The following is a 115,875-nucleotide window of genomic DNA, read 5'->3' as shown; positions in this document are numbered from 1 at the left end:
CAGGGGAGAGCTAGAGCAAAGAAAAAAGCTTCTATTAACGTCTGATCATCTGTGGTATAGAGGTGTATGCATAAAACTTCATGATATTAAACAGCCAGAGTTATTTTCTGTTGATTGAAAATTGAAATTTTCTAATGCAAAATGCATGTCAATGAACATGGTAAGCATCAGATTTTTGAGTGGGAGTAGTCTATATGATTTTGTACAGGTTTTTGCACATTTCTTTTAGTACAGTTCTTTTATCTTTCCTTATTAGCTGTTGAGCGCTGGAATGTCCTATTGCTATTGTCATTTTGGTCTGTCTGTGGGATTTCATGCTGAGATTTTTGGTAGATTTCAGTCAATGTATTTTTACTCGTGCATTAAAACCACATTTTACTCATTACACTAAAAATGGTAACGACCAAAAGAAATGAATGGTTCTCTTGTGCTGTAGCAGCACTAGATCCTGTTTGTTGGTGCTTTCTTTGGATGAACCTGTCCGTTTTAAAATTAATGTTTTCATTGTTATAGGCAGTTGAGTTTAAGGTGAAGCGAATATATTGACTTTCAAAAAAGTAATGAAATTGATAGCTTTAATGTTGCTCTAATGTATCCAAATGGAAGATGTTACTAAAAGGAAGGCAGCACACACCTCATTCTGTGAAATTCCAGTATGATGACAGATTTTTCTCAAGGTTACCATGATCTTGAAAGTATAGCAACAAGATCATTTTTACTTTATAATTTTTAAAAGCAGTTATTTCAAATTACTTAGCTGCAGAATCCATAAATGGTAACACACAAATAATTTCTGAACCATATATGTACCAGAAAAATAGTACTGTGGTAACAATTCCTTAATGTATCAGTTTATAGTGGAATGTAAATCAGGAGTAGTGGGATTTTTGACAATGGCATAAAATGTCAAAGCAACCACAAAACATTACAATATACACGGTATGCGTCCTTGAACTATGGCATCTGCCTCTCTGTCAGGTAAACTGTTATGTAAACACTCCATACTGTACATTATTCAAAATCACAAGATTTACTTCACTTCAGACAAGGATTAGCCAACACTCTTCCTGAAATTCCAGAATTCCAGAGCTTCATAGGTGTCTTGTGTGGCAATGCCAACTGCTCATAATGTGCATTTGAGTTGCACTGCACAGTTTTAAGAAAGGAACACCTATATTAGTGCCATACGAATTCCAAGAATCTACTTCAATAAATATCTTGTTGCTTAGATACAGTGTAAGCCTTACTTAGGGTTTTCTTCCATTGTACACAGATCTTTCAGGATTTCAATTAGAATCTCAGATGAGCTCTAAAATGCAGAAAAAATGAAATATAAAAAAATCAACCACAACAATTTTTGTTTGCAAATTAAGATTATTAATCCACATCCAATGTGAATTTCTATATTACTGAAGGTAACACCTGTAAGTGGTTTTAATAAGACTATGGAATTTTGTTCAGCTACAGTTAAGGACAGGAATTCCACCCATTCCTGAACATTTAGTTTCACTTCACAATTCCCAGTACAAAACAAGTGAGTGGAACTAACTGATATTGCAATACACCAATCACATTTCTAGGACAGCATGATTACCTCCAGCAAATGAATGACAGAGTGGGTGTACAAAAGCAAAAGGCCAGTGACTCCATCCATGAACATTTTCTTCAGGAATGTGGAGAGGAGTTTCTCATAGTACTCTATGGCCACAGAACAAATGAAAATCACCTTTCCTCAGTCACCAAATATAACATGTGAAAGTCAAAGTACATTCAAAACACAACTATACATAAAACATAAGATGAAATTGATCATAAAGGTTCTCAAGTTTAACTTCATACATTTCCAGTAAATTAAATCCCACCTCTTACACACACGGCACAAGGGATCTTTTGTTTTTTAACTCTGATACTTAACTAATAATGAAACTCCCCCCTTTTATTTATGGTTAGAAGAGGTACAGTAACATGATCAACATACAATAACATGATTTCAGACATAAAATGCCCCTCCACTCCTGCCAACGGCTGTGAAGTTGCAAAATTTACATTCTAGGAGGCTTTTTGGTTGTTTTACCCTAATTGTTATTCCATATGATTTATTTTTCTACATGAGCTCAGCACTACAGGTGCATGAGCAGTTATAGCTTTGGATTCAAAATTAAATGCGGTCCCAAAGGTGATAATTGCTTCATTTCTTTAAACAATTTTTTAAAGAGCACAATAGGACCTATAATGTCTGAAGGTACTCTTTTGATGAACCTAATGTCCCTGTGTAATACCCTTTGCTGAGGGAAGGCATTCTTAGAGCAAATCCATCTTCATTACAGTGTGTGTCATGGCAGGAATTTGGACACCTTAGGATTGTAATGGACAACTACTCATCGCTCTAGCTGTCAGACATAAAATCCCAATATAATGCTTTTTGGGCATCATGTTTCTTTTACAAATATACAAGATAGCAAAGCCTGACTGCTTTCTGTTTTTTTTTTTTTTTTTTGTTTTAACAAAATATCTACTGTCCAGTTATGACCCTTCATTCAGAGATATGTTTAGTAACTTATTAATTAATATTGTTCTACGTTGTAGTGGCATGCTCTAAAAGCAAGATTTCATTTTGTATAGAGGTATATTCTTAATTTTACATCACATGTGCATAGACATTAGGTGCAAACTTCATCTCTATGAAGCTGACTGCGACTACGTCACATCATAGAGCATCTGTTGCCAGCCAAATTCCGAAAAAATCTCTCGCCATAAATGTGCTATTTTGAAGGACAGGCCATGTCAGAAATTGGAGCACATACAGTAAGTGACAGTGGGTTTAGGGAATGATGGGAAGATGATTAGCATTATTAACATTAACACACTGGGGATTTATCGACAGGGGAACAACACGTAGTAAACCGTTATATTGTAAACGACTTAATAACTGTAGCTTGGTTCCATCTATAGGTATTGTGTGTTTTTTGAAGATGGGTGGCAATCTGGCTCGACAAAGGGCAGCTTGTTATAGGTAGTCTACAGCTACAGTCCAGGAAGGAAAGGCTTCTCTCTACCTGTAATTTCGCTTCTTCTGTCCTCCCCGTCGGGATTTTCCGCAATTCTCGCCACGTACACCAATCTATGGATGAAACTCAACTAACAAACATAAGAAAGTAACTTTACTTTTAGCTAATTTCGTAAGACTAGTAATTGTAGCCAGCTAGCTACAGGGTATCCGTAACCATTTCGCCGTGCCAGGATCAATGACTCGGAATGACCCAGTTCGCTAGTTAGCTATAGGTAACAATTAAATGGCAAACCAGTTATATCTGTTTCAACAATACTTTATCATTTACTAAGGTAGCAGATACAAACTCCACGCCGCTGCGGCCTTATTCGTGGTTTAGCTAAAGTTAGTTAGCTGGCTACTTAGCTGATTTTGACTATAATTAGTTGGTGTACCCCAACCGTCAAGATAACGTTTTCACTAACGGAAGCAAGTGACCGGTGAAGTCAGCTGTGTCATAAACACATCCGAGCAGTTTTACCAAACAGCACAGGTAATGGGCTACTTAATGACACTGGTTCATACCTTGTAATGATTTCTTTGTTTTTCAACATCAAAAAGTGAGTGTTTGTTTGAGTTAAAATACTGTTCAACGCTACTAATTGAGGACGGGAGTGCATGCCCTACGGAGGAAGCCATGTTTCCGTTATTTGGCTACCAGGTAGATAGCCAACAAATCAGCGCGTGACATAAGTTGTCGAATTTTAAAGTACGAATAATGCAGATGCCTGACGTTCAGTAACAATATTTAATAGCTGAAAGAATCAGTCGCGTAAGGTGCGTCCGTGGTGTTTATTGCGCATTTCGATTTGTAAAATACAGTTTCATAAACTAAGAAATGATGATGTGGATTACACCTGAAATTCGATACCTGCTTGGATAGCACGCTTCGATAGTGAACCCAGTCATTTCGTTCCAGTGATTTATGTCGCTAGAATTCGCCTTTGACAGCTGCCATATGGCAGCTTATCATTACTTAGCCTATATTACAGTATGTTAATCGCATGTTTTATGGTCATGGGTTTTTTTTTTAGGTTTAATGTCACCAGTATAGGACATGATCCTTTGTCTGCTAAAAGGGTTGTAATCAAGCGACATTATTTTTTGTGTATTATCATCGTCGTCATCATCATCATCATCTTAATCACCAAACGAATCGCAAAAAATAATTGATATTTTCGTCATTTGAATGGATTAGCCGTAAACTAACAATGAGAGCAAGAGTGCGCTGTCCAGTCATCATATTCAAGTGGCATCATACATTCCAGGAAGAATGCTCACAGGCAGGAGCATCCACCATGGGAAAATGCACATCAACAGGCGTGTAGAAGAGTGAGAACAGACTGCGAGGCTGATGGCCACTGTACATGCCATAGTCAGAGAAGATATTTTGGCATTTGTTTCAGGTTATTTTAGGTTACACTTAAAGCTATACTGTACTTTACTGAATGCCTGACATTTTCTCTCTCAACCAGTGGCAGCAATACATATGGTGTACGCTATACGTGTGAATATTATATTCTGAACGAGGTAATTCAGTTTAATCAATTGAAATCACAAAACTATGCTTATTTCGATGTGTTACAATGTGTGAATAGTCATTCCCTCTCAGTACAGTGACCAGATTGTGTCAATTTGTTTTGTGTTCGTCATGATTCATTTATAAATTGCACAGCATGCCATGCTAGTGTTTTAAGTACATTGTAAATTCCCCCCTGCTGTGTCTAGCTGAGAGGACTGCTCATAAAAAAGTAGTCACACAGATAGGATCAGACTTCATAGAGATTTATTTGCCAGCACTAGCAGTCATTGTTGTATGCAATACAAAACATTTATTCTTCTGTGCCACAAGCAGTAATATGGCTCACGTTGAGTCAAGCCAATATTGACCGGCACACAATAGCAACACAGCTATTTTACCATAGGCAAAAGAAAAAAGTTAAAACAGCAAAACAAATTTCATTCAGAATTCATATTTTGATAAATCTTCAAATTATTTCCGAAATAAATGGACAAATAAACAGGTTAATAAGTGGATTAATGCATACATCATTATGAATAGCAAAATAATCGCCCTGTCTATTTCTTGTACGTGCATATGTCTTCACAAAGATTTAATTCAGCTATAATACTGCAGAAATGGCAACAGAAAAGTGACATCTGATTCTCTCACCCCCTAATGTTTCTGCTTCGAAATGCAGACATCATGACCCATCAACATTATGATAACTCAGTGGAAATGAATATCAAAACACTGAGAAAGTTACGTAGAATCGTAGACATGACAAATGATCTCCACTTAAAACCACAAAGGTATGTGGTGAACTGTAGCTGAACATGCCCAGACATTACGTGATGTACCTCATTTGAAAAAAAAGACTAAATATTTCTATGTACAATTTTTCACATTTAACAGTTATCATTAAGCAATAATGATTGTTAATCTTTGACAATTAATGTCACAGTAAACAATTTAAATGTACTTTGAATATACATTAGTAATATCATGTGTGGCCACATTTGTAATACAGGAACATTTAGAAATAGGTTGTGATCTTGTCAGTACAAGGGATCCAAATGCCACTCCCACTAACCATAATCAGAGCTATATGGACAGTATTCTGTTGAGTTTGATTTCAGAGCTAGGTTCTGTAGCTAGTAATGTTGCCAGTAAATGGCCAGTGTAACACACAACACCTTTGGCTGGAGGTATTGGATTGGTGCTCAGTGGCCATGTTGGTCTTATTAAGCAGTATGGACCTCTTATGAACATGATAACAATGTCATTGTGCCAGTGGGTAAAGGGTAAAGGGTAAAGGGTAAAGGGTAACCCCCCCCCCCCCCCTTTGTGCTACTTATGGTAGGCTACACATAAAATTACAGAACGTGACTGGATATTACATTACATAAACATGCATACATAAATATCAACAGCTGGGGACTAAATCAAAATTTGGACTAACAGTTCAATACACATTAGGAGGGCCATCTGAAAATGAAAATAAACTGGAAAGGTTCATCAGGATAATGGAGTACTGAGAATCACCAAGGGGCAAGAGATATCATGATAAAATAATAAGACCCCAAATACCAATATATAAGCCTTGGAATTTGTTCTTTATATGTAAACCTCAGATGAATATATTTATAAAACTTAAATGTCATCGAAAATAAATGTCTTCACTGAGTCCTTTTGCACCCTTTAATCACAATCATTTTCCACATAAAAAAATATTGGTCACAAGAAAGAGTGTCATATAAACACAAAACATTTTCTTTGTACATTTCTGTATTACATAATTCTTGTTTAAATATTAATGTTGCAATCACTGACTTTTAAATATTGACATACTGGTGAAGTATTTTTAGAATGTGACTGCAATGTAAATCACAAGCCATGGTACAATAGGAATAAGAACCTGAACCACTGTGAGGAGCCTGGGTTTATGACAAGTCCCTCGACTTCTTAATGCAAGCTACTGTTCAACACCATGCAAGCAAGGTGAAAAGATATAATATCAGGGAAATGAGTACAAAATGGACCTCAAATGGAAATTTCAATAAAGCAACTACTATAAAACAAAAAGCATACCACATGTATACTGTGTGTGGGTTTTTACAAAAAAAATGCAGTGTTTTTTTTTCCTAAAGTGTACCTTTACTGTAACGTCATACATAGTAAGAGTAGACCAAATACTTTTTCACTGCTTATGTGAGCTGTAGCTGCATTTTAATCACACAAATTATACAACCAAGATAATGTCTTTATCCCTTCTCAGACCAGCATTAACGTCCAAAGCGGGGAAAAGGGGAAAAACCACTTTTCTACAAAATCAGGTGCCTGATGTGATCATCTTTGCAATTAGCTGAGAGGGATAATACATTGACTGCAAATCTGGAGTTTAAATTATTTATTTCCTCCCCCCTCCCAAAACAAATGATAAGTCTTGTTTATCTTGTGAAGTGCTTTTATGATGATTTAAACAGTTTAACCTATTGCATAATGCTTGTTTTTAACTACTGACCGAATTAACTTCAATTGGTTAGGTCAAAATAAAATGGGAAGAAGCACTCTATGTAGTGTATACCAGATACTTTTTTGTGTGTCTGTGTGTATGCACCTTAGGTATTACAGCTCCTCTATATTTCCAATTACATTGCGTTATTATTGACTAACGTATTAACTGGGGTATACATTTTGCTGATTTTCATCTCTAGAAACTAAAGAAGAGTGAGGTCCACATTGGAATAATTTATGGTTATTCTTTTTTATTAAAACAAGACGTAATGACCAATCGGTACACAGTATACTGTGCACCTTTTCTTTCTTTTTTTCTTTTATATCAGAGACTGGTTGCATTGTCAGACACTTAAAGGGTTGTCTGTTTGTCAATATTAAAAGTATAACAGTTGATTATTTACATTTCCATCTACCTGACTTACCTTGCACCTTAAATATAAAAATTATACATCTGAACATCATTTTATATTTGCAGTAGGTGTATTCCTATTATTACTATATTATTCTTTTACTTTTCTCTGTTGATGTTAATTTCTGTGCTTCAGCGTGAGCCGTTTCCTAGCTGGCACAGCCCCTGTGTGTCCTCTTGGCACGGTGGAGGATGTAAAGAAAGGGAGAGTTGCCTGTCCTCACCAGGCGAGAGGAGAGGCCATTCTTGGGCTCCGGGAGTTCTCTATTGCCTGGGTCTCATTCAACGCCCTCTGTAAAACAACGAGTTACTGTAAAACTGCTACATCAGTGCTACATCGGGGTGGCAGTGTAGCGTAGTGGTTAAGGAGCAAGACTTGTGACCAAAAGGTTGCCTGTTTGATGGCACTGCTGTTGTACCCTGGGGCAAGGTACTTAACCCACATTTGCCTCAGTAAATGTCCAGCTGTATAAATGGATAACATTGTAACTGATGTAAGTTGCTCTGGGTAAGAGCATCTGCTTAATGCCAATAATGTAATATACATCAAATATCTAAACAGATTCATGGGACATTATTTTGTTTATGTCCTGCATACTGCATAGTATCCATAGTGAGTGGTACACTAGACATAATGCATTACATGTAGTTTCTAGAATCAGCACATTGGTTAATGAACTGTTAATACAATATGTCCCTGGCATAAAAATGTTCATCTCTCTTTCATGTGATTACACAAATAACCACAGAACTGTACCATGTTCATCAAACATTTAGCTAAATTTTCAAACTGGAACAATCTCAGTTTCTAAGATGCAGACTTGCAGATGCAAGTCATCTGAACATGATTTCATATTATAATTGGTCCATCTTTGGGTCAAGACCAGTATCAGGATGGATGTTGGCTCACCTCAAACTTGGAGATGAATTCAGCAAAGATGCCAAAGAAGGCTTCTGTGGTGGTGGCCTTGCTGTCTTCTCCGAAGAAGGACGCGACCTTGGTGAACTCATCCATGGCCCGCTGCTGTAGGGACTCCAGCGACTGCACTGCAGGGTGAGTGTTCTCTAGGAAGCTCTAGTGCACCATGGTTAAGGGGTCAATCGTGGTCAAGATCCAGAGCACAACAATGGCTGCCAACAACAGCACATATCCCTGGGTTTAGTTTAACATGAAAGGAACAGGTTCTGTTTAATGTGTGTGACCCCAAGAGGTAAAGCTTTTTTACTGCAGGAGGACCTCTTCCTTGAGATATTGGCAGGAAAACGATCCCATTTTGGCCATACTTGGGATATTTACCAAAGAAAACAAAAACATCTCTTATATTAATATTATATGAAATATTACTATAACTTTATGCACTGTTGATCATCTGTACTGTCACATAGAGGAAAATTAGGAACGTCATGTTTTGCATAACTTATACATATTTGTAAAGGATACACTCATTACAACTGCAAAGCGATCTTCAGCAATGGCAGGCATGTTCTGGCAGGCAGTTCTGATATCCTGAATGGTTGAGTGAAGGTCATTAAGGTCAGATGTGATGGTTCTTTGATTCACTGCACAGAGAAGGAAAGAGTGGTGTAACTGTATTAGAAAATATATGGGCAACATTGAAATATACTTATGACATTTAAAATTATATCAATGACCATTAAGGCCTTGCTGCTTTCTTAAAAATGTAAACTAGTATAATTAGTGGATTACTGGAATTCATCTAGTTGGCCTGGGTGCTTACAATGGAAGCTCATGCTGGAAAAACACTGTAAACATCACATGCTTTCTTTGACACACAGTACCATATACAAGCTTAAGAGTTTCTATCCCAAAACTCACTACAGTATGAGCTTGGTAAAAATGCTGCAGATTGCTATGCTCCCTCTTCACAGAATAAGATACAAGATCAGATGTAATTTGGGTACTGCATCAAACCAAAATTGAAAGGAAGCATATTTTATGAATACCCTAGTGATGTGGTGTCCTTGGTGATTGTGCACCTTACTTCTCTGTCATGTACTGCACGTCTGCTGAATGAATCTTGCTTGTTTGTTGTTGCTTCTCAAACCCATGACTGTGACTAATCTGTTTTATTTTTTTAATACTAACTTGACCAGGTCTTCCTTACAGAGCAAACTAACTGTTATGTGTGACTTACCTCTTGAAATGATTTATAAAGAAAACAGTTTGGAGATAAAATGCTACAACTGTGTGGAGAAACTGGGTAAATTAGGTACTACACAATCAATTAACATAGTGTAACTTACCAGTAATATTTATCATTACACTAGGACATTCTGGGATTTAACCAACAGGAGAACAGGAGAAAACTGCAGTTGGCAGCAGATGTCAGGTATGTATTTACCTTTGGCAGCAAGCAGTACGGTTTTAAGGTCCCTGGCAAAATCCAGAAGGTCCGGAAAATGTTGGCCTAATGATTTGGCAAGAATGTGTAGGAATGTTGACTTCCCGTCCACTGTTTTTGTAGTGCTAAGCTACAAGACGGTGAAACCGTAATGAAAAAGAAATTAATATGGGGTCCTCATCCAGCAGTCAAATGACATATGGTATGCACAACCTGCTCTATCCATTTTATATGAGTATCCAATTTATAACAGTATGGGGCACATGCAGTACTTCCCAGCACAGGCTAATTTTCACTAGGATTTAGTCCTCTCTTATAAAACAATAATAGTGTTTCACGATGATTGGTTTTCACATGACATACTGTAGAAAATGTTAGAATAGACTGGATACTTGTTTTCACATTAAAAATGAGTACATTTGCACTAAAATTCATTACCTCTGTGAGAAAGTTAATTTTAAATCCCATGGGTTTACTGGTCTTGGGCTGACCATTGTTCAGGTAATTCCCCATCGCCAACACAAACTGTGGACAGAAACAGGCAGTGGAAGGGTAGAGATAATAGAGATGTTGCCCAGGACAACTACCATTTGCAATTCAGAATCTAAAATCTACATAGTGTGAAAAATTTGTCGATGATTCACATCAATTAAGTTAAACATAGCTGTTTTTTATTGTCTGATGATGACCTACAGTGTACATTTCACAAAAATCCTGTTGTTACCTGTCTGAAAATGCATGAAGAAAAGGGTGATTGGAATGGTATTAAACACACACCTGTTCTTGTAAAGAGGTGCTACAGTGAGTTTTTGGCCTATTTTGGATATGCCAATATACATTACTGTTGTAAAATTATGCAGTCATACTCCACCATGGACAGAGGTCAGGCTTCATTACAGTAAAACTTATCAGTGTGAACTGCCAAAACCATTTTTATGCCTTTAAAATGTTAATTTGGCAATGCACATTGTTTGGAACATGTTGTTACTGGTCATAACACAATATACTTTGTATTCACATGTTGGTGAATTTTTAGCATCCGTTTTCTGCTGATCAGAATGATGCTGTGCGTACTTATATACTCCATATAATGTATTTGCTACAACACTCCACTAATTATGCTAATGAAATAAGCACTGATAAAATACATATCTATGATTTGTTAAGTATGTATCAAATATAAAGTAGTGACTGTGGCATCATAGTTTTTTAAGCATTGTAATTATAAAGTGAGCAAGCAGAAACTGTGGTGCATTTTCATTTTCTCTAAATCTGGGGCCTATAAGTTATTGTTAGACAGAGAATCCTGTACCTCTAGGATCTTTGCCAATTTTTTACTGTTCTTTAGCTCTAGGGAAGCCTTGTAGATGCACTCATAGCCGACTCTCATTTCCTCCGTCTTCTCCTGCAGTGTAATCTTGAAGTATAGGCTCCGGAGACGTGTCTTATACTCAGGCACTGACAGCATCTGTAGACACACACCCACACCAAACGCACGTACATTTATAAATAACTAATAAAGCCAGACCAGAACCCAAGCCGGCTGTCAAAGAAAGTTTTGAGTGACGGGGGTGAGCTGTGCTCTGTTTGTGATCTCCCAGTGACGCAGTACCTGGAGGGCGAACTGGTCTGGCTCACTGAGCTTGGAAGGATGCTGGCTGTACCGCTCGAACTGCTTGACCTCCTCGTCGTCGGGAGCATACAGCAGCAGCTGCTTGATGTGGGAGGGCTCCAGCCGTTCAGTGGTCATTGTCATCAGCACCTCCCTCAGCTCTACAGGGGACAGCTTCAGGTGCGCAATGAGGATGGCTGTGTGGAAGCAGCAGGGTGGGGTAAGCGCACAGACAGGCTTGCAGGGGCACTTACATTGTGCACACAGCCCACTTGCACAGCACATCAAGAACACCTCAAGGACTTTCGAAAAAGGACTTCATAATGTGGGACCGAAATAAGCTGTTAGGATTCTTTGCCGTTTTAAGCACTCTTCAACAGAGACTCAGGCAGATGGGCAAGGAGGGAGGATCATTGGAAAGTATGTTGCAGTCCTCTGGAGTATATTCATTCAGTTAACTGAAATTAAAATCTGGGACAAATTCTTAAGAGTAAAAAAAGGCATCTGCAACTGAGTGTGCTAACATCCAAAAAATGAAAAACTATGACTTGGATTACCAGTGTTGCTGATACTACAGCCAAGCCAACACTACAAATACAACATCCCATAGTGATGAGCAGGGTCACCTGTAAGCAACCAGGCCTCACAGTCGCCTGTCACATTGTGACGAGCTCTTTCCTGGATGGAGTCGCAGTCATACTTACAGGCATTGTAGGCCTTCTTGTGTGAGAGAATCTCGATCACATCTTTCTTTTTAAAATTCTCGGGCAGAAAGGTGGGCTCTGGAAAAGAGACTGACATATTTAATCAAAGTGTAAGGACACGCTCTCCTGGCACCAGCTGTGGAAAACACTATGAATGGTAATGAAAAAGTGAAAGTGAGGTGCCAATTAGTGGAGAATGGATGGTATGACACAGAGGCCTTGAATTGAGGAATTCAAAGGTCTCCAGGGAGACAGTGCCCACGCTGAGCTGAAAAAGGGCAAACACAAAACAAAGCAGGTCAGACAACCGATGACAAAGATAGCTCAATGATGCGACAAGGAAACTGGATTCAATGGGATGGCAGTTTAATAATCTATGAAATGGATTATTGAGAGGTTAATATTTATGTCCAGAAGAGGTATCAGCCACTCAATATAAATATCTTGGCTATAGGACTCAGCCTGTGCTCACAACAAGTGCCCTTACCAGCTGAGTCACTCAGGAACAGATCTGTCAACACTAATATTCTTTTCCTGAACCTATGAACCTTTCTGAACTGAACCTAACTATAAATTGAATTCATTTGTCACTTCATGAGATTTTGAAATGCGCATCATGAGTTAAGCCAAATATCACAGATGCTGATATTTAAGAAAACAAATAAATGTGAAATGCTGCAAAATAAACACAAATGCTGGTCAAAACAACAGAGTCTGATGTTGCCATTAGGCTGCTACATCTAAATTTCTCAGTTTTATACAAAACAGGGGATTATTAAATATGTCAACAAAAAGAGTCCAATGTGTATTAAACCTGTTGAACAGCAGGGGCTCTCTTACTCTCTCATTACCTCTGCCACCAGTAGGTGGAGCAGTCTATGTGATCAAACCAGTCTGTCTCTGTGAACGGGATAATTGAAACAAGTTATGAGTGGATCTGCATGAAATGACTGACTTTAGAACAAAGAAGAATTCATTTGATTTTCAGATAACAACAGTTTAATGCAGTGAAATGCACCCTACCAAGTAATGGCCAGATACCATGGAGATGAGAACAGATATGCCTATACATAATGCCAGACTTACTGGTACTCCTCTGTGTCCCAAAATGCAGCTCTAAGTCCAAGTACTTCACCATGTCGCTCAGCTTGTCATAATCAGAATCCTCTCCCAGCTGTGACACAAACAACAGTTTTTGATCACCAGTTCTCAGCTTCATATATTCTAACATCTTAAGCCACCTGCTTATTACTTTGGAAAATAAACATTGAATTCATGAGAACTGCATTACAGTTTAATAACAGCTCAGTCTTTGCGAGATGAGGGCACTTACCTGCCCCCAAATAGTACCCTCCGAGTTCTCCACCTGCTCCCAGCGCAGACGTTTCACGCTCATGTGGTTGGAGTCAGAGTGGTGGGAGGGGCGCGGTAAGGGAGGCGGGATGCAGGGGGGCGGGGGTGGAGGAGGAGGGGGCGGTGGGGGTACTTGGTGGACCACGCTAGGAAGGTGTGACGGGGCAGCCGGCAAGTGGGGCCCCTCGTGGGATGGGTGGGATGGGTGGGCCTTCAGAGAGTGGTGAGAGGAGTGTTTCTGTGATCCGTGAGTGGGTGGCGCTGTCTGGATTTGGTATACCTGATGAGCTTGTTGGAGCTGGCGGAAGTGCTGGTTGGGGTGTGTGGCCTGAGGAGAGGGGTGAGGCTGGATGGGGCTCATTTGGTGGAGAGCATATTCTGGGCGAGTAGCCTGGGGAGACGGGTGAGTCGGGAGGGACTGGTGGCTCTGGAGCTCCTCTCTGGTGGGCAGCACCTTGTGTGAGGAGTGGCGGAGTGGTAGGGTGGCGCGGGGGGGAGGTGGTGGCGGGGCCAGGGGGTGCCTCTGGTAGGGAAGGTGCATTCTAGGGGACTGCTCAGGGGTGAGGCTGAGGGGCAGAGGCGGGTCATTGAATTGGATGGGTGGGGGCGGCGGGGGACTCTGTGGGGGTGGGGGGATGTGGTCTGAACTGGAGGAGTAGGACATGGAGCTGGCATCTTCACTGCTGCTGTGGTACTCGCTGCTGGCACTGCTCAGCTCATGGGGCAGGAAGGCTGTCTCCTGCTCATCCTGGAAGCTCATCTGCAGTGCAGGGCACAGTCAGTCAGGACACACACATTTGACTGCCAAGTCTCATTATCGTCAGCTCATCTTCATTCTATTTGACTAGCCTTTCACTTTGTCTTTCTGCCAGGTAGAGGCAAGAGAACCACCATTAACCAAGCACAAATCTACAGGTTTGAGCCACTTTACATGTAAAGACCTCTTTATTGCCCCAGCCAGATGTTTCTGCCCCACCCATGTAACAACCCCTCAATGTTTCCTTATTACATGAGACACTTACCTCTTCATAATCATTTTCTTGGGACAGGAAGTCATCGACGATGGTGACACGGTGGCCCAGCTGCTCACTCAGAGCATCCAGGAACTTGTCAGTGTCTCGGCTACGAGGGGGCCGCGAGAAGGTGAAGAGCTTCTTGCGGCGGGACAGGGGGCTTGGCGGGTACTCCAAAAGTTGGGGGGACGGTGGGGGGCTGTCCAGGCTGACGTAAGGGTTAGACTCAGCACTTCCTGGGGAGGGAATAGCCTGAGGGTAGTATGGAATTTGGGGGCTGGGCAAGGGATCTTTCCAAGACAGAGAGAGGCCGAAGTTACCTGTTGAGCAGAAAAAAATCATTAAACACACACAACTGCCACACAGATGAGCACAAACTCGGTCAGGTCCAACTCTTAAACTACTATTTATCCCATCTAAGCAGCTGTTTTTCACAATGTGACACATGACATAAAGCATGGCACTTGTCATCTTCGCAGTAGTATACCTATTACCAATTTGACATTATAAGCAGACAAAAAGCAATGCTAATGTTAGCGTTATGGGTTTTTTAATGGAGACAGGCTCATGTTATGCAATCATATTAACTGTCTGATCCTTACTTTTTATTGTTACTTCATCCTGGCAATAAAGTAAATTAGAAAACAATCCCTGCTGTCAAACAGGAATATTGAGTGAGGAAAGCTCAGTGTACCTGCATTGGTGTGCATGGAGGGAGAGGGGGAGTGAGCATGGGCCTCTGAATCAGCCAGGCTGTCTGGAGCAGGCGAGGAGCAACTCTGCAGGGACTTCACACTCTTTCCTGTGTACACACCCTCCAGCTCTCCATACACCGCTGACAGCTATGGGTTGGGGCATGATTAGATCATTGAAAGAGACCTGATTAAATCTGCCATAGTGCTTTGCGTACTGCTGGATGTACCCACATTTTTTACGTTTGGGGTCTCTGGGAGGGACGTCCCATCTCCGGATTGCCTCTCTCCTGGAGTCAGCATCACCCCCAACTCCACAGAGTCAACATGAGACCCTGAGACACAGAAAAGGGTTCTGTCCAGGACACTGTCCAGTCCCTCTCACAAGCAAGCTAAACATTACAGTACAAAGACGCAACAGAAGCCAGCTGAAGCCTGTTGGTTATGAAAGGAATTCACGCCATGCAACACCATGCATTCAGTCTTATCCCTGCTTTCCTTTTTCGTGCACTGCTGAATTGCACGTGTTTTGCATGTGTTTCCGTGTTATTGCAACAAGACACGTTTTCCATCTCCATTAGGCATGACATTAGTTTGCATCAAAAATCCTCCATGTTCTTTTGTTTTGTTATCTTGCATTAATGTGAAATGCAAGAAAAAAAATTATAATTGACTTATTGAATTTGTGTGGAAAACAAATTAATAATAATAATAATAATAGTAAATTAATTTACTTTGAGAAGGATGCTGGAGGACCATTAAAACATCCATTTTCATTATGTGAAAATTATTTTTTAGTATACAGAATCCAACAAAACCATTAGACACTTCAGGGTATATTGCATAAAAACTGACCATAATACAAAAACCCCTTCATGTGGGACAGGGGCTTGTGGGGTAGAAAATTACTGTTTTCCTTATGACTAAATGCTATTTCTCTGAAGTATTACAAACTAACAGGCTGCAGTGGCGAATATACCGTGATCAGGCAGAACATATAACAATGTCAGTGGCAGGGCTGGAGCACATTGGATAGTGAAATCTGCATCAGATGCTGCAGGAAATCACCTGCAATCTGCTGTGCAAAAGGGTAAGAAACCGAAAGGGCATTGCTACCTGTATGCAACATAGACAACGCAAACAATTCCTTCTGCGAGTATAAGGCAGCCCGACTAGGAGCCACACCACCTGCCCTGGATTTCCAGTGACCACACTAATCAGCAGCAGCCATACTAATCGATGTCTGAAGCTAAGCATGGTAGGCCATGGTTAGTGCTTTGATGGGAGACCTCCTGAGGAAGCCGGTTTGCTGCTGGAAGTGGTAGTGTTAGAACAGGTACAGACAGTCCTGAACAGCTCATAACTATAAACTAAACTACCAGTGGAATCTCACATACCTTCTGTAAACTTGTATAGGATGAGGGGGAAATTAAGTGAACTCAGTGCCCTGATCTATCTGGAGAAACATTTGATGTGCATATCACTTTTTACCACCAGTGTATATGTACATTACATTACATTCATTTGGCAGATACTCTTGTATGTTTTTCTATGTATACTGTAAACATTTCAAAACATACAATTGAGTGAAACATAACTCTCCAAACATAAGCACATACAAATAGTCTATGATAGAATCCTTAGTCTATTGTGTGGAAAAATAAGGACCAAGGCAGTATCTTAATAATAGGCTGTTTTCTGTTCCATTTTAGGCTGGGTTTTACTTTATTTTTCATTTGTTATTTACTGGCTGAAAATCAGTCAAAGGCAGGAACAGAATAATTGCTAATCACAGTGAGGAGAGGGAGGACTATTGTGTGAGTGTTCACTGCGCAGGTGCAGACAGTCGTGGCAGTGAGTACCCATGCCCAGGTGAGTGCCTATGATGCAGTCATCAGAGCTCCTCTCACGCATGCTGCCCCTGTAGGTAGTCCCTGTCACTCGCATAGAGCTGCTGCGCCGGTGGGTCTCCGGGCCAGGCTCAGGCTCCGCCCCTGCTGCCAGGAGACACTGCGTGGTTAAAATCTTCACACAGTCAAAGACAGATACAAAGCAAAAGCATTAAACACATGGCTCCATGTGCACACCTGCGGTCTTGTACCCAAGGAAGCGAGAGAGTTTCTGCTGGCAGTGCTCTTGCTCCTCGTAGGTCAGCAGCTGGTAGATGAACTGCCAGATCACCTGCTTGGCTGGAGTGTCCAGCACGGGGAACACGTCTACAATCAGGGTGTCCACGTTCCTGCTCATGGGATAACAGAGAGGTGTTTACCTGAACTCGTTGACGTCTCGCCTTGGATCAACATGGTCTTCTTTTGATGAAGGGGTATAATCTGTCAACATCACGCCACCCTGCTCTTGTTTTCCTACCGTACCTGTGCTGGAAGAAGGTCTCGAGGGCCTTGCAGATGGTGTAGCGCTCCTGGATGGTGAGGAGGTGCTCCAGCTGCTGGCTGAAGGTGCGGCCGTGGACCCGGATGCTAGCGGGCAGGATCTCGGCCACCCACTGCAGCGAGCTGAGCACCGGGGAGCGTGAGCGTGGGGGCGTGTCCCTCAGCTCAGGCTCAGTCAAAGAGAAGGTGACAGGTCCCTCCTCCACCACTAGGGTGGGCATGGCACCACTGCCCTGCAGCATGGACACCACCTTTTCATGGGAGCAGCTCCTGGTAAGCACAGGCACACAGACACGCCTTTATAATCGGCCTTATCAGCGTCCCCAGAACAGGCTACAAGTACATGATACATTTCGGTCTGGTCTAAATGGTATTGATTGAGTTAAAAAACACAAGAGTGGGAATGTTCTGGATGATTCAATCATTACTCATGTTCTTGTTTTTTCTGAGCATGTACCTCCAACTACAATATTATTTAATCTCCTAGTCTAATGTTTTCATCTTGCGAGGTCACTCTTACTTAGGTTTCATAGGCACTCAATACACATTTTTTAAATAAATAATTAGTTCATTGGAAATGTTTAGGTTTTTGATGTTAGTGCAGAGAGATTTATGAAACCTCACACTGACTTGTCCACCTCTACCTTTAATTAAACCTTAAACAACCCTCCACATTGGTTGGTGAGTGGTGAACATTATGAAAAATGGCTCCTGTGCATCACGCAGGTGGGTGCTATATATCGATGACGGTTGAGGTGAGTCACTTCCCCTGCAGGGTAAAGTACTTTGCTATACTTGAAAAGAATGCACTATGCAATTTATTATTGATGGGACATGCCTGGAATTACAATAAACACAAAAATGAGGACTCAAACTAAATATGAGCTGAATTGAAAAAGAAGCCTGGATTAAATATCTTTTTTCAAACCCTCCACGTTATCCTATTTATTAAAGTCAATTTTAAAGGCTTTACAGATGTACTTTGAGATTAGCCTTTCTCCATGACAAACTACACTAAGAACATCCAGTACTGCAAATGATCCTTTATAGGTACAAGAATCCAGCCTACATCAAGGGACTGCACACCAATGGAACCATTTCACGTGCACACCTCATGTCCAGCCCATTGAGAAATAGAATGCGGTCCCCTGGTTTAAGGCCAGACTTCTCAGCTGGGCTACCTGGATAAGGGCAGAGACAATAGAGACAGAAAGTAAGTGAACAGACTGACTCAAGTCTGCTGAGTGACAGCCTAACTACTGCCTTTTCGTGTGGGCTTCTTTAAAAGCAGTAGAACAAAACAAAATTGCACTTGTTTATCACAGCAGACACAAAAGAGAGAAGCCTTGACGTGCCAGTCTCTGTGTCTCACTCACTTCCATACACTCTTTGACATTTGAAGGCTGGATGAAATGACTATGAAGCGTCGAATGCCTACAACACTTCCATCTGCCCACCCAAGGCCTGCTGAGTCAGCCCAGCTTGGCCGTAGGACAGTTCTGATGTGGGCGAATGCCGTCATACCAACACTCACACCACCTCCTTCTCCAGCGATACATGGTATCACACCCCACCTCCCTCCGGTACTTAATGCAGCCTCACGCCTCTTTCTCCAGCCATTTACACAGCCTTACATGCTATGTCTCTCGAACACTACAGAGTCACACACCATGGTCCCCTCCAATCCTCTAAACAGTATCACACATCACTCTTCAACCATATATGACATGCCACTTCTGATCAACACTGTACACAGCTGTACACACTATCTCCCTCCAGCACTATACAGTATAACACACCATATTGCTCTCCAACCATATACAAACTATATCAGCTCACATCACTCTCTTAGAATGCACATGGCATCACACACTCTCTCCCTCCAATCCTCTGTAAACTATCACACACCACCCTGCTCCAATGATCTACACAGCAGCATATACCACTGCCATCTACTTCCCTAGACCCCTGTTTCTCTTTATAACATGAAACCTTCAGTATCTCAGTTGCAAGGGAAAAGATATGCTTTTGAAAACACAAATAGCAAGACATTACAGGAAACAAAGAATATTGATCAAAAATAAATACTTTAAGAAAATCAATGGGCCTGCCTTGCATATACATTAACATGTAATTCTTTCACATTTACAGTCTGACTTAAAATCTTAAAATGCCCATCTTAAAAACATCCTTTTGTACCTAAGCCATTGTTACATTGCTCAAAAAAATACTCACTGCCAAAACAGTGGAACACACTTATTTAATTGTGCATAAAAGGTGTGCAAATGGTGCTTGATATCTGCTTCTGAGATCAACACTTGCTTCCAATTAGGCTATAAAGACAAACCAACATCTTGGTAAATATATAAAGCTTTCGATGTTGTGGAGCAAAACATGTAGGCATCCTTATGTAATTAGATGGCTGGTTTATCGTCCAGAAGCAGGATCTGTTACCTTGACATTTGGAATACAGAAAACAATAGGACAGTCCTTGAGACAATGTGAGCTAAACTTAGAGTAATAAACAATACAACATTCCAGTGCAAATGCACTAATTGCTTTGTACCTGCAATGACTGAGTCAATCCAGACAGGAGCATGGCCACGCAGAGTAAATCCAAAACTCTTGTTCCCTCTGTACACACGAAGTGTCCTGCAATACAAAACAAGGGGAACTGAGAGAAAAAGTACAGGCACTTCAATAGTAAAAGGTGACGTATTATGATGAGACTGTATTGTGTGGTTGAACAGAATGAAGGAAACCTTCAGCAATTGTCATAAAGTGACCAACCTCAAGGACAAATATAGCTACACAAATGATGAGTCAAAATCAGCAGCAATAAGCAGCCACTATTGGTTGGTGTGGCGTTCCATAAACCCCCGAACTGGTGGAGTTATTATGTGCTTTCAGTGGCTAATTGGTTTGAAACACTCAAAGTGGTTTGCTGTTGTTCAGTCAGATAGCATTTCAAATTGGAGATTTATATGCGCATACCCCACATAAGAGCTTCCCAGGTTTCCACAGCTATATTACCACTACATGAATTGTGATTTGGTGGGTACTTCAGCAGACCATGTTGGAGATTAGCATTTGTGGCGACATTTCCCCGAAATGAGAGTGTGTCGCGTTTATTATCAAGATACGTTGAAGAATAGTGGTGATTATTTAGTGCTCATTATATTGGTAGACTGATTAGTTTGGTAGAATTAGTATGCACAGTGTATAATGTGACTGTGTAGTTTTTAGGCCGCTCACGGAGTTGTGACCTGTGGCCTACTTTCCAAGAGATGCTGCTATGTTGAACTAATCATGCACACAAGGCACACTGAAAGTGTGTACGTGGCACAAGGCCGTCCCAACGGTGAGGCCTATGATTTCGAGCACTCATATAGCTGTAGAAATCACTCATGTAGCTGTAGTTTAGTATTAGGTTAGTCATGACATGTTTAACCATTTGGGATGATCAGCACAACCAAGGTACCTCAGTTCCTAGAAGCTTCTTTTATAATAAAGGTTTTGTTCTTAGGTGATATAGGGGTTCTCTACCCGGCTGAACTTTCTCCCACTCTGCCTCCCTTGTCAGTGTCTGTGACAAAGAGGAGTTGGGTCAGAGTGTACTCCTTATCAATCTAGAGATACCTTCAGAAGCAATGTTTTTCCAATTAGGCGCCAGACTCTAGGCGATGCAAGGACAGTTATAATTAACCACTCTGGACAGCTCAGGGATGGTATAAGATGTTCTTTGTTCTTTGTTTAGTACAGAAGCAACGCAACAACAACGTGGCACGGACCAGAGTCGTGTACATATATCTAGGTGTGGGTGCGAGAATTACCTAGCCGCACTAGAGACAGACTGAGCGTGAGGACGAGTGTGCAAGGCTTAAGACTCTAAGTGAGACTTAGTGCGTGTAGTACCTGAAGCCGACCTTCATGTATGAAGTCTTGCTGTATTGAAGACCATCAATAAAACCTGTTTCTACCTCATCTTCGACCACGCTCCAGACTGAAGTTCTTTGTGTAACAGTTTATTAGTTAGCTTGCGAGAACATCAATTCACCAAGAGCCAACAACTTGGTGCCGTGACCCGGATCCACGAGGAAAAGGAGAGATCCTGCCAGAAAGTGAAGAGAAGACACTTGCGCGCTTTCAACATCTGTTGATCTTCTCTAACAATTGGTGAGCCCCTTTCCTTACCTTGCTGGGTTCCAGAAAGAACCGAGACATTTACAGAGTACATGTAACACTATAAGTAAAGGCTAACAGTTAGACAAAGAACTGTGAAGATACGTGCCTACAATGAGGGAGCTGTAATCATTGTATGTTTGATGTGTACACGAGGGTGAAAGAAAATTTGCAAACTGCAAAGTGTGTGGTGCACCTTGACTGCAGAGAAAAAGAGTCTGTAGTGACCGGTTAAATGCATAGCTCCTTTGGGAGAGCGCTATAGCGGATATCCTACGAGTAAGGGTACACTGGTGGAAAATTGGCATTTGTATGTGTACGCTTGAATTCGTGGATGCACGTGCCTTGTCACGGAAGATCGCGATATTCCTACAGTTTGAAATAGATCTGTAGAAGCCCGTCAGGGAACGGAAGAGCTGTCTAGACGTTGATGTGTTTTATTTGTTTTATGTGTTTTTGTACTGTCGACAGTGAGCGAGTGAGTGTGTGTGTATATATCTTGTGGTTTACGGTGTTTGGATAAAGAGCTCTATTCAAACAACCGACGGAGTGAAACTCTCCGGGAGGAGGAGAGTAGTGTGTAAAAGACATCTGAGTTTTCCTAGTGAGAGAACTAGCACTGGTGTGACAACAGCCTGAGATTAATGATAATGGCGGGTGCTCAGGGAAACTCTGAACCTGGTGCTGACAAAACGGAGCAGATTCCTACTACTGAGAAGGGTGGGAGAGCTGCGCCCGATGTTGATTTTGAGACAATGGTGGCAATGAGTACGGCGTATTTGCGGTCCACTTTTAAATTGGAACAAGTTGAAAAAGAGATTGAGCAAAAGTATGGGATTGAGCTTGAATCTGGTGGTGTGTGGCCAATTGATGATGTTAAGAAAGCTTGGGGAAAGTCGCAACGTGTGCCTGAAAAAGAAAGAGTGCCATTAACTTTGGTGGTGTTGGGTCAATTGCGGAAAAGATACGAAAAGCAAGTAATTTCGGAGTCTGAGAGGCAATTGAGTCACGAGAAAGAAAATGTCAGGGCGTTGGCTGAGGAGATAAGAGAAAAGAATGTGAAATGCAAGAGGCTAGAAGAGGAGCTGTCGGAGCTCAGAGGCAGACTGAGAGAAAATGGGAAGGAGCAGGAGCCCTACTGCAGGGGCGGAGCTACAGTTGAAAGGGGAGCTCACGCCTGCCCCACTGCTCCTCCCTACAGTGTCTACCCGTATGCGGAAATGGAGGAAGCAGTTCAGTTTGAAAGACGATATGCATTCAGAGCAATGGCAATGGGCGCCTCTAGTGATGATGACGAGGAAAGCACGGTTGTTGCAGATGATTCTGAGCCCAACAGTGAAAGGCGCTTAAGGCCCCTAGTGGTGAAAAGGCACGGGGATCAGATGATCTACGCTCACAAAGCATGCAAGCCAGAAGAAATTGATAAGTGGTCCAAAGGCCTGCAGCATCCACGCAAGGCAGGGATGGAGACTTGGACAACAATTGAGCGTTTGCGTCACATCTATCGCCTGCATCCCAGTGATGGCCTTCAGTTACTGTGTACAGTGCTTAACACTGCTGAAATCACTAGAGTGACTCATGAAGTTGAAACAGCATTGGGAGATGATAGACAGAATTTGGGTAATGCCTGGGAAGCAATTCGTCTGTGGATCCAACGAGCTACAAGAGCAACAACAGATTGGGGAAAAATTGCTGCCTGCATCCAGAAAGCCGGAGAAGCAATTGATGACTACTCAGACCGGTTTTCCAAGCTGTTCCTGAGACATTCTGGAATGGAAGGCCTCAATGAACGGAACATCGGAGGGAATGCGAATGGCCCACTGAAGGCAACATTCATGCAAGGCCTGTTACCTGAAGTGCGGAAGGCGGTCAAGTTGAGCACGCCTGGATGGGAAGATAACCGCACAACATTTGAAGACCTGGTGACAGCAGCAAGAAGAGTGGAAACAGATCTTGAATGCAAGATCCGCAATGTGGCTGCACAGAAGCAGAAGAATCAGAAGGGCAAGACAGGAGCCTGCAGGAAGTGTGGGAAGTACGGACATTGGGCTAGAGAATGCCGCACGGGAAACCGAAAAGGCAACGGTCCACAACGTAAGGATGCTGAAGACAACTTGGTTCGGGAATTCAAGAACCTGAGTGAAGAGAAGCAGAGGGAACTCTTGGAGTTGTTTCTGGGACACGAGTAGTCCCCTCCATGCAACCCCTCGCAGCGGCAATTGAACAACGGAACGACGGACCTTACGTATGTGCGCCAATGAATTGACGAATTGGAATTGATTTCTTATTGCACTGAATTGACTGAAGCAGTTCGAACAGCTGCCCAGCAGGTGGTGGAGGCGTGGAAACAGCCACCTGACGGGGGACATTCTTTAGTACCTGGTCAATGGGTCATGGTTCACAAGCCCCAAAGGTTACCATTGGAAGCGAAATGGGAGGGACCCTATCAGGTGTTATTGGTGACAGACGCTGCAGTCAAGGTGCAGGGGAAGCAGAAATGGATTCATGCAAGTCATTGTAAATTAGCTGAGCCCCCAAAAGAATAGGGAGAGTACAACAGCAGCGCTATGGGAAGAGTCGGAGGGTAGAACTGGAGGCAGTATGTTCCAGGGGTTACCTAAAGACGAAGAAAACATGAAATGACATGTTTCATGCTGTTTCATGTTAATACTTCTCATTGTGTTACGACCCTGCTGGAGGGCCAGACGGGGGAAAGTAGTGGAATTACTGGAATTGACAGTTAGTTAGGACGCTTAAAATGTCATTACGGCTATGATGTGTTGGTCGTTTTCCTGTGTGTTTGTGTGTTTGTGTATCTTTCAGGGTTCTGAGTCCTGGGCAGTCAGAGGTTACAGGAGCTGGCCTGGATCAACCTGTGGATCGAGTGACCCTCCTCCTGAGCTGCGACATCGCCTCGTTTGTCATCGAGAGTGCCTGAGGGACGACGACAGAATCTTTGGGAACATCGTTCAAGATCATCTATGAACTGATATATTGACATTCTGTGTGATAACATCTATGATGAATATGTGGTTTGTTGTGGTGTTTGTGTTGTTTTTGAAAGTTCAAGCACATTATGACAGTCATCATGATACGCACAGGGATAACACATTTCTAGCCATGGCACACAGCTATGCTAGGGCAAAGGGACAAGATTCATGTTGGGTGTGTGGGTTATTGCCAACATCTTCTAACACATATCCATACGTATCAGTTCCATTCACATTAGCCGACTATGCTACAGCATATAATGACACACAAAGCCCCTTCTTTGAGGGAAACGTGACCTTCTATACACGACCAATTCCATCAAGCCCCCCAGAGCGAGTGAAATTGAGTTATGCGCCTGAGGGTATGTTATGTTGGGAAAACAATGGTACGGGTATGTTTTTGGGACGAAGTTCATGTAACTATAGTCTTTCTACTTTAAGACCATGGGAAGCGATGCATTGGCATGGACATTTTGCTGTAATATCCTTGTTCGTTTTAATGCCAAATTTAGGAGCTGAAGACAAAGCCGCTCCAAATGGGACAATGTATGTTTGTGGGAAGCATGCTTATTCATATTTGCCTGCTGAATGGTCAGGATCGTGCTATACGGCATATGTAGTACCAGCTATGCGTATGGTTAACATCAAGCATAGAGGTAAGAGGGACGTGTTCCACAGCACAGAAACTGTTGCTACCCCAACTCAACGTTTCTTTGCTTCATTAGTTCCAACTTATGGTATTACTGTCGCATTAGATGAGATTAGGCAGATGGCTTTTGCCTTAGACAAAATTGCTAATGATACAGCAGGAGCATTGACACTGATAAATCAGGAGCTACATTCAGTGCGTCAAATGACGTTGCAAAACCGCATAGCCTTAGACATTATTCTGGCAGATAAAGGCGGAACATGTGCAGTTTTGAAACAAGAATGTTGCACGTATGTACCAGATGCGTTTGTTAATGTCACCACATATGTACAAGACATTTACGAGCAAGTGGCCCACTTAAAAGCATCTCAGAAGTGGAGCTGGGAGACATGGTTAGGATCTTGGGCGGGAGAATTGTTACCCCAGATCATTCAGATTGTGACACCTTTTATTGTTTTGATTTTGGGCATATGTTTGTTTTTTAAGGGTGTAACCTGCTTGGTCAGCAGAGCTATGACACCTGCACGTGTGGCCCAGATGACAACGACGTTGAACTTGACTGAGACTTCGTTTTTCTATTAGCTTTCCTTTCCTTTTATTAATGCTAGAAACGCAAGATGCCTATGCTCTTGAGAGTATAAGATTCGCTTCGCTTATATATATAATCACTTTATCTATCACATATAATCACTTTCCTTTTTTGTGATCATTGATGAGTTTGGGAATGATCAGACGGGGGACTGAAGAATAGTGGTGATTATTTAGTGCTCATTATATTGGTAGACTGATTAGTTTGGTAGAATTAGTATGCACAGTGTATAATGTGACTGTGTAGTTTTTAGGCCGCTCACGGAGTTGTGACCTGTGGCCTACTTTCCAAGAGATGCTGCTATGTTGAACTAATCATGCACACAAGGCACACTGAAAGTGTGTACGTGGCACAAGGCCGTCCCAACGGTGAGGCCTATGATTTCGAGCACTCATATAGCTGTAGAAATCACTCATGTAGCTGTAGTTTAGTATTAGGTTAGTCATGACATGTTTAACCATTTGGGATGATCAGCACAACCAAGGTACCTCAGTTCCTAGAAGCTTCTTTTATAATAAAGGTTTTGTTCTTAGGTGATATAGGGGTTCTCTACCCGGCTGAACTTTCTCCCACTCTGCCTCCCTTGTCAGTGTCTGTGACAAAGAGGAGTTGGGTCAGAGTGTACTCCTTATCAATCTAGAGATACCTTCAGAAGCAATGTTTTTCCAATTAGGCGCCAGACTCTAGGCGATGCAAGGACAGTTATAATTAACCACTCTGGACAGCTCAGGGATGGTATAAGATGTTCTTTGTTCTTTGTTTAGTACAGAAGCAACGCAACAACAACGTGGCACGGACCAGAGTCGTGTACATATATCTAGGTGTGGGTGCGAGAATTACCTAGCCGCACTAGAGACAGACTGAGCGTGAGGACGAGTGTGCAAGGCTTAAGACTCTAAGTGAGACTTAGTGCGTGTAGTACCTGAAGCCGACCTTCATGTATGAAGTCTTGCTGTATTGAAGACCATCAATAAAACCTGTTTCTACCTCATCTTCGACCACGCTCCAGACTGAAGTTCTTTGTGTAACAGTTTATTAGTTAGCTTGCGAGAACATCAATTCACCAAGAGCCAACAATACGTACACTCTGGACGAAAGTTAAGTCAACTTTCACTCAGTCCTTGAGGTCATGGTTGGGTGAATAAAAAAAGTACCCTAAACAATGCAGAGTCTGACCTGGTAAAATACTTTTTAGCGAGACGAAACATGTAAGTGCCTACTGTACAGTTGAGAAAGCTAGTAATATGTAAAACTTAAGTGTCTTATGGCATGGTTCTGCAATGAACACAAGCGGCTGTAATGGCACTCCATGACAATGCGGCCACCAGGCTGTCAGAAGTCTGCGGTTTTACAGGATGAAACGAATTTATTAACAGCGTGTCACATTATCCCTCCAATCAAAGGAGATGCCCGTATGCGTCAGTTCTGTCTCAATATTAAAAACTGAAATATATGTTATGGTATGGCCAGAGAACTGCTCAGTGCTCGTAAATCTGAATCGGCCTCTGAACGATTTATACCTATTACAGGTTTGGTGAAGCCTCACAGACTCATCATGAGCTGCAGCACCAACCTTTACGATATGAAGAATTCCACCGAGCCCATAATGTGAATCTCTGCTTCTCTGTGTTCATGTTTTCACGATGACGCACCTTGACTTAGTTTTTTACTTTGAAGCGTGCACTTGTCACAATTACCCACAACACTCATCAGGAGGGGAAAACCCTTTACTAAGTAATACACTCGAAATAGGTTCCATCAAAGCAGATTAAAGGCATTCCACTGGTTAAGGGCTATAATAATGCGGTTTTCCGTAGATATCTACTTTACATGTGCTAATCTGTTGCACACTCTTGCTCCTGCTGAATAATATAAATTAAACAGTGAGGGGAAATTAAAACAAATACAAATAGGCCTTGGAGGACTGCTGCAGGTGCTTCTTAACAACGCAGCATCACGCTTCTATTCTGTCCCCCAACTGCGAATACCCAGCATCCGCAACATTAAAGTAACGTGTAGATTGCGTGGTTGCTGTGGAAACTCCTCAGGGGCAACGCATGGAGATGTTATGTAAGCAAATGATAAGCAAGCTTATAAATCCTCTCTTCATATGGCTCCTTTACTGTGAAGCATCTTCATTTGGGGAACTGCCAATTGTGGCTCCTATATTGTGTTTGTAAATAAGGGAAGCATGCTCAACAGGGCAATCTCTGTTGAATAATATGGATGGATGTAACACTGAGATCTCATTGGTAAACTGTGTTTCTGTCGGTAGGTGAGGTAGTTGTCTCCCCTAGCGCTCCCTCAGGCTATTGTTAATGGAAGCGCACCCCTGACATGACTGCTTCTCTAATGGGAACTCATCCTGCAGGGGCCTTACACAGCCTGTGTGCCCTGATACCTCATCAGGCCATTTCACAACTTCTCTGTCTAGGAGATTTTGTTGGTTGTGTGTGCAATGCGAAAATTACATAGCGAGAAGAGAGAATGAGAACTCGAAAAATGCCTTAACGTTTCTAAATGTTTGTGTGTCTAAAAATAAAACTTAAAGCTAAGACATGTCAGCATGACTGTTCAAGACGTCGAATATAGAATGTATACCGCATGTGGTGTGTGTTTTTTGGGGAGTGCTGTCTCCTCTTACTTCCTCAGGAGACTTTGGGTGAAGGCAGTATTTTGAGTAAATCAGCTCGTCTGAAAATCTGCTGTGCCTGCTGCTACCTGCCTGATGTATTAGTTATGTCTTTGGAAATCTACTGCCTCACACCATGAGTAGTCATATAGGTGTGCTGGTGTACACTGGGGAGCACAGAGGGGTTTTCAGCCAGGGTACCTTGAAAAATGTAAATTCCAAAGGAAAGAAATGTGAAAAAATTGTGAGGATGTTCATAACATGGTCAAAATTTTTTCAGTTAATCATGTCGCTAAACTCAAGTTGCATAAAGATTTAATGCACTGGTGTTTATTTGGCATAGAGGAGATCACTGTTTAGTGATCACTTATTGTCTACATGCAAAATGTGAGGGTCTTTCCTCAAAATATTCACCAAAATATCTTATATTTTATAAAATATATTTTATCTTTTATATATTTAATATCTATCTTTTATATCTTATATTTATAACATTTTTATTTACCTAGAGATTGCCCCTATTTATTGTCTACATCACTGCACCATACTTTACCGTAGCCTAGCTTCATGAAACATGCGCATAATCCTGCATCTCTAAAGTTGCTTCATATTCTTCACATGCTCCATATTGTGAGATGGACACTACAGTGGTAATCTTTTCAGTCCCATGAACAGTTTTTATAGTTTATTATCTGTTAAGCAGATCGCACTTCTCATAAAGCATTCCAGTTAGGAGATCTGGGCTGGGGGGAAGCTACTCACAGAACATGGAATGGAGTCCTTAACTGGGTGATGTTTAAAAAAAATCAAATCCAGTAATCATACTGTTATCAAATTACTGAAGAGAGGTGATGGGGATGAAGTCTGGGCATGGTGATTCAAACAGTGTAAGGTTTTTCCCTTCTTGTTCTTGTTCTTGTTCAATTTGAATACCTAACACAGCATAGGTTTTCTCCTCTGCGTGTTTTGCAATGTATGTTTCTCCTGTCATCTTAGTGATTCCTCTGTCATATCCAGATAGCATTGTGTCAAATCATTATAATTCATGCTGCTATATTATTCAGCATATACCACCCACAAGTACATCTCCCGATCACTGAGGAAATCCAGAATTATCACCCGTGTGAATAGAACTGTGATGCTTCTCTTCCATCGAAAGAACATCCTGTTTTGAATGTAATGCTAAAATAGGCAAAATACAACTCCCACTCGCTTCTTATATAGTACCGCCTGTTTCTTGTATTCTGTTTGTTTCTACAAAAAACATTTACAGTGAACAAAGGCAAACATGCTGGAGCAGTGAATAAATATCCGCCTAGAAGAACACTATTTTCATTTTATTTTTACTAAGTTTGCCTAAAACATATGGAGGGTGGTATTCCTTCCATTTGAGTATGAAGCAAGCTTTGTACATAAGTGATGCTATATAAAAGATCATTTGTATGACTTCAAGGTCTTTAGATGAAACAGAAGTGTAACAGACTTAATACCTAATTCCTGCTAATTGAAATCCACTTTGGGATGGGGGCAAAAGGAGGAGGGTGAGAAGCACTGACCTGCGGTTGGCTCCAGCGGCAGATTGCCCAGCGGACACTGAGGTGGTCTTCCTCAGGCTTCGGGTCGGGGCCTCGCCGTCCTCCCCGCCGGCCCGGGGCACGGAGCTGGCCCGCGTGGACACCAGCAGTCGCTCCGGGTGGTCTTCACTGCGGCTACGACGCAGACGGTTCTGACCCGAGTCGCTGAGGCCCTTCCCCCGGCAGACCCGGGTGATCAGACTCTGCGAGACCACCTCGTCGAAGCGCTGCCGGTGCTTCTTGGGAATGAAGATCCTGGCAAACATGACACAGCGAGAAGGACATCAGAGTGAGGGAGGAAACCCACTTTGGCACAGCCAAGGGACTGTGGACTAGCAGATGGCCTCCAGCAGCTGTCTTTGGAAACTCATTGTTGGGTAGGTCACACTTTGCATCCAGGCAGAGCCAAGTAGGGCTGGAAGCTGAATGATGTGAGAGTGAATTAGTCTGATTGCACAGAAGAATCCCAATTCCAACTGCTTGGAAAGCAAAAAAGGAAGAAACAACAACAGCAAGATGATGACAGGACTGTAACTGTCTGTATAGCAGCCACACTAAATGAATATATCCAGATATAACTTAAATCAGTTTACTTCATTAAAAAAAGGGCATGTTCCGTTTTGTTTCTGCTGATAAGAAAACGACAACCAATCAAATTCTGTCCAAAAGAGCGGAGTGTAGCCCGTTGAAAAACATCAGCAAAGGGCTTTTATCTATTTTCAGCCGAGCTCTGTAATCCTGGAGGAAAAGCTGATGTAGAGATGGAGGAAGGATTGAGAGAGATCTCTGAGGATGCTGGCATTCCCCTCCTCAGTGTATGGAGCCCTGTGGTACGCTTGTCTCTTCCTCATGCTCTCCCAGCAGCAGCTCTGGGTGTGAATTCCAGAGTGCGGCTACAGTGCAGGTGTGGGAGGGAGCGTTACACGACCACCTCTGGAGATTCAGCCGCTCTCTCTCCCTCTCTCTCTCCCCCTCTCTCTCTCTCTCTCTCTCTGTCTCTCTCTCTCTTTCTCTCTCTCTGCAGTAAATGAGCTCATTCCAATCGCCCGCTATATCGAAACATCGAGTCTGTAGGCAGGCAGCCCACCTTTCCGCCACAGAGTGGCAACCTCTTAACAGAAGTTTTGTGCTGTGTTGGCATGGTGTATTTTGTTGTGAATTCTGTTGTTGCATACTCAGCTTTACACAGCAGAGCATCATATGTGTTCCCCAGCATTGTACTGAAGGAAAAGCAGAACAGCTCTGTAGCTCATTAATGAGGAACAGCAGGTACGAATCTCAAAGATTAGGTGACCACAGTGGTATTGCTGAGCTGCTTGTTTCTAGGGCCATTGGAAAAGAAGGTTTCAAGCATACAGGCTTCAATAACTTGCTGTTAGAGAGGGGTCTCCCTCCTGAAACCTGCTTTTCTGCAGTGCAACTGCAGCTTAAAACAAAACCATTGTATTCATAGATAGATAGCACTGTTGATTTTGTAAAAGAAGGTTAACATATTTTTTTAGGGTACTTTGGACACATGGGTATTCTAGCTGTCTTTTCACATTTTCCCAGTTGGGTATGATCACTTGAATGATTCCATGCACAGTATGTTGCAATACATTACAGATTTTCAGATATTTATATGCTCTGTCTCTTCCTCTTGCTGTCTTTCTCTCTCTGTGCATATTCTGCCATGGTATCAATTACTTTATATGATTGAATAGAAAGGATCCTGTGCTTTGTGGTGTGAAAAGAATCATTCTCTGACACTAATATCTTGTTATTGCAACATCCTGCTCTTGACCTCTCTGAATTGCTCATCATTGTTCTATGATTGTACGTTCCATGCTAACAGTTACAAACCAGGGCTGCAGTAGTCCTAAGGGACTGTAATTATTTGCATAGCTACAGTATAGAAACAGGAAAGGAAAGCCCTCTATAGTATGTGACTGCATAATGCGTGGCTTTGAAGGATGTTGACAGCAGAAACACAAACAATTACTCTAGCAACAGGAAACTGAGCACAAAAGCCTTCAAGAAACTTGTCATGATACTACTTAAACTTTGACAAATTTTGGAAACACCAATTGCCAGAGGCTTTGCAGCAAGACTGTGCAACAGGTCCAGTTTGTGTGTGTGTGTATGGGTATGATTTTGTGTGTAGGTGTGTGTGTGTGTGTGTGTGTGTGTGTGTGTGTGTGTGTGTGTGTGTGGCGTGCGCACAAATGTATATGTGTGTATGTGTATGTGTGCGCAGGTGTTCAGTATGATACAGCCCCCTCTCAGGCAGCAGCTGAGCTGATTCCTTGCGTGGGACACTCAGGCCAGATGCGTACAGAAGTTTCTATTTTTAAATGAGTGTCATGACTGGACCAAAATAAAGCAGGGTACAAGGAGATCAAACCATTCATGGTACAGCACTCCTGCAGTAAGGAGATACAATGTTCTGAAATGATGCTATGAATTTTGTGCTTGCAGAAAAAACATTTGTTTGGAAAAAAACACAGTAACCAGGACAACCATTCAAAGAATGACATGAAAATGGCAGTATGATTTCATACCCAGTGAAGCCAAAACATAACTTAATTTGTGGTTTTGTGATGAGAACTGATGGAACTCAGTTTACCTGAAGGTCCATTGACATCACCAAAGATATTTGGTACAATAAATTAAAAAGTCACTTTAATTGACCTAGACCTTGATTCAGTTCACAAAGTATTTTTCGGGCTGACGTTGACACAATATACCTCCATCACAGACTTCACTTGTTATTTTTCTCGTAGTATGTGCAAAATAAAATAATCCTGAGCAAAAGGTTGGACAGAATCTGCGCAGGGTTCTTTACACAATGCTATAATATACACAGATTATATTTCCACCTCAATTTAAGTGTGATTCACCGGTTGTAACTGTGGTAGAGGATTCAGTTGAGAAACTCGGATGAAGTCAGGACTTTACATGTATCTCCTTTAAATGCATATATATGCTCAAAAACACTAATGGCCTCTTTTAAGAGGCTAAAGCCGAGAACACACCGTATGATTTTAGTCCTGATAATAACCTTTACAAATCTGCAAGGAGATTGGTCTAATTATTGTTGGAATTTAGCATGTGCATGCTCAGACTGTAAATCAGCTTAAAGTTATACCTAGATCTTGTACTGGTCAATGACGTCCACACAGGCTATGACAGTTAAATTTTTAAGCAGCCTCAAACTGCAATTCAGTTCTTGGTAAGGCACACACTGTTTGTCCAGACTCACACTTAGCTTGTGGTTCATGAATCAGGATTATAAGGACTGCATATAATCAATGGAAAAAAGAAGTGTTTTATTTTTGTATGTAAAGTGGGCATATTCTGTACAGATTCACTGACCTTCATAGTTCACCCATACCCCCACCTACATAAGTATTCCATTCTGTATGTTCTTATGCAATGCAAATTTTACACATTAATTCATTTTATTTATAAAAAAAAAATGTTCAAGAAAAAAACTACAGGCACTTGGTTATTTAGGCACTTCTCTGACATGAAGTAATGATGACCATTTTCAGCAAAAATAAAAAGATGTACATGATGCTGCATGTATGTGACAACAAAGTAATGATCTAATGTAAACTTTTGATAACTTGAAAATTTTTATTGTGGGGCTTATGGGAGGATTTACATGAAGATGAATTTACGTTTGTCGAGCCATACTATATCGATGGGTTGATAAAATGGTCTCAGTGAATATGGTGAGATATCCAGATTATTTCAAGTTCAGTGAATCCACACAAAATCATTGAAGCATTTATTCAACAAAACAAACTCAATTTAATACTTCAGTAGCTGACTCTGCCACATTTATAACCACAGCAACAAGCAAACATCAAAACAGCCATGAAAGCATAAAGTCTCAATAGAAAAAAATGAAACTCAAGGTAGAAAAAAACATACTAAACAGATTTGGAAGATGAGAAGCTTATTAAGCTGTGCTGGGAATGTGTATTTTCATTTGATCTCTGTTGTCAAACTGCAAGCTTGTATGGCTTGGACATCACAGCTACATAGGCAGGTGATGATACACTACAGATGCTTTCACACTAAGTATAGCTTTTTTTGTTGTGAATTCTGCATTTGTGTACTCGGCTTTACACAGCATAGCATGATATGTGTTCCCCAGGGTTGTACTGAAGGAAAAGCAGAACAGCTCTCATTAATGAGGAACAGCAGGTACGAATCTCAAAGATTAGGTGACCACAGTGGTATTGCTGAGCTGCATGTTTCTAGGGCCATTTTCCAATGGCCCTGGACATCACAGCTACATAGGCAGGTGATGACACACTACAGAAACTTTCACACTAAGTATAGAAATTGCAGAGAAATACAAATCAATTTGGCAGAGAGGCCACTAGCATCTTCCATACTGTACCTAAACTCAAGGGACTGAGGAGACTCTTGTTACACTGAAGGGGAATACGAGTGTGTAATCTGTAAAGTAACAGTTGTAACACCTTGAAAGTGAAATCTTTCTATGAGGCTTTTACATTACTTGGGTGTACTTAAAAAGCCACAAGGAGACAGTTGCTCTGAAACCCTTCTAAAGATGCTTTGATCTATGCAGCCTTTCAACTTCTTCTGAACCTTCTCGAATGGTTTCTGAACCTGATATGTCAATCTCTACCAGGAGTAGCTAACATTACTATTCCAGAAATAATGTAAGTACATAGAAAATTCATTTTCCTAACATTGCAGGGTCTGAAGAAAGGGATGTTTCAGCTTATATAATCATTCCTTATGCACAATGCATAATCCTTATGCACTGAGGGACATCTACACAGGCATCACAGTCTTTTACTTGGATCATGCAGAGATTCACAGACAGCTCTGGGACAACAGTTCTCATCCATGTTAACGTCCATGAACTCGTGTTAAGTTTTGCCCTTACTGTAACAAAACAGCATTGTGTTCAGCTGATGTGAATTAAACCTGATGTTGACGCACAAGCTGGATTCACACATGTCAGGACAGAAGTAAGACGCCACATAACAAGCGAAACACAGGTTTCAAAAGCGAGCTCTGACTGCTGCAGTTTCCATGGAAACTAAGAGGATAAATTCAAATAGTGGGAGGCAGATTCATGTTATTCAGCTGATGCCATGTATCTAACATATTCATATAGTTCATTGTAGTATATAGAGCTGTTACAGTACCCTCCCTGAGGTAACAGGATTCTGAACAAAGCAGCTGTGTGTTAGATCTGGGAAACTAGAGGCAGTTCTGAAAATGACAGATTAAAGAAACGGGGGAAACCTGAATGGAACCAAAACTGCCAACTAGTACAGAGTAAAACATTTTTTACTGCTTTTCTTACAGTTCAGAAATATAAAAAATAAAAAGTGCAAGCTTCTCTCACTGTTCCTGAATATTTAGCTGAACCTTTGCTTTAGTCCATTCATGTGTGTTGTGGTGACAAGAATGTATTGCTGCTCTTAACACTTCTTTAACGTATAATGCTGCAAGACAAAGACAGTCTTTTGATTCAGTTTAATGCTTGATTGTAGTGATGTGTTTAGTAAGCAGCTACCTAAATCTGTTCCAATGAACAGTTCAACTCTCATACTGTATGTCATTACATTTTTCATATGTTTTACATCTGCATTTTAGTAAGCCTAATGCACATATGTGACAGATATTTTATTGGAATCAATCAAGGGACAACCATTGAATTCTAGCCATTCCTGCTCATCCCTCAGTCATCCATTGAGAAAACAAAATGCTGCATGTCGTTGTCTTAAATCTCAGTAAAAAGTTAGATCCGTTTTTAAGCAGGGAAATGGCATCTTAATTTATCTGTGTGTTTAAAACTCATTTAAGTTCTGAGGTCACCTCATTTAGAAGGAGTTCAGCAAGACTCTAAAATTAACCAAGGAAGAGGGAAGGCATATCAAGGACACACTTCTCAAAGGGATGAATGGCAGCTGAAACACATGTTAAGAAGCACACTAAGGCTGGATTTATGTTATGTAGCAAACCTAATTAAAACAATAAAGATGTGCAGGACTTAGACAATTAGACAATAAAAAGACACAGCTCAAAACTGACCTAGACCCAACATAAAATTAATAACAAATAGGGATACAATATGGGGACAAAGGTAGAGTTTGAACAAGAAAGGTGATTATTAAAGGTGATTATCCTATAAAGAACAGAGGTCAGCCAATCAGGTTTGCTATTATTGCGATAATGAGGTGGAATTAAATGAACATTAAGTTGTATCAGAATTTAGGTTGCAAAATCATGAGTGCATAAAAATGTTAATTAGTGTCACTTGTAGCTGTCACTTAAAGGCATTTTAAAAGTAAGGACAAGCTTATGCGTATGTATGAATAATAGCAGTGCAGATAGGCAAGGGTCAGTGCTGCAAAAAACAGTACATGCTTCAACTGCCAATTTCCTCACTGGGACAGGGAAAACATTAAGCCTGCCAGTAAGCGGGAATAAGACAAAGTCTTAAGCTTTTGCACATGCACAGTATTGCCACAATGTCTGCAATATGCAACCCCAAAAAGAGGAATTTCTCCCTTATTGTTGTCTTTCAACAGACAAAAGCAGCCTTGTCAAACAGCATGGCATGCAGTCACTTCTCTTTCAGAGACCTCCCAGGCAGCCAAAGATGTTGTAGTCTAATTTCAGCCAGATCCAGTGCAATTCAATGTACAGTAAACTGCATTCCATGTTCAACAGATAAAATTGTTACGCTAAAAGTGTTTGGAAGTGTTTTTGCAAGATCCTCACAATTGCCTATCAAGATTATTCTTTAAAATAATAATAAAAAACTGAACAGTGGAGTGTTAATCTTTGTGTCATTCCAGTTTATTGCACACAGACAGATTGTCTGGAAATACTAAGCATGCTGGAAACCACAGAAATAACCCACACCTAATCCAGCAAATGAAGAATATAATCTATCATCTGGAAATTACAACCACAAATGCAAGGGATTCGGGGTTGGTACAAGATCCTGCTCTGGTAGTGCTGACAGTAAAATAATTACATTGGTTGCCATTGCATTCTGGTAAGAAAAACATTTCTATAGTAACCAGTCCAGTTATCATATTGTTTATATTCTGATATTAATAGCCACTCAAAGCCATCTGAGGGGAAAATGAACTATTTTAAACTTGTTGGCATTTGGTGTATGCCTTTACAAAGAATAAGCCATTCTTGTAAGTATGATTCTAACTTCTACAATTTGTCACAATTCATCTATAGACACTGCACTAAAATGTGAATGCATCAAACATCTTTGCTCAGATAACAATAAACCTTAAATGAATATGGGCAAGAAAATGTTTTTTTTTTCTTACAGATTTAACAAACCACATTTCACATATCAGATGTACCTATTCCTATTCTCACTTTCAAAACACACTTTTTCTTTTTTGCATTAAGTGTAAACTGTCATAAAATAATCTAAATATGAAGTATAGAAGAAAAGTAATCTAAAAATGATGTTATCTACCCCAGGTATGTCTATAATATTACTTACTATTATCTGCGCCTTATTAACCATTTTAAAATTGTTGCCACCAATAGCAGCCAAGAGCAGGACCAGATAATCCTCAATAAAATCCAGACAACATTTCACTCAAAGCTCAACTATATGGAAATGTATAAACATGGGATACATCCTCTATCTTAAAAACGGAGGCCTCAGAGAGAGCACCATACCGAAAGTGTCGCGAGAAGCTTCTGTCCCGTCCCATCAGTCTTCTGGTGTTCTGTAGTACATCCGGTACAACCCAGTGATTTATTTGCATGCACGACTGTCTGTCTTCATAAAGTTGTTAAATAAGCCAAATAAGTCAAAGGTCTTCAGTCTTCAAGGATGTAGGAAAGGTGTGCGAGGTATGGAGATGTAAATTCTTCCCACGGTGCTTTGAAAAAGATTACATAGTAAGCTAACTTTGATCCAAAACATTTTTTCCCACCTTAGATACGGCCCTTTTAATTCCTGTGGTTTCTTTGTCTTCCTCTTCTTTACCCCCTCCTGTATGCCCTCGTGCAACCTCTCCCACAAATCCCCAGGCTATGCCGGAGTCCAGGGTATCACCCCGTTTTCAGCTGCCAGTAAATTAGCTGTCATGGCTCAGAGGTGCTGAGAGAATCAGTGGCAGAGAGAACAGGGAAAAAAGGAGCACATGGGTCCCTTCTGAATTGTGAAGACAAGTTAGTAAGTGTGATTCACCATTACTAATGATGCAGAAAGTGACTGACATGTGCCTGGTTCTTTTATAGCACAGGAATCTCAGCCCGAGAGAGAGAGAGGGCCCACCATCTGTATGCTCAGTTGCAGCTCATTGGCACACCGTTACACTCTCTGAGGGGAACTAATTTCATCAGACCAACTGTATGTTTCAGTCAAAGGTGTTCAACAATTTTATGGGTTACAGTACAATCGTCAAAAAAAAAGTGGAAGGTCACCATCGTACCTATAAAATGAAAGCAAAATCCATGTCGAAATTCAGATTTTTACCAACTAAAGAGAAGGACACAGACACAGTATATTTGTTGATCAAGATTTAAGTGACCAGTCAAGGCTGACGAATTGACATTATATCATGAATATTCAACAACTGGCTTCAGAAAATATAAGAATCATTAAACTAAGCTTTTCACATTCACAGGAAGTTAGTTATTACATATTTAAATGGTGATACTTTAATCTTAACAGCACTGATTGCTTAAGATGTAAGAGAGAAGGCTGACTCTCTTGAGAATGCAATGTAATCAAGTATTGTAGATTTTTACCAGTGACAGCTTAGTCAGAGTTGAATCATGCATGCAAAATACATCCTACTTCTTTGCACATACAAAAGGAGGTCAGTTAATTTGTCCTCGTAAAAATGAAAGACATAGCACAATGTACCTGTCAGACGATGACTAGCTGTAAACATAAGAAAGTATTTTATCCGTGAATATTATTTAAAATTCTGGTTTTTAATTCAATCTAGTCCCTTGGGTTTTAGTATACTATACCTCTTGAGGTTCTAAATCTATATCAAGATTATTTTTCCACTTGCATCCCACTTTGCACCCGTCCTACTTTAGTCAACGTTCAGTTTAACACACAAACCCAAAGCTGCTCAAGGCCAAACGTCTGCTGCAGGAGAAATAAATGAATCAAATAAACTCAAATCAAATCAAAAGATCCACCATCATCAAGCCATCAATTCAAGCTCATGGTCAAGGACACTTTGGCAAGCACTGTACATTCAGGCACACTTTTGAAAGAAAGTTTTCAAAAAGTGTAAAAGAATACATGCCCTTATAATCCATACATAACTAAACCAATGACATCGAAAGGGAGCTTCTTTTTACATATCCTTCAAACTAAAAATCACTGAGACTGTGGACCACACATTTCTGTAGCATATAAATTACCTGAAAGGTAGCAACAGTGGAACAGTGCTCGCTGGCTTGCTGCATATCCATGTACTTCATGTGACTTCCCAGTAATTTTATGTTTACAGTGACTCCCTTTCAGAAACACAGATCTTTCCTGTACTATTCACAGTGTGTGGAAAGCACTGCGGAAAAACACCAGCATTCCAGTTCCAACAGATTGAAATTACTCACCCAAAGCAGTTCATTGCATTTTGTAGCCTGTCATAATGCAGAGCAAAGTAAATAAACTGTGACTGTTAACATTTGCTTGTGCATTTGTAAGCGCATGTCAACACCCGTGAGTGTGAATGTCTGTTGAGCCCCTACTGTATACTGAAGCATATGATGCCAGCATATGTCAGCTGTGATAGTCTAGCTGTACGTCCAATAGCCATAAACTGCAACAGGAAAATATCCCGCACATTAAAATCTGCTGGGGCTTATAGCTGAATAATAAGGAGAAAATCCATTAGAGCTGAAAACTGCAAATCCTTGTATGGGGGGATTTGGTAATGCTCTTTCTGAGAATAAGAGTAATATGAAAAATGACAGAAATTTACACAAATATGCAGCCTGACCACAGCTACATAGTTTCATATTTGTATGTTACCATATAATAGATCAAGTATAATGTAAATAATTATGTATAGCATGGGTTAATCAAATCATGATACTGATAATTACCATATAATCTACTTTCTAACTGATTTTACATTTTTGTAGAAATACTAGACATATGGTTTAATAAGATTAAGTGATTAAACTTCACCAAAGTGATGACAGGTATAGAAGGGTTGTTTCACTGGGATTGACTGTACTTTTTCCATTCCCTTACATGACGTATTTGCTCAAAATCTCTGCCCACCCTACTGACTGACACAAAGTACTCTGATCTCATCCACTTACCTCTCATTATCAATATTTCCAGTCTATCTGGTGGCTTCTGGAACTGCCAATCAGAATCCAACATGACTGATCGTACAGTATCTCTGGACTTCCCTACTCTCTCCAGCTGGATTTCCTTGCAACACACTGAGATTGGGATCCTGCCTGTCAGCACATCCAGTCCGACTGCCCTGTTTTCTTCCAACAACTTGTCATGATCTCCTGGCCTCTCAGGGCAAGGTGGGGACAAAGAACTATGAATGCACTACTGACCCCTTCCTCTCCTTCTCCTGACTGCTGATGTGAGTCTCCCCCCAGTATGTGTCAAGGGACCCCCATCTGGGAAGGGGCATGCTAACGTTTTGTCTACTGCACTCCCTGCTTATATTATATACAAGGTGACTGGTTGATTATTGTCCTGTCAGTTGCACATGCCAGTGGACAAGGGTAGGAAAGACAAAACAGAATGAAATTAAGCTTGTTCATGCTGGCAGCTGTATTGAACCAGGGAGCAGTAGGGGCGTCAACAGAGGTAACAGCCAATGAAGTAAAGGGCTGGAGGATGCATTCAGATGCAATATTTTTTTCTTTAAAGACTAATTCGTTAGTGTGGATGGTTCATGAAGGTAGAAAAATCAATGCTATTCCCAACCCCCAATCCTAATTACGCCATCCAATTTGTAACTTAATATTCAAATAAAATATTCTCTTGGTGTCATGCAATTGTGACGTCTTTCAATGAATTATGTTCTTAAAAATACATGAAAGTGTCTTATTGGGAGACTTTCATGTTCTGAACTGCTTTCAAGAAGTTTTGGCTGCTATTAAAAGAACACTGTAAAATTTCTTTGTAATGAAGTCACCTTAAAAAAAAAAAAAAACATATATATGTTTTTTTTATATATTTTGTATATATTACTAAATGAAATCTTATTGGAAGATTTCATATTTATTTCTGGGAGACAAAAATAGGTCACATGACAGAGAAAACTGCCATTATCAGAAAGGAATGAAGACCCACACTGGACTCTCTTACATAAAAAATATTTTTTCTTCCTGCTCTCTTATATCCAGATCCTTTTCCTCCTGGGCTGAAGCATGTGATGACAAATATTATCCTAACACTGATGATGTCATGGTTGCTGTTTTTTGAAGTCTGTTTTGAAGAAGTTGCAAAATTTGCAACAATCATTGCATTGCCTATCATATAATATTATACTATGTAACTACTGAAAACTTTTAGAGAGTTTTTGTGGAAGTGTACTTCCTTCCAGATATTTCTGTCAAAATCTTGATCTGATAAAAATACAATTTCTGTTATTCAATTAAAGCAGTGCACAGTTCTGATTTAAAACATATTTTATTACCAGTCCATGAAATTGGATTCTGACTAGTGGAATAAAACCCCATGTACCTGTCAACTGGAACACTGCAGTAAATTGTGAGGCATACACGACTATCAGGCCAACCTTATTCCCAAACAGGAAGGTTTCTGGATTAGCTGGGAGCCCTCTGGCCTGCCTGCTGCACCAGATGGAACAGACCCATTCTATGATTTGGTGGTAATGATCTAACACTAAGTGGGGGCTCTTTAATCCTTCAAAATGTCCAACAGGACAGGCTAGTTTGCAATAGGATTAGACCAATTTACAACAGGATTGAATGGGATTTTCAGTTGTCCTAATATGTAACTTTTGTATGACTGCGAAACAGTTTAGTCTTTTGCCCTCTTTGTTTCATTCTCATACCCACATGGGTAGAGTGTTAATTATCACAAGAGGTCGATGTATCCATCTTTCCTTACTTGTATGTGAAGATTGAGTGAATCATTGAACAAATGCAAATTTTCTATTCATGCTAGCCCAAAGCTGCATTAATGTAAGTGTAAGTCTTATCTAAGCCCTGCCATTCACTCAAGACCATCTGGTTCTGTGCCTTAGGAGCAGATGAATGGAAGTAGAGAATGGACAAAAGGGAGATGCAGCGCATTGCTGTCTTTACCTCCACTTTTGACTGTTGGAGTTTGCTTATAGAAAACAGCTGTAAAGAATATTTTCATAATCAGATAAATTAAAAATAAAATGCTAAAATCCAAAGCTCAAATAATCTATTCATGTTACTGAAGAATGAAGCATGTTCAGTTAAATTGGATGTAAGCAATTAATTACATTAATTACATTGTCAAGTCAAACAGAACTGCCAAGTCCTTTACGCCATGTCACACCCCAGGGCCTAATCCTGACATATGTAATGATAAAGTCAGATAATGTCAGATCTCACTTTAACATGAACACTAAACCAGAGTCAGACCAAGCCAGCCCAAAATAGAATCTCACAATTTAGAATGCTGTAAGTGCATAAGGAGTCAAAATGTAATATTATGTGGCACAAATGCAAGGGAAAGTCTAATTAAAAATGTATCAGGGGAAAGAGACAAACTAAACATATATTTTCTTGACAGTAAAAATAGTCCACCATCTGCTTGAGTTAATTGCCTGCATTTCGTCCATTACCAATAAACACTCCTACAATGGCTACTGCTTCTCTTCGATAACGATTAATTAGTTTTGCTCAAAAATCTGACCACAAGGCGAATCCACATCCAAGTTCAGCATATATAGCTATTACAATAACTATTTGTAGAATCTTACTTTCCCTACACCTCACTTTTCAGATCATGCCCACCTTCATCCATTTCTCTCTCTAGAGTCCAGTAACATTCAAGATGTTTACACTTGTATCCGTGTCACAAATATGTATGTCGGTGAAGATGTAAATGCTATCATAAGCCTTTCTATAAGATAATATTTTTCAAAAATCTTGAGTATTTACATTCTGAGAGCAACAATCTAATCAATTCTTATTATCTTACAATTCTTATCATTCTCAGTGTCCAAAATTGTTCCAGTCTAGTCCTGTGCAATTTCTATTCACATTACCCTGGATTACAAACTGTCCTCTATCTGGAAATGATCAGATACCTTTCCATTTCTTTAGACCATTTTATGCTGGAAATACACTCTTGTATATCTATTTAGATTTTAGTCTGACTGGAGAAACAATTTTTTGGAGAACATCAAGAGATGTAATTCTGTGCAATGCTAGAAGTATTTGCAGCAACTGGAAAAACACAACATGTTTCACATTCCTAGACCAAATTAAAGAGAAATTTCCTGGTCACAGCTAACATAGCAGCGGGGACAATGTGCAAAAGAGTGGTCCAAATTTAAAAATGAAAGAGACAACTTACTAAGCCTCTGTTCTTATTTTTAGTTTATCATATACTTCACAGCTTGTGGAATGTATATAATGGAGTATTTTTTATATAACGTGTAAATTATTGCATAATTATATAGAATTATTTTACAGTTTTATATTCAACAAATGCCCTTCACATGTGATATTCAACAATCCTCTTCCTCTGTAATTATAAAAATCCACAAATAGCCAGCCATACTCTAGGGTAATGCAAACTGCTACATTACTGGGACTGAGGTGGGATGTAGGGGGAACAACTTGGACAACAATTTGGTAAAGAAAACAAGCAGTTTTAAAGGGAACAGGCACTGCTGAAGTGAACAGATAGCACTCTGTGGAGAGAGCTCTTAAGGGAACAGACATTGCTGAAGTGAACAAGCAGCGCTTAAGTCAACACACAGTTTTGAAGAGAGCACACAGTGGTAAGTAGAACAGGCAGTTGTGAAGGAAACAGGGAGAGCACTGAAGGGACCAGGGAGCTCTGAAGGAAGGGACAGTCATGAAAATAATAGGCCTTGCCGGTACCTGATGCTAGGGATGAGCTGGTGATGGTCCTCCTCAGTCAGGATCTCAGGGAGGATAGCTGCCAGGTGCTCCACCTTCCTCTCAGCAGCGTACTGCTTCAGCGCCGCAAACAGCCTCTCCTTCACATCAGGATCATCCCCCAGCACCTCCTCAATCTGCGACAAACGCAAACCCAATTAGCCTGGAAGCCTGCAAGACCTACAATAAACTACGTCCTGTGACGGATGGACATAGCATTCATTGTTTCTGAGATAACCTCTTTCTGACATAAATGTTAATAAAATGAAAATTACAGCCAAGTATCATTAACACTAGCGGTTACTGGTACTTGATAACTAAAGCATATAGCTACACATGGATAGATTTAGTTACATGTCGACCATCTTAAGTCTTGTACAGAAGTTCTGACATATCTCCTTCTGTGTCCCCACCTAAAAACAGTGGCTCACCTTCTTGTTGAACTCCAGGGCCTTGTGTTTACGGTCTTGTCGTACAACATCGCCGCCCTGCAGGGACTCTTTGATACTGCCACTCCCACCCTTCTGCCGATAGCCCAAGCAGAGCACGCCCAGACGCAGCGTGCGGCCCTGAGACGCCTTTATCATAGCCGCTGCCATTTCATGATGCTTCACAGGGATCCCGTTCACCTCCATGACATAATCTCCTGCCCGCAGCCCACCACGCCCAGCTGGAGAGTTGGGCGAGCAGTCATCCACCAGCAGAGGGCAGTCTCCCACAATGGTGAAACCAAAACGACCATCGGGGCCTGGAGTGATGTCCATCTGTGACATGAAAAAATGAAAAGTTGTTGTTGTTTGTATTGATTTATTTACTATTTATTAGATTCAATTACTTATTATCTTATTTCTGCAATGTTTTGGTCTGTTCAATTGTACTAGTGGACATACAATGTACATACACTAGTTTAAGATTTACTGATTCACTAAAAATTGAGGCCCTAAAGAAGCTAGGAATGAATAGATTCATAATTCCAAAGAGAATGAGATATGAATATGGCAAAGATGAAGTTAGTGGTCCTGACCTGCTGTATGCGTGACACTACTCCAATGCTCGGTGGGATGTTTTTCTGCGTCTTGGCCAGGGCAATGACAGCTTGTGTGCCGAGTGTGGAGACATTCTGCCCTTCAATCTCCAGCACCTGGTCCCCAGGCTGCAGTCCGGCGAGATGGGCACTGCTGCCCTCCTCCACTGACAGGATGTAGGTGGGCCCATTTCCTCCTAGTTGAAACCCAAAGTCCTCTGGCCAGCCTTGGTTGGAGGCTGGCATTGTCAGGACTTCACAAACACAGAGAGAAATTGCATCGTGAAGTTCAGAATATAACCATACTGAACCCTATCCACCCACAGAGGCCTTTAGAATAGAAGGTTATTCAACTCCCTTTTTAGGGTTTTGTCATTAACTCATCACATTTCCCAGCCACATTTGGTTCCAGCCTACAAATCAGTGACAAGTAATATTTATGAAAATGGACACAAAAAATCAGGAATGTAACAATCATACTGCATATTGACTTGAAGCAAAAAAAAAAAGAAACACGGACACAGAACCTCGCACAGAGACAAAATGCACATAAGTAAACCATCACCTCTTTTCAAAATGATTTATTTATGATTATTATTCATGATTGTTAATGATTTATTAATCAAGAGAGGCAGCTTTAAGTGTCTGATATGCATCAAGTGAGGTTGACACTTCTCACTAAATAATGACAGTAACCATGCATCTCCCTGGATTTAAAAAAGTCAAAATTGTTTTGTGCAATGTGATCTTATTGTGACAACATCTTTTAAAAGTCATTTTGAGGGCATCTTACAAAGACAGAGGTGTGAAATATAAACTATACAACATATTAACCTAGGATTGCAGTGTTGTGATTGCCTGCTGTCTCTGTTTCCCCTCCAGCTGGACCTTATTCATGGCAGGTAAGGAACTCAGTATGCAATGAACTGCTTTTACTTCACACTAGAATGCTAACCTTATAATACAAAGAGTGGGAAGTCTCACCATCAGATAATTCTTAATAATTTTTCATCATTTGCATTCATTTCAATTAAATAATGCAATCCCTAGGCCTTACTTTATAAATAAAAAGCCAGTTGAGCTCCAGAACCATTTGAAGCTATTGCTGTCTACAGGAGAATTTGAGCAAACACAATGAGAGACACATTTTTGTACCTGTTGTCTAATTATGTACAGTTTTGAAGCTATCAAAATGCACTTGTTGCCATCCAGAGGCCCATTAAACCACTTTACTCAGGCATTATTCATATGGGTATTTGGCATGTACATTGTCAAACACACACACTGACTGCATCATCACACACACACACACACACACACGCACACGCACACGCACACGCACACGCACACGCACACGCACACGCACACTCACACACACACACACACACACACACACACATACATACATACATACACACAAACGCAATCTTGAAATAGCTTGTCTACATCCATGTCACTTGTTTTTTTAAAGGGAAATACCAACACGTAATCATTGTATTAGAATTATATTCCTTCAAAGTATAAGGGTTACCTCAATTTAAGGTCATACAAGCCATGATATGTCGTTTTGGAAACTACACAGTGATATGGAGATCATTCAGCTTATGAAATGTCATACATTTTAATAGGATTAAAAGGTATTAACCTATATGTATGAGCTTAGACAAAAAAAAAACAACCCACCTATTCTGAACTGGAGTCAAATTCAAGCTAAAGACCTGAATTGGAATTGACTATAACATTTGGTTCAGTTACATTCAGAAATAATACCATTGCTGCTAACACTCCAAGTGATGCCAAGTACTTGTAGACTCGAACAGAATAAAAGAAGAGGATCTGTGTCGCAACATCAGCTGAAGGGAATACAGATACAGTCACTCTACCAAGAGAATAATTATCAGCCTAACACAGCGCTGCAGAGACCTAGATGACCGTATAAATCAAGCAATTTTCACATTTTCATGCCTCTCTCTCACTGAGAGCATAAAGGTTAAGTGGAGCATAAAAAAAAACAAATGAACTTACAGAAATCTTTGGAAGCATAGCGAGAACCAGACTTGCTCTGGCGCAGAGAGGATCTGCCCTTCCGGTTTTGAAGAAACTTCTTCATTTTTGTCAAAAGTTTTGTTTGGTGTCAGATTAAGGCCTTGGAGGTGATGTCCAGCCCGGAGCCCGACCACCCTCTTATGTCACGACAACCAAATCAGATGCGAGTTGAACCCCCATTCAGGCACAGGGAGCTGGCACTTCAAGTGTCACTTCAACAAAATTCAGCCTTAACGAACATCTCACCGACAAAATGGGAAAATAAAAAATGAAGGAGAGAGAAAGGTGGCCCGAGAACAAGAGTGTATTCTTGTCATTTAGTAGGCTCAGCATCTCTGGTGAGTTTGGCCAGTCATGCCTGTTTGCAGACTGCTAATCACAAAAATGGGACAGGCTGGCTTAGTTCCTTAATAATTCTTTCACCAGAAAAGGTACTGTGAGGCCCCATTTTTCTATAAATACCGCCCTCTCTCTCTCTCACCCTCCCTCTGCCGGCTCAGTATCTCTCGGAGGGATGGAAACTGGCCCAGAAACGATGTGAAGAACCAGGGAAGGACGATGACACTAAGTGGAGAGTCTGTGTGAACCACAGTACACAGCCGCTGCACCTCACAGAGGGGTAAGGCAAATTAAGCCTTTGGTCTGGATTAGACGGATTAAAGGGTGCATGTGAAGGTTCTGTTCGCAGCCAGACAGAGATGCATGCCCTCTTCTGTCAGAGAGGTACACCTGCAGTCCTAAAACTCAGACTGAGTCTGATTGTGTTAGAATTGTGACATACTGGTGACACATAGGAAAATGGAAACCAGAGCAGCCCTCCATATCCCACAAATCTGTAGTAATAGTCACCCAACAAATTGGGCCAGGATTGGTCAGGTGATCCAACAAAAAAGAATCCTACTAAAACCCTTCCTGGCAGATCTCCTTATATGCCACTCTCGGCCCAGAAACAGGAATATTTGTATGCTGAGCAGAATAATGACTATCTCAGACTAATGATGTGTACAGCAAGAAACTACTTCTTAGAAATGACAAGAAATGACTGGACATCTTTTGGGGGAACCATCCAGGTGACAGTACTCAAACAAAATGAAAGTTGCTAGTGTGCCAAGTACTCTTCATTGTTCAGTGTTGTTTGTGTCTTGAAGATAAATGCAGCACCTGTATATTGACAATGTAACAAATACCAATACTAATCAAACTGCCGAGAGACAAAAAACTACCACAACAACCATGGTGAACACAGAGACATTATATGCATGAACATTGTCACTAGAAGTAATTAGACGCATCATTCACTGAAGAACGCCCAGGGCAAGTTACGCAAGGCAAGCTGAATAATTCAGCAGGGCTGGTTGTATCTCCAAACAGACACTGCTTCTCAATCTAATGCTCAGCTTACACTTCACCAAAAGAGGCCACTCAGCCCATCCAATGTGAATCAGTGAGATTAACAGAGATGAGTGAGAATGTACAAGATGTTCCTCCCAAAGCAGTCTCTTGAAGCGCTTTCTGAATTTCGTGATTTGTCCAGTTATTTCTTCACAATATATATTGATCAACTACATCCTGAACTTGGTGGGTTGATGGGTTTGAATGATTTAGGTGGAAATTCCAAAAAAGAAGAAGAATGTGCCCTATGTCCTTTTACATTCTCACTGAGACAGGAATATATCACAATATGCTTGAATAACTTATCAACAAAAGCAAACAATGCAAACCAAATTCACAATGCCACTGGAATAATAAAATGGTCAATTAACTTGAATAAGCTGTAGTCAAGTAACTGCCAAAAGCACAGAACTAAACCTAAGAATTGCTTTTGCTACTGATGAGGACAAATCCGATGAGGAGTTATTATGGACAGTGGGAAAGGGAAGTTAAAATGCCCAAAAAGTATTGTAACTGCAGACAGCAAATTTTTACCAGTAAATGTATTCCAAAAGATCCAGATGCAGAGTTAATCCAAGTGGAGATTAAAAATAGGGGGACAGATGCTTACAAATCTTTATGTTGTCAGTGATACAGTTTACTGTAAGAGACAGTTTTATTCATCACCTGCCCCTCAACACTTGCAGTGAAAAAGCTAGTCTTTTCCTTGGCCTGCTGAATCCCATCCAAACATCTCTTTAGGGATGGGAAAAGCAGGCTAATCAGGATAGTGACACACATGCTTCCAGATGACACAGCTAAGACTGTTCTATTTTAGCGCCTCAGGAATCAGTTCACTCTCCTCCAATCTGATGCTCCATGTCATGGTATCTGCTCTATATTTCTTGGGGATGCTACAACTGTTATCTACTGTCCTCAACACAGAGGGCTTTTACATGTTTATATGAAACAAGTAATAGCCACACAAGCTAAAATACTCATGCCATGTGGACAACACAATTAATCAGCAGGAATTTTCAATTCTGCATGATGATTGACTCTATATATATATATATATATATATATATATATATATATATATATATATATATGTATATAGTAGAATGCAGAATTGAAAAGATATATTCATATATACTTTTTATAAATGAAGAGTCAATCATCATGCAGAATTTAAAAATTACTATGGAGACCAATTGGCATACATATATATACAGTATATATATATATATATATATATATATATATATATATATGACGAAAGGTCTGGTTAAGATTATGCAACACTTTTAACAGTCTTAGTCTAAGTCTACAAGCTGTTGACTGCATTATAGGGAGACAAATGAAGACAATGCATTGGTTTTAGATTTATATTCTTGCGTTCTTCTAGGTCACTTGTCTGCTGGACTTGAAACAATAATGAAAACGCAGTCTTACCCTACTTAACAGTGGTGAGGACCCAGAGGAAGCCTTCACAGCTCAGGGGGAAAATGACTGTCAAACAGAAACACATGAGAGTGCCTCGGCAGTGCTACAGCCTGGCACAGCCCGATGGCCATCGCTCAGGTTCCTCTCGCTGACTCCGGACTGTGTAACATGAGAGCCGGGTGAAGATACAGGCGAAGACCTGAAACCTGACCCAGTGACAGGTGTCACATGATGCCCTGTGTGCAACAAAGGGAACAGCATGGGGGACTGATGTGAAATATGCCCAATTTATAGCATGCTTTTTGATTTATTCTCCTCAGATTCATTGCCCACATCCTTGGGAGAATATGTATTGTAAATCTATGATAATACAATGTTTAGATTGTATATGACTATACAATATTGTGTACTATTGTTTGTTACTATACTGAACTATACTATACTATACTGTTCATGACTGATGGCACCGGCACATGAAACACCTGCTTTTTTCAAAGTTGTGGATTCTTTCATTTCAATGTACATCTAACTGTTTTCAAGACAATTATGAAAATACACGGTGTTTGTCGCATTTTAACCCATGGCACTCAATAATTTCACAGGATTACAGTCTGTGTAAAAGGATTAGGAAAATGAGGAATCATATGTTAATAAAGATGCCAACTGCCTTATGCAAACCACTGATTGGCTACAAAGAATGTTCCTGTCCAGCATACAGATACACTGAAATCAACAGGGCAGACTTCTTTGGTGTGACGCTTGCTCTGTAATCCAGGAACTGCCAACACTGTGATCGAGGCACTCCTTTATAAGGGCTCTCACTCTGGCAGTGTTCCTCAGTAAAGAACTCTGTATGACTATCGGTGCTCCTTTTCATGAAGCAAAACTTACAGGTTCCATGGTCCCTCTGATAACAATGTTTATTCTTTTTTTGTTTGTTTGTTTAAAAAATCATAACAGACTACATACACATTTATTTCCTCACACAAATTGTGGGCTTTTTTATTTGACATAGAAAAATGCATAACACCATTCAAGAAATTAAAAAAAAAAAATCAAGAGAACAGCCAACATGTAAGTATTTTAACTGCCTAAATTCATAAAAACCACAGTTATTAGGGTGCAGATCATTTGAAAACTTGCACTTTGCTTGACATACAGATGTCATTCTGCTGATAGATGTATGGCCATGATCTGAAAGGACAAGGGCTGCAGTAACATTCATTGTTTAACTCTTAACCAAGTGTGTGTGTGTAAAGCTGTATGGACTCGGAATGTAAAACACACGGTACAGCACTAAGGCAACTACACCCTGTCACTGACTTACCTGTAGTCTGTAATGCCTACCGATACCCAAGCCCCATTTTATTGCACTTGGTAGCGATTAAAAACATAATAAAAATATGTTTGTGTGCGAATCAATTGAAATTTCTTGGTGTGTTGTAGCTATATTGGTTCATAAACCCAGTCGAACATGAAAATGTCTTAAATTTTTAAAAAAGAAGAGCTTATCCTACATTTCGGGCAATTTCAGGTTCCTCGAAGTCGGTCAATTAAAATGACATTAAGCGCTAGCACTGCGCGCTACTCTTGCAGCGTCATCGACACTGAACGCAGGCGCACCAGGAATACACAGTCCCTGCGCAGAATTGATCTTCGTGAGGGCGTCGTAACCCTCCTCCCAGGAAGCAGGAAACCGGGCTGACTGGAATACAGGTTACACAAAACAGCTTTAGTTTAGATATATGAATTGGGAAAATGATTTACTGTAAAATCCAGCCAAAAGGCAAGTAATTCAGAAATTCGACTAGTTACACCATTATTTATTAGTTTGGTTGTTGAAAGCAAGTATATTTGCTTGCAAGAAGGAGGTGCAGCTACAGTGTAGCCTTGCCAGGTAGCAGCCCTACACTATGTTTAAAACATTAAATACTAACTTTTAAATATGGCTAGTAAGCTATCTAGTTTGTCTCTGCCGTTGTTGTCCTCATAGATGTATGCATACTTCTCATTCAGATACTGATGAAGTCACTTAACAAGTGGTATGAGAGCAGCATGCTACTTAACCAGTTACATATACCGAGCTAGAGACTGGTATTTTATCTGCCTAACAATATATTGCTCGTTCATGGGTAAACCAGCTTGCTGTTTACTAAGCCATTTTGCTTTCCTGATTTGCAATTCTGATTTGCGCATGGTGACTAAAGTAGGATGAAGTAGTTAGCTGGCTAACTTAACATATCTGCCGGGTTAGACATGTATTTGAAGTGGATTTTTCACTTTCGTTTGTACAGGTTAACCAATGGATTTCCTCACTCTCTTTGCAATATATGTGGTGGTTGTGCTGTCGTGTATTGTTCTTGTTTGTAAATACTCCGGACAACAACAAACTCCTTTGGGAAGATTTTTCAGCGCTGTCACTGAGGTCAGTACATAGTATATCCACATGGTGGTGCTATGTAGTCGTGTACTTTAGATACATAATATCATTGATGTCCCTGATATAGCCAAGTGTGCGTAAAAGATGTTCGTGTCAAGATTCGGCGATAGTCTGTCGTCGCTACAGTGCGCTGAGATTTGCGTTTTTCCAATACGTTTATTACAAGTAGCGAAGGTACTAACTGGAATTTGTAAATACATAGATATGGGAAGTGGCCATTACGAAAGGATACGATAATTTCCACGATTGTTTCAGTCAAACTTTAAAAGTACCAAAATTACTGCGTAAAAGCCCAGAATTTTGTCAAATTTACTGTCCTCTCAACGGATCTCCATAGTGTTTGTCTTTAAATTGTCCTCAGTTGTCCTCATTCTTTATATGCAATATTTTGTGTGTTATAAATAAATCCATCCATCCATCTCTGTGGTATTCAGTGAGTTTATGTAACAATCATTGGGGTTTTATTTACTTGATAGATAATCTCACCTTGGATTCCACAATGGTTTCAGCAACTTTCTTACAAGATAATGCACAGGCTGTTTCATCAACGGTAAGTACACACTCAAGCGAACTTTTGTTCTTTCCATTTTCACAATGCTATGAAAAAAAGACATTCGTGGCTGCACTTAAGATGATGTTAAGATTTTAGTATCCTTGTTCACCAGATACATTGTTCTGATTTTTGTAAAATTAAGATACAGATATCTGAGACCGACTAGAGCAGCATGCTAAGTTCCCTACAAGTATGTGTCATGTATGTGAACATGCATGGTGTGCTTTTTGCTCTTCTAGTAAAACAATTAAAACCTGTTTCGTTCACTACAGGAACAAGCTATTTTTGTATCTGCACCTATTTTTGGAGGGCATTGTGTATGCAGAGTTTACTTACGAAGTATTCGGCTACTGTAGGGAGATGGACACTAGTTTGTCCAGCCTTAGTATGCCCTATGTGTTGCTTGCTGTGGAATCCTACTTCTTCTATCAGTGCTGCAGAAAAGACCCAGGTAAGCAAGGTGGGACCTGTTGGTTCCCTTCACATTATGTTGTTCTCTGAGTGATGCAGAATGAGAACTACTTGACTGTATTGCCATATGCTGTGCAGGTACAGTGACAGAGGAAAACCATGCTGCCCTGGTTAAGGTGTACCCCTATGACAGGAAGCTGTACCACCCTGAGGTCTCCTGCCCCACTTGTCTTCTGGTGAAACCTGCCCGGTCCAAACACTGTCGTGAGTTCATTTCTTCAGAACAGCATGACACCTTCCTGCCTGGCCTCTCTCTACAAACACCATTATAATAAATCCTTTATTCAATTACAATTATTCTAAAGTACAGAATACAGAACACATCTTAGGATTTAGAAAAGCCCTTCAGCTGAAAATAAACATAACCAAGATGCTACTTTCTCTTTGTCTAGTCTTGCAAAGTAAATGAAACCGGTATTCATCCGTATAGTTCTTTTCTCATTTTGTTTTAACAGGAGTGTGCAACAGGTGTGTGCATCGATTTGACCATCATTGCGTTTGGGTGAACAACTGCGTTGGAGCTCAGAACAGCAGGCACTTCCTGCTCTACCTGCTGTGCTTGTGTGCCATGGCAGGTGACATCGCAGTGCTGACAGCTGACATGCTGTTAAATGTTGTGCTCAGATCTGGGCTTCTGCATGCTCACTACATTGACCAGCAGGGGGAGCAGCAGGCAGCAGGGCCACTATTTGTTGTGCAAGTAAGTGACTATGCTTTACACCTAAACTCCATAGTAAGGCGTAGACACTTCTGTCACAACCCTCTCATACCATCATCAGTTTCATTTAAAGAGCCCATTTAATTTCACTTTCTAAACATTAATGGGGAGGATCGTACCATGTTGTAGGTGGCCTGGATGTTTGGTGGCCAGACTGATGGATTAAGACAGGAATGATGAAAAATTACATGGGAATAATCCACTTTAACTTTTAGTTGCAAGTGTAATTAGGACACAAACACAAATGCTACACTTTCTCACTTCAAAGTATGCTTTTCCACAGATCTGTAGTAATGTGCACTTTAGCACTTTGTGTAATTCTGATACTTATTCTGTAATTCTGATCTTACCTCAACAGCACCTCTTCCTGACCTTTCCCCGGATTGTCTTCATGCTAGGCTTCCTCGTGTTTGTCTTCATGCTGCTGGCAGGATATGCTATGTTCCACCTCTACCTGGCACTGGTAAATCAAACCTCCAATGAGTGGTACAAAGGGCGAGGGCATGGATGCCACCACTGCCAGCCCACACCAGGACTCTACTGCTCCTCAGGGCACATTCAGTCAAGAGGCTTCTACAACAGGGGTATCCTCAGGAACCTGGGGGAATTATTCCAGCCTCTCGCTCACGGCAGGAAGAAGGACAGATAGGCAGCTCTTACTATCAGGTCTACCACGAAGTATGCAGCATTTTTTAAAACCATTTTTGTACAGTGTATTCATATTGGCTTCAGTGAGATAAACAAAGTCTGAGTTTATACAAAATGGAGTGTTATTAAGTGGTGGTAAACACATTTGCAAGGCCCTTGACATTTAAAATTACAGAAACACTTTACAGTAACATACAATAGCAAAGAGCAGAAAAAGATGGCAAAAGGGAAGAGTTCCACAGCAATCTAATTATGTTCTGTAGTTATGTAGTTCCAGCAGGTTTTCCAGCAAATACTGGTTTACAGAAGTGTATGTGGATTCACCTCAGATGACCTGTGTTCACTGAAGATCAGCCTAGTCACTTGGCTGCACATCAGGAGGCACTATTTGGCAATGACAGTGTTGGGGTCAGTTGCAATTTATTAGTAGTCAACTATGAAATTGGAAACTTTGGAATTGATCTAGACATTTCAAAAAATGGATTATAATTTTAAGTCCAAATGGTGCCTTCTACAGTATTGGTGTTTAGCAGGTATGAACTGAATATCATGGTTTAGAATTTTGCAAAATCTGAAAATGATGAAATGCTGTGTGCCCTGAGAACATAACACAAAATCAAATCACCACATGACTTACAGTAAAACTGGCTAGGATGTAATATTTTTTTCCAGAAATATCACGTCAGTGAATTTTTTACTGGCTTTACTTCTACTGATTACTCCTCAGCAGTGCTATGACAAAGTGGTCAGTTCCAAAGCATCGCTTCTGTTGGTTGGTTTGCACTCCACTCGTGGTTCTTTGGTATATTCACCCATATGCTTCAGGTAAATGGAATTTTTGTACATCGTTTTCATATCATTGCACTTTGACAAAGGTAAGTATGGTAACTGTTCCATCCCACATCACTAAGAGCTAAGTTACTAATACTTGAAAAATTTCCTGCAACATGTTAGTATGAAATAAAGATGCCTCAAAAGCACGCCTGTTAGCTAGCTCCTCCAAGGGGGCTCTGGCTTTGGTCAATGCATATGAACTACTGACATTACCATTGGATGTTTTGGGTGGAGCTGGGTCATACTGAGTGGTCTGAGGTTCAGTGGTTCAGTGGGCTTGTTTGTACCACTGCACTGCAGCATTTTCACTGAGATGCATTTGAGTGAAATGGAGCCATATATAATACTGTGTAATCACATTAAAATGTTAACCAGACTAGAATTTTGATATCATGGTAATTTTTTTGAAATATTTTTGTTTAAATTCAGGCTATCAAGCTCTTTCTGCCTTCCAACAGAAGAATCAAGCTAATGCAGGAAATTCACTGCTCCTGTAAAAGAACTAAGACAAAAATTATTGTTAAATTATTATTATATTTGAAATTAGCTGGATATTTAAATAATTATAGTTTATAGCATAATTTACAGCGTCCAGATATCATTTAGCTGAAATATAGCCTGGGGAAATAAACCACTCCCTGTAAATTAACTTTTAAATTGTGTTTATTACACTCTAAGTCTTACCAGTAAGCAATCATGCTTTTTTTTTTAAACATAAACATAATTACTTAAAAACGGAAATAAGGGAGCGCTACTATATAATGCAAGAGTGGTGTATGTACATTACAGCTGGAGGTATGTGGAACAGACTAACAGACTGACAGCTAGACAGATGGAGCGGCAGTGTAGTATAGTAGTAAGGAACAGTACTTGTAACCAAAAGGTTGCTGGTTTGATTCCCTGGTGGGGTGCTGCTGTTGTACCCTTGGGCAAGGTACTTAAACCCAGAATTGCCTCTGTAAACATCCAGCTGTATAAATGGATAACATTGTAAAAATTGTAACCTATGTAAGTCACTCTGGATAAGAGTGTCTGCTAAATGCCAATAATGTAATGTATGGTCAGATCATGTAATAAATACAGTATACTACTCGTTTTAAATAGCAGAGTAAGGGAAACCAACAGCATGTATTTCAAACAGGATGGTGGCAATGGGAAAAATTCAGTTCAGTAAACCCGGGGAGATACCATATATGAACTGCATACTGCAGACTTGAGCAAAAAGTATACAGAATAAAATTACAGCTCCATTTAGTTATACTGTGGGCTTTAAAAATGTCTTCTGCTTTGAAAAAGATGTCAGGGGGTAGAACTGTGGGAAGCCTTCTGTTGAATGTAATTTTTGTCTTCCACCCAAGGTAATTAGGGACAATGAAATAATCAGTGGGTTGGACTGGATGGTTCAGACTCCTCAATGTGAAAACACATTTACATTAAAGTTAACTGTATAATTAACTGTATAATTCTACTGAGTGGATTTCATAACCTGTCACACACTATAAATCTGAAATACAAACATACGTTTAATAAAACTTAATAACCAAATGAAAAACACATTTTGAAAGTATTTTACAATTTTAATTTAATTCCATTTAATATACACATAATTCCTAGATGTAGGATGAACTTAATTTTTTGCACCCATATAGGCTGCTCGGGCACAGTGGTGATAACAGCTGTACTCTCTTTATTAATGCCCACTTTATTAGAGTTGTTTGTTGGAGAGTACACATCTACTTGACTCAGTCCGAAAAACCATTCATTAAGGTGGGATGAACTGATCTGGATATGAAAGTTTGAAGATGACTGCAGCTCTACTAGACAGATGCTACTAGCCTGACAAATGAATCCCAACTGGAGATAATTGCATCTCCAATTGTGCTGAAACTCTATATAAATGGTTTTGGAAACTGGCATCCACACAGGGGAACCAATCCAATCTTACATTTCACACATGTGTGCACAAATGCATGCATGCTTATATGCCTCACTCAGTAAGCTGAAGGCTAATCTACTGAATTTTTGTCCTGTGTCCTTATGAGAGGTAAACTGTTCGATGGTTTGTTAATGGCAACCAAGCATCTCTTCCAACTTATTTCTGAATATTAAAATCCAAACTACTAAGCAGAATATTTTAAAACCCAACAAAAATATTCTTATAAAATGGTATATTTGCATTACAAAAATACAGAACATCATCTTTCAACTGTTACATCAATATCTTCTCACATTGGCTGGCCCAGTTGCCATGCTGTAACAGGAACTAATGACCTCTTCAGAACTGTGCAAGCAGTCCTGCACGAGCTGAAATCCTGTATCAAGGCAGCTCCAAGTGCAGTACAGCAGTGTATACATTTCTAGCATTTGGCTCTAAATATTGGTGAAATGTTAGGCAAACCAACAGTGCTTGTTTCTAGGTAGATTGTTGATACATCATAGTCTTACCAAGGGTAGGCATTTTTCCCCCATTCAAAATCTTTAGGTATCATTATTAGGTGATGGAGCCAAGGGAGAATTTCTTTATCATTACTGAAATTTCAAATCCTCAGATCACCCCAATCATTGGATCTGAGACCTAAAATTTGGGTGGCTAAAATTTTTCAAATGGTTTTCCATTTCCCATATACCTAATTTTAGGAAACAAACCCAAGACAAAACAAATCAGGGGAATAAAACTGTATTCCATCAGCCAGTGAAAGAAATACTGCATTTTAATCCTGCACAATAACAGTCTGTATCTCCACCTCCTCTGGTGAAGTGATGACAAATTCCTCCGCCTGCTCCATCACCTCTATGTCACGGGACTCTACCATGGTCACCGTGCCCCCCGCTGCCTCCAGCGTCCCGTCCGTGGTAAGTATGGCCCCGTCGCTGATGGCGGAGGCCAGCGTCATGGCCACCTGCTCCGTCAGGCTCTCTGGCGTGGCGATGGTGATGGTGTCACCACAGTCCGAGGAGATGGCTGCGTTCTCATCCATGGAGACGTTCTGCACAATGATCTGGTGTCCCGACTGGGACTGGCTGACGATCTGCTGGACAACCTTCATGATGTGGCTGCCCACCTGGAAGGAGAGGAAGGTGTATAAAAGCACTAATACTCAAAGAGTGTTCAGACTAGAGGACTAGTATTAGCAGGCCACTGTGCTCATGAATATGTTTGTTCTTTTGAGTGGTCGCTCAAACAACAGTGCAACAGGTTTCATTACACAGTTAGCACTTCAGCACCATGAACTAACCTCATTCCTATTGAGTGGAACTTCACCGCCAGTTTCTGTCACTTCAGATGGAGCCTTGAAGAGAAATGGGAAAGTAACTAACCATTATCCTGGTGATGATTGAACTTTTGTAACCTCACATTTCAAAATGTCCTTTATCAAAACGTTTTAGCATGCATATCTGTAAACAACTCATTCAAGTGGGATAAGTTAACCTGCCCTAGGAATGCTGCCATTTTAGACATAAAAGCCCACCTGGATGATGTACTCTTGTGTGTCTGCCACTACTGAGGAGAACTCCACAAGCACAGCATGGGGGTCCTCAGAGATAATGGTGGCAGCCATGCTGTTGGCAGCTGGCTGCTCTTCTACAACCACAGGCTGCTCAGACTCCTTCAGTCCCCCACTGCATCCCCCTGCACACAGCAAAAACACGACTGTAAGGATCAGAAAGGACCAACACTGTATGCCCTTTCTGTATGTTGTTTCCTCCCCTAGACTTTACATTATGCACCTTCAAAAGCAATTAAGGGAAGTTCAGCTTCTGACCAACCTACTCCTAATCTATTGCAAACTGAGAACTCATGGTTGTCGTTAAAAAGAGAACAGAACATTGGCCTGCAAATGGCAAGAGAAGTATCTGCTGCCCTGACTGAAACATGGGAAAGCTACACTCAGGTCTGACCCCAGCTCACCTTTGGCACGGAGATGTCGATTAAGTGTTCCGTGCTCTGCAAATCCACGACCACACTTGAAGCACTTGAAGGGTTTTTCACCAGTGTGATGGCGAATATGGCGCACTAAAGAGCCTTTCTCCCTGAACCCTCGAGAACAGTACTGACACACGTAAGGCCTGACCTGTGCATGTGTGCGCTGGTGCACTTGCAGGGCATTCTGGGAAAGACAGAAAGGTTGGTGAAATGAGTCTGAGTGTGAAGAAAGAGAGGGATGGTAACTATAACAATTATGACAAAAAATGTCAAAGCACATCAATAAAATGCAACTTAACATCCATTTTGGCAATGCTCTCTGCTGTGCTCCACTTCACTGTACTGTTCACGACCAATGTATTCTTATAACCAAGTTCCCCTTTTGCTCCAGTTGAAACTGAAAATGAGAATGGTGCAGCCAGCCAGTCATGTGGACTCACCTTGGTCTTGTAGCCCTTGTTACATCGGTTGCAGTGGTAAGGGCGCTCGTCGGAGTGCGCTCTCATGTGCTCGCGCACGTGGCCGATGGTCTTGTAGAGTTTCCCACACTCCCCGCACTTGAAGCGCCGCTCGCTCAGGTGCGCCTCCATGTGTTTCTTCAGCAGGTACCCCGTGAGGAACTCCTTCTGACACACTGTGCACTTAAAGGGCTTGAAACCTGCGGAGTGAGCACGGTCCTATTTAGGCAGCGGTAGTGTAGCTGTCAAATGCAGACACTGGTGTTACAGGTGTGTACATACGCTTCCAGTCAAACGTTTGGACACATTTTTTTTTTATTTATATTTACTATTTTCCACATTTTAGAATAACAGTAAAGGCATCAGAACTATGCAATAACACAAATGGAATTATGCAATATCCAAAAATGTTACACAGATCGAAACTTATATTTTAGATTATTCAAAGTAGTCAAAAAACATTTTTAAAAAATTCTTTTTTTTGGGAAGAAATTCATGCATAGACATCATCTTCATTATTTATATCTGTCTGAGAAACAGATTTCAAGCATTTAAGCATAAGTTTTCAGATCAAAATGTCTTTGAACGCATGTTCCCAATTATCTTAATCAGGTACGTCCAAACTTTTGACTGGTATATACATACCTGGTGGATTTTTAAAGAGTAATCAAACACCATATGTGAACAACATATTATGAACAGTAACACCGTCAGAGGCTGGGCAAGGCTGCACTAACTGTGGCAGTAACATGGCGTAACGTGAAAGGATATGAAGGATTTACCCAGTAGTGCAAACTTACCAAGATGACCTTTCACATGCACCCGCAGGTAGTTCAAAGCCTTGAAAGCCCGATTACAGTGAGGACATCTGTGGATTTTTGCAGAACTGGGTTCACTTTGTTTCTCCATAGGTTCCTAAAACGAGGCATTTGTTGAAAGCATTAAGCAAAAGAAAATGCGTAAAGGAGTTTATACACTTTATAAAATAACTCACACTCACACAGTCACGCTATTAATCATATTCAGTCTTCAATAGCTAATGACAGTAGAACAATAATTACAAATGTGTAATGCAGTAAACAATGTACTATACTGTGCTCAAAATATCTGCAATATGACCAATAGCCTGGCAGAGATGACGGACTCTCACTCACCACTGCTTCTTCAGCATCCAGTTCTACACACTCCTCTGTGACCTGGATCTCAGTAAGCCTGCTGTCAGCTTCATGGTTTTGCAGCGGCTGCACAGGAGACTTGCCCTCGGCCTGCTCAGCCCTCTCCGTTTCCAGGGCGATGCCAGAGTTAATTATGGCCTGGCTGATCAGGTTGTCCCCTTCAGCCTCTGACACAGTGTCACGCTGCTCCTGAGTGAGACAATAAAAGCTTGGTGCCAAAGCTTGGTGACAAAAACTTTCTTACACACTTATCTTATCTTACACACAGCTGTGCGCTGAACATTCAAAGGATCAATGCGATTCTCATATTACAAGTAGTACAAGCAGCTTGCAGAAGTAATCAGTTTTAAATACTGTTGTGGAAACTGATTCAGGACATGTTATAAGTATTCCCCTGATGAGAATTAGAAATCTGCCCCTAACTAATGGATGTAGCATAAAAACTAACATGACAAGTGTAATTTGGGGCTTTGAACCTGCTGAGCCTGCTCACTGCTGTCCACTTCCACCTGCATGTGAACCTCATGGATGACCTCTTCAGAGCTGTCCACCACACTGACCACAGGAAGCTGCTCTTCACCTTTAAGCCCTAAAACACAGAAACAGAGGACTGTATCAACTACCACTTCATAGCTCCGGACAGTCCTGGACAAGGGCCATGCATAAAATCACACTGCAGTTTCTCTTGTTGCATGAATTCATCATCTTACCAAAGACACACCTACACATTCACAATTCCTGCCCCTGTCCCATATATAAATTACCATGGGCTCACTGAGCCACCCGATACCTTTCTGCATCCCGTCCTTGTTGACAAGAATCTCTTTGCATTGGCTAAAGCGGATCTTCTCTGTGCAGGGAGTGATGGACTTTAGGTGCCTGGTCAGAGCCCCTGACTCCCTGAAGGACAGCCCACACAGATTACACCTATAAGGACGCTCATCTGTGAGACAACACACAACACTGTCAGACACAGCATGCTCCAAAATCTGCAGGGGTTAATGACACTGAAACTGGGGGGGGACCTTAAAGCCAAGGGAATAAAATTTCTGTTCTGCACTCCTCCTTTCTTACCCGTGTGACGGCGGTTGTGCCGGATCAGAGAGCCCTTGGTTCTGAAAGAGTTCCCACACAGTTTACAGTGGAAGTTCTTCCTCTCACTGTGGGTGCTCAGGTGCGTTCTTAAGATGTTTGGCTACAATGCAACAACACTTTAGTTACTGTGCGCAAGTCTGTCACACAAGCTGACTCTACAAGAGTTTGAACAGGCAAAAACATCACTGGCAAAGAGACAAAGCTAAATTTTAAAGTCCGTTAATCAATAGTTTTAGGTGATACTGTATGTTTGAAAAGATGAACAGCTCACACATGGGTGAATCACAGTGAAAGGGGTAAAGGTAACACAAAGCGGGAAAAATATGTATTGCATGAGATACTATACTAATTAATGAAGACAAGCTACTGAACTTCGGGTAACATCTGTAAAATGTGGAAATAAAGAATGGATATATATAAATGACATGTCAACTGTAGTCCCTGATAATTTAGGACAGCTGCACTTTTGCTAACTCTGTCAGCCGTCGTAGCGTACCGTTTTAAAGGTCTTCTCGCAGATGTGGCAGATATAGCGCCCCTCGTCGTTGACTTTGATGGGAATCTTTGTGACCTCTTCAGCTGCTCTGCCCTGATCGAGCCCCAGGCTCCTCGCTGCTCCGCTCCTCCTCCTACGCCCGACTGTGGCAACAGCATGGCCCCTCACTTCACCGGAGGAGAGAACACACAATCAATCATTCACAGACCGAAAGCGTCAACGTGATGCAGTGTGCACGAGTGCTCCTCCGTGCTTGACATGAGTTATGGTTGCTGAATCTGCTCTCTCTGAAGGTAGGGCGAAGCTGCTGGAGGATGACATCTGCTTGTACTGCAAGTGTTGACCCACCCGTGTTCCGCAGTCGGTCAGACTCCTCTGATGATACGGCGCTGTCATCCATTCCTGTTGCGGCCACAGAGCTTCCTTCAATCACCACAACCTGCTGAGTTACACACAAACGCATTCAAGACCAACAGTCACCAAGAGGGTCCTATTCAACTGTTACTATAACTCAGGTAACTGAAGAAATTCTGATAAGTCCTTCAGGGAGGAAAATAATGGTGCTGTTGACAGCAAGACGACCACCTGAGAGCAACTCTGTGGTTTCTCAAATGCAGGTGCAGCTTTTTTCAAATGAACAAACAATACTAAGGAATCTAGGTGTGTGCTTATCTGAAGTCATTTGGACTGAAGTGAAAGCTGACTGAATTTCTCTTTTGGCGAATGACAAATTGCTGATGATCACTTCATCACAGCTTGAACTCTTAAACTCCTTTACTAAGCAAGGCGAGTGCACACTGGTGGCGAGAGGCGTTTTCCAGGTACCTCTGGGCTGACGTCCTGTGAAACCTCACTGGTGAGCTGAGGGTGCTCCAGCTCCTGGGCCCGCTGACAGCTGTTCTGCAATTTGTGCTGAATGAAGGCCTCCAAGGTGGTGAACTCCACTTGGCAACGTCCACATCTGTGCACATCTTCATCTGCCCACAAACAAATGGCAAGACACAGGTTTTCATAACCAAACTACCCATATATGTATTCTGAGGCCACTTCTAACTTATACGACCACAGGGAAAGATGGAAAAATGGACATACTGTTTTACATAAGTCTAACTTTCTGTGCAGGATCATGGATGGTGCAAGGCCAGCACAGCATCAAAAGGTATGGCATCAGCATACACCACCCTGACATGAAGAAGTCTGCAGGTTTCAGTTTCAATTCTTATGTGTGAGCTGAGATCACATTTGGGAAGTTACCTCAAATCATATCAAAGTAATAATTCATTGTGGAGTGTCTTTTTAGGTCCACACCAGCAGACGTTATCATATTTTACACAGGTGAGCAACGCAGACATACCATTCAACACAGGTTCTATACTTGAATGGGCTGATAACTTCATAAGAATTAATAGGCAAACGATGTGTTTTAGTGAACCAACCACAACATAACCAATGTCAGCTATCCCATTGCACGATTAGCAATTTTTCATTTAAAAGAGTTAATGGTAACAATAATGATATTTGAAGAAAATATTCCAATCTTACTGTAAACAATGTCAATCTGCTTTCTTCTAAATTAGTTTCCCGTGCTAAACCGAGGACAACTCTTACATCGATGTTGATTGCTAAACGCAGGCGAATCCTGCTTGGAGTAAAAATACAGAAAATATGTTTTCGATTATCAACAGCACAGTTTTATTTTCACATCTTTAGTTATGCTTGGATGTTTTTAATAACATTGGTCACCGAAGTCACTTCCAACAGTCCACTTAATACATGATGAGATAACTGTAATGGCTCAGCTTGCTCGTATGGTTTGCATAGATAACAGGAATCCTCTCCCTTTATATGTGTGCTGCTGTAACTTTATCAGTATGCTACTGCAAGAGCTCTACATCGAAGACTTACAGCAAATAAGTCGATGCAGTCATGCCGTACTGATGATGGAATACAGCATTTACCCAGTTACTTGCACCGTGTACTAAGTTAGCTGATACATTCTGATGGCATACTAGCTAGCAAGTATACACGACAAACCACCAGCCAGACGAAGCCAGCAGAATAATAAGAGTAAGACGCAAGAAAAGGGACAACCAAACTGTGAAACGTTACATAAAGCGCACCATCAATGTGCTGCAGTATACAGACATACGAGGCCATGCCTTATTTCAAACGATAAGTTATTTTACTTGTCAAACCTCTACCGCTAGGCAGCCAGCTAGCTAGACCAGTGCGGAGCGCGCTAAACAGTCTTGTTCTATTAGCTTTCTAGCCGTCTTGCGAACAATAACTCATGTTTTAATGTTAAACTTAGCTGGCTAGCCGATTACATATTTGGCTAATTGGCCGAGTAGGTATCCGACGACCGCACAGCGTTTCCTTTACGGTGTCGTTAAGTTTTTACGGTACTAACGTTAGCTACCTTGCTAGTATATCCGTTTGTGGCAGGCTAGCTGGATAACTTTGCAAACAAGCTAAGGTTTCCTGGCTAGCTATCATAGGAAGCCAGCCAGTTCTTCACGAGCAGGCCTACACCAAGGCCCAATAATGTTTTCTTCATTTAGGTTGTAAATACAATAATATTGTCAAAAGAAAAGCGTAAAGTCGCCGTGTTTACCTTCGTCTCCAAGTGTGGTATGGATGGTGATGATGTTGCCTGTGTGTACCGTTTGATCAGTCACTGTTTCTGCCGTATTATTTTCTGCACTCATGTTTAAGCTCTCCGTCCCTGTCGCAACTCCACAACTGGGAAACATGGCGGATTTACGACCCCGTAGTCATAACAACAAAAAGGGCAGGGGGAAGAAATGAACAACGCGGAGTAGTATTGCACGTAGAAAAAGCAGTCATAAATACGTAAAAACCAGGGGAAAAAATTAAATCCTCTTTATTTGTTTTTTCTTCAGCTCGACATTTTTTCCTCGAGGACTTTGTGTTTGACCTTTAACCTTTGGGGACCATGCAGGATGTTGCTTTGAGGGTATCAGAATTGCGCAGCATCTGCGCAGGACTACTCGGATGTCGAATCGGAAAGCGACAAGAGTAGATTTAATTTACAAGATCTGCCACTCCCAATTTATGTCTTTATTTTTCCCTGATAGTGGGTACCCAGGTTATAAATTGTGTTTAATTAAAGTAACACTATATTGTTAGCAATACTACAGTTGCCTACAGATAACTTTTACATGTAGCCTACTGTACTTGATTGATTTTTTTTTTTTTATTTCGTGTTTCAAATTCTCCTTGGCATGTGCACTATGAGGATTTAGACCATATAAAATATAATTCAGATATTAAATCTGCCCCCTAGGCTCACTTCAGAGATTCCTCACAATCCTGTGTCAACTTTTTTTCTTTTAGCATTGCACGGTTAAGTAACGTATTCATGGCCTGAGAGGAACCAGGTTTTTTCATCCATTGTTATATAAACCATAAGCTTTTCCAGAGTTAGCCTCTGATCTTAACGATACATCATCTAGGATCTATTATCGATTTTTCTCCTCCTTTACCATGCACACTCTCATGTGATTGGTGTAGATGCTCCATGGGATGCATTGGAGCCAAACATACATGGTATTCCACAAGAATAATTGCCAAGCCCCATAACAGAAGGATCTTTTTCGCAAAAGACAAAGAATATACAGGGTTATTTTAAAATAATGCGCAGATAACACTCAATAATGGAATAAGACATGTTCAACTGACATCACATCCACAGAAAAAAAAAAAAAACACGGCTACCTATTGCAAACGTCTCCGTGACCTTAATATGTTGTCCACTTGGAACCAGGTTAAAGATGGTCGTACATTGCGGAACAATTATGCCGTGATGTCACGCCTATAGCATACTGCAATGCCTCTTCTGCGGAATCAGCTTTCGGAACAGAGTGTCCCGCAGCACATCAAAACTTGCGCAGAACTGATCCTCGACAATCTGACGCGTAGTTAAGCCGGTGCGGAAGTAGCTATAGTTGGCGTGACATGCAGTAAGGTCAGTTAATGCGTAACCCACTCGGATGAAACTCTTGTCACAATTTCCTTAACAGTTTGTCTGTCAGAGCGATTTAGCTTACCAGCTGTCTTGTACCGAAGCTAGATAGCTACTTCGCTTTTTGGGGAGAAACTCAAATGTTGCATGTTAACCTCAAGAGCATCTAGCTAGGTTCTTAATTCTCTGTTAATAACTACTTGTAGACATAGTCTTTGAAGAACAAGTCATTGCACTTACATTTGCTGCAATGGCTCTGTCGAAATGTAACCGGCTAAGTGGTCCCTTGATTAGGGAGTTGCTTGATTCTGTAGAAAGTGTTCTGTTCGATTGCGATGGGGTTATTTGGCGCGGAGATCAGGCTATCCCTGGCGCGCCAGAGGTTATTAATTTGTTAAAGAAGAATGGTAAACGAGTCTTTTTCGTGACTAACAACAGCACTAAGACGAGAAAAATGTATGCCGATAAACTGGCTTCACTGGGGTTCAACGCCACCGAGGAGGAAGTGTTCGGTACGGCGTACTGTTCAGCGATGTACCTCAAGTCCATACCACACTTGAAGGGCAAAGTGTACCTAATCGGCAGCAAGGCAATGAAACAGGAGCTTCAAACTGTGGGAATCGAGCAAGTAGGGGCTGGTCCTGATCCAATTACTGGCGTACAGAGCGACTGGGCCAACGTTCCTTTGGATCCCGATGTAAAAGCTGTGGTCGTCGGCTTTGATGAGCATTTCAGCTACATGAAGCTGAATCGAGCGATGCAGTACCTCAGCAATCCGGAATGCCTGCTCGTCGGCACGAACACCGACACGCGGTTGCCCCTGGAAGGAGGAAAGGCTGTCCCAGGTACGTGAAAGTTGTCACGAATCAGCTGAAAGTGACTGAGATAGCAACGGTGCCAGAAAATCAACTTTATGTACTCAGCTGTACATTATTAATTACCGCTCTTAAGAGAAAGGCAATGTTATTTTGGATTATTAATAACAGAAATATCTTGGCTGCCACAGGTACAGGCTGTCTCCTTAAGGCGGTCGAGACTGCTGCCCAGCGCCAGGCCCAGGTAGTAGGGAAGCCCAGCCATTTCATGTTCGACTGTGTGGCCAGCCAGTATGGTTTGGACCCAGCCAAAACCCTAATGGTGGGTGACAGGCTGGACACTGACATTCTACTGGGCACCAACTGTGGCCTGAAGACCCTGCTCACCCTCACGGGGGTATCCACGGTAGCTGACGCTAAGGAGCATCAGCAGAGTGGTTGCCCTAAACGTCTTGGCATGGTTCCTGACTACTTTGTGGAGAGTATTGCAGAGCTCCTGCCAGCATTACAGGGTTAGACATAGACTTTAACAAACTAACCAACCAACCACCCTCACTGTCCATGCTTGAGCTGAATACATGCACTGAAAGAGACAGAACAAAATATCATATATCGGTCTTTTTAAATAATCATCACAAATGCTCAGACTGAATTTGATGGAATACTAATAGCTATCTTTTACCAGTATTGATAAAGTGGTTTACACAATATAATTTATCAGTAAGGAATAAAACATAGATGTAAGTTGTAAGGCAAAGGGATTCCATAGCTTGCAGATCACCTTGCCAGGGAACCTCACTTTGTGATGTGTGGTGTTAGGGTGATAGTCTTTCTGTGTGGTGTTAGTGTTCAGTGTAATGCCAACTGTCAAACTGCATGACTCGCAACTTGTGTAATCCCAATTCATATATGTCTAGCGTCAAAAATCCAGAAACTCCGGAAAAGAAAAACATTTTCTTAAAAACCAGCAAATGTTGCATTGTTCAACAGTAGCTATTTAATTTTTCAATGGTGTGACTTTCTTTTTTGCTCTGAAATGCCTTACATTGAACAGGGTATTATTTTCTTTTTCCTAGATTTGGGTGCTATGCAAAAGTTGTACTGTATGTTAGATCAGAAAAGAATAAGATGAGATAAATATTTTTTTCCCAGAATGGAAATTTTTGTGGATATAAAATCAGAAATAACATTCATAGATATTGCCTGAGGGGAATGTAATGTGTTTTTGCAAAGTTCTCTCAATTCTAATGGAAATTGGAAAAATAGTAGTTCATGGGAATAATGGTTAATTCAAAACTTGACTTACTACCCAGTTGTCCGCCTCATAATGGAATGAATTTTTATTTTGTTCTTCTTCTAGAAACAGTGCATGCCATTCACAAAGGGTCTGTGTGTCAATTCTTCAAGCTGTTCACTGTCATTGTAGCAACGTGCTGTCTAAGCTGTGAAGACTTAAGATTGTACGGCTACAGATCCTCAGCTACCTCAGTTACTGCTCTGAGAACACTTTGTATCTGTAAAAATTCTACTTTTTTTCCATAAAGCAAACAGGGATAATACACTCACTGCCTTATGCTTTAAGGGTTAATTTTGTAGATGCAATGAATTAGGCAGTCATTCGTTCTTTTCCCATTCATGTAGTTATTTAAGCCCCTACCTTCTGCTAAAGGTATGTACTCCTTTCAGGTATACATAATCTTTCTTTTACGGTTATGAACTGGAGATGAGCCCCTGCTGCACAGAGTAAGAGTTTTAATGTGCAATACAAACTCAGCATGGAGCTGTGTTCATTCGTTCTTTTCTCTGAGTCATCTTTGTAGTTGAGCGTTTGATCACTGAAGTACACTTCTGAACGTGCATGAGTTTTTAAAATAAATTATGTTATATTGTATGCTAGATTCACTTTTTCAATTTGTTTTAGTTGTGCCTTGATATGCACATTTTTAATTTCCATATTGAACTGGACTGAAGGTGTTCTGATTGTAGAATTTGTCAGTATTTGAAATCATCATTTGCATAACATAACTAAATCACATTATCTCCATTAACTGAGAACAGACATGGTAATAAATGGGCTGAACACCTCCTGGGCAAGAAGAGATCTAGAGTAGTTGAAGGGGAATGCTAAACAGTCGCTACGGTAACGGGTCATTTGGAGCAAACTCGTCTCAGTTTTAGTAAGGCACAAAGAGCTCTCTTAACAAAGCACTGTAACCATTCGTAACAACTGAAGCCTGTCGAATGAATCAATGATGAGATAAAAATGAAAAAAAAGCTTCAGAGAATCTACTTGGCATGTTTTGTACAGGTACTACCATGTACGCAGAGGCTCCTGTTTATGTCATGGCACAAAAACAGAAAGGTTTTTAAAGTGTTGTTTTAAGCCATTTCTATGAACTCTTCACTTCATTCATACTTCATACTTCACTCTGTAATGACCTAGCAACAAGAACAAACACCTCAGATATTTCTTGACGGTTGTCGTTTCTTCCTTTGTGACTGTGTGTTAGTGGAAATAAAAATTAAAGCGTAAAGGATAAGTGTGAAGCAAACCACTAATCATTTATAATGAGTATTTGGAAATTGAATTGTTGTTGTTGTAGATGTGTTAATATTTCATTGGCAGTAGCTGGGAGGTGCATACATTGACTGGACCAAGTTCATAGTACTTTACCTCATCTTATATTAGTAGGCCAAGAACATGTTATGGCAGTGTGTAGTCTACATTGTATGTTTCAAAACTGTAAACCCTTAACACAGTGTATCATTTGACATGGAATGCAGATACTGAACTTTCAGTGTTTGCTCATCAAGGTACCTTAAAAGGTGTGCATTGATTTCAAATATTTGTTAACAGGAACTTGGTCATCTCTCATGTAACCAGGACTTCAGAACACACCTGTTGCCACGTTTTTAGATAGAAAGCCCTGGAACAATGTAATTATTCACAAGGAAAAGTTGTCTTAAATTAGCAAGGCTAGACATGAACCATACACTGTAAACATTATCCTCTTTCTCCGTCATCATGAAGTTTATCTGAGTATGTACCGGAAAGCTGGTCACTTCTAATGTCAATATGTACTCACTTCACAATGTGTATTATGCATTGTGCATGCAATATTTATTATGGTTGAGTAAATCAAACATTTCCTAAAAGGTAGCACTAGACTTATCTGAATTTTCAATAGGAATTGCTAAAACCTATGATGTACAGAGGTATTCCTCTAACTCATGTGACTTATGTACAAGAGAAATATATCATTGAAAAGGGTTGAGTAACTTTTCACAGACCAAATGCAAAGTGTCTTAATTCGACTGTCTACACAGCATAATTGTATTATACTGTGACAGCACAGCTTGCATCCAGAGTGATCATGGTTATAAATCTAGCTGTGGAGAACACTACCATCATGTTGCTAACCTTCACATTATAAATGACAAGGCAATGTTTAATTTGGAAGCAATAAAAACAAAAGTGTGGAAACTCTTTAGTGTGGTCTCATTGTAATCAATACCCATTTGCATGTGTTATGTTGGGCATAATAGGAACTCATTTGTATCAAGTATCCATATAACAGTTTTGATGTATACATGTATCTAAATTATGTTTTCATATTTTTCATGTAAATAACTCATTTAAACATGTTCTTAGATATTTGAGCCCGAAAAGGCTGGAAGCCATTATCTTGAAATTTCACTGCCCATTTTTTCATGGAAAGCTATTTTTCTTCTCAGATACTCAGTGTTGTGCGTAAGTATGCTCCTGCCATTCATATGCCACTTATTAGATCATTTTATATCACAAGGAGTTTCCAAAGACAAGGTGAAAGGGCGAGATAACACAGTACTGCTGGGGCGCATCAATGCCATTATGCGGTCACAATTTGGTGATAATTTTGTAATTTAAAATAGTCTCAGTGCCCCTCATTGTTATTCTGTTTGTGTTGGACAAAGCAGCATGATTCATTACACCACGTAATTTTGTCCATCTCGTTGGTTTCAGTGCTCGGATTTCCCTGGTTTCTTTCAGACATTGTGGTTATGTGAGGGTGATATCAGGTCAGTGACAATAAGGCCCTGATATAAAATGGGATCAAATAATAAGAACAAAACACTACGGAAGCACTGTCAGCATAAGTTCAAATTCAGTACTCATTAATTTGTATTCATTTATTTTTGTGCATTCAGTTCCAGCTGGGAATGCAATAGATGGCAGGGATGCATATACTGTACTATAGCGGTCATTCTGGTCTAGGCTTAATTTAGTGATATAAGATTCTATGGTGGCCTTAATGGTGATGAGAGTTTTGTGCATTAATAGTCTTTCTATGTGCAGACAATTGTGTGGCACATTGAAATTGCCCTGCTATTTGTTCAGCTTGCCCTTTAAAAGCTGATTTCCTAAATTTATGACAATGTGCCAAAGGTTAATGAAAAACATATACAGTATTTAAAAACGCCTCCTATTCCCGCTGCTATTTACGCTCAATCAGGGTAAAGCTGGTTGCATTGCACTATACCCGACAGTTGCTCTGGTGCTTTGAGTCACCTTGGTCTGTCAACGTCTGGAAGCAAAGGCAGTCGACGTTACATATCCTCCAGTGCGCAGTGACAGCTGCTGTCTGCAGCAGCGAGTCTCTCGTGCCCCTTTGTCCATTGTCTATAGAGGGCTACCTGGCCAATGGGTTTAGCTATCACGTGTGTGCCTGTGTGAGAGGGAGAGTCTGGACCGCAGCGAGAAGCTGGCCAGGTGTGCTCCTGCCTCACTCAGTCAAACCCTGGTCATGCACACAGCTCGACGCACACAGCAGAGTGAAGGGCACAGTGAAGCTGCGTAGCGGGGACGCAGGATGGAGAGGTGTTGGAACTGTTCTGCAAGTGGCACGGAGGACTCACAGTGCACGGTGAGACCATAGTAGACCATAACAATCAATTATCAGAACAAATAACTTGTGATGGATAAACATACTATTGGGCATCAGAAAAAGAGACGGTATCTATGATTTGGTGTAGTACAACGTAATTTGCTTGCCTTTTAAGTCACGTTAAATGCATAACCTTTAAATGACACATCTAGTTACACTTGTTCATTTTTTATCTGGTGAACAAGCAAGGAAATGGCATTTTATAATGAATGATGTTGATATTGATCAGCTGTACCTATTGAACATACAGTGTTCAGCAAGTGACAGTTAGATCACACTGTTTTCCCTCTCCAGGATGGGGCCCCAGCACAGTCCCCTCACTTTCCTCACAGGGCAGTTTGGGGCAGTCTCACTGCAGTCTTGCTTGTATTTATCATAGCCCTCAGTGTCACAGGACAGGTAGGGTTCAGACAGCCCAAACCACAGGTAAGGGATTACAGCCTCACCTTATGCTTCTTGTCCAATTGTTGCAAGTCTTGTGGTTGTCATTAATAACCGCAATTGTTGCAAATGCAAATTTTGCTATTAATAAATAACATTGATCCTTTCATTTTCTAATTGAATGCAACTCTCAAATCCTGCATCGAGACATCTGAGAGTGCTTTGAACTTCCCTGTGTGGCAGCTGTTCAAAAGCCCTTATTTCTGCATGCTGCTTGTTCTTTTATGTCACAAACATGTGTTTGCGCGGAGCAGGTTGGTGTGCAGTAAACCTTTCCCATAGTCTGTGTTGCAGGTTGTCAGGATCACAGTGCCAGATCAGACCGGTGTGCTGGTCAATCAGTCAGCGCTGGTAGACAAGCACAACGACGTGGTGACCTACTCTGTGACTTCCCCCAACAACCACACCTCCACGGTGCTGTTTGACATTAAACATGTGAGGCCTTTTGTTTTTGTTCTTTACGTAACACCATAAACCACCATGTGTAATCTCAGATTGGATTTGTTTAGAGGCTCACTAACTCTCATTTAACTTGATCAGGGATTAATATGCTACAAGCCTGACAACCAGCAGACCTGCTTTCTACGCAAAATGGAGAGATCGGATTATGAAAATGTTAACATGCTCCTTGATGAGCCTAAACAGGTATGAGATCTGAATTCAAAAGAATGTACACTTATAATATAGTTGTCCATATGTACTGAAATGCGCGTGAAAGAATTCTAATTCATCATTATCGCTTGTGACATAGAAAAACAAACCCTAATCAAGAGCATTTCTTAAGTTCGCCTAGGGATGTTTGCTGAAAAGTGAGTAACCTGACTGAAAAAAATCAGTGGGGTACCAAACAAATACCGTTTAACTTGACTGGAGCTTTTTGTCTTTGAAGGGTTAAAAATGAGTCACAAACAAACCAAAGGGAAAGTGTGTATTTGGCTGCACATATAAAAATGGCTGTATTAGGACAGATTTCCAAATTCTTCTTACATCCAATCAAACACTTCCTGGGGTTTTATTTCTCATAGAGCAACACAGCGTACCTATTAGGATGTAACTGAAACTTCACCTGGAACATGAAAACAGAGATGAGGCTGAATGCCACCTCTGTGCTTTTGTATGTATGGGCCACACGGCAGTGTGTCTGGGGCTCTGTGTGGGCTGTAGGGCTCTTATACCATCCTTACTCACGCTCATGTGTGGGTCTGGATGCCAGTTGATTGACAGGGGCCACAGCGCCACCTCTGTCTCCGTGGAGGGATTAGACAGCTCAGATGGCGTGTTTATCCTTCAGGACTCCAGAAAGGGTGTAATGGAGCGGACCGGGCTTGGAGTGCACGGTCCAGCCAGTCCTGAATTCCTCTGCACACCTGATCCCGCTACGCTCTCTCCCAGATCCCTTTACAGGATGGGACCAGAATGGGCATGGTGCGCACAATGGAGACTCTGTTGGCTTTTTCTTTAAAGTTGCAGCAGGAAAAAGAAAACCTTGCAATTAAAGAGTCAAAGAGCCTCTTCTGAACACTTTGCTCACAGCCATTAATGGGGTGTTTCTCCTGGTCATTTGTGCAAGTACAGAATGGAGGTGTTTGTTTCAGCTACGTCTGAATGCTGTAAGTGCAGGCCAAATTTGCACTCTTCCGATATCGGTAACATTTTCATCATTTCCTGAATTGTGGTATAAAATATTATCTTAAAATCAGATCAGCCTCATAATTGAGCCTGCAAGTTTTGGCAGAATATGAAAAAACTGCAAAAAGGATTATTAGTTGATAAATAATGTGTCTACGTCAGTAGTGGGTTTCTTCTGGTTATCATTCCATCTACAGCCTTGATTATTTAGTTGGAAGACATTGCATGGGAACCTGGATCACCTATAACCTATGACTCATCACTGAAAAGTCTATCTAAAATCTGCAAAAATGAAGTTCTTCAACAGCAGCTTTTACATAATGGATGCTAAATGGCATCATCATCTGATAAATCTATCTGAATATAATCCAAATACTTCAATAGAAATGCTGGTTCAAACAAAGTTATTGTGTCTGTGACTGTTTTTGAATACAGTGTGCTAAGAAAGAAAGAAAATGGAGGAATCCAACCATGAACACCATTCAAAATGATGTTTATCAGACCAATCAGCAGTGTAAATGGTGTAATTACCAATGTACATTTTGCTAAGAACAAATGAGACAGAAGTAGATAAAGATGTAGTGTACCTCTTTTTGAGTTGAGTTACGATTATTTAGTGTCATTTTGAGATAGCTGAAAGCTCTCCAATTTTAGTTGCTATCATTTCAACAAAATGAAATCTGAACAGAGTTATTTGATAGCGGGATGAAACATTTGCTCCAATCTGATGCAACTGCTCTAGTCAGGCACTGGCAATTACGCTGTAAAATGACCTTCTAATTTGTCTTTCTTGATTCTCTTTAGGTCAGTCAGTTCTGGCTGAAAGGAAATGAGACACAGAGACAAATAGAGTTTTTAGGGGTGCTGGGGGGTCAGCATGTCAATGCCTCTACCCTCCAGGAGCCCCTTCAGACCCTCTGCTTGCACAGCTCAATTTACTGGACCCGCAGAGCTGACGGTGAGACCATACAGCTGCATCCATCCACAGGAGCACGTCTGCGGGTTTGGATTAAAAATTCATAAAACAGCCATCAGGTTGTAACATCAGGTTCCGCGACAGGAGAACCAGGGAACTGGTGGGACGGTGTTCCTGGTTGCCCTTTATGGAGCAAGTGGTAACACTATCCAGAATGGCAGAGCAATATGACCTTTGAGGTGATGCTGTAAATAACAAGAACAACTTTGTCCTTTAGAGTGAACTCCCTCGTACTCCAGCTCTAGGGGGTAGGGGCTCTGGGCTTGTCCTCTGGGGATTTTCCTGATTAAATTCCTGCTCAGCCGAATGATACTTTTCTCTCCTCTGATCTCTTTTACAGGTCCGGGGAAACAAAGGTTAATTTACTTCTGCATCGACATATGCTTTCCCAGCAACATCTGCGTCTCGGTGTGCTTCTATTACCTGCCCGAGTGAGCGCCGACGCCGAGCACATACCACCACAGCCTAGGGAACAAAGTGCTCCTTCTCTTCGCGGCACGGGCGACACATCCACTTTGCAAGCTCCGAGCGGAACCGCGAGCTGGATTTCAGTCCCACGCGGAACACGCGGGCCTGTGTCCGTCCACCCTCCCAGGAGGAGAAACGGAAACAACCCATCTTGTAATCTGCAACTTTTTCATCTTTTGTACTTTTTTTTTGTGGAGGACTGTGACCGGAGATGAAAAGATCCATTGATGCCTGTGTTTCTTGTAACCTGCAGTTGATGACTTTACACATTCCTGTTGGCTGAAGTGTCTCATCTCTAAAATAAAGCGCCATTATGTAAGGTACCAGCCTGTCTTTAGACACTCATGTAATCAAAGCAAGGGTAGAGACACACTACATAGAGAGAGTGAGGCTTATTACTGAATGCTTCAATCAACATAATTTGTTCTTTATGCAAAACCTTTTGAAAAGTATGTTCAAAAAGCAACAATAAAAGCATTTCTTCTGCATGTAAGGGCCTACACAGTTCAATTTCAGAAAGAAAGTACTGATATTATTCAGAACTTGTTGAAATGCGTATTTTAAATCAATTCCATCATTAATATTTATTTAATTTGGTCATTTGAGGGGTCAGACATACATAGTTATACACACTTGAGAAACATACATGGTTTATCTTCCTTTTGAGTCCTGTCTTGGAAAGCTTATGTATGAGGCAGTAATGTCAGAGTCCTGGTGGGGAGAGCTGGCATTGATGTTGGAGGGAAGGGGTCACACACTGGCCATTAGCCCAGTACGCTGTCATTAAATGCCAGGCACACTACAGCCTTCTGATGCCCGCTGTACTCTCGCTTGATCTCACCGGTCTCCACACACCACAGCCTTGCCAGGTTGTCTGAGGATGCTGAAAACCATTAACAGACAAATGTTACTAACATAACACATGATTAACTGGACCAATAAGAAACTCTGAGCTGGTCACAACACTTGATAAATGCAATCATACCTCACTAATTTGGTCATATATTAGGGTTTGAACGAAAAGAAAAAAGGAGAACTTTTCTGAATGGAAAAATAATACAAAGTGTATGTCTCATGTGAATCCATTGGCTTCCTGAAATTCCCTTCAGAGTCCTATATCATACACAAGCCTATGATAACCATTCTGCTTCTCTTCATTGCCAGCCCCCTTTCCATAGTCCCTATACTGCACTGCATTTGAATGAGAGTAGACAGTCTCAATCATCTCCCCATTCATTTCTAGCTCCTCGTTAGTGGTATGAACTGCCTTCCAAAATTAGAACAGCCCACTTTCTATTTTTACACTGAAGGTCATATTTAATACAAGTAAGGTCTGTACATGTCCAATTATAAATAGTAGGTATTCTCTTTCATTCTCATCTTACTTTTTGTATTTAAAACAAGCATGTGGTGTATTCTGGACTCCCTCCCTACTAAATCTGTTACAGTGGAATGAAACTGCATTACAACCTTGAAGTATAATAAGACACATTCACAATTCATTACTACAATTACTATAACTGCTACACCCGCTTATGATGATACTATGGGAGAGACAGATTTAAAGGAGGATTCAATTCAATTTGGAGTATGCTTGGGTCTATTCAGGTCTAATTTTAAATCTCTGACCATCAATTTATTAAATTTAGGATGACTCATTGAACCTACACCTTATGGGAGATTTTAAATGAATATAATGCCAAGACTTCACTGTGAAATTTATCAAAGTAATTTTTCAGGAACATTTAAGTGTATGTTCTGGGACTGTCCTATTATTGCCAGTGTCTGAAGTCAAATGTTTTCAGTCAACTCCAAATTTAACTGAACTCTTTTTGATTCAATTACCTTTTGATGTATGTTTAATGAATGATGCCTTCTCTGTTTACAATAATTCACAATGTTGCTGTGGAGTGAGATGCTATATGCTGAATCTTGTTAAATTTATTCTCGCCAGTTACCCGTTTATGAGAAACTGTGCAACAAATGATCATTCTAAAACTGCACAGCCTCTTACTACTGTACACTGGTTCTTCAGCACAAACCTCTTTAAAAAAATCACTATCACGCTGACCCTTTTCCAATATCTAATAGCTTTTGTATCTGTCTAACAACTTTCATTTCTTTAATCAACCATACTTTGTCCTCTTTCAATAATTTGAGTGCAATGGTTTTTTTTTTTAACCTGAATTGCAGTAAATTGCTTTAATTATTTTACTTCTTCATGATGCTATCAGTAATAATAAATAATAAATTAAACATCTAAAATCATAAAGTTTTTTCCGTAAGAAAAAGAGGTTATGTTCTTGCAGTCTGCTTCTTGCACTAAATGATACGCCTTGGGTGTCCTGCTGTCCTGTCCTGTCCCATGTAACCTGAGCAGACTGGCAGTGCTGACCTGTCACAATGTACTGGGAGTCCCCTGAGAAAGCACAATCCCACATCCAGCCACGAGACGTCTCTCCTGGGTTGTTGCTCTTGATACTCAATTCAGTCATCAATGAGAAATTGGAAGTCCTCCAGATCTTGCAGGTCTGGTCCGCAGAGCAAGTGGCCAGTAATCTGTTGCAATAATATTTAATGTAACAAGGCCAATAACAGCACAGCGGATATGTGTGCAGGTTCAATGGAAGAAAGGCACCACCAGGTGCACTTACGTAGAATCAGGGCTAAACTTGCAGCGCAGAGAATAGCGCTTGTGAGCTGGGATCTTAGTCTTGGGAATAAGCTGTGTCACCTCATCTCCCATTCCTCCCGCACAGTTCCACACGTAACAGTTCCCCTGAGGGCAAGAGACAGTGATGCTGCAACCTTCAGCAGAAAGCACAAAAACACAACAACTCCCACAAGGGCTGGGGGACCATAAATGTTTATACAAAAACAGGAACTTTTGCACATAAATTTAGCAAAAATATTAAAATGTACATCTGTACTCTTGGCTTCTGTGGCACAAAATGTACCTTTTGGGGGGCAAAGCACCACAGGTAGTGTGATTTAGTCTTAATTTCTCTGCACTTGTGGATTTTCCCATTTCATTTCAAACATATTTAAAATAAAATGAAGGAAGCTACCCCTGCTTGTCTTTTCAGTGATTATGAAGTTTGTTTGTGGTGAGTTGTAAGATAATCCTGTTTGTACTCACTGAGCTGTTTACTGCGGCCATGTAGCTAGCATCAGGGTCAATGTGGACAGAGTTGACGGAAACTTCTGGCTCAGGGATAAGCTGCTCATTGTGGTCCGTTTTCAGATCCCAAACATGAATCACTCCACTCTGGTCCCCGACTATCAATTCTGCCTACAGATTTAAACAGACAAGGTAAGGCAACTTATGAAAAGATCTCGGTGTACCTCACAGAAACTGAATACATAAAACTGCTTTACAACAGAAACATGCTATCCACTAATAACTTCACAATGATGTTCACACAGGACTGTGTGACACAGAATTATAGATTTTATATTTTTAAATGTCATGAATGATGATTCAGAGTGTTAATACACTCGCCGGTGGGAAACATTGTGATTAAAATGAGGTACCCTCTAATTATGGCTGAACGCATGATTCACCATGGCTAGCTGGAACAAACTGCTTTTAGCAGTGCGTATTTCTCATACATCACTTTACAGCACATCTTTCCAAGAATGCACTCTGAAATGTGTCACCATTTCACCCACCTGATTAGGGTGCAGACATACGCAGTTGATGGGAGCATTGACCTGGAAAATTCTTTGGCACTGCAAGTTCCTTGACCTTAGAGAAGAAGAGCCAGTTTCAGTTCTTCACTACAAGTATATCTAATTGAAGAAATGGCTAATGAATTAAAATGAAAACAGAATGATTATAGTCTAAACACAAGTCTATAGTCTCTACATAATGTTTTTATGTCATAAAAGCTTCATTAAAAAGACAATACGTGGAATTGGAGGTACACTTCAGCATGCAGTACAGCTATTTAAAAAGATGACAACCATCTGAAGCAATAAATATGAGAGGACAAGGCCTCTCAATGTCTCACTGCCTCTTGGATAGAGGAAGGAAATGAAGCAACACACTTAAGCCAGAATGTTAAAAGCTCTTGTTGCACTGAGTTGGGCAAAACAAAAAAGGAAACCAATCTGTTGGCTCACATTATATGACAATCCTGCGCCACAAATACAACAGTTACATTTGTTCAGGCATAATGGTTTCATCACATAGGATAACATGCAGAACAATGTCAATATGGTCATGTAGACCCTGGGGGGTGGGGGAGTGGGGACAGACACAGCACTCATGTTGCTGTTGAGAGACGGCAGAAGCAGGCTTACCTCAAGTCCCAGATACGAGCCATACAGTCCTCTCCTCCTGTGTACATCCAGCGCCCATCCTCGTGGAAGCCCACTGAGGTAATGTTCTTGCTGACACCGTCATAGTTGATAACGGGGTTGGGGTTATTAGAGTTCAGGTCATACATACGGATATGCTGATAACCTGCAGAAACAGCGTTCAGAGAAAAGTTAAAAAAAGCTAAACTTGTACCATTTTTCTTCCTTGAGTGAGTGTGAAAGACCAACCAATCTCACCTGCGGCTGCGATCATGCTCCGATCTGGAGTCACTTCCAGGGAATTCACCTGCTACAGTCTTGAGTCAAGAAAAGAACAGCAAGAAAACTTGTGCATTTGTGATTACTATTTCTGCTTCTTTGTTTTTTTCCCTTGCTCTATTAGTTGCAAAGAGCTTTGAGTGCACTGTAGAAGTAGCATAATGTGTCTTATTATCATTACAAAGGGAGAGTGCCTATCTGGAGCCTGGTGCTGAATCCGTACAATTATACTAAGTCTTAAGCAGCAAGAGAAACAGAATTCTACACACAGCATCGCCTATGTCAGTAACAGCAAGTTTTGTTGTCATGGTATGCTGAATTTGTGACATAATGGTTTGAGTTTCTTATAATATGAATCTCTTAATATGAAGTGTCTGAGCAATGTCCATAAACTGCCAGACCAGACTGGAGTAGCTACTAAGGAAATATAATTCAGTAAATGTTATGCGTGAAAAAAGGCTTTCCTGGCTACACCCACTGGCACTAATAGTTAGCTTAGAAACTGTGGCTAATTTGTTGTTAATGTTATGTTTTATATAGCTTTTATATCCATCACACTGGTGTCCTATAAGACCTGTCTTGAGTGCAAATTTGGATTTTTAACTTGACGGAATTGTAAATGGAAATAGCTTAGTGTGTTAAATGGTGGAATGTTGTGCAAAGCATTTTGGCGTTCCACTAAAAGACAGCGCTGGGTTCTGACTTGGATACAGAATCCTGGTGTTGTACTGTCCGTGTGCAGATGCCACTGTGCGCCTGCCAGAATCGGACTGTGTGGTCATATCCCGCTGTGGCGAGAATTACAGGGTCACTGCCGACTGTTCCCTGGTTCACATTCATCCTCAAACGTTGTAGTCGCTTCAAACCTATGATATAAAATATAGCGTACATAGCCCCGCTTTAGCTCAAACAAACATTATCACGTACATGTGCCACTTGCACACCACGTAATCCAGTTATGGTTTCTAGTCTTCCTTGCTCAACGTGGATATCAAAGCTGCTAAAGGAACGTGAAGGCCCTATATTATACAGTATCAAAACTAGAAAACAGGGGAAAACGTGTCTTCACAGCTGTAATGAGCAACACCCAAGACAGCACGACAACAAGGCAATTTTAAAAATAACTGACACCATATTTATGCATACAAAGGCAATGATAATTTATAACAACAGTAAGTTTTTTTTATAGTTATAGGTGCCATAATGGTAAGGGTCAATTGGCCGATTGACGTTGCAGAGGGCAATTGTCTGATCAAGCAGGCTAGCACGTTAGCTAACGTTTTAAACCTGACAACTTTCAGACTTTGTAAAACCACCCATGTAACATAACGATAGCTATGATGCACTCTAGTTACACGAGGTGCATTCAAAATCAGACAGACACCACAGTTAAGTAACAAACAACACATATCTCAAACACAGAGCACTAGCCAATATTGACATAACTACCTTTTCCCGAATCTGTGCCGTGGTCTGGGGTTCACTCTAATTCATTCCCCCCAACAACGCGGCATTTTTACACTGCTGGTTCCGTAGTGCAATCTTTGCATCACATTTTCATGTCTGTAAAGACTGGAATAGCAACATGGTGTATAAGAAGACTCAAGGTAGAAAACCCACAACAGCTACATGCAAAACAATATTTTACACAAATTTCACAGTTAAGCATATGGGGTCCGCGTGCTGGGCAGCATTGACACTCGTGAACCACAAGTCGCTTGTACAAAAAGCAGCGCTTAACATTATCTCCATGGATTCGAGCACAAACACTTTACGGCTTTCAATGAAACTGATATTATTGATGAATGCACTGTTATCATGTGATGACGTGTAACATAGTCACAATCATGCAATGCGAGAATCTCTTCCTGTGAATTAGAAACTCCAGTGTGTTATTACAGTATCAGACGGACCTTGTCAGCCGGGGCAAATTGGTCATATTTTTGCGCCGCATTGTTTGCAACAGTGACGTTGTGCGTTCAGCACGTTGTACGGCAGTTTGGCAGAAGATGGCGTCCCACTTCAGTGGCATTTTACAGCTGACCGATTTGGATGATTTCATAACCCCGTCTCAGGTAATGACAAAAGGTGAAATGTAAATAGCTGCAGGGGCTGCCAGGTTAACTTTGCTTTTTAGAGTCATATCTTTACTGAATGTACTCAAAAGTGTTTAAGATGCAAACGAGTTTAACATGCGGAATTTAGCTAGCTACTCTGTTGTTAATGATGGAAATGGAAATTGCTAGCTACTCAGATAGGTAGTTGGCAGCAAAGTAATGTATTTTCCAGACTAGTTATCTGACAGCCAGTGTCAGCAATTGGCTTGTTATAGACCGACGAACACATTCAGCTTGTAACGTCGCTCTAACATTTTGCTAGATGGCTAGCTAGTAGAATGTCCGTTTTGTTTCCTAAAAGTGGCGATATGTCAGAATTTTGTAACGTCATACATTTGATACAACCAGCTACAAATGTAATATTTGGCAACCTTTAAATGTAATGTTGTATATCTGACATAACATTTTGCTTCTCAAATATAAATAAATGGTGAGCCGACTTTGACAGGGCCCGTTAGGCTATCCATGTGAACTTGCTTTCATAATTTATCGCTGTGGGTGCGGATAGTTAGATAGAAGGTAGTTGGCTCGCTAAATGCCGAGTTGAAACAATGGTTGGGTAGGGTATCATTATAGTACACAACACACAGCAGTACAAATACAGAATATCAGTATATTTTATATTGCTGCAACAATCTTACAGGCTGGACAACCTATTTGGGATATGAAATGTTCTTTAGTTATTAATCAGTTAGGTATGAATATCGCGTGGTGTTCTGCTATGCGGTCTTGCTGTGAATGTTCTCTTACAGAAAATCTGTTTTTCTGCCAGGCTCGTAGTAGCTATCCGTGTATTTCTATGGACACAGTGCCTCTACGGGGAAGCTTTTTGAATGCCAGAACACTGCGTGCCTCTGAATCCATCATCTTACCAGCCTTCTTTTTCAACAGGAATGTGTGAAACCAGTTAAGGTTGAAAAGAAGCAGGGGAAATCTGTGGCCAAAATTCAAATAGAAGATGATGGGAGTTACTTTCAGGTTAATCAGGTAATAAGTCAGACACTAACACTGCTTTTATACAGTATGTATATATACATTTTACTGTTGAACCTCAAACTGGGTCATATAAGTTTCCGCCTTGACCACAGCGCATTGATGATTTCCCCCCAGCTGCATATGCAATATATGTTTAAAGAGAGGTCCACCTGCCCCACTGCTTAACCCTCAAAACTGAGTCGGACTGGGATTGCTGTGCTTAAGGGGCATCTAGAAACAACTGTTTGAATGTATCTGATATATTGTACAATGTGCTAGATTGTATATTTCAACTGGACTTCTCCTTTATCATTACAGCTTAACGCAATGTTGCTTACCCAAATAGAGCCGTGTACTAATAGAACGTGGGGTCTGTTTTCACTTTATGTGGTGTTTGTAAGTTGGACATCCATACTAAGATAAAGGTACAACACTTTTTGTTTTCCCAGGATGGCAAGTTGCAGAAGCTGGAGAAAGCAAAGATCACATTGAACGACTGCCTGGCCTGTAGTGGTTGTATCACCTCAGCTGAGAGTGTGCTGATCACACAGCAGAGTCATGAGGAGCTGTACAGGGTGCTGCAGCGCAACAAGGTAGAGTATCAAACACTTTCACCCCTTACCTTACCACGACAGAAAGGCAGAATACAGCCGGCTCCTCACAGAACCACTGTACACACTGTCCCTAACACAGTGACCCCCTGCAACGCCTGAAACCACCATAGAAAGTACAACACATTAGACATTAGCACATTAGATGGTCTTTGTACACTGTACACACAGCTGTGGCACTTTCCACGCACAACAGTCTGGTCTACATGCCTTGCTCATGTTGTCTGTCCAGGGGGCATGAGGGGGAGTGTATTGCTGATTTGAACAAAATGCTGGAAAATCCTATAGCACTTTAGTAAACTAACACAGTTAGAGGCCCAGTGTTTTGCAGTTACTGCAGCGTTTCATGATGTGCGTAGTGGTCTGCTGCTCCTGCTCTTGCTGTGTAGGAGTCTGGAGAAGTGGTACAGAAGGGCAGTGCTGATGTTCTGTGAGCTGTGTTCTCCGCGTTTAGAGCATTTTCTGTGTTATGGTTCAGCAGGGCAGCTCTGAACAGATGGTGGTGGTGGTTTCAGTGTCCCCCCAGTCCAGGGCATCCCTGGCAGCACGCTTCAACCTGAGCAGCACTGACGCAGGCAGGAGGCTGACCACCTTCTTCAGGAACCTGGGTGGGTGATGGAGCCATGGTGGACATGGTAGAGGGTGCAGCAGTAATCTTAGAGACAGTATATAAGGCTATACTTCAGGGAACAAAATTTTGAAATATTTTAAATTCTGTTGCCTGTCCAAAAATATGATTTTTGTAAATGCTATTTGTATTGGTTTTTAAAAACTAGAACTCATCTAGCAAAGAAGTGCAAATTGGCTACTCTTGTCTCCTTACGACGTAATTGTTTTAACCCCCCCCCCAAGTTTATATACCACGCTGCAAATGTGATTTTTATGTTGACAGTTTAAAATTGATTGTTGATTGACAGCGTGGTTGTTTGTGTTTCAGGGGTGCACCATGTGTTCGACACTGGCTTCAGTCGGACTTTCAGCTTGTTAGAAAGCCAGAGGGAATTCATCGAACGTTTTCAGCGCAGAGAGCAGGATAAGAAGTCCCTGCCGATGCTTGCCTCCGCGTGTCCAGGTAACGTAACGCCTAACACCACCAACCAGAATGCATTTTTTAAAAAACAGTTCTTGGGTAGGCGGGAGGATTAAATAATCCACTGATGCAGTGATCTGATTGCACTCTTGTGTGCATTGTGAACAGGCTGGATCTGCTATGCAGAGAAGACTCATGGGGATTTCATCATCCCCTACATCAGCACCACGCGCTCCCCTCAGCAGGTGATGGGCTCCCTTGTGAAGAGCTTCTTTGCCGAGCAGCAGGTAACACATTTTGCTCTGAACTGAGTGACAATGCACAACAGCACCTACATTATGTGACCGGCGGCTGTTGTGTAAGGGGAAAATATAATGATGTGAGGTCACGTCAGTCATGCATAACTTGTTTTCTCCAGAGGGGAAAGGCTCTAATTTAATGTTTAGCTAGGGTCAGCGTTGTAGGCTGTTGTCAAAATACTATTAGCCGGTATTTTACAAATTCATGAGATCCAGGGAAGGAAGAAGATCCAGATCAAGCCCCATTTTTGTTGGCTTATAGTCAGTTCTGGAAAAGCTGACCCTAAACTGGAGGTTAATGATTGATAGTTTTGATGTAGTGTGAAGTGAGATTCTTACTCCTGCCACTGCAGTGAGTGAACAAATACGAAATATTCTCAAAATATGCTTATTTATTTCTGTGTAATGCTTTGCATGCCAGGTAGTGAGTTTGCTAATGATGTTTGTGCAGGGCCTGACCCCACAACAGATCTACCATGTGGCAGTGATGCCTTGCTATGACAAGAAGTTGGAGGCCTCCAGATCAGACTTCTACCTCACAGAGTCTGAGACACGAGAGGTGGACTGTGTCATTACCTCAGGTACAAATGAAAATGAAGGTATTTCTGGCATACAGATGAGCAGGTATATACTGTTGAGGAACAGAGAAAAATATTAAAATGCTCCTCCATAAGATGGCCATAAATACTGAGGGCTGCGTGCAGAATAATGAGTTTTGACAAGTGTTGAGTCATAATTTCCAACAAATGACCTACAGTTCTTATTAATTCTAACATGAGTGTATATATACAGGAGAGGTCCTGAAGATGCTGGAGCTGGAGGGCTTGCCTCTGAGTGATGTGGATCCAGGATCCTTAGACACCATGTGAGCGCTCTTCCAGCTGCATATTTTACAGTTTTCTGGAAAACTGTCTTTCATTGAATTTTTACTGTCTTGCATTGTACCTTTCTGACCCATTGGAGAGGGTGCATTCAAGTAGTATCCTTCATCAGTGGGTGGAGGGGCATTTAGGCTATACTATAACAATAAGAGTAATTATGGGGTGGAAGTGAGGAATGGGACAGTGACCAGAGTTGGTGTCTGACTGTAGGTTCAGCAGTGTGTGTGGGGACGAGCTGCTTCGCCATGAGGGGAGTGGCTCTGGGGGATACCTGCACCATGTCTACACTCATGCTGCCAAAGAACTCTTTGGAGTGGAGGTGAAGGACATCACATATAAGACCCTTAAGTAAGTCCCTTCAGACTTTCCACTGCTCCATGTACTAGCTGCAGGAGAGACTGGAGGAGCAGACTAAGCTACTGGTCAAAGTGCTGCTGGAGCTGAAGATGTAACTATCAGTCAGTATTTTGCTGTGTTCTTCTAAAATGTATTTCTCTGTATGTGGGTAGGGAAATAACCTACAGCTGTACGTTGGGATGTTGTAACAATTTTCAGTGTTTTTACTAAAGTGTTTTTACTTTCAGTCAGTGGAATTTTTTAGGGTTTAGATGCATTTTTAGCACTCTCAAGGCTTCATTAGGTCTTTTTAATAATTCAAAGCCGGTGCAGAGGTAAGCAGTTGACTGCATTCATCAGTGAAAACCCTGGAGAAATCAGTCACAGTACATCTTCACCCTTCCTCTGTGTTACTACAGGAACAAAGACTTCCAAGAAGTGACCCTGGAGAAAGACGGAACTGTTCTGTTGCGCTTTGCTGCCACCTACGGCTTCCGCAACATCCAGAACCTGGTGCAGAAATTAAAGCGGGGGAGGTCGCCATACCACTTTGTGGAAGTGATGGCCTGTCCTTCAGGTGAGGGATTAGAGGGTTTCTGGGGGTCAGGCAAACTGGTGTTTACTCCTCTGGTGGCTTGGCCTAAGGGGGCACAATTCCCAGGATCTTTGGGGTTTTTTTTAAATGTAGACAGTTTGGTAATAGTAGAACATGATGACAAGTGAGCACAAGCATTGGTTATTTACAGCTGGATATTTACTGAGGCAACTGTGGGTTAAGTACCTTGCCCAAGGGTACAGCAGCAGTGTCCCAGCGGGGATTGAACCTGCTCCTGATCCTTAACCACTATGCTACACGGCCGTCTTTACAATGAAAGGACTACAGAGAATAGACCAGTATGGGACCAACGTATGAGACTTTGTTTTGGGTGTTGTAATACCAAGCCTATCCTCTTTGTCATCAACAATGCAGGGTGTTTGAATGGGGGAGGGCAGGTGAGGCCCTTACCTGACCAGTCCAACAAGGAGCTGCTGCAGCAGGTGGAGGACCTGTATAGAGCAGAGCGCCCCGTGACACCTGAGGGGGAGGAGCGTGTGGCGGAGCTGTACCGCACCTGGCTGCAGAATGTGGGGGAGGACAGGGCCCGGCGGCTGCTACACACGCAGTACCACGCAGTGGAGAAGGCCACCAATGGCCTCACCATCAAATGGTGAGGTGTGAAGTCTAGCCTTATTCCCCAGGGGAAAGGGTCAGTGGAGCTCTTGCACTAGAAGCCTGCACTACTGTCACAGAGCAGCACACTGTCCCTGTTCTGCGTGTGGCTGGCTCACTGTCATACTTGAGGTCAGTGAAAGGTTGTAGAGTGGCACAGGCAACACCCAAGTTAAGAGACCCTCAGAACATGTTCAGCCAAAACAACCAGACATGCTTGTTGCTCATGGGAAAAGGATCTCCCATGATCTTTGTTGTGTAACTGCTTTTATTTTTTTAAGCAAAATTGCTTTATTGGTCAACATCTTGGAATTGTCACTTAAGTATTGCATGGACGGAATCCATGTTAAGAACAGAATAATATAAAAAATGCAACTTATTCTCCCATGCACTGACATTGCAAAATGAAATCTTAATGCGAATTATGGAGGAACATTGCAAACATTTGTGTTGCTAAGATACGCACAATGGTATTATGTATGTTTATGTAATCACTCTATGATTCCCGCCTTATCTGATAAATCATGTAGTATTTTGTAATATATTCATTAAAATAAGTATTTTACACATTCTCACTTTTTTCCGTTTATTATTTGGTGCATTTGGGAAGGAGTTTAGGGTAAGCCGTTACATTTTGTTTTCAAAACCCAGGAATTTTGTTTATAATTGTATTTTGTGTAAAATGAAATATATTTCATTTGAATTTGCATATGTAAACTATGTGTCTGCTATGCAAGGAAGTCTGTGTATCACAGCTGTAAACGTTGAGTAATTTGATAGAAATCTATTCACCCACTCACAATGCTGGACCAAGATGCTAATTTGGCTCATCGTCAGCACAGCAACACATTTAATCCCTCATGTAGTGACCTTGCTAATCAGTTTATTGACACACGTTGAACAATCCTCAGACTATTTTGGTATTGAAAATGGGGATCAATGAAGCAATATAACAAAGGCAAATTATAATTGTACATATTCATATGGAAGAAATATTTTAATTGCATATACACATTAGAACTGAGTTAAAAACACCCTGGATAGAATATACATATACATCCCATCACAAATGTACATTGGCTATTATGACAGAAAGAAAGGACTGTGACAGGCATAAAAATCAAATTCTGCCAAAATCTGAAAGGACTGACAGCTGTTCATGTGTCAGTTTCTGCAGTGGGTAGGACTGAATTTCAGATTAAGACAGAAATGTTATTGCACTGTAACTAATAAACTTCACACTTTTCTTTTGAAAAATTATGGAAGCCTCTTATGAATAGCAAATTAGGTAAAGACACAATGGTACAGGCCAATACGATATTGCAATGTAGCAAGATATTGTTTGAAACTGAATACGCAGGGAGCTTCAACACCCAAAGATTAAAAGCTTTGTAATGTAAAAACTAACGTGTACAGCCTTGCAGAAGTATGTTCAAAGAAGGAGCGACTTAAGATTTTTTTTTTGTATTATACTTAATCAGTTTTGTTTGTGTATCACAAACTGAGAGAATCTTGAACTCAAGCTGTCAACTAGGGAGTCCCAGAACAAAGTGAAAACATTTGGTAAGGAAATGCTTTAATAACAAAAGAAGGGTGTAATACAGTATAGCACAAAATTCAACTCGTGTGATACATTTTCAGTGTATAATAATTAGAATATCTGTTGTAATCTGTGAAACACAAATGTAAATTACAAACATGTAAAATGTAGTCTCTTTAAGAAATGATCACAACATTATTTAAGCCAAATGCATCACTCAATAGGCACTATAACTATAGGAGTGCAATTCACGTGTCCTATTATAACCACGTTGTCACCCCATGCCAGTCAGCCCTGGAATGTGTTCTTCATTCGGACTGCTAAATCATAACATTCTGCCTCACTTCCACGGGGTCAGCGAGTGTGCAAGACAGGATGTTCCCTCTCAAACAATGTCTGGTTTTTGAAGACGCCAGAACCTAAAATTAAGTCAAACAAATGTTGTTTGTAAAGAATGGGCATGTCTAAAACTGACTCAGTCTAGGACAAAACACATGGCATTTTGCTATGTCATATCATAACCTCCAAAAGTCTTCAGAATCAGATTTGTATTGTAATGGTGTAAAGTTTAAGAAATGATCATTAGAAGTCATTCATGCATATAACAGTCAAAGTGAGTGACTGTCAGACCTTCAGGTAGATTTTGCATCTTTCCAAAAGGAATCTCCATTTAAGAGCTGTTCTCTGCCCTTCCGTCAAGCAAACAAAATCTTCAGCCTGCAGAAAAGAACATATACTTCTAAATTACTACCTTAGTATATTTCCTACCCAAATTCTCTGTTATATTTTGACCAGAGCTTCCACCCTTTGCTTCATACAAAATTCCTTCTCTTTTTCACAGCTTTCAATGGTAGCTGATTTCACTTCCACAACTCATTTATGTAGTGCCTGTGGTATTACATTTGAAATGTAGTATGATGAAAAGATATGTACCTGTCAAATGTAGGGAGATAGCTGGCACTACAACTTAACAATTACAACAACAAGAGCAAGTTCATGGCAGTAGACATGAGACAGAGACATACTGAAAATATTTTTAATGTATGAAATGAATCACATATATATATATATATATATATATATATATATTAGAATTTGTTTTCATATAGCAACATAAATACTTTAATGAAATTCCCAAAAATTTCACAACTAGAATTCACATACTCAAATTCTTCAGTAAATCCATGAGCAGAGGAGCCCAGTTTCACACTGCAGACTTGAGCAATACCTGGCACACTGAACAACTATACATGAATAAGGCAAACTAACAATAACAGTTGAGTTCCCCTCAAACCATTCCAACTTAGAAACTAAACCTGGTGAACAACAAGCTGACACCTCTAAAACAACTGTCATGTTTATGTCTGAATGTTGACACAGACCTACTGTGTACTAACATGATTAGTTCTTGCTCATAGAATCTGTCCTTAATACTGCCGAAAGAGCAGTTATAACTGCTTGCAATTACAGACGTTATTGTGAACATCCAGTAAGTCCACTACTGAGGTCTTTTGTCTCCATGCAATGTTGATAAGAAGAGGATATACTTTGCTTTCTAAGGCCCTGCTCACACCAGCCCAGCTACCTTTGACCATCTTAGTGTAACTTACACTACTTTACTGTAACTCACTGTGCAGCCGAGCGTCTTTTCTGCTGCAGTACTAGATAGGGTGCAGGACCGCAGCGTGCCTGTGTGATCGGTGATATCCACCAGTAAGTCAAACCCAGAGGTGGTCTCCAGATGCTGTCCTTCACTGGGACATGCAGCGTTAGTGCACATTTGCACTTCTCCATTCACCTGAAATCTGCATTTGGCACTGCAATGCACAGATTCCTGTGTAAGTCATTAGTCATTGAAACCTGCGTGAAACTGCAACACAACGCACCTTTAGCAAATTAAAAACTAAATCTGAATTTTTCCAAATGCACTTACCTACCTTCTTGGTATTTCTGATCTACTGTTTTTTTGTTATTGCTAAACCAAATCCTAAAATTACTGCCATAGAATGTACACTGATTGTGAAACTGATTATGTATTTCTCATCTACCATTATTGCATTTTTCTCATCCTCCAAATAAAATCCTAATATGACCTAGTTATCGGATTGACAGTAATTTCAATAATTTTTTATGTTTTACATAATGAAAATGCAACTCACATGTTCACAAGATGTGTGTTTGAAGCCATACAAATGCAGCTCTGGTGTCACACTGTACACACTGTTGAGGGACTACCATACAAGCAATTGTGCATAAAGGTTTTTCTTTACTAGTATGCTTACCACCTGCTCCGTATGACTTTGGAAACAGAGGAGTCAAGATTTAAAGTAGTTATAAAGCCAAAGGTGATTCCATAAACAGGGTCTTCACTGTCAAGATTTTCCTGGGCTTTGAGTTTCAATTGGTTCACAGTGAATACATCAGCAATAGAATCCACTGCAAGCATAGATACAATACAAAAAAAAATCACTGGTAAAGTAAGTGAACATAGGGTATTCAGTTAAAAAGAGCAGTTATATGTAAAACAAAAAGGAAATTGTCTACAAATTCAGTTGATACATACAAGGCACATCTCCAGTTTGGTTTTCTTCATCATCAAGTCCTCCAGCTTCTGATAACTCTCTGGCATAATTAAAGAGCAGATTTGCCTCTTTCGTGTCTTAGAAATGAAAGGAAAGGTTTAAACATTCACGCATCATTAGTAATAGTTGTTAGTTTTATACTTTCTTTGTGACAGTGTTTCCATCTGTTCTATTTATTATTTGGAATACTATGTACTGTCTCTGTTGGGAGCTTCAACGTTGAAAGAGTTCAGCACCATGAGTTTACAACTGGGAAGTGTTTTCCAGTGGACATTCAGCAATAATGAAAACAGTGACAGAAGCAAACATTTATTCCATATAATTTCTCACCAGGGTTGACAGTGATGATTGTTTTTGAGGTAACTGTTGCAACCATGCTCCTGCGGAAGTTATCAAAACTGACACGTGCATCTGCAATGAAGAGCACTAAAAGCAGGAAACACGAGTTCAGTGTCCGTGCGCTTTATTTTCACTATTGTATTTCTAATGGAGATTAAGTCACTCCACCTGTCTCTCTTGGTATCCATGCCTGAACAAGCTGAATGGCTTCTCTGTCCCAGCTAAATGAATGGAGGCGATGTTGTCATTGTGAAAGAATAAATACTGGTAGTGTATGTACGTACATGCATTATCCATATAAAAACAAACACTCACCAGATCAAAGAGAACATTGCTATGGTTTCATCAAAGAGCTTCACTTCACATCTTTGCCCTTTGCGTCCATCTGCAGTGGTGAAATACTTTGGCTCTCCAACCTAAAATATATCAGTGACTTCCACATGCTGAATCTGATAGCTGGTGACATGAGCTCATTAACTGCACTGCTCTTATAGGAACTCAGTGAGATTTGTAGCACTGTCTTTCTTAAGCATTCAGGAATCACAACAAATTCCTGCACCTCAGGTCTTACCGATCGAAACACCGCAAGAATGTTGATTACACTGCCATTCAGACTCTGTCCGTTCGCAACGATGTCGCCCAATGAGTAGAAGTCCCTGGGATCCTTCACAGGCAGGTGGCACAGTGCAAGGAGCTTGGTGTCTGCCTCCATTTCAGAACATACTCTAACTGCAGAATGGGTTTCAGTTACCAACAACCTGTAAAAGCTGAAAAAATACATGTATGGATGTTTTAAAATGGAATTCCATTCTGATGACATAAATATCTCATGCATAGAATAGTTAACCTGATTCTGTACATTTGGCTAAGCACAAGAAGGGCTTTGTTCTCCACCCCTTGCAAATACTGTGTGATCTCACAATGTTTGTTTATACTGCATCTCATAAATATTGACATTGTTTCCTTGCTTGGCAAAAGTCAAATTTGTGAAAATGATATACTTCATACAAGACAATTTCACCACAAACAGTCTGATAGCTGTAGTAGCATAAGTGCTTTCACATGCTCTCACTGTGAAGAACACGTGAGGATTTTCTGTGTACATAAATGAATTCCTTTTAAGTCTTTTCAGGAGCATAGAACAGTTTACCTTGGCGTTGAAGGGCTGAATCTGTCTTCTTTCTCAACATCTTTTGTGACAACTAAAGGATTCTCAATAATAACTACAGTAGGAACAAAGACAATGTTTTTTTTATTAATTTCATTAAGTGGCAGCGAACAAAGGGGAAATGTCCACACAGTGACTCATCCGTGAGGTTAAATGTAAAACAATGATTATAATGTAAGTCTTGGAACCTCAGAGAGGTTATTTTTATTATTCCTTGGAGCAGAGATGACTGAGGATTTATTTTTATGAATCTAGAAAGCAGGGATTTGTGTCTGTTTAAATGGTCAAAGGGAAGGATGCAAGGACATGAAGTGAAACATCTTGCTAAAAAAATTTGATTTGAGGATATGATCCGAGTAACTCTTTGGAGCAAAATAATGAACACCCTGCCTTGAATAGCCAATAGAGTCACTGCCATCCCAATACCTTTTCTGACTTGCCATACCAAACACATCTACCAAGAAAAAATATTTTTTTTTCCTACATAAGCAGATATTGATCCAAACATTACACTTTATTAATAAAAAAAATCAAGTCTCATTTGTCTCTCTCTAGACTGCAACCTTTCCATGGTCACTGTTAAAGTTCGAGTAAATGGATAAACAATGTCATAAGAACACAACTTACCACAGTCTCCTGTTCTGAAGCTACTGGACAGCCCATGGATATAATCCTCACTGCCCCACGAGGAGACATTAATAAAATGGTCTGGTGAGTCTTTGATGGTAAAGCTAAATGTGAACCTTTCTGAACCAATATCTGAAAAGTAAAATATATTGTTTGGGCACCTAGTTAGTATTAAAGGGAACCTACATCCTTTGCGTTTGTAACCATGTTTTAAATTATGTCAGAAGAGGGCAGTAGTTAGCTAAGAAAATCGCTAGTAAGAAAAGCGCTCGAACATTTAACATACATTTGACAGACATTTTATACAAATGTCGTCTAAGATTACGCTGCTGAAAGTATTTTAAATACTTCAGCTATATTTTCATGATAGAGAAAAAAGTTCCTAACTTTTCTTGTCCGGGAAGCCTTTGATGTCGGTTTTTCCAATAATTACTCCCAACACGCACTGCAAACAGACAAATATAAAATAAAAGATTAGCTGCTACAATGTTATATGTTAAATTAAATTGCATCAATGTGGTTTGTGAAGAGCAAGACCGTCTTGTGGGAATAGCCCACAATCAACAGAAGAATGTATCTAATTTACATTTTAATCATTCAAAATATCACTTTTACGTGATTAATGTAAAGAGAGACAGGTGGCTCCTTGACTAATCCAAGACAATGGCAGTTTTATGCTTTAAATGTGTCACTTATTTATTAAACGTTTTTACTTGTTTATTATTCAAGAGTTAGCACTGGCTGATGTCTGATAGGTAACAGCAACGATCGCACAACCTTTATGTTAAATAACGAGCCATTTCGGACGACCAGCTATAACTGTTAGCTGGTCTAACTTTAGCTAAAGTGAGTTAATTTAGCTAAGGTATGGTGTAAGGTCGTTGTCAGCAAGGCATCAGTCCAGCACATCGCATCACAAGTGAATGCATAAATAAATGACTCACTCACCTGGTGTGTGGAGTTTGGATGTAAATCACAAATGGCTACAAAGTTTTGTACAGGGGCATGATACGTCATTTTCTTTCAGATAGTCTTGTTTGTTGTAACTATCAGTTGGAAACAGTGACAACAGTAAGTCAAACACAATTTAAGTTAGCTACCATTACCGTTATAACGTTAGCTATGTCGTTAGCAAACTGGGCGTATCGGTTATTACATACTTCTGTGTTGTGGCTGGGTAACTATCAGATGGTTTCTTGCAGAATTATATGACGTTAATCTAAAGCTACGACTGAAATGTATTAGCTAGTGACCCCAAAACATTACTTGCCCGGTATCATTGGCTAATGCGATAACTGTATTGGTGGGTCAAATGCAGAGAATCGGCTAGCTGATTAGCTAACGTTACATATTGAGAAACATAATATGAATACCTAATGATAGTTATACTACAATAATAACCTTATACTACATTAATAATACACTGTATAATTCACACAACCGACTATATGGTTTATCTATAGCTAGTTTACAGCAACACAAAAATAACATGTAGTAATCCAATACTTTGCACGAAAGCTATTTAAAATTTACCACAGAATGAAGCTGCCAGGCATCGCTATTCAGACCGTTTTTCTCGAGCCTTGGCTCGAGATGCAAACGTGTGCCACGGCAATGCTGCCTACAAATTAGGCACATCAGAGACTTTTAACTTAACGTCAAATAGCGTCAGAGATCATTTCTTGCATCTTTAGTGCACTTTAGTGAGTACTTTCATACGGGCTGTCCAGTGTACTGTATTTAGGAATCCTTGACAGCTAGTATGTTCTAGTCAGGGGTACAAACATGAAAGCAAGAATATTGCACGGTGGTTGTTTGGCTAGTTATCCATGCAGCTAACAGATTATTTTCAAAAGTTTCACAGTGTGATTAAAATTGTTCTCTTAAGACATTAGTAATGTTAGTAATTTTACTATGCATAGCATGTCATGAATGGTAGGGATACCACTAATTACACAAAGATGTTTTCTAATTTAGCTTATATTATTATTATTATTATTATTATTAGTAGTAGTAGTAGTAGTAGTAGTAGTGGTAGTGGTGGTGGTGGTGGTCATGGATTTCCTGTAAATTCCACTGTACTAGAAGTTATCAGCACTTTTCTCAATAGCTTGAGCTTGTGAGATGCAACTGTTGTACTGTAAGCTGCATACCGTGCATGTTTTAGTGAGTGCATTTTATCTAAAGTAAATAACGTGGGGTTTAAGTGATGTTAATGAATGAGGAATTTTACTTTATGTGAATGAAATATGTGAAGCACTGCCCTACCACTTGTGTTGATCCCCACAAATGTGCACCATATTATGTTATCTGAGTGGAGCCAACATATTTGCCAGTTTTGAGGCAAGACATCTGCTCATGTTTGTGAAGTAGGCTTCTAATTCACTTCTTTCAAGGTTACAGTATTCTGTGGCTTGCATTCCTTGCAATGTTACTATTTCATTGCTGTTCAACACATTTGGTTCACAACTATTTGCAGTTTGTTTATTTATTTTTTCAGGACCCTTACGTTCTATGTTCTTTCTAGGTGCATGGGTGACATTTACCTTTTAGTGTAAGATACCTCAGATCTTGTTTTAAGAAATGTAACTTGTGAAATGTTGAAATGTCACTTACATTTTGTATGATGAAGTTGATTACCAGTATGCTAGCCCTATCTGATATCTAGTGTTTTTTAATGTCAGGCATGAAGCTGAAACTCATTTTATTCCAACTTTAGTGTTGTTATATAATATGCATTTATTGAGTTGTGTGATATTTCAGTATTTTATTTTCCTTAAAAGTGTTTTCTAACATAAAACTAGTGTCACCTCAAAATAATTGATTTTGAGTTCCATTGTTTTTAAATAAAATATCACACAACAAAATTTTAATGTATCATTTTTAATTCAGTAAAACATGAGCATTGGTCAAGGGTCTTAATACTTTTGCAAGGCACTGTATGTCTGAAAAGACCCCTGTTGAATGATCTTTTCCAGTTTATGGTCTATGTTTCTAGGCACCTACAGAAATGGCCTCTTTTGAGGTTAGACATATGTTCCAGTCATCCATATAATTCAGCAGACAGACGCTCTGGCACCTGGTATCCTATGGTCTTTGGACCAGTTTTTAGTTATGGTTTTTGACATTGTCAGTTCACATTTGTTATTTGTGTTGTAATGCAACTAATGTTAACTTGGCAAAAATGTCAGCAATCTCTAGGAACAGCTGCTGTATAAACATACATGTAAACATTCAGTTTCAACATCCGCAAGATGCAAACTCATGCATACAATGAGCTGCATCCCTGTACAATAGAAGTTGAAACCTGCTCATTCAACCAGCTGTCCCCCCTTTGAACAAATGTTCTAAATTTGCCTGTTAAAAACTGAAACTACAGCATTTGAAAGTGGAATGGGTTGGTACAAATTATATACTCTGACTGACATTCATCTCAATTCATCTCAAGAGAATGAGGCAGATTTCTTAAATTTTACAACATATCTTTGGTTTGTTTTCTGTTTGAAAAAATCAGTCCATGTGAATTTATCTCTCCCAGTAACCTTATAAACAAACAAAACCCTCCCTGTGGACTAAGATGAAAAGATGCTTGGTCTGACCTCGTCGAAGGCAGACAGCACCGGCTGCTGACTGTGCGGGAAAAAAGACCACTAGCAGGTTTCCTCAGTTACCTTACAGTCATTCTTTACCATTTATTCCCACTGGTCATCTAGAACAGTAATCAATATATATATATCAATGACCTACATGGTTCTCTCTGTCCTTGTTGAGAGATTTTATGATCCTGTGGTGTGGAGTGATTCAGTTTGCTGTGCTGTTTAAGAAGCAGAGTATGCCAGCACAGTCCTGCAGAGCCCTATCATTACTTTACTTAACTGATGTGAAACACATCATCTGGACCTTTATATTTATTACATCTGTAAAAGGGCATTATAATTGTGTATCCCTCTTGAAATATGTTAGCAGTGGCAAAGAGACTCACCAGGTCAATATTATGTATTATCTGCGACTGAAATTGAATTTTCAATAAAATATTAAAGGTGATGAAAAGAAGTGCTTCTGGACAGGACCAGTCCTTTCATGAGCTGGAGGTATCAATAGCAAAAAGCAAGTAGAAGGGAAGATAGTAGTTTCATTTGCATATATACAGCACAACACTGTTCTCAAAGGAACCTGTCATTCAGTACTATGATAAGTACTAATTAAGCAATAATCACCTCCTTTTAAAAACAATCTTGTTGTGTGCAATATTATTGGCCTTTGTTTGAATACACACAACTGACTGTGTAATTATTGGCAGCTTTTCTGTGTATGGTTTTATTTTCTGTTCCATTGAGTCAAGTAAAAACAGGTCTTTCGGTTTTCATCAAATGAGATTATTTCACTTCAGAGGATTCTCATAGAAATTAATGGCAAATGTTGTGTACTACACAGTAATGCAGACTGGCCATGCCTCAAGTTCCTCAGGTCTTTAAAAATGCAAGTCAGATGGTCCTAGGACTTAATGAGTATTATCCTGTACATATGATTTTAATACATGATAGCGAAGGGGGCATACTATCACAATGTTAACGTAATGTAGAACACTTTGTGTTTACTGCAAGGAATGTGCTTACAGTTTCAGTGACTATTTTCTGTCACAGCATGATCCCAGGTGTTAATGGTGTATTATGACCATTTAGAATGCATATCTTACAAGTTTGATCTTGAACACAGTGCAACCACTGTGTTCTATATCCCTGCTTATTCAGAAATCAGTGTGTTTAACTAAAATGGACATTTACTCATTTCACAAAAAAAAAAAAAAAAACTCTATTCCCTAAGGAGAAGGAGAATATCTATTTAGACATGCATTTCCACTAGCTATCACCAATCTTCATTCAATCTGCTATATAATAAAATTCACTCAGGTGCTTCCGGATAGGTTACCTATTAGACTTGCATCATGGCATGAGGTGAAAGGCCTGGGCCCTCCATTTATTTCACAGATATTAACTCTAATATGACCACCCCACCTTCAAAAGAAATGTAATGCAGCTGTTCAAACACATCTAACCCAAAGGGACAATAAAAGCTTGTGATGCACCTGTATCTGAGAGGTCTTTGTCCAGCCCAATCTGCTCAATGTTACCACAAGGAGAGGAGTGGTGCTTCGGGCCACTGCATTGTCCTGTTGGCTGCTCTCCAGTGAACCAGCCTCTGTTTTATTCTGTAGGCTATTTGTTTAATGAGACAGTTGTGGTATGTCATCCCTTCCACCTGATACTTTGAGGTACATTGATTAACAGGGCTGGAGCTGCAACACGATACAACAGATTACACAGCTAACTGGATATCAAAAGGTGCAGTGAACAACTTCATCCAGGTGTCATCTGTCACGTGGATAAGTTCTTTATCCTCCCGATTATTTTGGGATCAAGTTTTCAGTGCAGATTGATGCCTACGCAACAAAGTATTTTATTTATTCATTTTCCATCTGTTCTATGTTTGAACTCCTTCAATGAAATAAGTGAGTGGCAATGTAGAAACATAATATAATTGTCATTGTGGATGTTATTCTATTTTTTATATTATCAGAAGTCATGAAATATGTATGCATTTGTGTCAGTTCATTACAGATGTGTTTTTAGTAAAATAAATACATATGACATCATGCAACACCTAATGAAACAAACATTTTTCTTGTATTTTTGCATGTGCACCCAATATGTAAAATGGAATCAGTGATGGAATGTGTTGTAATAGAGTGACCCCACCCCCCATTCCCCTTGCACACACACTAGGCCAGCTCCCAGGAGCCTTAAACAGAGAGGGCAGAGTTTAAATTGCTGACCCCAGGACTGTTAATCAACTGCGCTACATCTCACATCAGCTGAAAGGGCAGCTGTGATATCCCCCCAGACAGCTCCAGTCATATCAGAGGGGTCATCAATCCCCACTTCATCAAATGTTTCCTAATGCACCCATCACAAGGCTTTGATATACACTTGTTTAGGGCTGTGCCATTCATGTTGGCTGCTTCACTCCTTATTTTTTCTACTGTTCATTTTGAGGCATCTGCGTTCCCACATTATCTGCTAGTATATCAGGGGACCGCTGGTAGGGGTAGGTAAAAACAGCTTGCATCTCATGATGTTCTAGAAAATTTCTTTTACAAACACACAACTAGTATAGTTAGGATTTAGATCACCATAATGACAAGTAAATATGATATTATAACAAAAACCTACCTATGGCAGCTCGTAAGCATTGAACAGATAGGGCCATGGTCACGAACACAGTGCCTTTATGAAGAATATTTTCTCTCAAGTCTTGATTTATTTAGCATTAATTTATTATGATGAACCCCACTTGGCAACTATATACAATATTATAATGGCTTGAATAGGAAAGTGAATCATTTTTTTCTCATGTGTGTTGCTTATATAAAATCCTTATGATTTAACAAGGGAAGGGGATTCTTTGTCAATATGAAGAGCTTTACACTGTACATGTGGAAATTAAACTCAAGTTGGTACCCACTAGGTAGGCCATTCTGTGATTGATTTACAGTTCTATACATATAGTTCTACATAGATCATTCTATACAGGTCTACATCTCCTAGTTGGTAGGCATTCACATTTCAGTAAAATAAATGCAACAGTTCAGACCATTAATCAACTTTAATAAAAGAAGAACAAGGTCTTTTTTACTGTCCCTTTTTATGAAGTTATTTTTACTGCTCAAATGTAGTTTAGAAATAACATACTGTGATGCAGTATGGTTTTATATCACCATATCCATGCTCTTATTGTTTTCCAGTGTATAGCTTTGTTTATTTATAATTATTGTGGACTGTTAGTCCACCTTTGACTTTGATCCGGTTCTTCCTTGGGTTTGCAATGTCTGTTCTGAGTTCACCTGCATCTCTTTGCTCTGACTTTCAGTTCTCAGGATCCCATCCTAGGTTGTCTAAAACCCATCTTGTGTAACCTGAGTCCTTGCACACAAGATCCTCCCACACCTTTAGGGCATTGTTTCACTCCCCACATTCCATCATTGAAAAAACACACTTGAAATAGGAATATCATGCCATTTAAACTTGAATCTCCTTTATCCTGTTGTTTCACTGGTAAAAAAACACTCTAAATGATTTGTTTCAGGATTAAGGTCATGCACACACCTCACACATATTTGTGGTCAAAGGGGTGGGTCATAACAAGTTTTCTATGTAAAAGTTGCCTGGTATGCTGCAGAAATTGTGTATACTATTGCATAGTCTGTTTAAACTATAATAGCCAACAACTCAAGTGGAAATATATTGTGATTAGATTACAGTTAGATGAGAACAGTATAGTAAAGAACAGTAAAGTGAAGACAGTGAGAAGCTGTCACAAACTTGAATAAAACACGTGTTTTATTCATCGTCATTGTCATTTTAACTTTCACATTTAGCATGCAAATGCTAGTATTTCACCTTGTGACATTGCTTATGATTGAAACAAGAGAAACTGAGAAATTTGTTTGGTTTCCAATTGGTGGAGAAGAATATGCTTGTTGTCATAGAGATACATGACAGAATCACTTTTATGGGCTCATCTTCATGTAAAAATCAATGCACAGAAGAAAATCTGAAATCCTCCACTAGCCACCCGATCATGAGAGCCACTTTTTTGGAGTGAAAGTGAGATGGCTTGGTCAGATATTATTTACCACTCCATTATGAAAGATGTTGTCAGCATGGCACCTCAGAAAAAAAAAAAAAAAACATTTGATACATAAGCAATACCTGTTGAATTTACAGCTGTTATGAGATAATTGTCTAAAATTGACTATCAAGTTAATTACAGCTTTTCAAATGTAGCCTAATGAATTATTTAGACCCACTAGAGGATATTAGGCTATGGAACAAGTGGTATACTCAGATACAGCTGTTATGTCCTGTTATGTGCAATTTCACCTTTACAATCTTGAGTGCATTCTTGTTGTAGTAACTCATCTGTGCATAGGTTTCAGGGCAGTGCGGAAGAATGGAAGGAAATGAATAAGCACATCATGTGGCAGTTTGTTTTAAAGAGATGGTTCTAAAGTAGTGTGAAAACAACTAACAGCTATTTTATGCCAATTCCTGATAAAATATTTTTGCATTTATGCTCTCATCATAATATTTATAAAATGAACAGAATCTGCAATGGAGTATACATTCAAAAAGAAATGGGAGCTTTATGCATCTGGGTCAGCAATATTTTTATTGTTTATTGATTTTTTCAGCATAGTTCGCAGTAGCGTCCTTTGTGTGAGCAGACAACTTCTCACCCAGGTTAAGCTTGCTACAGAATTTGTTTGTAAATTGACTTGTGTGGAGGAGAGCTTGTTGCTGAATGCCATGCTCTGGTTGGCTCAGGTTTCACATTAGCCCTAGTGTTCATATTCTGAATGCAAAGTGAAGTGCAATCGATTACTGTGGTCATAAGTGAAAGCACCCTTGGAGTGCCAGAGAAGCCAATTAACATTCTCAGGGGCTGGATTACAGGGCGACCAAAGGGATCAAACCCCATGTTCACAATGGTCAATCAGAGCAGTGACACAAAATCCCTATTGAATGTGACCACAGTGCAGCCTCTCAGGGGACCGGGTTGTAGCCATTACATCCCTTGTGTACATTTGCATAGTGAGTTAATGGTATCACTGGCTATATTTATGAAAAAAGAAAAGACGTTTTAAACGTTTGTGAGATAGGATTCATATAGTTTGCTCTGTTGTGTTGTACATGTCAATTTTAATATGCCCTATCTTCTCTGATCTATGTTTTTTTTTCTTACAATAATTTGTTCAAGTGGAGGGGTTGGGCCATGCTTTGGGTCAAATGTTCAAAGGTATGTTTGCCTTAAGTGTGTAGGTCAAAGTATATCCAAACACGCAATATGAATAAATAACTAAAATAAAGTAGTAGAGCAGCTTTTACTTATCAGGCCATGGTAACACTGTTCAAAAGTACAGAAAGGCATAGTGCAAAAAGTACAAACATTTCTGCTTATTCAGCTATCAGCAGTGCCAAATTAAATCACAGCAGACTACATTTTTATGGGGTAGGACATCAGCAGGTGTGCTTAATTAGTCATGGGTACCAGGGGTTGAAATAGATGACAGTTTTTTCTTGTTGAATCACTAGATTCTCTTCGACAACAGAGACAAATACTGTAACACACACACTATTACATGCACATATATGTGTATCTGTGTATATATATATATATATATATATATATATATATATATATATATGTATCTGGCCCCACTACCTATTCTTCCAGAGGGAACTTTGAATAACAGAAAAGGCATGTCAACCAGGTGATCATAACACCATACAGGCAATAAATGTCAAGTTTGAAAGCAAACCCATGGGATCCCTTTGTATAGTTGGACTATGCTAAAAATGTTCTTTCAAATCTGGTGATCGATCAAGATGAACTATCATGTCAATCACATTGCCTCTTTGCTGAGTTTGACTTTGTAAATAGTCTCTTCATAGAGGAGGTGAACCATAAACATAGGTACCTTACCCTGTTAACAAATCAAATAGGACAGAGTAAGATCACTGACTGATTTGTTTTAATGACAAAGCTAGCTCTACTGATGTGACTGCCTTGAGAAATATAAGAGGGACAGGTAAAGGCAAACACTGTGTTCGTTTGGACAGAGAATATTCAGATCCAGTTCTCAGTTTGTAATTTCACTCACCTGTGCAAGAACTGAACAAAGCCAACAGTCTGTTTCCTATTGAGCCCAGGGAGGTTGGCATTCGTGCTGAAAATGGCCTCAATTATATTAATAACGTGCTGATGAAAACCAGCACAGATGGAAGGCGGTGAGACAGCACCGCATGATGTCAGCAATCAGCATGTTTGTGTTCCACTATTACCTCGTTTAAATAACATGGTACATCTGATTACATCTGATTCATTTCGAGGAACAGTACTAATCCAGACAGAACTTATGAGCACTTCACTCCGCGCTTGAACATAATTGTTGTTGCTGCAAATTGCAAAATAAGATATTGCTTAACCACACTGAAGTTAATAAATCTTAATAAAGGTTTTGTGATTCTGGGTTGCTTATTAAGCAATAAGAACACAACTGCGATGTGACCAAATTCCAGACAAAAAAAATTAATATAGTCCTATGAAGGCTTCTGTTTCTTCTGTTCATTCAAATACAATACTGAGAACGACCAGACAATGTGCTTCATTCATCTGTTTCTAAATTGCACCCCTTTAGCATCTCCAAAGGACAATGCCATTTCATAAAATGGAAAAAGTGTTATCAGGCTAGTAAATGATATGGATGGCTCAATGTCAAAGAAATAATTACTTGTCAAGTTCTTATCATAAACGATAATGGAATAGATTCATATTTTGATAAATGTGCCTATGAAGGAGAGCCTTCACCACCTCTCCCTAAGTGCTAATTGTGTCAGTCATTGGTTAATTGGTCACGTGTATGACTTTTTTGGGGAACCAGCCTATCGGCAAATGAGTCAACCTTTGGTTCTTTTCTGCTCCTTTATGGGAGAAGTGTCGGCCAGCTTCTCTACAGTTACCCTAGTAAAGGCTGTGCTATATACATATATACATATATTCGCGCGTGTGCGCACACACACACACACAGTTAGAATGTCATGTACATTTATTAGAAAAATGTGTTTAATTCTACTTGAAAATCCAAAGAACAAATACTACTTCAGATACATTTTTTGTAACATTATCCAAAGATATCCTTCATCGTCCATTTGTCATCTTTACAGTGTTATGCATGATTAAACCAGCTTCAAAGAGACGTTTGCTAAACACTTTGCTTATACTAAATGTATTTTTTTCTGTGATGAATGTCTTAAGTGTGTCCCTAAAACTGCCCAGGATAAAAAAAATATAAGCTCTGTGTTTGACCTAAGTTCTTCATTTTATCAATAAAACATGTCTTTGAAGTGCAAAAGAGGAAGGCAGACACACTTGTTCAATTATTGTTGGGAACTCTGAAATGTATGAAATGAGATCTTTCATTTCTGAGTAACATATGTTCCATTGAACAATGAGGCCATTTTATTCCTCACACACACACACACACACACACACACACACACACACACACAACCACAAATTGAATTAAAGGGAATGGATCACCAGACTAGTCAGAATTCTACTAATCAAACATTGTCATGGTGCCTGTAACGGTGTAAGTGATGATGCCACAAAATGTAGTTGAAATAAAATAAAAATTAAGACCGTTGAACAAATTCCCAATGAATTGGATTTCTTTTGATGACTGATTGACAGAATATATGTCTCTCGTGTGTGAACAATGCTTGTGCTTTGGATCAGCAGTAACTGCCCTCTGCCTGCTGTCCTCAGAGTTTACACTGTCACAGGAGTCTTCACAGTCTTCAGTCTCATTTACAGACAGAACATTGTGTTGATGATTGTTGTTGAATGTGTGGTAACCTTTGCCTGATTGAAGTCATACTGTTAGCTAACTACCTGAATAATAACTAGAATTTAAAGATGCTATACATGTAGCTAATAAACCATGTTACATATACAGTATTTGACATAAATGACATAAATATCTAAGATGATTTCCAGTCATTCAACTATCTTGTCCAAGGCAAAGCTAACCTTCCATCCAGGGTTAAATGGCATTTTTGGGACCACAACTTACAAGAAATACCTTCAATACCTTCAAATTTTCTGACATGCCTCTGTGTCCTGCTACAGGAAACATTGAAAATCATATAAACAAGAACTCTTAAGACCAGTCGTATTTGTTTTGTTCTCTCTTTTTTCCCAAAACAAATTGAGGGGAGACAGAAACCACAAGATTTATAAAAGTTTACCACAAAAGCAACGTGACCAGCTTCAAACAGAAAACTATGCACTGTACTGAAACTGTTTGCATTTTATTTGAAAGTTATGAGAACAGAACAGTGTGCCAGCGAGTGAGGATTCATTATACTTTTAATGGTCAACTTACATTCGCATTTACAATACACAACTATAGGAGCTGTGTATTCTTAGACTTTCACCAGAGGTACATGTGTGTCAGGATTTACTGCAATCAGCATATTTTTGCTTGCAACAAAACATCAAATAATTGGCAAACAGCCTCTTCAATGAGGATTTCCTAATGTAATTTAATTTGTCTTGAGTAATGCATCATTCATAATAGGGAGGAGGTTACTTCTGAATTTAAAATGAAATCTCAGCAGTCCGCCCGACCCCAACTGTGTTCCTTAGAGGTAAACCATCCCCACATGTTTAGGGAATCATTAACTTTCACAGTTGGTCACAGTGATGTATGACAGGGGACAATGGGCCCATTAATCTACTGTTGACATCACCAGCTGCATATGTTATCTATTTTTCAGAATTGTGACAATCTCAAGTATGAATTTCAAGGTGAAAGGGACTGAGTTCTGTTTTTCACTAAACGTGCATTAGCCGTGGTGCTTTTGTCAGGGATTTGCCTCCAAAAGTGCTCTGTTACAAATTGCAGTTTAATTTTGAAACTATATACATGAGCAACATGGCAGATTTTTCTTTTGAAGTGATTCTTCCAATCATCTTCCAATCTCTCTGCTCATGATCTGTATTCCTCCTTTCGGATGATTCCACTATGTAATTTGCCTAGAGAGATTTTTCATTTTAGAATTTGAATTTGCTGCATACAGTAATGTTTTTCTGACTCTTATTTGATTGTGTTGCATCTAGTTCCAATCATACCTGATAAACCTCTCTTGAGAAGCCATCAGGTCAGGTGATGCTTAACAAACATGAAAAAAAACAGCTTTCCAATGAAAGGTTTTAAGTCTCCCATGACTGTGAGCATGGCAGTAAGGCAAGTTTTTTTTTTAACTCACTTTGTGCAATTACGTAATTATACTGGGTGTTATTGTTCCTCTCCTGCATCACAACTGGGTTCTAGAACAAAGTGAACTTAATAAAAGACAAAATAAAAACATTCCTTTGTGAAGGACATCTAATAAGACGGGGCCGGGGATGAGGTCACTTCTTCCTGGTTTCACATCATCCAGAGACAGGCCTAAATGAGTGACGATGAAATATGAGCAGTTGAAGGTGGGACTGTAGGTGAGCTAATGTAGGGATGATCAAAGCAAACATTTCAACAAAGCGGTTTGTTGTCACTGCCATGCTGACAACATGAAAGTATACTGTTCATTTCCTTTAAAAAACGTAGGCAGTTGCTGAACTGTCACAGTGAAATTCAAGCAGGGCTGACAACAAACTGTTGGAAACCCAGTCCAAAACAAACAGCGGTATTGTTGTTTGGCTGCTGGCATAGCTGACTAAATCCCCCTGTATAGATATTACCTTTGATGGGTGTTTTTTAAGCCAAAAACTGTACAAAAAAATCAGAGTCATAATGGATTCTGAACCATGCATGGAAGCTCACGTTCTCTCAGAACTCAAGGCATCTTAATGTCGCTTCAGTTATACAAGTAAATTGAAATATTATCTGCAAGAATGCAACATTTGTGCCTTTGTTTCTTTGTATGTTTAGACTGGATTATGGTAGTGCTTTGATTTTTGGCTCTGCAATGCAGCAGCTACAGTTTTAATGCTTGAAGCATCTGATTGCAGTGTATGCTTCTAGATTTACTATACTTTCAGCAAAGGGTAATCAATTGATGAATCGTTATAGTATGCAGGACTGGGAAGAGCTTTTAGCTGTTCCGCACTTTACCTTTGGAATTCAGTTCCTAGCCATATTAGAGACACAGCTTTAACTGATTTTTTTTTTCAGATAAGGTCTTAAGGTTTATTTGTTTTCATTCCTCTTAGTTGGACTATTATCTGATTTGAAATGCAATATGGTTGTAAAGCACCCTGGGATGTTTGCATAAAGAGTGCTATAGAAAATCTCATTGCATTGGATCGTATTGCAAACATTACTGTTAAACTGAACTTGAATCATGCTATGGACCTTTTTGTCAGGTCAATGCACACAGTATATAATCAACAGTATGCATTTAGTCTATGGCAATGAAAAACTACTGATTTTCCACACTCTTCCATTTCAGTGACATAGATTACACTGTGAAGGTGGCTCAGTGTAGAGTCTGTGTTTTGGACATGTGTAAATCTGCCTAAAGTGAACGATCATTGCCTATATTAGTAAGGCACAGAAGAATTTCCCCAGTGGGTTTAGGTGTTATTGTTCAGGTATCAGTTACACATTGCTCCAGACAGACTGCCTGTAGCGGTAATCTGTCTGGCAACATGGAGCCAGTTTGTCCTTTAGTGTACATGATGCCTGCAAGTCCTGTGAGACGCTGGTCAGAACAAATGAAAATGAAACCCTTACTCATAAACAATTCACAGATAGAGGAGACTCCTGGAAAATATTGCATTCATTATTACAATACATTTCTGCTGGAATGTTCATTTATTTATGAGAAAATGATAAAGGTGGTTATGAATGTCTGCCTGTATATGAGCAGCTACACAGTCCAGCCAGCTGTAATCAGCCAGGCTTTTCCCTCATTATTTAATCCTGAAAATTGATGTATTACCATGTAAAACGTCCCTTTCGCTTTCCTTGAACACATCTCTGTTTGCCAGCCCAGCAATGACAAGTGAAAGGGATAATTCTGGCAATCGGTGGTGAATGCAGTGAATAGGGCCCAGGCTAAGAGATGAGTGATGGAGGGGCCCACTCTTGCAGCAATAGCGTGGTCTGCTAGGCCTCTGTGGTGCCCAGAACCACAGACACAGAGCTCTCTTGCCTGGAGCCACTGACTTGTACCCAGACAGTACAAACGAAACATGGAAAAAGCAACAACGTCAGGGAGAAGACCCAATACATCCTGTTTCCTGTCTTCAGTGTTATACTCTTTTCCACAGCTGCTCTCTTGCAAAACATAAATTTTTTCTGTCATCAGTATAATATTTTTTCTTTTGTACCCCAGTGCTGGAAGGGCAACAAACAACCAAAAACTTCTGGAAATAAATGAGAGTAGAAAATCATTCCCAATGCAGTGATAAAAGAAGATTTTGTCACAGGGGAAAGGAATTCGGCAAGCTTTCCCATCTTGTGATTATTTCCTGTTTGAGTGGTCGTGCTTGTGCTTTGATGGATCTGAAGCTCACAAAAGAGGCAAAGACAGTTGCGTTTGACAGACTCATGGAAAGCATCAGTCTCTGGTCACTGGTTCAACAGTGCTGAGCTAAGAGGCCAGACTATTTTAGATAAAATCTGAGGTCTAGATTTCTGTAAACTTCTGTAATGATACACCACAAAAGACTTTAACCTGGCTTCAGCTGCTCTTGGCTTTTTCCATCTATGATTTTTGCCATTTTCAAACATTGCACTGCTGTTGGCCAAAATGTGTTGTGGCACAATTTTCTGAGTTTATGCAAGCAAGCTATGTGTGTGCTAGGAATATGTATATGTGTGCCTGTGTGTGTATGGGTTTGTGTACATAGTCCATGTAATTCTTTAATAGCATTAATCTGTATTTCTTCATGTCATGACTATTTTACACATCTGATTTTGCCATGACAGGTTTTGATGTTCCAAAGATCACAAATGCTTACCAAACTCACTCTATCTTTTCTGTTTTTTTGAAGGAAAAGCATCCCATAAATGTAGCAAACACAGTAAATGCTGTCATGTGGTACTGCCGTATATACACTGTCAATATATATATTTTTAAAAAAATCAGCATTAAAATGGATGCATATACCAAGCAAATGCTATCAGTAATCACCTTGTTTTCAAATAGTCAAGGAAAATGACAACTGACATTCTTTTTTTTCAAATTGCTACCATTAGGGGAACAGATCCAAAGTGTGTTACTGATCTCCTCTGTCTCCTTGCATCAGTCCTCTCCTGGATGGTAAGCTCCACTGGGTGTTATGCCACATATGGGAGCAATCACATTTTGTTATAGGCAACCCTTCGTGAAGCATTAATAACAGTGTGGTTTGGGTTTAATAAAAGCACAGAACGTATTATTAACCGATCCGAGCCTTGTATGAGCATGGCCAAATGCCATTCCATGGATTGGAAACATAATGGAGCCCAGGAATTCTCAGCTGAATAGGAAGCTACTGAACTTTAACCAGGCAAGCCCTGGGATCCACAGTATAGCAGAGATAGGTGACCCACTATAGTGCACTGAAATTAGTAACAAAGAATGATTCTGTCACTGACAAAGTCAATGACACCTAAAAGAAAGTGAGATGAGGGGTAGCATTTTGGAGGAACTTCCAGCATTTTACTTTTCAATTACTTTTAGTTCCTCCCATCGACTTCCTTTAAGCTTGTACATCCTGGCCACACCTACACAGTGCAGTGGGAGTTCAGTCTATGCACATTGCCTGGAAATAAACAAAAGGACATTAAGCCATCAGCAAATGCAGGGGGCCTGCATGCTGTAGGTAAAACCACAGTTAATGGCATTATAAGGTTGCTGCAGGATAAAGGAAACAAATGAAAGACTGAAATGGATTATAAAACAATATATGTGAATCACCAAAAAAAAAATACCTTAAATACATTTATTATTATTTTAAACTATTACATGATGTTCTGTGTTAAATGTTCCAGTCCCTGTTGTGACTTTACTATCACCGAACATCTGCAATTTTCCCAATATTAACACAGCTTCATGCATGAGAAAAATAGGTATTTCTTCCAAAGGTCAGATTACAATTAATTATTAGAGGAAGAACCCTGAAATGCCTAGAGTCTAGACTGTATCCTCTCATGAACCTTACAGATCTAATTAATTTTGTTAAGTTTTATTGACTGTAAGAATGTGTTAACATATTCATGTCTTCCTCACCACAGAGGAGGAACAGATCCTGAATTTGTTGTACTTTAGGGGTAAGGGTGAATGGAGATAATAATATATTGTCCTTTTTTAATGGTCAAATGCTTCTTGGAAAAATTGTGAATCCACACAGTGAAATGTGAAATACACATTTCTGTGTAAATCCACTTTTGTCTTGTTTAAACAAATCCTCCCATTTTACTGTATGTTTCCTCATGGTGTGTAATCCATTTTGATTCTAAAAGCATGTTTCTGATTAGTTTACCCTGCACTCAAGAAAGAGCCAAAATATGATCCCACTTAAAATGCATATTTTCTTCATCATTGGTAATCTTCAATAGTCACAGGACTGTAATTGAATTCATCTCAGGCATCTTTTTACTGAGGGGGAAAAAAGCCACAATTATATAAAATGATGGTATGCCTTTACTTAAGATTGTGAGGAGAAACTCATGAGAACTGCAGTCAAGCACAAGCGTTCAAAATTGTCATGAATGAACTTGTGAATGAAGCTACCTAAAGGATATTATTTGTTGTATGAGCCCTATTTTGAGATCAGCGAATGCAGTGTACTGTACAATGGAGTCACATTGACAGCAAGGTCTGCCAGACAGCATGTTATGGAATAGTTTCATCTTGAAATATTGAAAATCAAAAGGTTACCGGCCTGAGGACAACCTGGCACTATGAGTGGATTCTTAGGGATATGAAGTTCTGACTGAAAGTCCTAAACCATTCATGGAATTTAGGTGTACTTCTACAGAGAAATGAAAGATTCTTGTCTTACTGAATTACCTCATGTTTTTTCTTGGATCTGTTCCATTTAAACTTTCTGTCAATTTAACTGAATAGCTTCTGACCCATACGATACTCTGCTAGTGGTTTTTTGGAAGGAAGGGTTATACGGTGTCATAGACTTATTCCTATTGATTGGTGTTCAAATCAAAAGAAGACAATACATGAAATATGTGTTGATTTCTCTGTATCTTAGCAGGCGCCTCTGAACGTGGGAGTGAATTCCTCGGGCCTGTACGGTGGGCCCGCAGTGCAGACTGGCAACCTCACCACACAATTGTTAGGCCCCGTTGAGAGGGAGCGACATTCTCTCCTGAGCCTGCACTTCTCATGCGCTCTCCTCAACACCCCACAGTGTTACAGTATTAAACACTCTCCTCGCCTTCGTTTGCCGAGGAGATGAAAGGTTGGGTGGAGAGGGGGCTGCGGATCGTTGCGGACCGTATCATGCGAGGTGACAGGTTGTGGGGGCCCCGGCCCGAGCCCCTCTCTTTGGCTGCAGCCTGTCTGAGGCTCTGTCCCATTCACAGTCTGGCCCTGGCACTTTGATCAGGGGACCGTTCAAGGGGGAGTAAAACGAATGGATGAAGAATCCTTTCAGTGCGGGAATTAATATACTGCACCTCACAGCACATAAACATGCTGACACACACACATACACTCACACACACAAAGAGACTTTTCTATTGATGCGCATTCAAATGCCCACTGCTTATGTTTCACAGGGCTGATTCACTGTAGGTCTAAATCTTAACAACCCTTTTAGCTCCTTTTTAACTCTTTGTTGGCGGTTTTTTTGTGTGTGCATGTGCATTGAGATATCATGGTGCATATTGTGGAGACAGTGTTGTAGGGGCTGTTCACAATGAACCTTTATTCTAAAGCTGCTGAGTCTCAATGTTTTCACAGGAGGCAACACATCCATCTTTTATTATCATACATAATTACCAGAGTGACCTACTATTCTTTCCCATAGTCTGGCACTACAAGCCTGTCGGTTTTGTGTTTGGGTTTGGGTACAGAAAAACACAAAAAATGTCCAGAGGCATGTATCCATAAAAGTGGAAGAACATTTCTGATGTATAAAAATATTTTAATGAATGATTTTATGGATCATATAATCCCCTGGTGTATTTGTAGGCTGGGTTCTTGCTAACTATCTGCCAGTAGTTTAGAGGTGGGAGTGTAAAACAAGTGTGGTCTGTGCCTTTCACATCATTATCAATGTGAGAAGTATTCTGTGCACATAGAAAGCCTTGTGTAGTGATACATTGTGCGAATCGAAATGTGAATGCTGCCGTTCAGTCTCGTCAGCTGGGTTGTCCTGGACAAGGTGTCAATTTTAGGGCTAATGCAGAGCTCCAATTAACAACAAGCTCCAAGGCTCATTGATTTCCTTCTGCCGTGACTGCACTGATACATCAGCCTAATACGCCCAGACAGGAGGGGACTGTGCGAGCATCTACGATAAATGCATTGCCGTGTCATCTTAGAGCACGTCGAGACGATACATCTACATTCACCCCCTTCCTCATGTGCACATCCCTTTCCTCTCAGCTCGGGCCCAGACCATCAATATTTTATTACCTGTTCTTATACTTCTTTATTGATCTGTCCTTCCCTGACTTGCTCGTGTGTGGATTACAACCCACTCCATAACCTTCCCCACATGTCATGACATTAGATGGTGGTGGGGACAGAATCGAGGCTGCTGTGGCAGGAGCAGCTCATCGATTACTGGCAGGGTGTCTCCATGCAGGAGGTAAATGGCATGTGTCACCCTACAAGGCCTCGCTGTGGAACCTGACAGAGTCTCCCAGCTTCTCAAAGTCCCTGGCCCAGACTGGACTTTAAACACGCAACACAAATGCAGTCAAAGAGGAAACCAGCCTCTGCCTGCAGTATTAATTTTGAGCCACTGGATGCAATTTGACGCACGACCAAAGGTCAACTGAACAGAGTTTCATTACACAGAAATATCTTTCACTCATTCATGTGATGATTAAACAGTATTGGTTTGATTTATCTCACGGAGTCATTGAACTGAATTGACAAAAAAAGTGTTTCTTAAAACACGTGCAATTGTGGTTTCTGGCACAGAAAGTCCAGCAATTGATGATGTGTCATAAGTTTTTACGAGGATGAGAAAATACTGGCGAAAGTAGCCTTGTATTTATGAGTTGTGTCCTGCAGATGAAGGAGTGGTGCTGCCGATGTTTTCCTCATCTAGACGCCTGGGCAGAGTTGGCAGCGGGAAGCCGGAGCGAGGCAGAGACTGAGGACCAGTCTGCGGGAAAAGGAGCAATCAGCAGTCCAAGGCAAAACATATTAAAAAATAAAATAAAAGCTGGTACAGGCCGGATGCCAGGAGCATTTAATTGCATTAAAACCACTAATTGGTCACGGGGTGGGCCAGACCAATAAAAGTGCCCCCGGAGTGGCGTGAATGGAGTGGGCGATGAGCAAGAATGTGACAGCGCTGCAGGGAGAAGGTGAGGTGTGGTCTGGGACAGTCCATGGCATGCGGGGGCCCAGCGCTGCGCATAACTTAAACCTTTAAACATTTAAAAGCACACATGCCAGCTTCTGCACATGGTAACTGCTTTCATTCAAAGTGAATACATCACGTGGGACTCGGATGGTCTTGGATGGAGGCTGCAGCCCTGGAGAAACACACAGCCGTGACTTCTTTCGTGTTTTGCCACTGCCAAGCTCTCTCCAAATGTTTAAATCACTTCTAATCCCTCATTAGTCAGAAAGGATTAAATGTTTTCAGCAGAAGAGTGACAAGCATATACTTTCTAACTGTCGGCGAAAGACTCCTCTGGATCCGAAATGGCCATGACATACAGAAAATAAGACATGTGGGTTAAACAAAAATAAATGACTTTCTCTTGATTACCTTCATTTACTTGCCTTTTGCTGGAGGATGGAAAACTAATTATAACCACATGATCAGTGCGCTGGCCTCTTCTCCATCATGAGTTGGTCCTCATATGGGTCTCCTCATCAAGAGACTCTGCACATTCGCAGGGGATATGATCATCAAAGCCTCCCTCCTCAGCTCTGGTCAAGGCTTTGCTCCAAGGCTGTTTATAACGGCTTTGTCACAGAATATAAGCTCTAAGTCTCTGACCCCCCAGCAGACACTCTACAAAGTATTCTGATATTAAACAGTGAGGATCTGGGGGGGTAGTTACAGCCTGGCCTAGGGGGAGGTCTCTTAGCGCTGTGGCTGTTTTCCCTCTCCCAACAAATGTGGGAACATGCAGCAGTCTTGTCTCCCAGAGTGGCATAGGAAGTGGACATTGTCTCACATCTGATCGCTAATCGCTGGAAATAATGCTCTGATGCTGTTGGGACCCTCCGCTGTCTGCCTGCATGATCCTTTCCCACACAGTTGCTTCTGATACTGTGGCCCTGACACTGTTCTATTCTATGGATACTGATAGTATATTATGTAAAATGCAGAATTATGAAAGAATCCGCTTCCAGAGGAGAGAATTCACTTCCATACGAGAGAAGACAGTGAAGGCAGATCACCTACAAGGATCTAAAAGGATCCTGCAGATGATACTGTAGATACACAAACTACCTTTGTCTCTTGGAATGGATCTGCTGGACAAAACACAATTGTCATCACAGGAGACAATATAAGGTGAACCCACTGCACGCCTTGTGAGTTTGCTGAATG

General features: G+C 40.5%; 8 protein-coding genes across 11 annotated transcripts; 4 read left to right on the top strand and 4 right to left on the bottom strand.

Moving 5' to 3' along the window:
- Positions 1 to 6,892: 6,892 nt before the first annotated feature.
- On the bottom strand, positions 6,893 to 47,668 carry grid2ipb (glutamate receptor, ionotropic, delta 2 (Grid2) interacting protein, b). Its single transcript, XM_036551708.1, has 23 exons — positions 47,369 to 47,668; positions 45,344 to 45,597; positions 44,751 to 45,083; positions 44,302 to 44,456; positions 30,205 to 30,477; positions 20,173 to 20,258; positions 18,718 to 18,787; positions 17,589 to 17,876; positions 17,304 to 17,455; positions 17,079 to 17,213; positions 15,451 to 15,551; positions 15,219 to 15,366; positions 14,534 to 14,844; positions 13,492 to 14,271; positions 13,245 to 13,332; positions 12,159 to 12,248; positions 11,455 to 11,651; positions 11,155 to 11,310; positions 10,281 to 10,367; positions 9,843 to 9,972; positions 8,921 to 9,039; positions 8,390 to 8,554; positions 6,893 to 7,771 (listed from the first exon to the last, which is right to left on the bottom strand). Exons 1-23 carry the CDS (start codon positions 47,451 to 47,453, stop codon positions 7,700 to 7,702), a joined length of 4,275 nt encoding a protein of 1,424 aa, XP_036407601.1. The 5' UTR covers positions 47,454 to 47,668; the 3' UTR covers positions 6,893 to 7,699.
- A 4,191-nt stretch (positions 47,669 to 51,859) lies between these two features.
- Positions 51,860 to 55,133, top strand: zdhhc4 (zinc finger DHHC-type palmitoyltransferase 4). Of its 3 annotated transcripts, none has more exons than XM_036545679.1 (7): positions 51,860 to 51,922; positions 52,501 to 52,631; positions 53,123 to 53,196; positions 53,472 to 53,650; positions 53,749 to 53,874; positions 54,126 to 54,370; positions 54,747 to 55,133. In XM_036545679.1, exons 2-7 carry the CDS (start codon positions 52,509 to 52,511, stop codon positions 55,035 to 55,037), a joined length of 1,038 nt encoding a protein of 345 aa, XP_036401572.1. In that variant the 5' UTR covers positions 51,860 to 51,922; positions 52,501 to 52,508; the 3' UTR covers positions 55,038 to 55,133. The 3 variants fall into 3 exon arrangements, with proteins under 3 accessions (XP_036401572.1, XP_036401564.1, XP_036401581.1); XM_036545671.1 differs by having other exon boundaries at positions 51,881 to 51,992; XM_036545688.1 differs by lacking the exon at positions 51,860 to 51,922 and adding an exon at positions 52,001 to 52,103.
- Positions 55,134 to 57,531: 2,398 nt separating this feature from the next.
- On the bottom strand, positions 57,532 to 65,748 carry e4f1 (E4F transcription factor 1). The gene is made up of 14 exons (XM_036537070.1): positions 65,634 to 65,748; positions 63,845 to 63,996; positions 63,368 to 63,461; positions 63,020 to 63,186; positions 62,503 to 62,623; positions 62,219 to 62,371; positions 61,905 to 62,017; positions 61,408 to 61,617; positions 61,054 to 61,168; positions 60,236 to 60,453; positions 59,781 to 59,979; positions 59,341 to 59,501; positions 59,107 to 59,160; positions 57,532 to 58,932 (listed from the first exon to the last, which is right to left on the bottom strand). The coding sequence occupies exons 1-14, from the start codon at positions 65,725 to 65,727 to the stop codon at positions 58,582 to 58,584; spliced, it is 2,202 nt and encodes a 733-aa protein (XP_036392963.1). The 5' UTR covers positions 65,728 to 65,748; the 3' UTR covers positions 57,532 to 58,581.
- A 1,292-nt stretch (positions 65,749 to 67,040) lies between these two features.
- On the top strand, positions 67,041 to 68,782 carry LOC118788281 (phosphoglycolate phosphatase). The gene is made up of 2 exons (XM_036544242.1): positions 67,041 to 67,849; positions 68,011 to 68,782. The coding sequence occupies exons 1-2, from the start codon at positions 67,255 to 67,257 to the stop codon at positions 68,334 to 68,336; spliced, it is 921 nt and encodes a 306-aa protein (XP_036400135.1). The 5' UTR covers positions 67,041 to 67,254; the 3' UTR covers positions 68,337 to 68,782.
- A 3,887-nt stretch (positions 68,783 to 72,669) lies between these two features.
- Positions 72,670 to 76,253, top strand: bricd5 (BRICHOS domain containing 5). The gene is made up of 6 exons (XM_036520836.1): positions 72,670 to 72,723; positions 73,039 to 73,170; positions 73,468 to 73,620; positions 73,726 to 73,830; positions 75,619 to 75,772; positions 76,131 to 76,253. The coding sequence occupies exons 1-6, from the start codon at positions 72,670 to 72,672 to the stop codon at positions 76,223 to 76,225; spliced, it is 693 nt and encodes a 230-aa protein (XP_036376729.1). The 3' UTR covers positions 76,226 to 76,253.
- Positions 76,254 to 76,758: 505 nt separating this feature from the next.
- mlst8 (MTOR associated protein, LST8 homolog (S. cerevisiae)) lies at positions 76,759 to 82,333 on the bottom strand. The gene is made up of 9 exons (XM_036544643.1): positions 82,289 to 82,333; positions 81,551 to 81,705; positions 80,819 to 80,870; positions 80,564 to 80,726; positions 79,931 to 80,006; positions 79,398 to 79,550; positions 78,913 to 79,037; positions 78,654 to 78,817; positions 76,759 to 77,141 (listed from the first exon to the last, which is right to left on the bottom strand). The coding sequence occupies exons 2-9, from the start codon at positions 81,677 to 81,679 to the stop codon at positions 77,023 to 77,025; spliced, it is 981 nt and encodes a 326-aa protein (XP_036400536.1). The 5' UTR covers positions 81,680 to 81,705; positions 82,289 to 82,333; the 3' UTR covers positions 76,759 to 77,022.
- A 514-nt stretch (positions 82,334 to 82,847) lies between these two features.
- Positions 82,848 to 88,802, top strand: narfl (nuclear prelamin A recognition factor-like). Of its 2 annotated transcripts, none has more exons than XM_036539456.1 (11): positions 82,848 to 82,914; positions 83,848 to 83,943; positions 84,381 to 84,524; positions 85,024 to 85,150; positions 85,480 to 85,614; positions 85,741 to 85,859; positions 86,323 to 86,452; positions 86,664 to 86,736; positions 86,963 to 87,100; positions 87,508 to 87,665; positions 88,059 to 88,802. In XM_036539456.1, the coding sequence occupies exons 1-11, from the start codon at positions 82,849 to 82,851 to the stop codon at positions 88,298 to 88,300; spliced, it is 1,428 nt and encodes a 475-aa protein (XP_036395349.1). In that variant the 5' UTR covers position 82,848; the 3' UTR covers positions 88,301 to 88,802. The 2 variants fall into 2 exon arrangements, with proteins under 2 accessions (XP_036395349.1, XP_036395340.1); XM_036539447.1 differs by having other exon boundaries at positions 85,021 to 85,150.
- A 1,356-nt stretch (positions 88,803 to 90,158) lies between these two features.
- meiob (meiosis specific with OB-fold) lies at positions 90,159 to 95,571 on the bottom strand. Its single transcript, XM_036530051.1, has 13 exons — positions 95,503 to 95,571; positions 94,942 to 94,999; positions 94,555 to 94,686; positions 93,910 to 93,982; positions 93,331 to 93,526; positions 93,075 to 93,175; positions 92,928 to 92,980; positions 92,751 to 92,846; positions 92,402 to 92,497; positions 92,121 to 92,274; positions 91,469 to 91,655; positions 90,469 to 90,555; positions 90,159 to 90,257 (listed from the first exon to the last, which is right to left on the bottom strand). Exons 1-13 carry the CDS (start codon positions 95,569 to 95,571, stop codon positions 90,159 to 90,161), a joined length of 1,401 nt encoding a protein of 466 aa, XP_036385944.1.
- Positions 95,572 to 115,875: the final 20,304 nt, after the last annotated feature.

The sequence above is a fragment of the Megalops cyprinoides genome, chromosome 1 (assembly GCF_013368585.1).
Source record: "Megalops cyprinoides isolate fMegCyp1 chromosome 1, fMegCyp1.pri, whole genome shotgun sequence".
NCBI classification, from domain to species: Eukaryota; Metazoa; Chordata; class Actinopteri; order Elopiformes; family Megalopidae; genus Megalops; species Megalops cyprinoides.
Note: the sequence above shows the minus strand (reverse complement) of the source record. Positions and strands in the feature narration are given on the sequence as shown.

Bases quoted from the DNA above. Each gene is read 5' to 3' on its own strand.
- e4f1 (XM_036537070.1), bottom strand. From the start codon at position 65,727: ATGAGTGCAGAAAATAATACGGCAGAAACAGTGACTGATCAAACGGTA. The intron at 62,624-63,019 runs GTACGCTACGAC...GTTGCATTGTAG, and splicing joins GCGAGAAGACCTTTAAAACG to CCAAACATCTTAAGAACGCA. The intron at 61,618-61,904 runs GTTCAAAGCCCC...TGTCTCACTCAG, and splicing joins GCAGTGAGCAGGCTCAGCAG to GAGCAGCGTGACACTGTGTC.
- mlst8 (XM_036544643.1), bottom strand. From the start codon at position 81,679: ATGAATGTGAACCAGGGAACAGTCGGCAGTGACCCTGTAATTCTCGCC. The intron at 80,871-81,550 runs GTATCCAAGTCA...TCAAGACTGTAG, and splicing joins CAGTACAACACCAGGATTCT to CAGGTGAATTCCCTGGAAGT. The intron at 80,727-80,818 runs GTGAGATTGGTT...CTGTTTCTGCAG, and splicing joins GAGCATGATCGCAGCCGCAG to GTTATCAGCATATCCGTATG.
- meiob (XM_036530051.1), bottom strand. From the start codon at position 95,571: ATGACGTATCATGCCCCTGTACAAAACTTTGTAGCCATTTGTGATTTA. The intron at 92,498-92,750 runs GTGAGAAATTAT...TTCATTTCTAAG, and splicing joins AATCATCACTGTCAACCCTG to ACACGAAAGAGGCAAATCTG. The intron at 90,258-90,468 runs GTCTGACAGTCA...ACTTAATTTTAG, and splicing joins GATGCAAAATCTACCTGAAG to GTTCTGGCGTCTTCAAAAAC.
- zdhhc4 (XM_036545679.1), top strand. From the start codon at position 52,509: ATGGATTTCCTCACTCTCTTTGCAATATATGTGGTGGTTGTGCTGTCG. The intron at 52,632-53,122 runs GTCAGTACATAG...TTTACTTGATAG, and splicing joins TTTTCAGCGCTGTCACTGAG to ATAATCTCACCTTGGATTCC. The intron at 54,371-54,746 runs GTAAGTGACTAT...TTACCTCAACAG, and splicing joins GGCCACTATTTGTTGTGCAA to CACCTCTTCCTGACCTTTCC.
- bricd5 (XM_036520836.1), top strand. From the start codon at position 72,670: ATGGAGAGGTGTTGGAACTGTTCTGCAAGTGGCACGGAGGACTCACAG. The intron at 73,171-73,467 runs GTAAGGGATTAC...CCTTTCCCATAG, and splicing joins TCAGACAGCCCAAACCACAG to TCTGTGTTGCAGGTTGTCAG. The intron at 73,621-73,725 runs GTGAGGCCTTTT...TAACTTGATCAG, and splicing joins TGCTGTTTGACATTAAACAT to GGATTAATATGCTACAAGCC.
- narfl (XM_036539447.1), top strand. From the start codon at position 82,849: ATGGCGTCCCACTTCAGTGGCATTTTACAGCTGACCGATTTGGATGAT. The intron at 87,101-87,507 runs GTAAGTCCCTTC...GTGTTACTACAG, and splicing joins ATCACATATAAGACCCTTAA to GAACAAAGACTTCCAAGAAG. The intron at 87,666-88,058 runs GTGAGGGATTAG...TCAACAATGCAG, and splicing joins AGTGATGGCCTGTCCTTCAG to GGTGTTTGAATGGGGGAGGG.
- grid2ipb (XM_036551708.1), bottom strand. From the start codon at position 47,453: ATGAAGAAGTTTCTTCAAAACCGGAAGGGCAGATCCTCTCTGCGCCAG. The intron at 18,788-20,172 runs GTACAAAGCAAT...GCCCTTATCCAG, and splicing joins GATTGACTCAGTCATTGCAG to GTAGCCCAGCTGAGAAGTCT. The intron at 13,333-13,491 runs GTAAGTGCCCTC...TTTGTGTCACAG, and splicing joins AGGGTACTATTTGGGGGCAG to CTGGGAGAGGATTCTGATTA.
- LOC118788281 (XM_036544242.1), top strand. From the start codon at position 67,255: ATGGCTCTGTCGAAATGTAACCGGCTAAGTGGTCCCTTGATTAGGGAG. The intron at 67,850-68,010 runs GTACGTGAAAGT...TGGCTGCCACAG, and splicing joins AGGAGGAAAGGCTGTCCCAG to GTACAGGCTGTCTCCTTAAG.